Source organism: Rosa chinensis, chromosome 5, assembly GCF_002994745.2.
Source record: "Rosa chinensis cultivar Old Blush chromosome 5, RchiOBHm-V2, whole genome shotgun sequence".
NCBI classification, from domain to species: Eukaryota; Viridiplantae; Streptophyta; class Magnoliopsida; order Rosales; family Rosaceae; genus Rosa; species Rosa chinensis.
The window spans coordinates 5,317,770-5,446,101 of NC_037092.1; the positions used below are offsets into that span (position 1 = coordinate 5,317,770).

At 39.2% G+C, this 128,332-nt stretch overlaps 13 protein-coding genes, 1 long non-coding RNA gene, 2 other non-coding genes and 1 pseudogene across 20 annotated transcripts; 10 read left to right on the forward strand and 7 right to left on the reverse strand.

The window, feature by feature from the left end:
- Positions 1-812: 812 nt before the first annotated feature.
- LOC121049573 lies at positions 813-4,026 on the reverse strand. Its single transcript, XM_040507313.1, has 9 exons — positions 3,436-4,026; positions 2,856-3,314; positions 2,500-2,681; positions 2,107-2,191; positions 1,948-2,019; positions 1,748-1,858; positions 1,524-1,664; positions 1,264-1,443; positions 813-1,184 (listed from the first exon to the last, which is right to left on the reverse strand). The coding sequence occupies exons 2-9, from the start codon at positions 3,309-3,311 to the stop codon at positions 945-947; spliced, it is 1,467 nt and encodes a 488-aa protein (XP_040363247.1). The 5' UTR covers positions 3,312-3,314; positions 3,436-4,026; the 3' UTR covers positions 813-944.
- A 205-nt stretch (positions 4,027-4,231) lies between these two features.
- LOC112201771 lies at positions 4,232-7,129 on the forward strand. The gene is made up of 6 exons (XM_024342690.2): positions 4,232-4,503; positions 4,589-4,639; positions 4,733-4,774; positions 5,069-5,101; positions 5,877-5,909; positions 6,077-7,129. The coding sequence occupies exons 1-6, from the start codon at positions 4,341-4,343 to the stop codon at positions 6,094-6,096; spliced, it is 342 nt and encodes a 113-aa protein (XP_024198458.1). The 5' UTR covers positions 4,232-4,340; the 3' UTR covers positions 6,097-7,129.
- A 4,520-nt stretch (positions 7,130-11,649) lies between these two features.
- LOC112167134 (3-deoxy-manno-octulosonate cytidylyltransferase, mitochondrial) lies at positions 11,650-14,288 on the reverse strand. Its single transcript, XM_024304100.2, has 8 exons — positions 13,941-14,288; positions 13,165-13,210; positions 12,981-13,067; positions 12,778-12,902; positions 12,532-12,671; positions 12,390-12,441; positions 12,175-12,285; positions 11,650-11,974 (listed from the first exon to the last, which is right to left on the reverse strand). Exons 1-8 carry the CDS (start codon positions 14,163-14,165, stop codon positions 11,882-11,884), a joined length of 879 nt encoding a protein of 292 aa, XP_024159868.1. The 5' UTR covers positions 14,166-14,288; the 3' UTR covers positions 11,650-11,881.
- Positions 14,289-15,052: 764 nt separating this feature from the next.
- Positions 15,053-17,430, forward strand: LOC112166996 (pentatricopeptide repeat-containing protein At2g33760). Its single transcript, XM_024303934.2, has one exon. The coding sequence runs from the start codon at positions 15,106-15,108 to the stop codon at positions 16,855-16,857; it is 1,752 nt and encodes a 583-aa protein (XP_024159702.1). The 5' UTR covers positions 15,053-15,105; the 3' UTR covers positions 16,858-17,430.
- A 1,422-nt stretch (positions 17,431-18,852) lies between these two features.
- LOC112165047 (callose synthase 11) lies at positions 18,853-25,298 on the forward strand. The gene is made up of 3 exons (XM_024301439.2): positions 18,853-24,368; positions 24,874-24,938; positions 25,012-25,298. Exon 1 carries the CDS (start codon positions 19,058-19,060, stop codon positions 24,353-24,355), a length of 5,298 nt encoding a protein of 1,765 aa, XP_024157207.1. The 5' UTR covers positions 18,853-19,057; the 3' UTR covers positions 24,356-24,368; positions 24,874-24,938; positions 25,012-25,298.
- On the forward strand, positions 22,005-22,084 carry LOC112168547. The gene has a single exon (XR_002924308.1). It is a non-coding gene; the product is annotated as a small nucleolar RNA J33 (small nucleolar RNA).
- A 143-nt stretch (positions 25,299-25,441) lies between the features above and the next one.
- LOC112165048 lies at positions 25,442-28,474 on the reverse strand. The gene has a single exon (XM_024301440.2). It carries the CDS (start codon positions 28,432-28,434, stop codon positions 25,594-25,596), a length of 2,841 nt encoding a protein of 946 aa, XP_024157208.1. The 5' UTR covers positions 28,435-28,474; the 3' UTR covers positions 25,442-25,593.
- A 1,128-nt stretch (positions 28,475-29,602) lies between these two features.
- Positions 29,603-31,928, reverse strand: LOC112202977. The gene is made up of 2 exons (XM_024344011.1): positions 31,891-31,928; positions 29,603-31,817 (listed from the first exon to the last, which is right to left on the reverse strand). The coding sequence occupies exons 1-2, from the start codon at positions 31,926-31,928 to the stop codon at positions 29,603-29,605; spliced, it is 2,253 nt and encodes a 750-aa protein (XP_024199779.1).
- Positions 31,929-32,611: 683 nt separating this feature from the next.
- LOC112202765 (probable ubiquitin-conjugating enzyme E2 24) lies at positions 32,612-39,017 on the reverse strand. Its single transcript, XM_024343767.2, has 10 exons — positions 38,594-39,017; positions 36,737-37,711; positions 36,511-36,612; positions 34,869-36,337; positions 34,611-34,742; positions 34,060-34,497; positions 33,894-33,957; positions 33,645-33,784; positions 33,218-33,529; positions 32,612-33,126 (listed from the first exon to the last, which is right to left on the reverse strand). The coding sequence occupies exons 4-10, from the start codon at positions 36,324-36,326 to the stop codon at positions 32,887-32,889; spliced, it is 2,784 nt and encodes a 927-aa protein (XP_024199535.1). The 5' UTR covers positions 36,327-36,337; positions 36,511-36,612; positions 36,737-37,711; positions 38,594-39,017; the 3' UTR covers positions 32,612-32,886.
- A 4,962-nt stretch (positions 39,018-43,979) lies between these two features.
- On the reverse strand, positions 43,980-46,894 carry LOC112165749 (50S ribosomal protein L21, mitochondrial). Its single transcript, XM_024302388.2, has 5 exons — positions 46,396-46,894; positions 46,207-46,287; positions 44,971-45,072; positions 44,490-44,564; positions 43,980-44,403 (listed from the first exon to the last, which is right to left on the reverse strand). The coding sequence occupies exons 1-5, from the start codon at positions 46,807-46,809 to the stop codon at positions 44,284-44,286; spliced, it is 792 nt and encodes a 263-aa protein (XP_024158156.1). The 5' UTR covers positions 46,810-46,894; the 3' UTR covers positions 43,980-44,283.
- An 8,602-nt stretch (positions 46,895-55,496) lies between these two features.
- On the forward strand, positions 55,497-57,054 carry LOC112202978 (UDP-glycosyltransferase 76F1). The gene is made up of 2 exons (XM_024344012.2): positions 55,497-55,575; positions 55,950-57,054. The coding sequence occupies exons 1-2, from the start codon at positions 55,497-55,499 to the stop codon at positions 56,828-56,830; spliced, it is 960 nt and encodes a 319-aa protein (XP_024199780.1). The 3' UTR covers positions 56,831-57,054.
- Positions 57,055-58,558: 1,504 nt separating this feature from the next.
- On the forward strand, positions 58,559-65,274 carry LOC112166237 (vesicle-fusing ATPase). Its single transcript, XM_024303028.2, has 21 exons — positions 58,559-58,838; positions 59,056-59,151; positions 59,248-59,329; positions 59,425-59,475; positions 59,780-59,944; positions 60,193-60,347; positions 60,429-60,537; positions 60,727-60,826; positions 60,913-60,968; positions 61,412-61,477; positions 61,602-61,684; positions 61,984-62,117; positions 62,380-62,590; positions 62,764-62,895; positions 62,975-63,035; positions 63,165-63,224; positions 63,461-63,519; positions 63,619-63,706; positions 63,908-64,030; positions 64,431-64,496; positions 64,846-65,274. The coding sequence occupies exons 1-21, from the start codon at positions 58,681-58,683 to the stop codon at positions 64,987-64,989; spliced, it is 2,199 nt and encodes a 732-aa protein (XP_024158796.1). The 5' UTR covers positions 58,559-58,680; the 3' UTR covers positions 64,990-65,274.
- Positions 65,275-75,736: 10,462 nt separating this feature from the next.
- LOC112202979 lies at positions 75,737-109,495 on the forward strand (annotated as a pseudogene).
- On the forward strand, positions 81,552-87,191 carry LOC112167845. Of its 4 annotated transcripts, XM_024304931.2 has the most exons (10): positions 81,557-81,851; positions 81,937-81,987; positions 82,087-82,128; positions 82,423-82,455; positions 83,241-83,273; positions 84,665-84,709; positions 85,021-85,062; positions 86,191-86,247; positions 86,342-86,395; positions 86,725-87,191. In XM_024304931.2, exons 1-10 carry the CDS (start codon positions 81,671-81,673, stop codon positions 86,751-86,753), a joined length of 567 nt encoding a protein of 188 aa, XP_024160699.1. In that variant the 5' UTR covers positions 81,557-81,670; the 3' UTR covers positions 86,754-87,191. The 4 variants fall into 4 exon arrangements, with proteins under 4 accessions (XP_024160700.1, XP_024160702.1, XP_024160701.1 ...); XM_024304932.2 differs by lacking the exon at positions 82,423-82,455 and having other exon boundaries at positions 81,552-81,851; XM_024304933.2 differs by lacking the exon at positions 84,665-84,709 and having other exon boundaries at positions 81,554-81,851.
- On the reverse strand, positions 96,455-96,573 carry LOC112168494. Its single transcript, XR_002924262.1, has one exon. It is a non-coding gene; the product is annotated as a 5S ribosomal RNA (ribosomal RNA).
- A 601-nt stretch (positions 109,496-110,096) lies between the features above and the next one.
- Positions 110,097-112,374, forward strand: LOC112167849. Of its 2 annotated transcripts, none has more exons than XR_005800430.1 (5): positions 110,097-110,282; positions 110,378-110,705; positions 111,131-111,212; positions 111,657-111,730; positions 111,822-111,995. It is a non-coding gene; the product is annotated as an uncharacterized LOC112167849 (long non-coding RNA). The 2 variants fall into 2 exon arrangements; XR_002923962.2 differs by lacking the exon at positions 111,822-111,995 and adding an exon at positions 112,019-112,374 and having other exon boundaries at positions 110,098-110,282.
- A 6,277-nt stretch (positions 112,375-118,651) lies between these two features.
- Positions 118,652-122,413, forward strand: LOC112167843 (linoleate 13S-lipoxygenase 3-1, chloroplastic). Its single transcript, XM_024304928.2, has 8 exons — positions 118,652-119,141; positions 119,249-119,520; positions 119,626-119,863; positions 120,074-120,379; positions 120,500-120,693; positions 120,775-121,076; positions 121,189-121,455; positions 121,562-122,413. The coding sequence occupies exons 1-8, from the start codon at positions 118,655-118,657 to the stop codon at positions 122,316-122,318; spliced, it is 2,823 nt and encodes a 940-aa protein (XP_024160696.2). The 5' UTR covers positions 118,652-118,654; the 3' UTR covers positions 122,319-122,413.
- The last annotated feature ends 5,919 nt before the right edge of the window (positions 122,414-128,332 follow it).

Sequence of the window (128,332 nt, forward strand, 5' to 3'; positions counted from 1 at the left end):
ATTTTAGCATTAGCAAATGACCAAATGTTCCACAAGAAAACAGAATAACGAAATGTTAAGTGTTTTTTTTTTTTTATCTGAATCAAATTTAGATTGTAAAGATTAATAGATTACAACACTTTCATAACTCTGTTCCTTCTTGCTACAGTATTTTTCTTTTGAACATGCCTGCTATTGTGAGTTTGTGACAAGCTTTAAGCACAGCAATTGTGAATAAGCTTTAAGCACATCAGCATAAATTGAGTTGCATTGTGGAGCTTTCTGATGAAAGGCAGAATCATTCATTCTTTTTTTTTTTCCTTGAAGAAGGCAAAGAAGAAAATGATCTTTTCTTAAATTATTTTTTGGTAAAATACTTTCCGAATTTGATGATTCCAAAACCGATAACAGTTTTAATATATCATGACCTTTCTGAATTTGTAAAAGAATTATATGAATAATATTGAAAGATGAAAGGTGGATTTCAGATCATTCATCAAGTCAGAAGCTGTTGTGAAGATAATGGAACATATAGATAATTTAGGTTACTGAGGATCTGTAATTCATGATTCTTGAATTCTCAACATGTTAAGTAGGGACAAAGTTGGAGTTGAAGTAAAGGATTTGTATGCCAGAATTTTGTTTGCCATATGCAGTGGTGAATCAATACCACAAAGGATCGGAAAACTGAGAGATGAAGAGCTGCAGCCACAACTTATCGAGCTGCTAAAGGGGTAAGACAGCTACTGTCATTTATGTTTTGTTGGGAAGCTGTGAGAAGCATTGGCAATATTTGAAATTTGTTGCAACCTTCATATCTCCAACATTGCAGCTTCATGAGAAATTGGTGGATAATCACCTGTTGGAACTGCACGAAACTCAAAACAAAATCATGTCTATAGTGGGATCACTTAACCGCCCCACCATTGGAATGGTCTGCAATGACTCGCACCAGCTTGCTACTTTCAAGCTTGAAGCAGAACTTCAAAATTGGCATGCTTGCTTTGCATCATACTTTTCTTCCCAGAAAAGCGTACAGTGATAGGGCAGTGAACTTGTATGGATAAACTGCTAGATAGCTCACTTTCACCTATTGGCGGCATCGACGCTCCTGCTGCTGCTCCAATCAATATTTGACGGTGTTCATTCCTTGGATGAAGAACAATTTCAAGTGCCAATCGAGTACGCTGGTCCTCCGAATGAAACTGACACCAAAGTACAAAAAGTAAATATTTAATCAGTCTATTGCATCAAAAAAGTCGTTAGGTAAGTTGCAGTACTAACCGTTGTTGACCACATGCCACGGTAGTACTGCATGTGCCTTATAACAAATACCCCGCTCTCAGACCTTTGTTCATGTGTTGGGTTAAAGTCCGAAAAGTTAAGAGTGAATGATGGAAAGTGATAAAATTTGGAGTTTGACCATGTTGTTTCACTACCAAATACCTTCTGCAACATTGCCATCTGCCCACATTGATATCACATCATAATCATAGACAAAGAATGAAATTAATAAAAAGGGGCATTGTCTATGTGGAACTAACCACATCTCTTGCATGATCCATTTGCCTCTCACGTGACCTTACATCAGGGAAGCTGTCCAGCACCTCTGCCTTTTTTTCAGGGAGGTGCATGACTAACAGAATCCAGTGGTCTTCCATATTGTCGTGCAAGGGAATGAATATCTACATCATAGTCCTCAATACGGTAAAAAATATACATTCAACAAAATTTCAGGTATAATGGAACTATGGTTGCAGAAATTTACCTTGGAGCATTGTTGGAGACGGCGATGAAACCTCTTCAGACCACACATCTCAATGGTTGATGTGAGCCACTTAGCATAGCTACATGATTCATCTTTTACCCTCGCTCGTTCCTGCGATATGAAATGATTTGTTAGCCAAACCATGTGGATGCAATGACCTCAAATTTTCTAGCAATGTTTTGGGCAAGAGATGTTCATACCCCAAAAAAGGAAGGGAGAAACCAATGTTCTGACTCCGGCTCATTCAAATACGCCGCAGATATGTTTATGACCTGGTTATAATAACTGGACATTAAATGAGTGTGAAAAAAAATATCTAAACAATTATATGTACAATGGGAAATAGATGAGAGTCTAGCCTTGCAAGATAGTGGAGTTGCTGGAGAGAGACACTGAAATTCCTTTCTAGTAACGGCGTAGTCACCATAACTAGCTACTACTTCACTGCACGAATATTTAAGAGTGTTTAGTTAGGAATATAAATCTGACCCTGTCTTGATTAACTGAAGGCCCCTACTCCTATTTTCAGTTTGATAACATGACCGGGTTCCAACACACACAGATGAACTTAGATATAGTATTATGCTATTAAATCCAATATTAATTTGACAACAGTGGATAAAATTTCATGAATAAAGAGATAACTAGGTTCATATCAGACTAAACTACAATTACAATAACTTAGGAACATATATCAGAGCCTACAATTATAATGATAAGTAATTACACAAAATAATAGGATAATTTTTTACCTCCACTTGTCTTCTCCAATTCCATTCTTCCTAAATAAAAATTTCATGAGATGTGCATTCTCAGGTGTGATGAGACCGCTTATTGCAAAAATTGGGGCTTTGGGTTTACTCCTTTGTTGTTTCCGAGAACGAAGAGTCTTTTGTGGCTGCTGTTTAACCCTCGTAACGAGGTCAGGTTTGTTCTGTGTTCACCAACAAATAGAGTTTGCAAGTTAGAGCGGCGTTGATATGATGGCGGTGACAATATAATTTTCTAATAGTATCACATAATTTTAGTTGAAAAATAACTTAAAAAGAATATAGCATTCTGTACATTAATCAGTTTATCAAGGGGGTGGGAGTGTTCACGAAGCTACCTCATCATGTATGAGTTCCTCATGGGGTCCGTCATCAGCATAGCCATCCAGCACTGGTGACTTGGTCAATTTTTTTAGTGGGTCTTGACTGCTTCTCCCATGTTCACCAAACAAATCCTCATCCATTTGCTCCACAAAGGTTGTACCAACAGTTCGACTCAACAGGTTATGAGTCTTATTGGCCTTTAAACTCACAATTTCGACAACCTCAGAAACAATTTCCTCAATACAATCACCCTTCAATATTTCAAGCATCGCATGTTCTAAGTTAAATACATGTAATCTTAAATCCTCCAACTTGGGTTCCATGCAATCAACTGTGTATGTCAACCTCCCAATTTCTGTTTCTAAACATGCGACATCCAAATTAGCCGAATCCACCAAATGTACCCCTTTTGGTCCTGAGTTGGACTCTTCAAAATTCTTCAGATTATGCTCCTCCATCATGAAGCCCATCACCTGTTCAGTAATTCCGGTGATACATTCTGGTAAAACTCTAATTCACTATTCAATATTTATGATACGCAGGAACAAATATAAACAAAAACAATTGACTATACAAAAATCACAGATGAATAACCTGCTAATGTTGTTCTGGTCCTGAAAGCGCAGCCCCAAAGATCAAATCGCCCAAAACCCAGTAACCCAAATAATGAAATCCTTCACAATTCCGGTGACTCGAACTCACTCGGATTTAATTTACGCCAACTTGCGATTGTTGCCGACGACTATACCATTGACATAGGATCACACCAGACCGACAGAGGGGAATCGGCGGGGCAGTTTTAAAAAGAGGGGAAGGGGGAGGTCCTGATTCCGGGACGGCGTCGACTTCAAGAAACAGGGGAATCGGCGGAAGGCACCGAAGTGGCCGGAAAGGGGAGGTCCTGATTCGGGAACGGCGGCGTCGACTTCAAGAAACAGGGGAATCGGCGGAAGGCACCGAAGTGGCCGGAAAGGGGAGGTCCTGATTCGGGAACGGCGGCGTCGACTTCAAGAAACCGGGGAATCGGCGGAAGGCACCGAAGTAGCCGGAAAGGGGAGGTCCTGATTCGGGAACGGCGGCGTCGACTTCAAGAAAGAGGAGAATCGGCAGAAGGCACCGATGCTGAGGTTTAATCAGCTTGATTCGATCTCTCCTTCCCAATTTCTGCGTCTCCTCTTCTCATTTGGGTTCTAACCGTTCTATGCGGCTGAAAATTCTCTTATCTGTTTTTGTTTTACGTTATCCCATATATCACGTGCAAGGGTGGGTGTAGTAAAACTTGTTTTACCGCGATCTATACGTTTTTTTGGCTTAGAATCCTAACAGCGCGTATATTACACGCACCGTTGGAGACCTTAGGTGAGCACCCACCTAGGTGGGTAGAAGAAGCTCCGTTTTCCGCTTTTTTGTTTTTTTTTGTTTTGAGAATAACCGAAACCGACCTAGAAAGCCTTTTAGGGAATCAGTCTTTGTCTCAATTTTACTCTCATCGCCAAACCATGATAGGCAGGAAAATCCCAGGCGCCGGAGACAGCAAATCTGCTAAGGCTGAGGAGAGCGAGAGCGAGGAGATCGAGGATATTTTTGAAGGACTCAAAATATGGGCATCGAACACGAGGAGTGCAAAGAGAGCAAGAAGAGCACGACGCGGCCGGAGATATGGTATGTTTTCGATTTTACGATTTTTGATTTTTGTGATTCTCGTTTTCTTTTTGTAACATCTTTCAACATTTCCACACCCACACAGCTAGCAAGGTCAAGTTCTGGAAAGTAAACGCACCTTCTATAATTCTACCCGGTAAGATTTTGAATGTTTTTTTTTTTTATAATTTTTTTATGGTAGTTACACAGTACTGATTTTTTTGTTTTTGTTTGTTTTTAATGTAAATAGTGGCAATAAAACCAGAGACCTTCACTATTCCTGGCAAAAATGGTAATGCTTTATCCTTGGATTTGCTTGTTTTGTACCTGTTGATCTTATTTTATGTAATCAGATCAACTTTACTTTTGGATAAATGTGGCTGTTGGCCAAGTCATTTGTGTCTTGGTGCATAATGCATGTCTAATGTAGTATGGTATAGTATATTGCTTTCTGTTGGGATTATGGATGATTTTGCATTGCAACTGTTCATGATTCACCAAACATTGATGCTTCCTCTTCTTATGGTACTAATGAATGTTAGTGGTCTTAGAACTGATTTTTTGGTTTTGACATTGCCACTTACAGGTGCTGATCCTGTTAATATCTCCTTTCTCGATTGTAAGTAAGCTCTTGATTTTTGTTTTAAGGTTTGAGAGTATCCTTCATCTCTGTGTTTTAAAGAACAAGAATATTTGTGTCATTTTAATTTTTTTTTGTTTGTTAATGAGACAAAATACTGTGCGATCAATTTGGTCATTGAAGAAAACTTGACTAGCCAGGTCTTAATGGTTTTTGCATTAGGTATAGCCGAAGCAGAATGATACTTGTCGTTTTGCAATATAACTTCTCCAGTCAAATCATTTTGCTCTATCTGGTCTATGCCTGATCCGTAGCACGCAGTTAAGATAGAGCAAATATCTGCTGATGGGATCATAGATTTTGTTGCATCAGCAGTATGTTTATAGCATTTTTAATCGTAGATTCATTCTTGATTTTCTTATGATATTATCGATATGTTTTCTAGTACCTTATGTCATGTAGTCAGCCCTGAACTCCTTATCTTTTGGCAATGACAATGTATTTTATATATATATGTATATGATGGTATTTCATGTAACAATACCCGTAAATGGGTAGCAGTGAAAGATGAAAGAGCACGTGTGTGTGTGTGTGTCATGCGCCCCTATGGGACCCACAGACCCTTGGTATTGTTAGAGGATCCATCTATAGTCTCCCGTGCATGCAGAGAGAGCCATATGTTTTCAATTAATCACTAGATCTCTTTTTTTAGTTTCCAAATGAGAGACTGCCATTTGTACTTGTGAAGCATGTGTGAAAGGGCTTGTTTTGTTGTTGTTGTTATTGTTGTTTTGACAGTGTATGTGTGAAACAGGTTCAGTCCCATATAAGCCAAAGATCCGCAGAGGTATGTTTCCTTCTTTTCTTTTTTCTGTTTTTTTTTTTTTTTTTTTGGAGACTGCAACTAAGTTGTGCTTGATTAGCTTAGGCACTGAATTGAATCTACTCACCTGATTGACAGTATTGCACATTACCTGATAAATCAAACTGTTGACTTTTTTCTTTTTCTTTTAGGGGGCAATTCTTGGTATTGATAGAGAATCCATAATCAGTGGTGGAACTACGTGAAGAGCTGCTTGGGCCGTAGCCCAACCTAAAATTCTTGGGATATTTTATATAGTGCAACTATAATAAGAGTCTAACGTTGGTTCAGTTGGCAACTTGTGGAGTTGTCTAAGATCCCACCTTGGTTCGAGTCCCCACAACCCCTTATGTTGCTGCTTTCCCATTTCCTTCTCTCTTTTTGGCATTTCTTTTTGCCCTTTTGTTCCTTTTTTTTTTTGTCTTTTTCCCATTTTCTTCTCCCATTCTCTTTTGTTTTCTTACAACATTTTCTATTCCTAGTTTCTTAACAGTTTCTTCTCTTAAAGGCAATCTAGCCTGTCATTTTTTTTTTCTCTTTCCCCTTTTTGTTCTCCTTTTTTTTTTTCCTTTAGTTCCAGCATTCTCCATTAGTATTTCTTATAAACTTGAGTCCCAAAATTCTTGGAATCATTGTCGACAAAAAAAAAAAATCTTGTAAGCTCTTTAAATTAGCCCACCCCTAATTTTCGTCCTGGTTCCACCACTGTCCATAATAAGTAACACCTTCTCTCCCCCCACCTTTCGCCCACGGGATTCCCTACTCCTCCCGTATTTTGCTTACCTTTCTAACACTAGTTGTTTCCTTCCAACTTTGCATCTGCAGCTTCTCCTTTGAGTTTGTTGCTCCGTTTGGTATGCTTTTGATTTTTGTTTCCTATCATGTTTTGAAGAAATAAACTGTTGTCAATTTCTGTTGGGGTGATTAGAGGATAGCCAGAGGCATGATGCATACCAAACATTGAAGATGATTTTTGGTGCGAAGGCATATTGGTGATGCATACCCAGCATTGAATAATATAGTTTTCAAAGATAATTTCTGCTCCATTGGAGCCATTAAACGAACTGCTGAGGGGATCTTACATCTTTATTGTGTATTCAACTTCTTTGGAGATCTAGACCTGATCTCCTTATCACACTACTGATATTTGCTATTATTCAATAGATTCTTCAGTGTTTGTTTTTTTTTGGGGTCATTTGACATCACGGTATGGTTATTGTTCTTTTTTGTTTTTAATTATTTTTGACTTATTTGTTGTTATTCAATAGACGTCACTGTTCTGTTTTTGGGGCATGCCTGATCATTGTTTTTCTTTTCTTAAAAAAAAAAAAAAAGCAGTGATTTAATATTAGATAGAGCAATTACAGACATTTTGCAAATATATAGCATAAACTTTCCACATTACTAGGTGTAATTCAGCTGAAATTGACCACATCTCTATCTCTCTGATCGGAAATCAAATCGTGGGTTACTAGGTTAACTGGTCGGCCAGAACATGAAAGAACTGCTCTTTTGTGCCCAACCTTCACGTATTGCTATATAACTCCTAAGCTTATAGTAAGGGAATTTAGTGCTAAAATAGTAAAATTCAAGCGCAGATGAAACAGATATTTCAATTTCTTTGGTTAGTTTACAAATTCCATAATACTTTTAGGCATCATATTGAAACAGATATTACAACAAACATATATAATTTATGACAATGTATATCCTTAAATTTGTGATCATGCTACCATAATGCAATCTTGTCACTAGTACTCTTGTTGCTGGCTTCATTGCAGCGATACTTTATTTTCTTCTTATTACCTATACCCAGTTCACACTGTTCTCAACCCTCTATTTGTTGTAGAACTCAATTATTCAATTCCAAAAATAATACTCAAACTTGCAGTCAAAAAATAAATATCATGTGTACCTCGTCTATATAAAACAAGCAAAGAACAAGAAAATATACATGAGGCTAGGAAAAATGAAAGCAACAGTGGATGTGGCATTCGAGGCAAGGGGGAGTATAGATTACCTGTTCTTGGCGCTCATTATTCTGCATATCAATCATGCGGCTTCTTATGGAGTTTACGCGTCGGTGGTGACTTCTAAGTATTTCGTTAGATGCAATAGTTTGTCATTAAAAAAGAACACATCGCAAAACTATAACGAATATTATAGGCCATTCGATCTCGATCAATTAGACTCCGATACTGTCAATGAATAAAAAAACATGGGGAATATGAAGGCAACAACTCTCACTGAACAGAATCTCGAAAGGCAAGGCGCATCTGAAAAACAAACAAACAAACCTGTGCTAGGTTGCCAGGCAGTGGATCATGATGACCATCATTTGCCTTAGGAGCCCAGAGGTCTACACTAGCCTGTGATGCACAAGTTGCAATAATAGGCAATTGTGGATGAGGCTTAATTTGCTCTACGAGTCTACGGTACTCTCTATAACACGAACGAGATCAGCTCCGATCCATTCTTCTTCCAGGTATATATGTGGCCTAATGTCTCCCAGTCATGACATAATCATCATCTGGGCCAAACAAACATAGTCCTCTTGAATGTCCGTCATTCCTATGTCCAAAGAAACTTTGTGGCTTGTTTATAGCTTCGGGTACGGCAGAAGATGGTTCGGCACCTCCAAATCCCATATCCTTCTGGAACAAGTAAGTTCATATGATCGTGATAACTCACAAGTAGTTCACTGGAGTTAGAGTAAGCCAACCCAGTGATGATAGTGTAATCCATCTCAATCAAGCTGTCGTATGGGCAAAATATGTCCACAGGTTCATCTTTATAACTTGATGCATATACCCGCTGTAATTTTCGGATGTCGTAGACACGAGCATATACATCAGTACCTCCGATCCTGTGCAAAAGTAATTAGGATTCCTTGGATTTATTACTATATCATGCAACGCCATGTAATGATTGTGATCTATGTAGTACTTTCCTCTTGCCAGTCGGGAGCATTGGAGTAGCCTTCTAGCACAATTGCTTCGCAGATCAAACTGCAAAAGAAAAGATTATGAGAGTGGAACAATGAAACGGGTAGATCTGCAACCCTCGATCATCCCATCCCAGTTCAAAGTTTAATTATGATTTTGCTTGATCCTCTCAAACCCTCGACTCGGCAAGCACTTAAACCCCCATCGCCCATTTTAATTAAACAGTGGAACATAAACCAGAGTCTCAATACTCTTTAGCACTATAAATAACCCCGATAAACTTCAACCCTTAGAGAATAATTAGTTAAGAACATCTATATGTAAGCATATCATGAACTTTTGCATACCTGTCTAACAAATTCATCGCCACCACAGGTGTAAAGTATATGGGGATTCCCAGCCTCGACGGCCAGACTGCAAGTATCACAACAATGGTACATCCCCAAGTCTTTTGTACGAACTTGACCATCCTCCAAGACCTCTCCTAACCTCACCTATAATGATCAATGCACTTATGCACATCTATTTAACACAATAATGAAGAACATTATGACTAGTAAATAATATGTGAAATCAATTTTGACTTAATATTGCTTAATCCAACTCAACAAAAGCTATAGCAACAAAATTTTCTCTATGCTAAGTAAAGTTTCTTTTTTTTTGGTTACATCAACTTTTTTTAATCAAACTCAAATCGGGTGTTAATATATTCATGCATCACAAGCCAAAATAGGCTGTACATACCTTTCCACTGTCATCTATAGACAAACAAAAAGATAGTGGTAGTACCCACAATGCATGGTACATAGAAAATAGACATACTCATTATATATTCAAATATGTAGACATAGCGGGAATCCTCTTTTGATATGACTCTAGAGGTGCTAGGGACACAACCGTGCACTCAAAGTGCATAGCTTCCTAACAAAGGCAATTATTGTAAAAAGACTGAACTAAAAACATAGTATATGCCTAAGGGACCCAGCCCAAAACGTAACCTAAGGGAGAGTTCCCACTCAAAGTTCATAAATCTTGGGCTGGCCCAAGTCCAGTCTCCATTTGTATCCCGACCGTCGCACGTCACAGCTCTGGTATAGCTCTACCCCGATCTACGCCGCTACGACCCACACTGCCACCACTCACACCGCCACAGAATAGCAGCACCTCTGCCAGCACCCCACGACCCATGCGGCCGTCGACAAGGCCCTCCCATTCTGTTCAGCACAACAAACGCGCCGTAGAAACTTTCACGTACTATAGAACAAAAAAAAAACTTGAGAAGAATGTCACGCACTATTTTTTATGTTAATGAATCATGCGTACCCCATGCTTGAAGATTTGGTGTGAACATTAATGTAAGATTGACATGACAATATCTATCAAATATATCATACTTATCGTGGCGTCAAAACCAAATATAAAGAAAATTCATTCGATCATCGCCTGAAATATAAATAAGTGAAATATTGGAAGAAACTTAAAATAGCTATGATTTCATTGCACATAAATGAGTTTGTTAGCAACTCTACATGAATTGCAATGAGATCTCAGCTTCACAAATAGAACCAATTAGCCAGTTTGTGGCATGCCACAAGGTTTGAAGATCGATCCTACAACGCCATAAACATTTATTTTGAAGTCAAAGAAATTGTTGATGAAACGTTTTTTCGGTTTACGTGCTATAGGTTGTTGCCGGGGATTTTATAGTGGCGTTTTCAAACCATAATCGACCTGGTTACTTCTTGGATGGGGGCTCCGAGTCCGACCAAACTCATGACTATGGGTGGATTGATCAGTAACAATAGTGGAATGCTCGGAATGGTTGAACAGCAAATTGTATACAGCCACAGAAAGGGCAAGAACCACCGCCCAATGAGTCAACAACAGTGAGGAGCCAGCAGAATAGGAGCCTGGACCAACACGAGAGGAGACCAACTGGCTTGAGTGTTTAGGAATTTGTGAGTGTAATCATCTGATTCAGTGGTAGACTGGTAGTACTGAACAAGTAACAATCAACAATAAAAATGAATGATATACAAGGCAAGTTTTCCATGCAAAAGCCCCAAATTTGATTACCATGGGTTCTCAATTAGGTTACTTGATCATCTCCGGCCAGGTTACATTGGAGTGGAAATATATTAAATTACCGGTCCTATTTCATCAACCAACTATTACACCACATTTGGTGAAAGGCCCCTGGAAACTATACCAAATGTTGGATTTAGTAAATACATACACTGATACACACATTTGCAAGATTCTAAAATGAAACGCAGCTGAAATATTTTACAAAATTGACCACATGCTCTATCTCCTCTGATCTGAATTCAGATTGCAGCTTCTTTGCCATAGAGGCTCCTTTGCTGGCGCCAACTTGTCTTCTTTGTTGGCTGGCAAGACATGGTACACCGTACACGGTGGTGATTGGGCTACTTGGTTAAGTATTTGAGGGTAATTTGAAATTTAATAGTATTCTACATTTCAAGTGGTAAATGCCAATGCTTGGAGATACAGCACAAATAGTGTTGGAAACAAGTTTACAGAGAGGATGGAATGGAAAAAGGAGGATCGATACAACAGTGCAGCATTCTACTGCAGACTAAAGCTTCAGGCTTTCTTGTTAATTTAGCAAGACTGCGAGACAAACATTTTTATAAAATATGAAGCAGTTTTCCCAAAGACCTAAATCTTCCTTCATACTCTGTAACATTGCCTTTTTCTCGAGTTACTTCAACGCGGTATTAGATAAGGCAGAGCACAAGAGATTTCACAGAAGTATGAACCTTAAAATTATGTTTAGTCCCTATCTCTTATCTGTCTATGAAAATAGATAACACTTTTGTCTTCTATTATAATCAATTTTTCGACTAGAAGAAAGCTTAGATGCAGAAAAAGTTAAATAACTCAGGCAATGCCAGCTAACAATTATGAATAGCAGCAAACAAAATCTTAGTAAAAGAGTTCTATGCTAAGAGAAACTGTAAAACCTCTCTTGCTCTGTTCATAAAGGAACTAAGACAAATTTCTTTCCCGCATGAAACGTTCCATCTTCTCTACATCTTGTGGAGTATCAACACCGTGAGCCTCATGATCAACCTTTATTACCTGCGAGAAAAGTTTTGAAAAATACTTAAATGAAGAAAATAAAATAAAATTATTGATACGCGAGAAAGTAAAACCACCCAACACAGCATTACAATTAACCAGTAAAGTGTCTTATTAAGTTCACTGGGAAATAAGCGAAAAAGATTAATCAATAAAAATGAAATTGATCCAAAGACATAGAAGGTGAAACAATGCTATACCTTCATCTTATATCCATTCTCAAGGACCTTAAGCTGCTCCAAATCTTCTTCTAGTTGTAATGGAGTAGGCGGAAGCTCTGGATATATCTTTAAGAACTTTGTATCATAGCTCTGGCAAGTAGCAAAATGACGACATTGGTTAACAACTTCTAGATGTGTATAGAGTCAGAGTTATTATGGCTCAAAAGTCCTGTAACATACTAAAATGCTAGTACCTGAATACCAAGATGAAGTAAATACGGAAAATGTGGATTGACCTTGCCTGACCTGTTTTGTGTACACGAGCACAAATTTTTTTTTATTATCAATTAACTCAAGAGTATTATGTAACGTATGTATAGCAAATTTAACACGCACTTGTTGTAGGGGATTAAACCCCTTGAGAAATAGATTGCATAACCATGATTGTCCACCACACACTTTACCCGATTTGGATCAGAGGTATCTTCAGGTTTCAATGAGGTAACTGCAGTGCTAAACACAGCATCAGGGGCAGCCTAACAGTAATCAAACAAAATTCAATCACGACTGTTAAGCATTATTATTTGATTCATGTTGAAGAGAAAATGGGGTAAAGTAACATGATTGGCCAAAACAAGTTACCTGCAGGGCCATGACAACCCCATCGATTATCTCGGGCTCCATTAGTGGTTCATCACCCTGAATGTTAACAACGATGTCAAACTTCTTCGTAAGCTTTTGGAGCGCCTCAGTGCAGCGTTCAGTTCCTTCAGACCACAATTTAAACTCTTAACGCAATCTCTCTAACAGTTGGAAAATTAGAAATGTAAAACCAAGCTGCTTACCATTCCTGCAAGTTTCTGATGTCATTATGACATTAGCTCCAAAATCTGAACAGCATGCTGCTATTTTCTTATCATCAGTAGCCACAACTAGTACAAAGAATATATCAAGTTAGCCAACCATTTTGACTATGGAAATGTACTAAAGAAAACATGTACATGCTCTGAGCTTGACTGCTGGACGTACCAAGTTGATCCAGCTTGTTTGCAAGTTTTGCTCTTTCCCATGTCCTCTAGAATCACAACAAAGTACTTAAGCATATGATGGTAGCATCTTTTCCGCTATAATGTATGATGGCACACAGTAAATACAACATACTAGCAAACACAACAGAGAGCAAAGAAACATAGCTTAATCATGGATCACATCTACAAATTTAGGCATTTTACAGAAATCCAGGAAGGCATTTCATCCAGGAGAACATTATGTTCGACCTTCCATATGAGATCACTCATCATTCACATATTTTGCTGAATAGGACCCACACGAATCAACGAGATTCAACTAGCAGTTCGCTGTGGTGATAATGCAAAGAGGTTTGTTTCCTCGCATTTACAACCAAAGCAAATATCTGCGAGAATTAGCTCCGATAATGCAGAAGTAACCACACAATCTTTGTAAAAAAAGCAAGGAAACCCTACTGCTATTCAATTTTTTTGCACCTGAGTAACAACAGTTTCAGTAAAATGATCACCTTAATATAACTGTGCTGATTAATATCCTCATGAAACAGTCATCTAATCTCTGATTATCAACACTTAAAATCTCCATTAAATATTGCCTTAGCAGCTTCTCATTCTCAAAATTTCAAACTTCATATTAACCTTAAAATTGATAAGCCCAATTTCCAATTGGTGCCAACCACACAATTCCACCACCTCTAAATCCTTGGTGAAATGATTAATCAATTAATCTCTGATTAAATTCGAAACAATCAACTTGAAGAAGAAAGATATAAGCACCTGGATCATGGGCTTTCCGAGAATTGGAACCAGAGGTTTGCCGGGAAATCTGGAGGAAGCGAAACGCGCAGGTATGATTCCGACCACCCGGCTCCGAAACCTCGCCGGTCGCCGCCTTGAAACCACCGCGTACGCTGCCGTCGCTGCAGCCACAGCCGCTCCAGCTATTATCCATGAACGGGTGGTACCGTCCGAGCTAGATGGTGTGGAAGATGAGCCTCTCATGGTTCAGCAGATCTACGTTTTCAGTGAGCGGTGGCGCGTGAGGTTGCGGTGCGAGTGTTTGCGCGTGTTTTAAAAGAGTGATATCTCGGCGCGAACTGTTAGTTTGTGAGTTGTGACAGACTACTTTCGTATAATACGCAAATAATACACACCTATTGATTTTTTTTTTTTAAATGTTTTTGTAATTCATATTTTAGAATTTCCCTTTTTTAAAAAAATTTAAAAACACGTATCATACATATTTTTATATTCTTTTCATATTTTATACATTGTATTGAAAAAATATATTATTTTATATTTAAAATTAAAAGTTAAAAATAATAATAATAATAATTCTTAACATTTCTCCTCATTTTGCTGAGGTTATGGCTAGTTTGTATGGAATGAGATTCTGCTTGATGATGGGTTGTAGGAGGATAGAGCTTGAAAGTGATGCTATTAAAGTGGTAATAGCCATTAATGATATAAATTTTGATTGTAGCTTGGAAGAATCTGTGTTTGATGAGATTAGAGTTCTGCAACATAACTCTGAGACCATTTTTTAGAGGAAGATAAACTGGAATAAAGTTATGGAAGGAAATTGGTCCCCCTTTACTTAATGCAGTTGTAATAGAAGAATTTTCTAGTTAATGTAGAAGCGTTGTACTTTTTTTTACTTACTTCGATTTGAAATAGGTTTTTAATGAGACCACAAATTACCATTGAGATGTATTGTCCAAGAATTTATTAATGAAATGCTTTTTTTCGTCAAAATTTTAGAGGAAATAATATTTGTATGTATTTTTCTTGTATTATACACGTCATATTCTAGGTGTGCAAAACGGTCCTTTTAAGTAAATCGGCAGAATTTCAAATTTTATGGTGACGGACTGACGGGTAGGTGGCAAAAACGGTGCGTTTAAGTAACAGGACCTCCCAGATTTTTCAAATTCATATTTTCATGGAAACCAAACACAGCTCCCCGCCAAAATCTCCAGCCTACAAAGCTCTAGTCAAAGCCGGTCCAAATCTGAAGCCTCTTCAACAAGTCCACGCCCACATTATCGTCTCTGGATCTCACCGCAGCCGATCACTCCTCACCAAGCTCATCACTCTGGCTTGCGAAGCCGGCTCGATTCTCTACACCCACAACCTCTTCATCTCCGTCCCTCACCCGGACTCCTTCCTCTTCAATTCCATAATCAAGTCATCCTCTAAGTTCGGCTTCCCGCAACACACTCTCTTCTTCTATCACTCCATGCTCGGTTTTCGAACCCCGCCGAGTAGTTACACCTTCACCTCTGTGATCAAGGCCTGCGCCGATCTAAGGGCTCTGAGACTCGGTAGGGGTGTGCATTCACATGTAGTGGTGTGTGGGTGTGGGTCGGAGCCGTTTGTTCAGGCGGCTCTTGTTAGCTTGTATTCGAAATGTGGGGAGTTTGGGGTTGCAAGGAAGGTGTTCGATGAAATGCCTGAGAGGAGTGTTGTGGGTTGGAACTCGATGATTTCGGGGTACGAGCAGAACGGGTTTTCGAGAGAGGCGATTGAGGTGTTTAAGGAGATGAGGGAAGCGGGTGTTGAGCCGGATTCGACTGGTTTCGTGAATGTTTTGGCGGCGTGTTCTCAGTTGGGAGATGTTGGTTTAGGGTGTTCGGTGCATGATGAGGTTGTCAGGAAGGGGATAGAAGTGAATGTGGCTCTAGGAACTTCGCTGATTAACATGTATGCTAGGTGTGGGGATGTGAGCAAAGCGCGAGAAGTTTTCGATTGTATGGATGAAAGGAATGTTATTACTTGGACTGCTATGATTTCGGGGTACGCAACGAATGGTTATGGTAGTCAAGCTATGGAGCTTTTTGGCGACATGAGAGCTCGTGGTCCTAGTCCTAACACCGTGACATTTGTTGCAGTCTTGGCAGCTTGTGCTCATGCTGGGCTAGTGAAAGAAGGAAGGCAGGCATATGCAAGCATGAGGCAAGAGTATGGATTAGTGCCGGGAGTGGAGCACTGTGTTTGCCTGGTTGATATGCTTGGGCGTTCTGGGCTTCTCGATGAAGCATATCAGTTCATCAAAGAGCTTAGCCCGGGAGAGGCAGCTCCACCTCTTTGGACTGCCATGCTTGGGGCTTGCAAGATGCATAAGAATACCGATCTTGGAGTAACAGTTGCTGAGCATCTTTTGGAGGTTGAGCCTGAAAATCCAGGCCATTATGTGATGCTTTCGAACATATATGCATTGGCAGGTAGGATGGATAGAGTGGAAATGGTTAGAAACATGATGAAAGGAAGAAGCTTGAAAAAGCAAGTTGGCTATAGTACAATACATGTGAATCAGAAAACCAATTTGTTTAGCATGGGCGACAAGTCCCACCCAGAGACAAATGAAATTTATCAGTATTTAGATGAATTGATGCGGTGGTGCAGTGAAGCAGGGTATGCACCAGCACCGGAGTTAGTGATGCATGAAGTGGAAGAAGAAGAGAGGGAATATGCCCTTAGATATCACAGTGAGAAGCTTGCAATTGCATATGGGCTAATGAAAACCAAGGATGGTGAGGCCATTAGGATTGTAAAGAACCTCCGAATGTGTGAGGACTGCCACTCGGCTATTAAGTTTATCTCAGTTGTTACCAAAAGAGAGATTATTGTTCGGGATAAGCTTCGCTTCCACCATTTCAAATATGGCTCCTGTTCATGCCTGGATTATTGGTAAGAATGCTTGGTGACTCTCTGACTTGTGAGCTTAGAGAATTTCAGCTGTCTTTGCAAGAAAGGTGACACCATAAAGAGGGTGCATCGCATTGCTAGAATGCTTGAACAACAAGCACAAATGCATTGCAGACTGTTAGGTGCAGTGCAGGACATCAAATGCAATTTCATGACTTTCTGGTTCATCTGTGGATTGACAATCACCAATTGGTTCTAGTAAAACCTCCGCTAGAAGGATGAGATACCAGATCAAGCTGAACCGAGGAACCAAATTAGTGATGTCCTCGAATTGGAGAAGCTACAATTGGGACTTGAAGATGCCAGAAACACTTCCTTTGGTCAACGAAATATTACTCTAGTAAATATAAAGGTAACTTTACTATTGTTCCCGATGAATATTCAGTATGAAGAAAATTTACTTTTAGTACATTGGACATGCATAGGGGTTAAATCATTTTTCTTCCCAATAAATCCCACGTAGTTGAGACTCCCGTCGTTATTCGGGATACTCTCTTGATGCTGACCATATAATCTGGGTTGTTTAGGAATGAGAATTTAATATTATATGAGCATGTGATAAACCTCTCCTATGCTGTCTAATCTTAAATTTATGACTAATTAATCTGGTGATGTTAACACAGTGCAGTAATTAGCGACTAAACATTCTACATTAAATAGTATTAAAGAAAGTGATTAATAATTTGGTCCAAGAGATTCTCTGCCTTCTGAGATTTATAACCCACGAGGGAGCCCGACAACGGCCGAACGAGACAAATAGACAGGGCAGAGCCCACTATGAACTAACCATTACTTTTTTCTCTTCTGGGTTTGTCAGAATGAACGGCCATTACTATATACTGAAATGTTTCAGCATGGACCAATGAATATAATATTTTCTTCCACCAATCGAAATTTTTACAGTCAATTGTAAGGTCTCTCCTAAAAGGATTATAACTGTAGTATCCCACATCGGAAGAAAAGTAAATTGTGTAACTGTTTATAACTAATTACACGAAGGGTAAGGGCACCCTACTCACCATGAGTAGGTAGCAAATAACCTTGTTGAAATGAGATTATGCAACCGCATTCTGTTTGGCTGTGATGCAGGCTCAGCATTGGAGCCCGAGTCCTGAGGGTGAGAGGGGCGTCCTTATCCACGAAAGGTCAAAGCCCGAGCCCTGAGGGTGAGAAGGGCATCCCTACCCACGATGGGTCGGTAGCAAATTTCAAATGAGATTATTCAAAGGTCAAAGCTCGAGCACGAGCCTCTGAGGGTGAGAGGGGCATCCCTCCCTACCCACAATGGGTAGGTAGTTTTTTTTAGGTTTTAACATATGATACTGAAGCAAGTCTATTTATTTCGACAAATCTCGTGGTATTTAGATTAGAGATGACAATTCGTATTGACCTACATTAGCTGAAAATCCACGCAAATGTGATCAAAGTCAACAAGTCCTCAACCTCATTAGTCAACAACTTTTCTCAACACAAATCCGACTTACGTAAATTTTTGACTAGATTGCGACTACAAATTTCCTAGATTGCGACTTATTTACTAGATTTACAAATTTCCTAGATTGCGACAAATTTCCTTTCTCTTTCTGGTAAATTTTTGTATCCTTACCGCCGTCCTTCTCGTGTGTAACTTTTCTCTCCTTTACATCATTATTTCCACGAATAAATCCACTTTTCCAAAAGTCATTTTCTTTTGCTTGCTCTCTTTTTGTTATTAAATCCCTTTTCCCGCAGAGTCTCCTCATTAGTCATCACTCGTGTGCAGTAAGACACAGCCCGTTGGATTGGGTCCAGTTTCAATTTCATAATCTCCACCATACGTCGTCGTTTCCCTCCACGTGGGCTGCTTGATTCGGATAAATAATGCAGTTACTCAGATATTCCCCGGTAGGACCCACCAGGGCCCCCACTTTCCCACCAAAAGATATCCCTTCGTCGCGCCCCCACAACGCTCCATCTGGCGCGTAAACTCCACACTCCGCAACGGACACATTAATCTCTGTAAGACTGTTACTCTCCTCCCTCTGATCCAATCAAAATTCAAAACCTTTCAATCTTATGCGTGCACGGTTCTTTAAAGCCCTTAAACCCAGAGACCACGTTTCACTTCCCACACCGAGAAATGAACCTGAAAACCGCAACTTTAAAACCGAAGCACTTTCCCACAGGAACCTGAAAAGCTCTGAGCTATGAATCTCCGGCAACGGACACCGGCCACGCGCGCCTACGCGCGGCCGGAGATGCAAGAGGCCTTCAACATAATCCCCATCCACAACCTCCTCGCCGACCACCCCTCCCTTCGCTACCTGGAGATACGCGCCGCGGCGGCCGCCCTACGCGCCGTCGGGGACCTCCGGAAGCCGCCGTTCGTGCCGTGGAAAAGCGACTACGACCTGATGAACTGGCTCGGAATCTTCTTCGGGTTCCAAATCGACAACGTTCGGAACCAGCGGGAGCACCTGGTCCTCCACCTCGCCAACTCCCAAATGCAGCTCCAGCCTCCGCCCAACCTCGCCGACGTCCTCGACCCCGGCGTCCTCCGCCGCTTCCGCCGCAAATTGCTCGAAAACTACACCTCCTGGTGCGCCTACCTCGGCCGCAGATCAAACCTCATCGTTTCCCGTCGCCGGCCCGACCATTTCCGCCGCGAGCTGCTCTACGTGGCGCTGTACCTGCTCGTCTGGGGTGAGTCCGGTAACCTAAGATTTACTCCAGAGTGTATTTGTTACATTTACCATCATATGGCTATGGAGCTCAATCAGGTCCTTGATGAGGACATTGACCCCGAGACGGGTCGGCCCTTTGTCCCCTCTGTTTCCGGTGAAAATGCTTTTTTGAAGAGTGTGATTATGCCGATTTACGCTACTATTAAGGATGAGGTTGAAAGCAGTAGAAATGGCACCAGGCCGCACTCGGCCTGGCGCAACTATGATGATATCAATGAGTACTTTTGGTCCAGGAGGTGTTTCAAGAATCTCAGATGGCCTATTAATTACACTAGTAATTTTTTCAGTACAACTCCGAAGGAGAGGAGGGTGGGGAAGACTGGGTTTGTGGAGCAGAGGTCGTTTTGGAATCTGTTTAGGAGCTTCGACAAGCTGTGGGTGCTGTTGATTTTGTTTTTGCAAGCTAGTCTTATTGTGGCTTGGGAGGGGAAAGAGTATCCATGGACGGCATTGGAGAGTAGGGACGTGCAGGTGCGGTTGTTGACTGTGTTTATTACTTGGGGGGGTCTTAGGGTGCTTCAGGCAGTGCTTGATGCTGGGACTCAGTATAGTTTGGTGACGAGGGAGACTTTGTTGCTTGGGGTGAGAATGGTGCTAAAGGCGGCGGTTGCAATAACGTGGACTATTCTATTTGCAGTGTTTTATGCGAGCATTTGGGCTCAGAAGAATTCCGATGGGAGGTGGTCTGCTGAAGCAAATAGCAAGATTGTTGATTTTTGTTGGGCTGTACTGTTTTTTGTTATTCCAGAATTGCTGGCATTGGTTCTGTTTATAGTTCCTTGGGTGAGGAACTTCATTGAAGAGTTAAATTGTAATGCAATTTATGTGTTTACATGGTGGTTTCACACCCGGATTTTTGTTGGTCGCGCACTGAGGGAAGGGCTTGTCAGTAATGTCAAATACACAGTGTTCTGGATTATTGTGTTGGCTTCAAAGTTTGCTTTCAGTTATTTCCTTCAGATCAAGCCGCTTGTTAACACGACAAAGACTCTCATGAAGATTAAGGTTCACACATACAAGATGCATGTTTTTTTTGAGGGGACTAATGTAATAGCAGTTGTGTTGTTGTGGATTCCGGTTCTGTTGATTTACCTGATGGATCTGCAGATATGGTATGCCATTCACTCATCCTTTATTGGTGCAACAATTGGGCTGTTTTCACATTTGGGGGAGATAAGGAATATCAAACAGCTGAGGCTTAGGTTTCAGTTTTTTGCTAGTGCATTGCAATTTAATCTCATGCCAGAGGAGCAGTCATTACGTCCCGAGCTGACAATGGTGAAGAAACTCCGCGATGCCATACACAGGCTGAGGTTGCGGTATGGACTTGGTCAAGCCTACAAGAAGACTGAATCAAGCCAAATAGAAGCTACCAGGTTTGCTTTGATATGGAATGAAATCATGACAACTTTCAGGGAGGAAGATCTTATTAGTGATCGAGAACTTGAGCTCATGGAACTGCCACCTAATTGTTGGAAGATTAGAGTTATTCGCTGGCCGTGTTTCCTCCTTGCAAATGAACTATTGCTTGCTCTACGTCAGGCAATGGAGCTGGCAGATGAACCTGATCAGTTGCTTTGGTTGAGGATATGCAAGAGTGAGTATCGGCGCTGTGCTATCATTGAAGCTTATGATAGCATAAGGTATCTGCTTCTTACGGTTGTTAGGGATGGCACAGAAGAAAATTCCATCATTGACCATTTTTTCAAGGAGATAGATCAATGTATTCAAAATCAGAAGTTCATGGTTACGTACAGGATGTCTCTGCTTCCGCAAATTCATGCCAAGTTAATTTCTCTTATTGACCTTCTGCTGCAATTAAAGAAAGATACAAGTAAGACAGTGGATATATTGCAGGCCCTGTATGAACTCTGTGTTCGTGAATTCCCACAGGTGAAGAGGTCCATGGCAACATTGAGGGTGGAAGGCCTGGCAACTCGTAGTAGATCCACTGAAGAAGGCTTGCTTTTTGAAAATGCGATTCAGTTTCCTGATGATGAGGATGCAACCTTTTTTAGGCATCTGCGACGTCTGCATACAATTCTCACTTCTAGAGACTCGATGCACAATGTCCCAGTGAATATTGATGCAAGAAAGCGCATTGCTTTCTTTAGCAATTCACTTTTCATGAACATGCCCCGTGCTCCCAATGTTGAGAAAATGATGGCTTTCAGTGTCCTGACTCCATATTATGATGAGGAAGTGTTGTATGGCAAAGAATCTCTTCGATCTGAGAACGAAGATGGGATTTCCACCTTGTTTTATCTGCAGAAGATTTATGAAGGTGAGTGGACAAACTTTCTGGAACGGATGTACAGAGAGGGCATGAAGAATGACGAGGAACTCTTTACTACGAAGGCAAGGGATCTCCGTGTTTGGGCATCATACAGAGGCCAGACATTATCGCGTACTGTGAGAGGGATGATGTACTACTATAGGGCGCTGAAGATGCTTGCCTTTCTTGATTCTGCATCTGAGATGGATATAGGGTATGGATCACAGCAAGTTGCCTCTCATGGTTTGATGACCCAAAATAACATTATGGATGGTGTACAGTCAGGTTTGCAACCAGCTTCACGAAAACTCGGAAGAACAGCCAGTGTGGCTTACTTATTCAAGGGCCATGAACGTGGCATTGCTATGTTGAAATTTACGTATGTGGTTGCCTGCCAACTATATGGGCAGCATAAGGCTAAGGGAGATCCCCGTGCTGAGGAGATATTATTTCTGATGAAAAACAATGAGGCCCTTCGAGTGGCCTATGTTGATAAGGTTGAGTTGGGGAGAGATGAGGTTGAGTATTACTCTGTGCTTGTTAAATATGATCAGCAGATCCAAAGCGAGGTAGAGATCTATCGGATCAGGTTGCCTGGTCCCCTGAAGCTCGGTGAAGGTAAACCAGAGAATCAAAACCATGCCATAATCTTTACCAGGGGTGATGCAATTCAGACAATTGACATGAACCAAGACAATTCTTTTGAGGAGGCACTCAAAATGCGGAATTTGCTGGAGGAATTCAAGAACTTTTATGGCCTCAGAAAGCCAACTATCTTGGGTGTCCGTGAGGATATCTTCACAGGTTCTGTATCATCCCTTGCTTGGTTCATGTCTGCTCAGGAGATGAGTTTTGTGACCCTGAACCAGCGTGTTCTGGCAAACCCTTTGAAGGTGCGAATGCACTATGGTCACCCAGATGTGTTTGACAGGTTCTGGTTCTTGCAGCGGGGTGGAATTAGCAAGGCTTCTAAAGTTATCAATATCAGTGAGGACATATTTGCTGGCTTCAATTGCACACTGCGAGGTGGCAATGTGACTCACCATGAATATATACAGGTGGGCAAGGGAAGGGATGTTGGGTTGAATCAGATCTCCATGTTTGAGGCCAAGGTTGCTAGTGGCAACGGTGAGCAGGCTTTGAGCAGAGATGTGTATCGATTGGGTCATAGATTGGACTTCTTTCGGATGCTTTCATTTTTCTACTCGACTGTTGGGTTCTACTTTAACACAATGATAGTGGTACTGACTGTTTATTCATTCTTGTGGGGCCGCCTTTTTCTTGCTCTCAGTGGTGTCGAGGACGATCTTGACACAAGCAACAATAAAGCAGTTGGTGTGATGTTAAATCAGCAGTTCATTATCCAGCTAGGGCTGTTCACCGCCCTTCCAATGATTGTTGAGAACTCTCTCGAACAGGGTTTCCTTACAGCAGTTTGGGAGTTCTTAACAATGCAGTTGCAGCTTGCTTCAGTCTTTTACACATTTTCCATGGGAACCCGTACCCATTACTTTGGTCGTACTATTCTTCATGGGGGTGCAAAGTACCGAGCAACTGGACGTGGCTTTGTGGTCCAGCACAAGAGCTTTGCTGAGAACTATCGACTCTACTCTCGCAGCCATTTTGTGAAGGCAATTGAGCTTGGGATTATTTTAGTAGTGTATGCTGCTCATAGCAGCGTGGCTCGAGATACCTTTGTTTACATTGGCATGAGTATCTCAAGCTGGTTTCTGGTAGTGTCATGGATGCTGGCTCCCTTTATTTTTAACCCTTCTGGATTTGATTGGCTGAAAACTGTCTATGACTTTGATGATTTTATAAGTTGGTTATGGTATTCTGGAGGGGTGTTTACAAAAGCTGAGCTGAGCTGGGAAACATGGTGGTATGAGGAACAGGACCATTTGAGAACAACTGGGCTTTGGGGAAAGCTATTGGAAATTATTTTGGATCTTCGTTTCTTCTTCTTCCAGTATGGTGTTGTGTATCAACTAGGTATTGTCCATGGAAACAAAAGTATAGGTGTTTACTTGCTGTCTTGGATATACATGGTTGTAGCTGTTGGGATTTATATGACCATATCCTGGGCTCAGAACAAATATGCAGCGAAGGAACATATATACTACCGGCTAGTTCAGCTTTGTGTCATAATGGTTATGGTACTCTTTATTGTTTTACTGCTGGAGTTCACTAGATTCAAGTTCCTTGACATTCTTTCAAGTCTCTTGGCATTCATCCCTACTGGCTGGGGTATAATTTTAATAGCTCAAGTGCTTAGACCTTTTCTGCAGACCACAGTGGTGTGGGATACTGTGGTTTCCTTGGCTCGAATTTACGATATGCTTTTTGGAGTAACTGTTATGGCTCCTGTGGCGCTGCTGTCATGGTTACCTGGATTTCAGTCAATGCAGACCAGGATCTTGTTCAATGAAGCATTCAGCAGAGGTCTCCAGATATCTCGTATCCTTACTGGCAAAAAGTCTAACTGAGCTGTATTTGGAGGTACTCAAGCCATTCAAAACTTCTGTAATTCTCCATCACGTGTTCAACTAACTTTTATTTTTGATCGGTACTAGGGATATGTGTTGATCATCATGTTTTTTTTTGTTCAGAGTCCGTCCTATGGATTCGTTTTGAATTCAAACAACAAAAATTGATACGATTAATTTGGTTCTATGTTTTTGTATTGGGTGGATAAACCCACCCTTGGACTACTTGTATAGTCTGAGTTCATTAAATCATATCATAGGCTTAGATTACTTGATGAATACTATTGGGTGGAAGGATTTGTTGTCTCTTTAAACATTGAACTGCAAAGCCATTTTATTGTTAGATCTAGGCTCACTTTTTGGTTCTGGGTTTGAAAATCTGTTTTAAGTTGTAGTTATTGCTGAATATTAGGAGACGGAATGTGGTTATTATATTCATCGATCACTAGTACTTGTGTTCCCTTTCTTGTAGTCTTTACCCAATTACAATAATCTAACCAGATCGTTTTATGTTTCAGGTCCTGATGGGGGGGTCTAGGTGTAAAAAACCCAAGTAGGCTGTACTCGTATTTTACTGACCAAGGTAGCTGCATGTATTTATATTAGTATATCAGTCTTATGACCAAATAATCTTAACCGTATTACTTCTGTTTCAGGTATGTGCTGTTGCTCACCTGATTCTTTAATTGGTGAATTCGGTTGCTGGTTCGTAGTTAATCAGCAACACCTTCCTCAATCGATTGGGTGTTCACAATTCTGATTCCGGCTAGGTTAGAGTAGAGATCTTGTAATGAAAATGAAACAGGGTGCACCCCAAGTTATTGGTAGGAGTGGTTTATCCAGGATCTGGTTTTGTACATATTGTTCATATCTAGTGTAGCTTCTATGCTAGGTTTTTCAGAGCGTATTAATGGCATTTGTGGATTTGCCCTCATTTCCAGTCTTCTTTTGAGCATATTGCTCCCACTATTTTGATTCAGTTGATTTTACAGTGCCATCACCATTTCAATGTTTCATTGGAAGATCTGATACTCTCTCACCAGAAAATTACACGAAGAAATGAAAATCAATCACAAAAAGCAACCATTGACAACGGAAAAAATAACCCCTGATCATATTACTACTTACAGCTTGCTGTAATCTAAAAGGCACAAATGGAGGAAGTACTAATCTTTGACTAGAAATTGAATGGTATATGAATAAATTCAATTATCAAAAAATTATTTCAAGGTATTCCCTCACAATTCCTCATTGCTGATGACAGGGACCTTTTCATATACAGTGGAGTGCCCAGATATTTTGGGAAGGATGCAACGGCCGCCAAACCTTTGCTGCAAGAAAATAATGGCAGCAAGCAGCAGACAACAACAGGGTATGATTATGTTCCAGGCAGTGGAGAAAAAATCGGTTCTGGGGTTTGCATAAATATATGAGAAAGCAAGTAACCATGTGTAAGCGCGAGCTCTGTACAGATCATAAGCATGAGGCAGCAGACGAATCATGGTGGTTCCAAAGTAAAAGGCACAGGACAGAGCCTTTTCACCTGAATTGACGAATAAGTTGAACAATATTTGCGGGAGTAGAAAACCGTCCAGGATGAATCCAGCATAAGACTTGAGGTCGTCCCAGAGAGAGCGTTGCGGGTGAACAAGATGCCATAGGTTAGCCACTCGCCGAAGCTTGCGATGAAATGGCCTGTATGAGTTCTGGTGAGTACTCATCCACTGGTGGACAGAGCAAGTAATCAGTGCACCAGCTGTGTACAATAGTAAGGTGGCATAAAGAACCTTCCTCTCAGAACCCATCAAGCTCTTCTGGCTATTATCACCTTGTCTCGATGACCAGGTCAGTTGGAGAAGAAGCAGCTGCAAAATGAAAGTTACCAACATTATCACCCTGACCATTACTTCATTAACCTGGAGCCATCCACCAATCCCAAGAAAAGTACTCTGCTTGCTTTGGTTTGGTGCAAGCATTGCTTCAAAGTTGAACAGAAGAGGAATCACGTATCCCAGAGTAAGAACAATGAGCATGACAATTGAAGTGAATGGGAGCACATCTGGGTTTTTCTTCACAAAATAGAGCTGCCATCCGACAAAAGCACATGCAAGTGTATTGGAAATCAAAACCATAACAATCTCAAAATCGATTCTCGTAATGGATGCAGCAGCTTGGTTATGGTAAATTGAAGTTGAAGAGAAGTCAATACGTTCAAAATAAAGAGGGTCTGACTTATTCCTCGTGCTTTCAATAGTTCCCTTGACATTCTGGCCATCCTTGGTATCCAATGGAGGAAAGTGTACATCAATTTTAACAGAACAGTCTAACATATCCTTTTTAATCGAATTTTGTTCCTTGGATGGTACATGCCTACATCCTATCATGCATAGGTTTCCATAATCTCTATCATATATTCCTTCAGCAGCTAGTTCTGCTTTAGATGGGAAGACATCATGAAAAAATTGAACACCACGTGTGAAGCTCAACTTATAGGTAATGTTCATCGGACTGCTATGGCTTTTCTTCCGACGACTTGGTACTTCTGTTTCCTGTGGTTTATCCCAAAACCGGCGTCCATAAATCCGGTCATCATCAACAAATAATGGCGATGAATAACCCCATGCAACTTGTCCTTTGCTGTTGCTCACTCTCATGTCAAATTTCAGATCTGATGAATACTCCTCAGGATATCGCTTTCCTTTGCCTCTCCCAGCCCTCTTTTCCGCACATGTTTTTCTCAGATTGTCGTTCACAGAATATTCATATTTGTATCCTAAGAGTTTCACTAACCATCCCGACAAACCTTGGAACCCAATTTTACTGAAGTAACCAGGATCACTCACTTTTTTGTCGCTCCAAATTTGCCCCACAACAGCAGACCTATTTTGTAAAGACAACTTTACTGGAAATCTCAAGCTGAGTTTAGTTGAGCAGTCTCCAACACGAGCACTAGTCAAAGATTCTGTAAAATTCAGAATCCTACATGCAACCGCGCATAGACGATTCCCCTTCTCATCCCATTCCCCTTCAGCAATGAACGTCGTGCTAGGCACAAATGGAAATCTTATGTATTCATCTACACTGGAGTTGGAAAACCCCAACAACATCTGCACTTTCCTCCCTTCTGTACACCGAGTCCCATAAAAAACCAACGAGCCAGGTACATATCCAACATCCCCACCAAGAGGATTGCAATTCACACCCCCACACTCACTCCCATACACCAATTCATATCTCTCAAGACGGTTACCAAGCAACCTACACAAATCACGTCTTGAATCATTCAAATTCTCCAAAGCTATACTCTCTCCTCTATCAACACTACTCGGAAAACTACTCAGCCTATCTTTCCCAACAAATGTATACTCATAACTACGTTTCACAGACAAACCCAACATCAAAACGGGATCAAAATAATTCTTACCATCATCGCCCTCAGCAATAACAACGCTCTCTAAACTCCCAGTAATCAAACTATCATAAACACTAGACCATTTCGGATAATTAAGCTTAAGAACAACACTAGCCTCAAACTTACCTGCATTATACATGGACATAACTTTCCCAATCATACACAGCTTCTTTGACGATTCTGAATAATACCCATCAAGCCTAAACCTCACTACGCCCCGCCGGACCGGAATTCTGGGCTTAACCAACTTCAGATTCCGGCGAGTCGAATAGCCCAGAAGAGATTGAAGATCCATACTTCCTTTGACATGGAAAATGCCATCGGCTAGGGTTCGAGCTACGTAGTTGGGCCGGAAGATGAGAGCTTTGCGGCCACCGGAGCTCTGATTGAAAAGGCGATCGCCGCCGGTGAAGTAACTGCTGTGGAATCCGAGGTCTTGGATGGAGAGGGTGGTGAGGAACCACTTGGGGTGCGTCTCCGATTTGGGAACGACGTCGTTGCAGTGTTTGGAGTATAGTTGATCAAGATTGGGGATTTGGTTCAGGGTTGAAGCTGTGGGGGCGAAATTGATGAAGAAGAAGAGGAGGAGGAGGGGAGTGAGTAGGGATTTATGGGTTTGTGGAGGAGTGGTTGGGAAAACCACCCTAGATTTTAAATTGGTCTCCATAGCTCTGCTAGCAATGAAGGAGGAGAGAGCTAGAGAAGAAGAAGCGCAGGAACTTGAGCAAGAATATATAGGTATTCCATTTCCTCTTTTTTTTTTTTTTTTTTTTTTTTTTTTTTGACTCTTTAACTTTAATAGCTTGAGCGTAATACTGTGGTAAAAATGGGTGAGTCGAGCCGAATGCGAAGGTGATTAAGCTCAGTGCATACGAAATCAAGTAGGGTTTAAGTTTGAAGCTTAGCTCAACTTGATCTTCATCAAAAATAAATAATATATATCTTACTATTATCAGTCGAGTTTTTTAAGTATAAAAAGATACAAATTGCTCATGAGCCTTATAAGTTACATAAATCAGTGTTCAAATTCCGGTAGTTTTTCACTATATGTGTTCCATCTTTTTTTTTTTTTTTAACTCTTTAACTTTAATAGCTTGAGCGTAATACTGTGGTAAAAATGGGTGAGTCGAGCCGAATGCGAAGGTGATCAAGCTCAGTACATACGAAATCAAGTAGGGTTTAAATTTGAAGCTCGGCTCAACTTGATCTTCATCAAAAATAAATAATATATATCTTACTATTACCAGTCGAGCTTTTTAAGTATAAAAATATACAAATTGTTCATGAGCCTTATAAGTTGCATAAATCAGTGTTCAAATTCCGGTAGTTTTTCACTATATGTGTTCCATTTTTTATTTTATTTCTCTTTAACTTTAATAGCTTGACGTTAATCTTATGGTAAAAATGCACGAGTCGAGTCAAATGCAAAGGTGATCAAGCTCGGTACACATGAGCTCAAATTGAAATTTAACAAATAAGTTTGATATGAACTTATTCAAACTGGTTTTTAAGGATATTTGATAAGTTCATGAGCTTTGTAAACCGCATGCATAGAGTGTTCAAATTTGGATGGTTTTTCTTATGAACTTCAATATTGAGTTCAAGCTATGTCAATTTTTTCAACAAAAAAAATGTGCCAAAAACAAGTTGAACTCAAACTATATCGAGCAGTCAAAGAAAATCCAGTAATTTATGGTAATAATGTATATAAAGTAATATTGCGACTCAAAGAGACTTGTGGAGCATCATATAATTACTAGGCTATGGTAATGAGACTAAAAAAATCACGGTTAGCTTACCAAAACTTATTTCAAGGTACTTATAGTCCCTCACAATTAGGCATTGCTGATGACAGAGACTTTCTCATATACACAAGAGGTCTTGTCTAAATTTATTGGGAAGAATGCAACGGCCACCAAGCCTCTGCTGCAAGAAAACAATGGTGACAAACAACAGACCACAGCAAGGAATGATGATGTTCCAGGCAGTGGAGAAAAAATCCGATGCCGGGTTTGCATAAAGAAATAGAGAGCAGGAAGCCGAGGAAATGTATGAGCCCTGTAAAGATCATATGCATGAGGCAACAGACGGATTATGGTAGTTCCGAAATAGAATGCACAGGTGAGAGCCTTTTCTCCTGAATTGAAGAACAAGTTGAACAGTATCTGTGGGAACAGGAAACCGTCCAGGGCAAAGCCACTGTAAGGCTTGAGGTCATCCCAGAGATTGTGTCGCTGGCGAACAATATGAAGAGGCAAATGGACGTGTAGTGGTATGTATGAGGTGTGGTGAGTATGGATCCACTGGTGGTCGAAACAAGAAATCAGTGCACCAGCTATGTATAGTGGTAAAGTTGTATAAAGAACCTTTTTCTCGGATTCCCTCAAGCGCTTCTGGCTTCCATTACCTTGTCTCGAGCACCAGGTCAGCTGGAGAAGCCGCAGCTGCAGCAGGAAAACTACCAACATCATCACGCTGACAATTACTTCATTCACCTTGTGCCATTCACCAGTGCCAAGAAACTTATCCTGCCAGTTGTTGCGGTTTCGCATAAACATTGCTTCAAAGTTGGACAGAAGAGGAATCGCGTACCCCAGAATGAGAACAACAAGCATCACAATGGAGATGAACGGGAGTACATCTGGGTGTTTCTTCACATAATAGAGCTGGCAGCCAACAAAGACACATGCAAAGAAGTTGGAAATTAGAACCATAACATTCTCCAAGTCCATTCTTGAAATGGACTTTGCAGCTTGCCTTTCGGTAATGGAACCTGAGTATAATAACTCCATAGGCTCAAAATAAAGAGGGTCTGACTTTCTCCTTGTGCTTTCAATAGTCCCATTGACAATTCTACGATTCTTGGCATCCAATGGAGAAAACTGGAGATTAATTTTGATAGCACAGTCTAGCGTATCCTTTTCCATCAATTCTTGATCTTTTGACAATACATGCCTACATGCATAGATTACCATTATCCCTATCATATATTCCTTCAGCATATATTTTTGTTGAAACTGAGGTGTACCATTATCAAAGAAATTATAGTCATGTATGAAACTGAAGGTTAAATCATAGCTCATATTCACCACACTACTATGGCTTTTCTTCAGCAGTTTATCCCAAAGCCCAGCATGACTTCGATCGCCATCCACAAACAATGGGGATACATGAACCCATTCAGTTTGCCCTGTACTGTTTCTCACTGCCATTTGAAGTGTCATTTCCAACAAATGCTCATCAGGGTATTTCTTTCTTTTTCCTTCATTGGTCTTCTTTTCATCACAAGTTTTCCTCACCGTGTCATACTCAGTGAATTCGTTTTTGTAACCTGGTAAGAATTTCATCAACTGCTCCGACACTCTGTGAAACCCAATTTTACCAAAGTAATTAGAGTCATTCACCGCTCTGTTGCTCCAAATTTGCCCCACAATACTAGACCTATTTCTTAAAGACACCCGTGCAGGTAACCTAAAGCTGAGTCTAGTCGAACAATCTCCCACAACAGCATTAGTCAATGACTCCGTAAAATTCAAAATCCGGCACGCAACAGCTAACATACGATTCTCCTTCTCAATCCATTCCCCTTCAGCAATCAAACTTGTCCTAGGTTCAAAGGGAAAAGTACTACCCCGTCCATGAAAACTCGAGTTGGGAAACCCCAACAACATCTGCATCTTCCCATCTTCACACCGAGTCCTACGAAAAACAAAGAACTTAGGTACATATCCAACATCTCCACCGAGAGGATTGCCAAAATCACTCTCATATTCCAATTCATATCTTTCTCCTGTAAAACCAAAACCACCAACAGCGCTACATACACTGCGGCTCGAACGACCAAATTTCTCTAGAGCTAAACTATCCATACCTAAACTCTCCCCTCTATCATAACCAACCAAAGAGCCATTCAGACGACCATTCCCAATGAATGTGGGCTGATAACCAGATTTCCGAGATAACCCCAGTATCGAAATGAGTTCAAAATAATTCAAATCTATCTCATCAGAAACACTCTCCAAAGTCCCGGTCACTAAAATATCTAAAATACTAGTATTTTTTTGGGATAATTAAGCTTCAGAACAACCAGAGACTCAGAACTGATGTGAGAAACAGTACCAACCATACAGAGCTTGTCACCGGAATCTGAATAGTACCCATTGAGCCGAAAGAGCGGTGAGATCACCGGAGCAGATTCAACTTTAAGAGCCAAGCTCCCTCTGACGATTGAGCCGCCATGTTGGACATGAAAGCTGACGCCTTTCCGGAAATTCAAGGCGGTTGTGTTGTGGGTTTGAGTAAAAAGCCGGCCGCCGCCGGTGAAGTAACCGGTGCCGATGTCGTTGAGGAGCGGTTTTGAGGGGAAGGGGTGGGAGTTTGGAACGACATCGTTGCAGTGTTGGGTGTATAAGGAGTGAAAATTGGAGGGAGTTGCATGGGCTGATGGTGTAGTGTTGGTGATGAAGATGAAGATGAACAAGAAGAAGAGGAAGGGAACCCTAACGCTAACCCTAACCTAGATTGTTGGAATGGAGATGAAGAAGAAGAATTGGGTTCCATAGGGGAGAGGGAAGAGCTGAAGAAGAAGGTGACGGCCCTTAAATGGGCGGGTAACTTATGAAATCTTTATTTTATTTATTTTTATTTCTTTAAAAACAATTTTCCCTTTTTATTCAAATAAAATTATATAACACACACATATATATATATATATATATATATTATTTTCTATCAAATATTTTTTTTTTCTAATTCGCAATTAATGAGTCTAGAGCATAAAGTGTTGAGAAGGTTGTATGAAGTGTTGAGAATGGAGGACAGTTTCAAAATCTGAAAGCATCATCTAACACGCCAACTCAACTCTTGCTTTTTATTCACAAATTTTACATGCAAGACATGGTACAATACAGATACAACATGACAATTTATTTTTACAGATATCGACAACCGTGTGGGAATCGTTTTCTCTTATCTGGTAAAGAGCAATCACAAATTCAGAAACATACATGACCAATCTTACACTGAACACACATTGACACTATGGATTTATTTATACACAAAGCAGGAATTCTTCCTTGAGTACCTAGTATATTACAAGCTTGCACCTTTTGCATCGTTCTCATTTCCCTGGCGCGATGAACTGGTTGCAGTCGATTCCCTTAGCAGAAAATGCCTCCACTAGTTTCTGAAAGAGCTTAGCAAGCATAATTTTGAACCCAGTAGAGCTTCCCTCTTTATCATCGGTTTTCTGAAAATCAACAGCACACCCTATTGGAACCCCCTCCATATATGCCTTACAAGACATTAGAATATTTTCAGAGCGCTGAGTGAAGTGTTCCATCACAAGCCCCTCAAAATGCTGCACCAACATCATAGTTAGAATGCGTACAAAAAAACTAGAAGTCAAAGTAGTACGTACGTTGGTAAATGAGATGAATAAAGCAATGTACCGTAGGCGGCTTTTGGAGAGAAAACAGCATGGACTTGCAAGTCATAAGGAATGCATTTTCATTATAGCTCACTGAGTTTTTCTCTCCCTCAGTTCTTCCCACCTGCTGATCATATCCAGCTTCATTGAAATATGGCCTGTCATTAAGCACAAGGGCCTGAAGGGAGAGAAGAACTTGAAGAATGGTGGAGTTCCCAGGATTCCAAACTTCACTGCCCGTACCAGTCCACGTGTTAAGCAGACTGAGACAGACCTTTCCAGACTCATACAAGTTCGGGTTCACACGCAGCCCACCAGAAATGTAGTGTACCATCTGCATAGAATTTCAGGTTCACGATAATTTTCTTAAGGTTGGACTATCTCAGTTAGAACTTAACAAACATCACTGTGAAATAAGAACAGCACAACTAGTCATATGTAACACTTACAGGTGGCTCATGAGGATACTCTGGTGGAAGATAAATGTCAAAGAAGAAAAGCCCATCATGATATGGAGTTCCTGGGGTACCAACAATGGCTGCCCGCAGTAGATCCATCCTTTCCTCAAACGCACGGACATAGATTTGTTCTGTTCATAACAGCAGAGTTTAGTTACACAGTATATAAGTTGGCTATTAAGTGCTTACTTAACTAAAGAAAGATGGACAAGTTAAAGTTCAAAAAGATGAAGTGCTAACCAGGAAGATCTTTCTCTAAGATGCTCCACTCTTGCTGAACCTTCTTCATCCAACCTCTTTTTACCTGTGAGGGAAAAAATAGAAAGAAATACAATGACTATCATGACTGTATGATACTATGAATATATAAATGGTGTTTTGAAGAATATCGCATCAAGCTTCTAACCTGAGATAATGCCAACTCCTTGCTGGCACTATGAAAATGGTGATCTGCACAATCAGCAAGCATGTCAAATTGCCTGAACTGATCTGCATTCTCTTTGTCTTTCAAACATGGAAGATATCTGTTCCCCTCAATGTCTTCGCCTTCATGATTCAAATTTTCATTGCCAATAATGTCAGACTCAGACGTTGAATGTGGCTCAATGCAGACATCACGAGTTTCTACTATTCCTTTCTCATGGGAGATCCCGGATTCCTTTCCAATTTCAGAAGTACAGACTGATGGGGAAGGACCTGAAAGTGATGTGTAACTATGGGATCCAAAGAGACTCACAGCGATGCTCGAGAAAAATCCAATGGCAGCTTGAGGAAGGAAATAGGAACTAGACTCGCTTGTGTACGGTTTACAACTTTTAGCAGCATCATCTAAATTGAAGGAATCCTGAACACATAAAAACTTATTCAGCTTGTTGTGAGGAAAGTCAAGATGATACAGGCTCTGACCACATATTTTCAGTGTCTTTGTCATAGAGAGAAAGGGAGAGATGGATATACCTTTCCTTCTTCGTTATTAGGTTGTTTTTCATGTTGAATTATCTCTTTGTTCAATTCCTCAGTGTCATCTTCTACGGGGATTGCAGCTGAACCTTCATGTTTATCAAACCGGAAAATTTCACATGGGGCCATCTGTAAGACCAACAGGGAACTTAAATTAGGATTATGAAGATCAAATACCAACAGGGAACTTAAATTAGGATTATGAAGATCAAATGGGAAACCAACATCAGCTAAGGATAGACTTAAAAATGATACCTTGCTTGTAATACCAGTTGCCCATCTCACTTCTACAGCACCATCTATGAAGCCCAAAACATTGCCAATGCAAGGTAGGTAACTTTTATCTGTGAAGTCATCTTGATCCCCACTGAAGTTCTTCTCTTCCGGAGCTACCTCCTCAGTCATGTCAGACCTTGTGTTTGGATAGTTTTTATCAGCTTGTTCACCAAACTGATTCTGGACCATCCTGAACACATAATCTCCAAAACAGTAGGAGTAATCCGGGTGCTCAACAAGTTCATAAGCACTTACAACTTCCTCCATCTGCTCTCCCTCTAAATTATTTGTTTCGGGTGCAGTTATAGTTTTCCATTGCACCTTTACTGTTCGTTCCTTTGCATCCACACCACGCACAACACCCCACCTTTGGCTGCTAAACAAGTTTGGATCATCATAAGTTCCCTTTTCAAGGACAAACTGTTCAGGCCAAAATTCATGATCATTTACAACACTGACCGGAACTAATGTCTGTGAATCCACTTCCAAAGACTGGCTACCATCTTGCCACAGAACATCAACTTTGGTCTTTGTCTTTGAGATTACAAAGATTTCCTCAATCTTTGACTTGGGATTTCTTCTCTTAAATCCTCTTTCTGAATTGTTTTGCTTGTTAGTGAGCTCACAAGTAGAAGTTCTATGAAAAGCCTGCTCCGAAAAACCTTTACACTCAGCAATTGCAAGCATACACCAGTCACCAAGCTGCCAATTGGCATGAGAGAAACATGATACCAAAGTCAATTTCTTTGAATCCAGCAGATGTGGAGGAGCGGGAAAATTCGAACTACAACCTACGAGAACAGAGGCAAGCCAATCAACATACATTAAACCTCCTTCCAAAGAACAAACAGTTCCTTCATCTTGATTTTCCCTCCAGTTACCACAAAACCATCTAGTTGATTTGGAAACAGTTGAGGGCCTAACCTTTACTCTCTGTCCTGGATAATATGGGTACTGTGGGTCTTCAAGTATGTTTGGGGAGACGGGTACGAGCTTCTCTGGATCCACAGCAGTCACCACACACTCTGTGCCATCGTCAAAGACAACAGCTACATAGTCAACCACTCTATCCACCCTTCCAAGCCAAGGCCCACAAACAACATAATCCCCCACCGAAATGGGACGGATCTTTGACAGATTCTTCGAGTTTACATTTTTGATTATATTTCCATTCACACTCTCCAAATCAACAGACATCTTAATGCCAACAACTTTTCCCATCTGTCCAGATGGATCTTTGACGGAGCTTACTATGTCCCCATATATAAATCCCCTCTCGAATGAGAGAAAGTCATCAATTTTCCCAATGCTAGCCTCGAGGCTAGACAATAGGCTGCTGGCATGCCCACCATAGAAATATTCGATTCCCTCTTGATCCTCAATGCTACCAGTCTCACTGTAACTGTCCCAATCAGAGTCACTAAGAACCATATCCATCGTTCAGATGCCTATCAGAAGATAACCATGTACAATTTTAAGTTAATTCGATCATATAACTAAAAGTATCTATGCATATGCATTTACAGCATGTATACGTGCATGTATACATAATTACAGGATAACAAAACAACCAAAAAGAAAATTAATGGAAAGAGTAACAATTCCTTGCTACATTCCTCACCTAAGTTGCAAAATGAGAACAAAATAATCAGTTCTCCAGAGAAACTCAGATAACCTTCAATGAGTTGCAAGATATGAGTGCTGTCGAAGAAAAGACACAAACCTGAACAAAATACATGTATAGTTGAGCAACTTAGGATTTGTTTAACTGTAGTGCTAAGATAGAGATATGTGGGAAGAACTAAAAACATAAAACTGAGTACAGAATAGTAATGTCATCTACACACCTTCTACCACGAAATATATCAATTAGCACCGGCTAATCTTAATCTTCTGTTGAAACCCTTAGTATGCACTGCTACAAGGATCAGATAGTTTGTGTAGCCTTCAAAGGATAGAATGATAGTTTACCAGCAGTTCCTGGATATTATCCAGGATAATGTGCCAGTATCTCCAGTAGGGTATTTTCACCACTAAAACTGGAGATCTAATGCCAAAGGAGATTTGCCCGAGGGCGGTAACAAGAGTCAACTAAGGACTCAAAATGCCAAAGGAGATTTGCCCTAAAAGGCTAACAAGAGTCAACAGAGGACTCGAAATGCCAAAGGAGATTTGCCCGATCGGCGATGAGATCTTTCCTAGAAGTTGAGCTGAAGCTTCCTGAAGTAGCAACTAGCAAGCAGAATGCCACGGTGATATAAAGTGATTACAAGTCCAACAAAGATGAACACTTCTCATCCACTACACAGGAAAGCCAACCAGACGGAACTTCAGTAACTTTGCCAAAGGAGATTTGCCCAACAGAGCTGAATTTTTTTTTTTTTTTGGTTGTTTTTGACTTCTCAAAGATAAATACCTACAACAAACTAAACTGAAGAGTTTGCTTCTGTAAGAACCAAACTCTTTTGCCAAAGGAGATTTGCCCCAAAATGATGCCTAAGTATCTGTAAGGGTTTATCCTGCCAAAGGAGGTTAGCCTCAAAAAGAGTTCAACCAACCACCAGATTGCAGGAATGAGATTACCAAAGTTCAATCCGCCCGACAGAAAAACTAATCCCTAAATTACTAACAGACGTAGCTGAACAAGCACGTGTAACTGTGAAAGATCTAGAGAGCTTCTCTAACAGGTAGAATACTACATACACCCAGCAACAACACCGCCTTAATATTGCATGAAAACGCTAAGAAATCTATCAAATATCCACTTCTCAATGCCAAAGGTCATAAGAGCTTCTTTAAAGAGCTGAATATTTCCTGGGAACCTGCAAAAGTACCGCCTTGTCAAATTTCAGAGAGATGAGAATATAGAAACAAAGAAGTAAACCATAGAGTCCAATCCAGAATTAAGGGAACAGAAAGAATATAGAAGGGCCATACAGGAAGATGCATAAAGGAGATGTAGAAACAGAACATGTGATTTCCATGTACATGAAAGGATTGGCCACAATGGATGCTTTTTAACAACTAAAAAAAAATTTAAGACATCTTATAGCTATCTTCTATGCGATTTCATTTGAAATGTAGAAATACTAATCCACAGACATCTTATAGCTATCTTCTATACGATTTCATTTAAAATGTAGAAATACTAATCCACAGAGAGAGAGAGAGAGAGAGAGTCATATGATGCTACAATCTTAAAAAATGGAGCTTGAAAATTGCTCCAGATTGCATAAAGATTATGAAATATGTATTATATACTCCTTGAGAAGCATTTCAGAAATACAACCGCAGTAAGAGCTGCAGAGTTGAGCAACAACTAAAACCAGAAATAAAACTCTCACTCCAATTAAATCATCTGGGACATGAATCAAACAGCTTATGTTCCAACCAAAAATTTCAAATTCGTTTATAAATCAATCTCCAAGCCAATTACAAATTTCACAAATTCTCAAAAATCCATGCTTTCTGTATGTACCGCTTGAAAACGTAACATTCCAAAAGATATCTAATTTCCAGAACCCATCAATTCTTTGCTCAAAGTTCAAAACTTGTTGCAGACAATATGAAAAACAGTCCAACTTGATCATCAATAACACTGACACACAAGAAAATTCCAACTAAAACCCATCAAAATCCCTGATACATATGCATAATATACGAGAATTAACAAAAAAGGCAGAAACTTTAGTGAGGAAGCGTACCATTTGCTGCCTCCAGGAAGCAAAGTGACCGTTACAAAAGTCATGAATAGAGACGAAAGAACCCAGAAAACATGAGAAAGCCACCAAAAGCTGACAAGAGGAAGTCAACCCACAACACAGCTCCTCTAAACAACACCAACCTTCTCATTCTCCTTCTTCAGCTTCTGGGTACTTTCTCTCACTGTTTCATCTTTTTCTTAGGAAAAGGCTGCTGGGTTTTCAGAAACAAAGAGGTCCAGTTGCTCAAACGCGTCTCTTAGGCCATAAACAAAGCTCGAAACCATATCACAGTGACACGCGCGCAAAGACCAAAACCAAGTGCGAGCTCTCTGTTTTTGGTTTGTTGAATTTGGCACGACTTCTTGTGCCTCAGACGTCGGAGGTTTTGAGTGCTTGTGTTTCTGTCACGCCCAATTAGATTATAAGAAATATACCCACAGTATTTAGATACAAAGTGCAGCTTATTTCCAAGGACTGTTCTACCCTTTTCTTGACATGTTATTGGGTCGCTCTAAAAGTCCATCGACTCCGATCTACATCACAAGAACTCTGTTTTTCCTTTTCAATGTACGTTGTAAAACTTTATTGATCAAGGTAAGTCATACACAATGATATACTTTGTTTGGTAACAACGGAACATGCTAATGCTTATAAAATCATTGGTGTTCGTGTTTGTCGTAATTGTTTTACGTACGTTTTACTAAATATGTTTAAACTATATGTCGTTTTAAACTTTTGTTTAACTAATTTTTGAATATGAAGTTTATAATGCAACTTTTAAACACACATAATACATGCACCTTGAGTGTAAGCATATGGTCCTATCTCAAGTGGTCGAATTCAAATTTCCTTTCTTTAGAAAGAAGTGATGACAGTCCAAATTAAAAGATTTATTCTTCTTTAAACAAAGTAGGGGTGGGAAATTCACAAAGACAATGCAAAAATGGTCTAATTTATAAGAAAAGTTGGTAATCGCATAAATCAAATACACTCATGAAAATATTTAATTTCTTATAGTCTGTACAAATTGCATGTTGCTTCGCATATACGTACAGCCTGCAGATCTGCATGTGTTTTAGGGTTTAGAGGTACCTATTAAATTCCAATACTCGACTCAGAGTCATGAAAGCTGCTAGCTGAATTTGAATTCTTGCTATAGCAATTTTATATTGAATTCTAAAATAATTATTTATAAAATCTTCATATTAGTTACATGTCAAGTAACAATTTATCGGATACAGAACTAAATATTTCTAGCTAACATATCTAATATATAAGAAGTGTTCAATTAGATAGTGCCTATTGGAAAGGCTTAAAAGACCTTGGCTATGAAAATGACTTATTCCTAACTATGGACCTTTATCCTACTCAGATAAGCACATGCATGTAATTGTTTCTTATATGTATATATATGCTTTTTCCTTTTTGGTTTTTTGCTCTATTGTTGTACGTACCTTTTTTGTGGACAAATTGTTGTTTCACTCTGCTAGCTAGCTAGCATGCCTACACTGCATGTGATCGATATCAATGTATGTGCCCTCAATATGACTCCAAGTTAATCATCTCTGGTGATTCTGGTTGAAGCTGATGAAAATCGATCAGTGACCAAATTGTAGGTGGAAAGGTCGGTTTACACTAATTGGTGCTTTAAATTAGCTAAGCAAGCATTCAAAAGTGTCATTAACTTAAAGAAGATAATATTCCGAGTATCATCTTATTATGTGCGTGCTGATGTTAAGTACGTAGTACAATGATGTTGTTAGCTAGAGTGGATATACCGGCATATACGCACTGTTCCTTTTCTCTAAGATAGAGTCTTGGTACACATAGATATGATTTTAAGTATAGATCTCAGTTTATTGGTCCCCAGCAACCTGATATATATCAATCATATATATATGCTTTGCTGTTGCTGTACTGAAACCCTACCTTTTGTGCATGCTGGTTTTGACCTGCGGATTTTCCTCTCTGGCCCAGACCGAATATTATTACTGTTGAGTTGAGAAAAGCACTAGAAGTACTATATACTTATACTACATAACATGTGCAGCAGCATGGACGAGCAAAAGATCCTGCTTTCGAGTACATGGAATATTCACAGGCTCATTTAAATCCCACCTGCAACCTATTTTTCTTTTTGCCATAATTAATGCAGATATGTAGGATCCCCTCTTCATGTTTCCGAGGGTTTTTCTACGTCGACGATCGGTTGCATCATCCATCAGCACCTCGTTTAGGATTTAGGATTAGCGTTTGGCTGTTAGGGTTTAGTATTTCACGCGCACACACATATTGAAACGATAATCAAATGAAGTGAGTTTAGACATTTTCGACACATTGGTTGAGATTGTACTCCTCACTATATTAGCATGCTGGTATACTGCCAAGTATTGTTGTTTGCTGCACTTTCATTTGGGCATTAATATCATTTCAGCCCCATGCCAGCAGCACTGTTCAAGTACAAGACTCGATGGGAAAAATATATGCATGCACTGATGCACATTTAGACTTTTCCAAAGCATGTGTATGATCTCCTCACCATTTCACTGATTAGTTATACAGATTATATTAGCGATGGCCACGTGGTTTTTGAATAAAGTTGGTTCCCAGCTATAGCAGTAGACCAGTCGTGTATCTTCACCGTTGAACGTGGATACAAAACCATTCCATCGTTTTACATATAATATAATTAGAGACAGAAGTGGAATATAATGGATCACCTTCTTGCATTCACTGAATGCTTATACAAATTGGAGAAAAATTATGCTGTTTTTCACATCAACCAGCGCGCAGTTCACATGCCTTGGAAATATAGATCGATCCATATTTCTTTTCTTTCCTGTTTTTTCTTCCTTTTTGTATTCACATGCACTATAGAAAGTGTGCCCTAAAATGGTAGACATGATTGATCCAAACTCAAAATCATCACACAGCACCAAGTGTACAAAACACTAAGGATTACATACAGCAAAACATGATAATCGAGTAAATACAGGTTTATGGATTGAAGATTCTTTTAGATACTGAACTCGATCTCCGGCCGATTTTAAAGAATAGCGTAAATTTGTAGTTCGGTTTGTATATCACTAATAACCAAGTGGTGATGGACTGATGGCGGCAATGGTAATTAACGAGCATGTATGGTAATCAAATGACTGATGCCGATGATGCTAATCCTCGGCTGTTTTTCATTGTGGATTTGAAGCAAAGTAGAATATATATCCAGATCTTTAACCTCTATAATAATTAGTGGTTTTCAATAGCCCGAGACTTGATTAACAAATTCTTTAGGAAAGATATTATGCTAATCCGACCATATTCCAATCACATAGAAGAAAGCAAAAGGGTAATACACGCCTTACGTAGATTGAGAATTTGAGATGGTAATGGTGGATTAATTAGGAGCCTCCATGAAAGTGGAACAACTATTAATGTGACAATGAATTCCATTAGCATAATCATATAAAACTGAAAGTGGGATGCAAAGTGCTGTAGGAAAATGCCGAACTCTTTCTATATAATAAGTCTGTAGTTGAAAGAGCATTTATAGGTGGGCAAAGTAGAAAGTGAGTCCACTTAAAAAGCACTTTAATTTTTTATATATGGAAGGGGATATTCTTCTCATCTTTCTGTTACTAAATCCCTAAGCTGGCCCTTCAACCACCCAGAGGAACACGAACAGAAAGCTTTCTACTTCAGAAAACGAAATCATATGGAAGTGGATGTGCTGGGGTCACCAAATACTTCGTAAACAAGCTCCAGCTGTCCTTGAGCATATATATTAGTGCTTGCACTTCCATCAGTCTTATTTAACACATTTGCTTGACTAGTATTTTGAGTTTGTTCCAATCCGAATGGTTGTGTATTATAAATTCAAGAACTTTCGGTACTTTATAGTATAACAGTAATATTTGAAGGTACAAAATGAACTTTAAAACATTAAATGATCGTTATAGTATATAGCTATGCAATTTTGAATTATTAGTTTGATTTTTTTTTAAATGATCTTTCAAGCAAAATTTAACAGATGAACAACGTACAATAATATTGATTTTCCTTTTATAAAACTAACTGACTAGCTTTAGAATATTTCGAATGTTACAGAAGAGAGATGGGGAGGACAATCAGCTATTGATGGTGGGGATCAAGTCTTTAACAGGCTTAGCATATGAATTATGAAGGGCTTTTGTTGAAAGTGATGATGATTAGTGGACCTTAGCGAATGAAGTGAGGGGTATATAAGAAAAGAGAGAGAGCTGTATTATGGCCGAAAGGAAAAAGTTTCATCCTAATCAAGTATTGGGTCAACGAGACAGATAGTTTGCATAGTCCATTTACCCCATTACTTGCATAATGAATTAATGTGGGGAATGGATGAGACTGCATCCTAATGTGGATAATAGGTAATGATAAGATTGCTCAGTCCTTGTCCAAAGATACGGACTAGCTTAAAAGCTTTCTTAGTTAGGTTTCACATCTAAGAGGAGCTTGTTAATTTCACTATGCTCATCTTAGTTCATTCAGCATGAAACATAATAATTGAATAACATAGTATCTTGTTGGATGAAGACTTCGTATCCTCTAATTCCTCATTTATGATAGTCTAACGTGGTATCCTAGAACAAAAGATCATTGGATGAAGTTTTCGTCTCCTCCAATTTTCCTCTTGTGATCTTAGAGTTGAGCTGATTGCATGAAGTATTCGGATCTCTGTCTCCTCTCGACAGCTTTAGCTTTCAAGGCAAGTGATCGTCAATGCCCCTCGACAATTTAAGTTTCTGAGGGTAAGTCATTGTGTAACAGATTCGTCCATAGCTTAGGGGTTTATAAACCACTTTCAAAGTTCCTGCAAGTTGATCAAAACAAATCATACAAATCACAAAAAGCGAAACCCAACATCTAAAGTTTGCCTGTACCAGTTGCGCACCAAACGTTCATTCAACAATTTGGCGCTGCACTCAAGCCCGTTGACACTCCTGTTCATTCTCATTCCTGAGCTTCCTAACCCATCAGACTAAACATCAATAACTTGCAAAGAGAGTTTCTTAGTGGTGACATAGGGTTCATGCTCTCCCCACCCAAATGGGTTTCCCAATGTTTCACATACAAATTGAAGGCGAAAGATAAATTCAATGGGTCATGTATGAGACATTAACTGATCTCGTCACCGGTTATGCTTAAGCAAAGAAAGAGCCTGATCTCTGTACCCAAAAAAAAAGAAAGAGCCTGATCCGGCACAATAAATTTGTGTGATCTATTAGATATGATAAATAGATGCAACTTGAATCTGCAAATCGACAAGAATTTCACTCAGGTTACAATGCTTGCATGCTATTAAATTGACTTCGACAAAACTTAAGCATCAAAAGCAAAGCATAAAGATTCCTCAGGACAATGAATTGTTTTTTTTTTTTGAAAACCAGGGCAATGAAATGATCTATTAGGGAACAAAACCGATTCATTCAGCTCAAGGTTTCATAACTTGCACTACAAAATACAGAAAATACAAATGGACAAAATCTATGTCACCAATCCTACATCTATCCAGTTCCATCGTAAGCTTTCTATTTCATATGACATCCCAAGATGTACCTGGAGCAATTCAGGAATCTTATCATGCTCACCGTTAGGCACAACACCATGATCAGAGTGCCATTATTACCAATAAACAACCGTATAGAATATTCCTCCTATGCAGCAACTGCAACCTTTTCTGGCTTCTTACCAGGTGCCTTTGAAGGTTTTTCGGTGACTACAGGTTCTGGTTTCTGAATCCCTTGAATATCAATAATCCTCAACTTGGTTAATTCCTGCAAAATAATTCCAAGAAAAATGACTATCAATGTACCAACACAAATGCATTACAACTGTTTAGACAAGGGATTTCTGAACATACTTGGCGATGACCTTTGGTCCGACGGTAATTCTTCCTCCTCTTTTTCTTAAAAATAAGTACCTTTGCATCTAATGCCTGCATTAAAAAGGAATAAATGATAACATATATTCCAAATTTGTAGGGAGCAAAGAATAGATAGACACCTAATAATGAGTTACAAATCTTTAGTCTAGTCCAGTCAAATTGTTATCCCACTTCAATCATCAAGTATTTAGTCACATTGATAATATTTAGGACGGAATCACATGATGTTTCATACATATATAAAGCCAGATTCCATTAGTTTTTCCCTGAGCTTTACAGAAAGACTAAGAAGGAATTAGATACTCTTCTCTAAAGTTGGCTTCAAGAACCCTCCTGTTCATACCGAAACTTTATTCTTTTGCTCTTCTAATCCCATTTGGTTGTGCGAAAAATGCACAGTTAGTACTACTCACACTCACACACGAGTCATAAGAGAAAGAAAACGAGGCACACTTACATGCTCTTCAACAACTGCATGAACTGCTGCATCAGGAACTATTGGCCTGCCGATCATTGTCTGACTACTTGTGCCCACCAAGAGAACCTTATTCAATATCAACTGCAATAGACAAGCAAACCAAGCATCAAAACTAAGCTCCCATGTAAAGTTTAAAGTGCAAAAGCTTAACTATTCCCATGCAAGTAAACGAGATCTTCTACCAGCAAACTTCAATGCAAAAATTAGATCTCAAACAATCTGACACCAATGGCAACATTGTCTAGTCAAACTCCCCAAAACAAAAAAATGGGTTTGTTTATTCATTTAGCTAAACAGACATCATATTAGCTATAACAAAAAAAGCCTGAAACACCAAATGTAAGTTCACTAGTTTGGCTTACGATCTTCACTTTATTCACCAATTAAAAATCCATGAATTACTTTCGTGCATATCGTACTCTAAACCCATCATCTTCCAGTCTCTCCTTCTACATAAATTTTATAGATCAATATACAAAAATAAATATCCTATAGCTTAGACCCTTGCTTCCAAATAGTGAGCTAATTTTAAGCCTAAGCAAGATCTCACAACGTTGAAAATCACAAATTCTCTCCGACCAACTAGTTTTGAGAATGCCATATGAATGTGAGATACATGGCAAAAACGAAATGAATAAATGAAATGAATCGGAGCTTATATCAAGGCAATGTATAAGAGCAGTAGTCTAAATTAAGTTAATTAACACACTAAAAGTAACTCTTTTGATGTAAGTTCACACCTCCAAGTGCAGTAGTGGACCATTGGAAGGCAAATGGACCGTTATTAATACAAACAGAGCAGAACACTTAAGCTTCTGACTATAAAGACAAACATAGTTTCTTCACTTTCCAGAAAAGTGGAACAGAACAAGAGAAGAACTAATCTGACTGTAAACTGAACAACCACATACACTAATTCCAATCTTGACTACACGGTACCAGCATTACACTGATACAGATGCAATACGTATAAGCTGACACGGCACCAATCAATAACAAACAGCAGTAGCTAGAAAGCCATCCTTCCCACTTTTTCTGAACCTAACAGCAGATGCATTGTAAGCTACAAGACCTCAAAATGCATATTCTAATTCAATTTCTGCAAACCTCATCCACTGAACATTCATTTCTTTCGGTAAATTTTCCAAAATTTACCCATATACCAATCAATGATCTCGTAGCAGCTAAAACACACAACTCTAAAAATGTACATACCTTATCATTGACCTCGCAAAATTTCAATCTTTCAGTGAAAATGGAGTCCCCATTACTAACTTTGAACTGATGCGAACCAATCTACACAAGAAACAGCAATGACAAAAAATCCAATCACAACCCCACATTACCATCTTAACAATTTGATCCAATTGCAAATGATGTACTGATTAAACATAAGATCCGAACCTGAATGACAGCGAAAACGGGTTCATAGGGCTTGAAAACCCCATCATCAGTCTTCTCAAGCGGCCCAACCACTTTGTACCCAATACCCGCCGCCTCCGCCTCCATCTCCTCCGCCGTGTACTCTCTTTTCGACCCACCATTCTTCGATAAACTCCCGTCGTCACTACTATACCCAATTTCATCGTCGTCGTCGTCGTCTTGACTGTCCTCATTTACGTCGTCGTTTCGGTCCGACGAGAAATGGCGGGTGTGGGCGGACAAATGGGGGGTGAAAACGAGTGGGGAGTTGGAGATGAGGGGTTGATGGGTAGAGAGGGGAGGAGGTGGGGTTGAGAGGGTGTGGAATGGTGGGTTGGCTGAGAATAGGGCGGAGACGCGGCGGGTCAGGAGTTGGAGGCACCGTCGATTCGCCATGGGTGGTGGTGGTTTTGGGTTTTGAAATTTTGGGGCGTTTTGAGGTGGGTTTAGGTGGGGGTAGGGTTTTAGCTCTTGATTTTGGTTTGGGGTTTTTTTGCTATTATCTTTCTTGAAAGGGAACTTCGGTAAATTCTACTCGCTCGTTTTTTCTGGTTAATTAAAAAAAATTACTTTTAGAATTTAAGTAATGAATAAAGTTTGGGATTACATAAGAAAATTAACTTTGGATACTGATTTAGTTGTTGATCGATAGTGACCAAAATAATAAGGTTCCTCAATTGCATATTGTTGAAATAAATGTTACTAAAGGGCGATAATTGAACTGCTTGATGTTTATTAAAAAAAATTAATGGTGCTGGAGGGGAGTGTTAGAGGGGGAGCTATCGATAATAAGAAGTTTGGGATCTCCCTCTCCATATAATTTTTGTAGTTTCCAACGATCCATTTTAAAACATAGACCTTTTGCTTGAAAAGTATTTATATAGTCATAAATAGTTTTCACTGGAAATTATTCTATGCACCGATGGTGCAAATGACCAAACACTTATAAGATGATCTTAACCCTTAATATTTATAATTAATATTTTTATTAATAACCTAAGAGTGTATTTAATGTAATCTAACAATTCATTTATGTTTAACGGTGCAAGTGCACGTCGGTGCACTGAATTCTCCCTAAGTTTCCACCACCAACAATTACTGGGGCATAATTTTAACCTCTTACGATAAATCAACTGAGTGAGGTCGTTGATATTATTAATGGAATCTGATTTCGTTGCCCTCCAAAAAAAAAAAACATGTAGCAGCCAACTTGTGGTTGTTGATTGAACCACCTATTTCGCTCCAAAACCAGTCTGGCGTGCAAATAGTCTCTTTTGAGTTTTGAGTGATCGAGCGTGCCAGCACCGTGCGGTGCAGTCGTCGAGGTGTCCCTTGATCAAACATTGTGGACGAGGAGAGCATCAACCTCATCATCAGGGGCGGAACCAGGATTCTAGGATTGGGGGGTCCAAATTAAATTTTTTTTTGTTCGACAATAAACTTGTTTTTTTCTTTTAAGAGAGAATACAAAATGTGGTACATGAAAACCAAAAATCAATTCCATTATGCTTATTAAGGAATACAAATAGGAAAAAGAAAGGAAATAAACATTTCAAATTTGATATAATTGACATAATGTAACACAAAAGGAAAGAATTGATAGATATTCTTTATTAGATTTGAAAACAAATGCATTTTTGTTAATCTATGGGGGGTCCATTAATGAATTTGAGCAAGAAATAAGCTATAATTAAGGTAAACAATGAAGCTTAGTTAGACTGGTTTCCTAAACAAGGGGGGTTTGGACCCTCCCAGGCCTGACTATAAGTCCGCCCCTGCTCATCATCAAGTTCTTTTCTATGTCTTTCGGAAAATGACTTCTTGCCTTAGGTTCACACCATAGCTAGTGAAAGGAATCCAATCATCGTGGGTTCGACAACCTTTCTTAAATCCTTATACTATTACTTGTACCCCTTATACTTGAGGGTGACTATTTGGCTAACATTAATCTTTCATCAACAAATTAAAAGACTAGAAACGATCATATGAGTTAGAATTAGAAAACCTAATATCAAATTATACTAGGAAAGTTATGGCGATTCAAAGAAACGAACAAAAGAATATGAATAAAGAGTCCGGAGGAAAAAAAAAAACACTGTTTTTTTTTTTTTTAAATGAAGCAGCGAGAGGACTAACTCCTCATCCTTCCCCAAGATATTATTGAAAATAATAGAAAAGTACATATGGGACAGAGGACCAAGCCAAAGCTGTACCCAGAAATGAACAAGAGCCCTAAACAAATAGAACATTCCAGAAAATTTCACTACAAAAGAACCAACCCCTTCCCATGAAGACACACCCAAGCAAAGCCGAAGCATAATAATCATCTGAATCTATAATCCCCTTGAGAGGTGAAGTCTCGTCCAAAAGAAGGGACAAGAACTAGGGGAGAGAATGCCAACCATGACTCCCCTCATGTGCCATGCCGAAGTTTGCCAACACATCTGCCGGAACGTTTCCTCCACGAAAGATATGTGTAACCTTTATGCTCAAATGACGCACAGCTGCCATGCCATTCATCCACTTGATACGTAACCTCCAGGGAACTAGAGCAGGAGTAGCAAAATACCTTACCACCGCCAAAGAATCTGACTCTATCCAAAGGTGTTGCCACTCCCTTAGAGCATCTCCAACAACTTCCTATAATTGATAATTTCTCTATTATAGGGAAGCAAAAATTAAAAGCTCCAAAAAGATTTCTGCTTTAACTCCAACAGATTCTCTATTTTAGAGATTCCATAATTATTCCCTAAAATTTTACAGATTGCTGTAAATATAGGGAATTTTGTTTTCTCTCTCATCACTATCTCTATTTTAGGGATAATTATAAAGAATCTGTTGGAGCAAAACAACCAAATTTTTCCCTAAAATGAAGAAAAATTAAGATATAAGGAAGCTGTTGGAGTTGCTCTTAGCTTGGCAACTTGAATAGCCTCAAGGAATGCAAGCACTTAAGCATCTAAGGCACTAGAAACTCTCACTTTAAATGCAAAAGCATAAATGAAACCACTGTCATAGCCTCGAACAATCCCCCCAAAACCCGCAAGCTCCGGTCCACGAAATGAACCATCAGTGTTTATTTTTAACCAAGGAGGCGGTGGAGGCGACCAGCACACAGCAATAAACTGAGGGGTTGTTGGTCTAAGTTGCGAAATTCTCAACAACTCAAAAATGGGCATAGAGGAAGAGGAATTAGAGGAGGCAAACACTAGCCCCGCAGACTCCTTTAGTGATAAAATAAAAAATATGCTTGAGGTTAGCCAAAGAAAAGGAACCTGTCCCATGCCGCCTTGTATTTCGTTCAGACCAAACACACCAAAGCAGATTGCAGAAAGCAATGCCCCAAAGAAGCCTCGGTGATTTAACAAATCTTGAAAGAAAAGCATTAGAGACAAGGTCAGGTAGAGAAGCTTGCTGGAGGGGAGCCAACTTGAACATTTGAAATAACCACTGCCAAAGTTCCGAGATGACTCTACACTCCCAGAAGAGGTGAACCCAAGACTCTCCACCCTCACCACACATGCTACATTTAGAGCAAAGGTGCACCCCGTGAAGCTGAAGAGCTTCATCAGTTAAAACTTTACGGTGAAGGGGCTAGCTAAACAAGCTCAGAGAGTTTTCTCTTTCTCATTGATCCTAATGGTTTTCTCTTTGTCATTGCTCCTAATGACAAAGGGAAATAACAACTAATAAGGATTTAGGAGTCAACACAATTGGGATGTTAAAAGCCAAACGTCATTGAAAGCCATCGCAACCATCTTAAAGTATATCATCTCAAACTTCTGCAAATTCATGAGCAAGCCATTGCAATGCTTTTAATCTTTCTCTTACATCCCTTTTTATTACTGGCAACTTATTTTCATGTTCTTTGGAAGCAACACTTTATATATAGCTGATCAACAAGATGTTGCAAATTTTAGTACTTATTTTTAATCTATGCATGGATTATTAATGCCTATTTTTCATTTAGGCTTGTCATTTTGCTACTTTCAAGGAGTTGCGCAAGTTAATACTTTTTGTTTATGAATACTCAAATGATTGGAGTACACTAATAAAAATCCTTGAGACACATGAGGTGGAATGCCTTGCATTGGAGCGGGGTCATCCATATGAAGACAAGCTCCCTCTATCTAAAAAGTGAATTGATGAGAGATGGCATGCCCCAACATATGTGCCTGTGTCTGTTTCTTTGTGCTTGAAGACCATACTCATGAAGGGAGTCAACAATTCTTTTTGAACAAGTATAATATTGTCTTATGATGATGTATATGCAAGGTTATGTGATGAGATATTTGGGATAAAATATTTTTACTGAATGGTAAAGTGTTAGAGAAGGTTACTGTTAGGATTGACACTTCCGGTGAGTTTGAAAAGGGCAAAAATTTATTTACAAACAATTTTGCGGGCATAACACCATGTTCAGGGTGCCAGCTTGCAACCTGAAAGCATAATCACAAGTGCTTTGAAAAGATATGTTTGCTGCCCTCTCATCAGCAAATTCTATAAGTCTAACAATCAATTTTCCTCTAAGTAGGAAATGTTCGTCATCAGTAGGCAACAATTCATCTACGATCAGATTCACCAACTCCTCATTAGTTATAGTGTATGGTAAATCAATAGTTATACACAACAATCTATTGTTTAATTTCTCTATAAACCTGACGTGAATTTATCGCAAATCTAGACATAGCTGTATTGATCCATTCTATAATTTTTTTTTTAATTTCCTTTTGTGAGAAAATGATCTTACAAACAAAGGAATTGTATAGTACGAAATAACGTAAAAACGGATTCATTATAAAAACAAACGCCCTTTTACTACATTTATTTTTGATAGGAATAAATAAAAAAAAATTTAAAATATTTGAACATGATTTGACTCTTTAAAGAGATACGCTATAAAAATAGACCCGTTCATGAAACTTATTATTTGGATGGGAATCAAGAACAAGAAAATTCGAAGTTACAAATATTTAAAGAAAAAAAAAAGATCTCTTCCGATTTGAAAAATAGGTTGTAACTATTATTTTCGACTCTAGACGATAGAATCGTCCCTTAAGGTATATGAAAAACAATCGATTTGAAAATGCTGTAAGAACTGAAATGTCACAATATTTTTTTATACAAGTGATGGAAAAGAAAGAATAGCTTATCGAAGGTGGAAAAAAAAATCTGAGATTTTGTGAACAATGTGAAGTTGAATTTGTTGATTCTCAGATAGGAAGATATCAAATGGGCTATAACAAACTGGCATGCCTAATAACCCACGTCCCCCAGTAGCTATCAAAAGTCCTCATCCTTCAGTCCTTAACACATACCTATTTGTCCGATATCGCGAGAAGGCCTATATATGCCACCATAGCCTGCTGCACAACCAGAGAGTGAACCGCCATGGCTTGGGCATTCGCTGAAGCACCTCCGTCTTCTTGGCCAATTCCTCCTTCCTGAGCAGGCGAACGGCTTCCCTCCGATGCTCCTCCTGCCACGCGGCATGGACCTCCGTTTTGCATTTCTCTTTGTTGATGGAAAGATCCAGCATTTCGTTTTTCCTACTTTAATTGCAAAGCATGTACATTTTTTGTTTTGTTTTTGAAAAGGGGACAAAAAATGTACATGCTTTGCAATCAAAGTAGGGAAAATATCACAAATGGTCACTGAATTATACACGTTCAATATTTAACTGATTGTATTTTTAACAATATCACTTGACTCACTCACTTTTACATCTGTCGTTCACTTAACTCACTGTCGTTAAATTATACTGTTAGAAACCGTTAAAATTGAGGATTTCTAACTTAAAAAAAATTTTGAACAGAAAATGACAAATCAATCAAATCAGTGCAAAGATTGTTAAATGCTGTGCATCCAAACCAGCCAAATTAAGCCCAACTCTAAACTGGATTCACTTTTTTGTTTCAAAGAAATGATAAAAAAAAAATATTCCCGTTCAGTAATGTTTTCAAAAACATATTTTCATAATTGTTTTTTGAAAATGAAAAAGAGAAATAGAGAAATAGAGAATGCATTTTCCAAATGGAAAATGTGTTTGGTAATCAAATCTTTAAAAACCTTTTTTTTTTTCATAACATCAAAACCCATCTTCACAAACAAAGAAGACATGTGTACTATTCTTTCAAGTTTCTAACGCAGACTTCAAAGATACTTTTATACCAAGAGCACCAGTAATCATCCAACAGTTTCAATTTTTTTTTCTTTTTCTTTTTTTTGATGTTGATCCAACAGTTTCAATTGCTAATCTGAGACCAGAATCAATCTCAAAATATTTCAATTCTCATTCAATTAACTCAATTCTCATCCGCTATTACTTATACAAGTGCATTCTGTCGTTCTTCTTCTTCCTAGTTACTATGAGTTCAAATCCAAGAACGTAAGATCCACTTACAACCTAAGAGAGCTTAATTAAGATCAATACTAGAAAGACAGAAGCAAAGATTTAAATGCTTTCAAAGAAATTAGTATGCATCTGATCAATGATTGATGTCAAAACTGACTGGTTTGATACTTTGATTTGTGCTTTATTGGTCTGGCTGGAATCCGATAAGGGCACAAGTCTGACGATGGTGAGTTTGTCGGAATCTGGAACCCGGTGAGTATAAAAGAGTTTAGGTAGTATCATATCCTTGAGTTTCGGACTGTTGGTGATTCAGATGAAGTTTAGGGGTTGAAGGTTTGTGAGATGAAAACAAAGTGTGAGAAAATATTGAAAACATTAATTTAACGTTTTCAGATTGTTAGAGTAAAGTCAGAAAATATTTTCAATTTTCATTTTTAGTGTTTTCAAAAATATTCTACCGAACACAATTTCTTGTTGTTTTTGTTTTTAAAATTGAAAAATGAGTCTTATTTTCTCTACCGAACGGGTTAGAATCAGAAACAGCACACATTAGAATACTAGAAATCTAAAGGGCAGTACTTTCGAAATCAGACTGAACCAAGGAGTAGTGATTTCACCCCACCAGTAAACTCAAGGAATGAAACATATTAAAAGCTAGGCTATCAATGCTGCACATACATACCTCCAAGGCATCTCTTTCTTTCTCCTCCAAGGCATATCTTTCTTTCTCAGCCAGCTTAACCATTTGCACAACACCAGACCTTTTCTCATTGAGGGTGTCTAGCCTAGCTATGAGATCTGCTAGTAAGTGAAATCTGCACAACTTCACTCTGATAGTAATCATAAGTAAACTATTAATATGGCAACCTTAGACAAACTAGAAGAGCAGAATCTCTAATAACGACCTGAAGAATCAAAAAAGGATTGTTGTCTAAGTCGACTCCTTTCCCTTCCAGTTTCTTGGTAACTAGAGTGAAATTACTTGCATGGTCATTGATGTAATATTTGGAGGTGTTATTCCGATATGCTATTCTTGTAATTACAAAATCACTTCCTGGAACAACTTTCAATTCTCCATCATCCTGTAATAATTGCAAATGTAGTTTGAAAAAATCATTAAATTTTGATATCTTAAGCTCCCACCTGATAAAGATGAGAATAGGCCAGCTGGAGAGGCAAGCCAAGACTGTAAATCACCATATTATCATTACTAAAAACCAAAACGTGAAAAACGTACAGTAAATTATCAGATCAAAGATCTCTTGGAAATGAACAGAAACTTCAGCACCATCCAGATTCTGGTGATTAGTGGAGTCATGTATAAGCTCCGAAACTTTTTGAGTCGCATCTAGACAATTACATGACAATATTAGGATCCGAAAACCAAGTAAAACAAAATTACAAGAAAAAGTCTCTGTTGCTTTCAAAAAGCCAAAGCAATTATGTAACAGAATGCAAAAAAAAAAAAAAAATAAAGAAATGGAAGGGACATCAGTATACCTGCTTAGCTCGTTTTCCAAATACAAAGAGCATATTACAGTAAAAGAAGCATCTTTTTAGAGTCGTTTTGCCACCACCATTTTGCAATCAAGGCATATGCTTTTGTTGTGCAATGAGGGAATGACTGCTTATGGGACTAGCACCTTTCTAATGTGCTCAAATTTGTATTCATCATCTTTGTCAATGTCATTATATGTAGGTCATGATAAAATGGTGGATATATATGCAATCAAAAGGATTTGCTTGTAGGATTAAGAAGTGTGCCTATGAATTGCTGTCGATTGGGAGTGATCTGATGGACGTCACTTACTCATGGGACTATACGCCTCAAATCGATGTTCTTGTATTGTGATCTTAGTCAGTTGATCTCTAATGTCCCAAAGGATGAGAAGAAGGCCCTGACAGAAGTTGGCAACAAATTGTTTTCCTCCATCGAAGAGGTAAACCACTAAAACAATTAAGGCACTTGTTTGTACGTAATTCATTAATTTCCCTAGTTTGAAAAAGCATATTTCGGGTACATGCCAGAAGAAAATGGCAACCCAAATTGGGCAAAGATCTAGAGTAGTGACTTCTTTCTAGTATTGTTTCTGAATCGTATTGCGTCCTTGTATGAAACCCACATTTCTTTAATTCCTTTGCATTTATAAGTTGGAGGAGACAAACGTATACATGCGCGCTCTAACATGTTCAAAGCATGTTCCATTAGTAACTAGTAGGTTATGGTGGTTGAGGTAATTGACAAACCCTTTTTGTTCATTGCGCAATTAAAATTCATAGCATTCCATTGACTCGAGAACGATCCAAAGAGGCTGTAGCTGTTATTCAGCTGGAGCTGATGGTTCTCATGCCTTGATTAATTTATGCCTCAAATTGGTGTTATAGAGTGAGACTGATCTGTATATTGCCAGGAAGCAATGCTTGTAAATAAAACTTAATTAACATGGAAAACATAATTTCCTTGGTGCTTACTGTATTGCTCACTGATTGCCAATTCATTATCTTATTGCTCATTAACGATTAAATCATTGCCTGGTCCTTTAACTCCTTTAAAGTACATGTCATCCTTGACCAAATACTCTCTAGTAGGCTAGTAGCTAGGCTTCTGACCAAGGCATCTAACTTTCAAATTCTGAAGTTGACCAAAAAGATGAGCACTATAAAGAAGTTGGTCAAGAACAAAGATAATCCAATCAAACAGAGCTCCTCTAATTAAATTAATCAAACAATGGAGCAAATTACAAAGGGAACAGAAAATGCATGTGATCGAATATGTTGTATTATGAGTTGTACTCGTAATGATAGATGTAAGTAAATAACGAATAAGGTTCAGCATCTCTCTACTCTCATTTGCATTTCCTTCACCACAACCTTTTGTGAGGACTATCAGGTTAAATTCCTGCCATCATTCATGTTCAAAATTCCAATGATTAATTATTTTGTGAAGAAAAATCAATCAAACAACAATTGATGATTAAGTTGTGACATTATTGGGAATGCCAATATGTTATTATTAGAAGCAAAATTCATGCCCAGATTTAGTGCACATGTTTCTAAATCCACAAGGACCTCAAATACAGTTTTGAGAACTTTCATCTGCTTGTTAATTTAAGTCCCATACTCTGCCTAAATACTCAAATTTGAGAACCCTAACACGCAGTAGTTTGATTGTTGACGTTAGATTCTCAACTAGAAAAGGTGGTGACGGAGCTTCCACCTCTCAGAATCAAAGACCTTCCGGTGTTCCCAAAGGGCGACCCGGAGAAACATTTTGAACTATGTGTAGTTATTGTGGCCAAAGTTGCAGCCTCTGATGGAGTCATTTTTAACACTTTTAGAGATCTTGAAGAACAAGGACTGGCAACATTGCACAAACAATTCCCTAATCTTCCATTTTTCCCAATAGGCCCATTCCACAAGTGTGTCCCTGAGGAAGCCTCTTCTTCAACTAGTGATCAAAGTTGCATTTCTTGGCTAAACACTCAAGCACCAAACTCTGTTATTTATGTTAGTTTTGGGACCATTGCAGCAATATCCAAGACGCAGTTTTTGGAGATAGCTTGGGGATTAGCCAACAGCCACCAACCTTTCTTGTGGGTGGTTCGACCTGGCTTAGTCCATGGGTCAGACTGGCTTGAATCATTGCCTACTGGATTTCTTGAGAATTTGAATGAGAGGGGTCACATTGTGAAATGGGCACCCCAAAAAGAAGTGTTGGCACATCCATCAGTTGGAGCTTTTTGGACTCACAATGGTTGGAATTCTACATTGGAGAGTGTGTGTGAAGGTGTCCCTATGATTTGTATGCCTTGTTTCAGTGATCAACTGGTGCTTGCAAGGTACGTAAGTAAGGTTTGGAAAATTGGGTTGCAGTTTGAGAATGGAACTGAGAGAGGTGAAATTGAAGAAACAATTAGAAAACTAATGGAGGAGAAAGAAGGAGAAGACATCAGAGACAGAAGTTTGAAGCTAATGGAGAAGGCAAATGTTTCCTTCAAACCAGGTGGATCTTCATACCAATGCTTGGATGGCTTGGTCAAACATATTTTATCATTTGAATAATTTGTTCTCCAAAATTAGCTTAGATATAGCAAGTCCCAAGCTGGTTTCAGTAAGATTTTTTTGTTTTTTTTTGTTTTTGTTTTTAGAGGAGTAGGGCTTGTTTCCTATGTAAGTTAATTTTGAAATTTTTTGGTCTAGTTCATGTTTGGCTTTCTTAATTTTCTTTTTATTTTGTGTGAAATCTTTAATTATTAGATTGACATTATTAATCAAAGAGTTATAAAAGAGCAAGTGAAAAACTTGAAGAGATATTGTTATTGAGTTATTACTATTGAGTATATCAACAATGTGGACAGATTTCTACGATCTCTAATATGGAAATTGATAGTTGTTTTTGTGCAATGATAATCTATTCTCCCTTCAAGCGTTTGATCAATAAACAAGTAATTCGTAGTTGATTAGACTCTATCTTTTGCTCCCGAAAATTCGGAGCTTAGTATACCGAAACCTACGGTTTCGTGTAGCAGGGCGGCGGCGACCGGAGGGTTTTCTGCACGCTACAGGGCGCTTCCGGCGTCGTTCTCTTTCTGTGAACGTAGCAGGCTTGTTGGTGGAGGCGTCGGACCCGTGATAGGATCGGGCTGTTTGGTGCTGGGGTTGGAGTTTGCAGTTCTGGTTCCATCGTCGTACTGTGGCACAGCAGTCACCTCTGCATCAATGCTGTTGGGTTGAAGACGACGGCGTCGGTTCGGATTGTTTTGTCAAGGCGAGTTACGATCGACGACATTCAGTTAAGGCGGCTCGGATCCTTGCGGACCTTCTTCGGGTGGCTCGGCGAGGAGGAGACGTCCACTAGGGCTTCGGGTCGTGTTTGCAGGGCCAGATAGTTGCAGTGAGCAGTTTTGGTAGGCGGTGCGATGGTTGCTATGGCCCCCTGCCTGGGGAGGCCACCGGACTGACGAGGGGGTGGTGGACGGCTTCTTGGAGGTTCCAGATCCGGTCGGCAAGGGTTTGGGAACCTAGGGTTTGGGCAGCGGGTCTTGGCCCTTTGCCTTCATGGGCTGCTGAGTTGCAGTCCAGTGAATTGGGGCTGATTAGCCCATTTGGGCCTAATTAGTCCAATTTCCCTATTTTCTTACTCTCGGTCGGGTTTGGGCCTCTTGGGAGTGGTCTGTCCTGCTCTTTATCTTGCACCTGTTCCTAGCATGCTACAGTGGGTGTGTTGAATGTTGCGACGTACACCAAAAGGGTCTTAGGCGTCAAGATGTTCAGGACATTGGTTCCATTTTAGGGCAGTGTAGGATTAGGGGGTTTTTAAATTCTGCATTGTTTTTTCAGCAGTTCCTTTAGGTTTTTAGTTTTTTGGACTTTAGTTTTTTGGATTTCTTTTAGATTTAGTTCTCTTCATGAGCATGCGTTGTAATATGAGGGGTGTTATGTACCCTTCATGCTTGACCGAGTGAGGTCGTATGATTTACCATCAATGGATTAGTCTTCCGTTGCCCTAAAACAAAAAAAATAAACAAGTAATTCGATAATCATCATTTATGTTTTCCTCTCCAAGCCAGTATGTAATTCAAAATTGAGTCATCAAATTATTTATTTATTAAAAAAAGAAGATTTATATTCAATTTTTGCAACTGTGCCACTCGTAAACTGCCACATCTCATACTTGAATGACACACGTCCACGTCTCATTGGATAGTTTGCATCATAAAGGAAAGTACTTGATCACGAAGAAGCAAAGATGATCAGGTGTTTGGGCCCTCTTGGGCCGTGTTGTTCTGGACCCGCATAAAAGGCTTTACATTCAAAGCTCCTCCATCTCTGTTGAACAAAGCTTCTCCCATTCTTAGAACACCCACACGGAATCAAAATCCTCCAGCCAGATCTCTCCCGCCTCTGAAGGAATGGCTCCGACGACGATGATCGTCACCAACACTCCGGCCGCCGACCTCGCTCTCACCAACCTCGCCTACTGCTCGCCGCTCGATCTCCAGACCTTCGCCATTCCCGGCACCAAGCTCAACCTAGCTCTAATCGCCGACTCGTTCGTCCTCTCAGTCTGATATCCTTTTCAGCTTCTACGCTTTTCTGATTTATATTCAATGTCTTTGTTTTCTTCATAGCGATCCGTTTATTACTTGATTCCGAAGCTTTTTGATTATGCTTGTACTCGGTTATGGAAATCGTTACGATTTTGGTTAACATTTTGCGAAATCGGACATGTTTATTTACTGGAACTGCTTGATTTTGATGTTTTGGTGGCCTTAACTGAAAGAAACTCCTCACCAGAGCATACAGAAGGGTTACATTGCGCTGAATGCGATTCAACGACGGCATGCTAGGGTTTCTAGCGGTGACTCATTATCTGTGAGCAGGTTAGTCACTGATTCGATCAACTTTACGAGCTGTGGTAACTAAATTTTGGCTGGTTTTTATATCAGTTTGTAATTGTGTTGTGGTAATTCTGTTAGGTTTACTCCGCCTGATGATTTCAACCTGACCGTGCTCACTCTGGAATTGGAGTTTGTGAAAAAAGGGACTAAGAGTGAACAGGTATTTGTTCCCTTTTTTTTACCTTGTTCTTTTTGTTATCCATATAGAAATAGGAGAAAGATGGATTTTTAAGAGTTTCTCGGCTGTATTTGTAGATTGATGCTGTTGCCTTGTCGAGCCAACTTAAAAAGAGGTTTATCAACCAGGTATCTACTACCCTCTACTTGGGCTACTTATTCTTTAGGCTTGTTTATATTGACCGGCTTCTTTGGAACTGTTGATTATTCAATGTTTGCAATTAATATAAAATTAAAACGGACCGGTATATTGGAATCAAGAGTGTATACAAGTGTTTAATTCCAGACTAAAATCAATAAGCAAGTAATGAAACAACTGTTCTATTTCTAGAAGGATCATGTTACTGCACGTGTCTTCTTATCTTTGAGTTAGAATATTGCAAAATGACAGATAGCTTATAGTTTACGGAATATGTGGCTTTACTGTATGCAGGTTATGACAGCCGGACAAAGAGTATCATTTGAGTACCTTGGGACTAATTACATTTTTACAGTCAATCAAGCTGTAAGATCCGAAGAGTCTAGCTCTGTTGAAAGAGGGATGATCTCAAGTGAAACATACTTCATTTTTGAGGCACCGAGTGGAAATGGAATAAAGGTGAGATTGTTTTCAAATGATGTCTGCCTCAGTACTTTTAAGGTTTCTACTTCACTTGTTTTGGAAGGTTACCTTGATTTTTATAATTAGTAATTATTATTGTCATTACTATTATCGTTACTATTATTTAGGCTTGAGAATCATGTGATCACAACTTTGTCATCAATTTGATGTGATATTACAAGAAAACACATTCAACTTTGAATTGGAAACTATGAAAAATTGATACGTTGACTTGTGTTGTCCAGATTGTGAACCAACGTTCTGCTACGACTAGCAATATCTTTAAGCACAAGGAATTCAACCTTCAATCACTTGGCATTGGTGGCCTAGGTGCTGAGTTTGCAGATATATTTCGAAGAGCTTTTGCCTCCCGTGTCTTCCCTGCACATGTTACAAATAAGTAAGACAATTGATTCTTCAAGCTGACGTAGTTTTGTTATCTGTATACCATATTCTTAACTGAAAACTTTTGGTGCTCCAGACTAGGGATTAAGCATGTGAAGGGTATGCTGCTTTATGGACCACCTGGTACTGGAAAAACTCTTATGGCGCGTCAAATTGGAAAAATGTTGAATGGGAAAGATCCAAAGGTTTGGAAGTGGATTCACCATTATTTTTCTTTGATTTGCTAATTCATTTAGAATTCAGCATGTCTGGATGTTTTCTGAAGTTTAACCTAGCATTATATTGTTTAGTTATTATCTGTATCGGTGGCGACGAGCTTTGGCTTATTTAATTTTGTTTATCTATATATTTATTTCTTTTATGAATTGCACTAGATTGTTAATGGTCCAGAAGTCCTGAGCAAGTTCGTTGGTGAAACTGAAAAAAATGTTAGGGATCTATTTGCTGATGCTGAGAATGATCAAAGGCTTCGTGGTAAGAGCAATATATCTCTTCAGTGCACTTCTATATTAGTTTTTTCGTAATCTCTAATGTTGTCATTTCTTTCCCTTACTCTCCAGGAGATGAAAGTGAATTGCATGTCATAATCTTTGATGAAATCGATGCTATTTGTAAGGTACAAAGTCTTTCTTACTCAATATCAAGATTTAAATAGATTTGTTGTGGAGGGGTACCATGGTATGTTTATAATTCTTCATGTTTTAATGTATTGATATTTAAATAATAATTTCTTCTGGAACATTGGACCGGGAAATGATAATGTCACTAATGCACGTTCCACAATGAACTTGATATAGTGACAGCGATGCTGCTCTGCATTTGTCAACTGTATTCATATTAGCCATTAAGGCGACATTAAAAAAATTATGCCCAAAAGTCACTGATGAGTTTAGGCTTGACATCACCTGGGGATCCTATAGTTGAATACCTATCTAAGTTTAGGAATTGATATTACTAGCAAAAAAATCACATGTATTTATATATGTTGGATTTAATAGTTTTTGGTTAGACGTTTAAGTTATTGCACTATATAACATGTGCTTTATTTTGCATATACAGTCAAGAGGATCAACTAGAGATGGCACAGGAGTTCATGATAGTATTGTGAACCAGTTACTTACAAAGGTTGGTTGATTTTGCAATTTGGAGCAAAAATGAAAAGAAAAACAAAAAAAGATTACATGCCATTATTGTCTTGTGTTCCTGAGCTATGTCATCAGTGTGACTGAAAGACTACTTGCTGTCCCAGATTGATGGTGTGGAATCTCTGAATAATGTTTTGCTTATTGGGATGACCAACAGAAAGGATTTGATTGATGAAGCCCTTTTGAGGTGCTCTCTTTTTCTCTGCCTCCATCCCTCCCTTATCCTTCTCATTGCTCCTCTATTTAACTGTCTTATGTCTTCAATATAATGAATAACAGCTTATGGTCAATATTTCCTTAATGTTGGCTATAGTGGACTAAAATTGTATGGCGGCTTTAAACATGAATTGTAACTTGTTCATATAAGATCTGTGGAATTTTAGTAGCTAAATGCAGTCTGGACTACCTAACATAATTGGTATATTATTTTCTCTTAAGTTTAATGGTTTCTGATGTTTTGAGAATTGTCTTTCTCTTGTTTTGTAGGCCAGGACGTCTGGAAGTTCAAATTGAGATAAGTCTTCCTGATGAAAATGGTCGCATGCAGATTCTTCAAATTCATACGAACAAAATGAAGGAAAGCTCTTTTCTTGCTCCTGATGTCAACCTGCAAGAGCTTGGTATGTCCATAATTGGCATATGCTTCCTGTAATTGTTCATCTGTTACATGATCAAATTGGCATTTGTTTAACGGCTATTGAGTTTCTTTAAATTATAAGATTGGAGACGGGGATTGGAATTAATTGGAAATTATTAACATGCGGTGATTAAATAACTTTTTGGTTGTTTTAGTTTTCCAAATGCTGTGAATCTTGACATTTTTTTGAACCATACCCTTGTATCCATAATGGAGGGATTTTCTTATTTATTTCATGTTTGCAGCTGCTCGTACAAAGAATTATAGTGGTGCAGAACTGGAAGGTGTTGTTAAAAGTGCAGTATCATTTGCTTTGAATAGACAACTAAGTTTGGATGATCTTACCAAGCCAGTGGATGAGGAGAGTATTAAGGTTACCATGGATGATTTTCTACGTGCACTCCATGAAATTGTACCTGCATTTGGTGCCTCCACTGATGACCTTGAAAGATGCAGGTATGGCTTTAGTTACTTATGTACTGCTGAGCTTTTCAGTAACAGGGTAAACTGATAGGTTTATATAGTTTAATTCACACCAGCTTGTTAAGTTACAGAAAAAATCTTGTTTTGGTACTTGTTTCCTTTATCTTAATTTTGTTTTGTGCTCTTATCTTTAACTTAATTTATAGACTTCATGGCATGGTGGATTGTGGGGATCGACATAAGCATATCTATCAAAGAGCCATGCTGCTTGTGGAACAAGTTAAATCAAGTGAGAGAAGTCCTCTTGTTACATGCCTTTTGGAAGGTCCTAGTGGCAGGTAAGCAATCCTATGTTTATTCCTATTTAATGTTTGTTTTTTTGTTGCGAGTGTTCTGACAGTTATGCATCTTGGACAGTGGTAAATCTTCACTAGCAGCTACTGTTGGCATCGACAGTGATTTCCCCTATGTTAAGATTGTAAGCTCGTGTCACATTTATTTGATCTCATGTCTCTATGCTTGTCAAGAATTTGCTGTTGCTTTAAAATATATCTTCTTTTTATGCCTGTCATAATTTTATTTGTTTTGAAATTTTCTGTTTTGATAGATCTCGGCTGAGGCCATGATTGGTCTTCAAGAGAGCACCAAATGTGCGCAAATCGCAAAGGTTTGTTGGTCTTCTCAAATGCTTTTAAGAAAACTAGCATTTTGGAAAGTGCTAATTACTGCTTAAGTCTAGAGATGTCACTTTTTGTCTCTAATATTGTAAACTCCAACAGCAACCTATGGGATGATCTGTTGGTTTACTGAAAATCCTTGTGTTTTTACACAGTTGTGAATGGTTGAAGTTGTATTGATATGGCTACTTTTAATTTCTATTTTTCTTTTCCAATTATCTGATAGGTTTTTGAAGATGCATACAAGTCACCATTAAGCATTATCATCCTGGACAATATTGAAAGGTAAGCTGGTCTACTTTAATTTATTATTATTATTTTTTACTCATCTTGGCTACTCTCCCGGCACTGATGTCATGTGAATTTTTAATCTTTGCTGTGCAGGTTACTGGAGTATATTGCTATTGGTCCGAGGTTTTCAAATTTGATATCTCAAACACTGATGCTCCTTCTCAAGCGCACTCCTCCAAAGGTTTTTCATTTCTCCCTTCTTTATTGACATTCAGAGACCACTGGATTTAGAATCTATTGGCTGAATCCATGGGAAACCTTCTCTTTGTAGACATGATTATAGTTTGGGATTTGTGTGTGTGTCTCTCTCTCTGACATCTCAGGTTTCTGTGAATGCGTATAATCTTTCTTTCTAATATTTTTTTTTTCTTCTCTTATGCAGGGGAAAAAGCTTCTGGTTTTTGGTACAACAAGTGAATTGGGCTTCTTAGACTCGATTGGTTTTTGTGATACCTTCTCCGTCACTTACAATGTTCCCACATTACAGACACCGGCTGCAAAGAAGGTAACCACATATTGTTGATTCCGTTTTGGTATTCTTTTTTGGCTTTTAAAGTTTAAACCTATTGTAGCCAATTTGAATAGATCTTGTCTCTCGGATATGATTCTATAGCCTTTGTTTTTCAAATTAGGCTGATAACACGAGCACAACTGTAGTGCAAGCAATCTGCCATATCACTGTAGCTTTTCTTGAAAAAGAATTATGGTGATGTGTTAATTCCTTGAGAATTGGATTGTTTCATTATATATGGTGTTGTTACTAGCAATGAGATGTCTGATTATTTCTCCTAATAGCCACTCTTGTATTTCCTAGTTGTCTCATTGTGATAAACATATGCTGTAAATTGTTAACTTTTAACTTGGTACGTAAATTTATAATATTTTTACTCGTTTTCTCCTTACAGGTGCTAGAACAGTTAAATGTCTTTGCTGATGAAGACATAGATGCAGCTGCAGAGGCCCTGAATGATGTAAACTTTCATCCCTATCTTTGTTCATTCATTTATTTATTTTTCTAAATTTTCTGCTATTCTGTTGCCCCCCAGCCATGTCTCTTTTGAAAAGAGGACGTAGGAATAATAATAATAATAAAAAAGGACTTTATGAGATTTCGACTTTCAGTTATTGGTCTTCTGGCATTTTTTTTTTGTGAGTCGAATCATTTCTGTGGTCGGTGTATCTACAAAAGACCAAACTTTGCATTTGGTTGTTGTACTTTGCTACCTAGAATTGTTCTGTACTAATATTCCTGACATAGATGATAGTGTCTCTTTTACTTCCTTCTCTTCTAACTTTCTTTGACATTCAATTTCTCTCTAGATTCCTATCAAGAAGCTCTATATGGTAATTGAGATGGCAGCCCAGGGTGAGCAAGGAGGGTCTGCCCAGGCAATCTTCTCTGGACAAGCGAAAATAAAGATCAATCACTTTTATGCGATCCTTCAGGATACTGTTGGATATTAGTTTCCATGTATAGTCGGATATGAAAAACCACAGGACACTTAGGATTATCTATTAATCTTTCACATCCTTGTGTCTCTCATTTGTTTAAGTTTTGGTTTTGATTCATCATTGGTTTTCTATTTACACAAAGTGCTTTCTCCCTGTTTGGACTAAAAGCCTGGCTGAGAATCTGGGAGTTGAGTTGTATATCAATCGAGGTGCCGGTTCTTGCTTTCATTTGTGGTTTTGTAGCTATATCTGTTGTGTAGTGACAGTTTTTGAGGTAGTAAAATTCTCTCTATATCATTTTTTGGCACGCTTATTTCTCTTTCTACTGTTGGATCTGTGATACTAAAGTTCGAGTTGGCTCTCAATTTCTGTGGGGAAAAGCTTGTACAAAATAGTAAAGATCCTAGCTTAACAAATCAAAACCATCTTCTAATATTGAGCTAAAACAATGGAACAATCAAACCAAGTCGACATGAAAGTGTGAAAAACGCATAAGTCCAAGATATTGGCAGAATTAATCGACATTCTTGAACTAGGATGGCTATGACCGCAATTATAGAAATATTATTTGAGCCATCAGTTTTACTCCCTCGAGTTTTTCTTCGACTTCTCCCATGTGTTGTTCTGAATAATTTTCGCGACAGTGCCTGAACTTTCCATCACCCAAATAGAGTTTTACAATCTGATCAATAACCAGCATCTCCAGCTTTGGTGTATTCTCTAGGATGCAAACGGCCAACTCTATCTCGTACCAATTACCTCCGAATTTCTGCATCTAAACCATTTTCAAATGATCATTTGTGAATCCAGAATGATTCCTCATCTCTCTTGGATTAGTCTCAGACAAGTATAGTCCATTTAGTACCCTTATTATAAGCTCTTCCAAAAGGGGAGCAGCCTTGAGAAGATCCAGCACGCAACTAACATCAACATCATCCTCGTCTTGCCTAGTGAATCGGGATAGGTCAATATCCAAGTTCAGCTGCTTGAGATTTCCATAAGTTGGTATCCTGCTAATTCAGGGTAGTTCCGCTGGCATCCGCAGATGAAGAGTCTCAAGCCCGGGACACAATGCAAATTGGATTAGTGCTTGAGGTAATAATGTTCCATGTACTACACGTGGTCTCATGTCTAAGAAATAAATTCTTGCTAACCATGGAGGTTGTATGGAAAAAAAAAAAAAAAAACCTGCAATTGCAATTTGGAATGTATTCCAAGGAGGCAAGATTTAGTACCGAAATCTCCATTTGGGTTCCCTCCTCACACTGTAACACTTTCATATCAGTAAGACGATCACCAGCAACAATATTCAGATGTGAACTACTCCTTATCCTGCAGTAATCTAAGGTCAAGCTTTCGAGTAACAAACAAACAGAGAATAGATTTGCCATCAGACATTGATCGAGAAAAACTAAGTGTAGACGAAGAGTAGTTAGCCGATTGAATCCGTCAAAATCAGTAGGAGAGGGTCTTAGAATACGTACATCTCTCCGATAACAAATGTTTTACAATTAAAAGTTGCGCCAACAAGTAAACGGTGAGGGAAAACATAATATTCATCTGGTGTCATACAAGGACCAAGTCGAAGATGAAGCTTTTCAACTCCATTTGTTACTGCCCAGTGAGTCCATTCATCAAAGTCAAAGAGAACAAGATAGAGAATGAATTTTCTGATATTTGATTCATCTCACAGTGGAGGTATATAAAGTAGATTACAGGAATACAACAGGTAAGTACTAACTACCAAATAATTACAATATATTCTATTCCTAACGTTAAGCCATGACTCACGCTAACACTCCCCCTCAAGTTGGCGCATACACATCAACCATGCCCAACTTGCTTAGTGAGTCATAGAACGCCTTCCTGGAAACTCCTTTGGTAAGTACATCTGCAAGTTGCTCTTCAGTCGGAACAAAAGGAAAGCTAATAATTTTGGCATCTAGCTTCTCCTTTATAAAGTGACGATCAACCTCCACATGCTTAGTACGATCATGTTGTACTGGATTCTGTGATATGTCAATGGCTGCCTTGTTGTCACAATACAACTGCATAGTACTTTTGAGTTTGAAACCCAGATCACGTAACAAATTTATCAGCCACAGCAATTCACACACTCCGTGAGCCATACCTCTATACTCAGCCTCAGCACTAGAACGTGCCACAACTTTCTGTTTCTTACTCTTCCATGTAACCAAATTACCTCCCACAAAGGTAAAGTAACCAGATGTTGACCTCCTGTCTGTAATATTTCCAGCCCAATCTGCATCTATGAAGCCACAAACCTCAAGAATATTGTTGTGTTTAGAAAACAGTACTCCCCTTCCTGGAGCTGACTTTAAGTATTTCAAAATCCGCATAACAGCATCCATGTGACTCTCACTCGGATTATGCATGAACTGACTCACCACACTTACTGCATATGCAACATCTGGTCTAGTATGAGCTAAATAAATCAAGCGCCCAACTAACCTCTGATAGCGAGCTCGATTAGTAGGTACCTGATCTAGATACTCAGCCAAACCATGGTTCTGCTCAATAGGAGTATCAACCGGTCTACAATCCAACAAACCTGTCTCTGTCAACAAGTCAATAACGTACTTCCTCTGGCACAAATAGATTCCTTCTCTCCCCATGGCTACCTCAATCCCTAAGAAGTACTTAAGTTCACCCAAGTCCTTCATCTCAAACTCAGAGGCTAGCTGTCTTTGTAGTCTATCCATCTCAACAGTATCATTGCCAGTAATTACCATATCATCCACATAAATAATTAGAGCTGTTACCTTCCCTTGTTGATGCTTGAGGAACAAGGTATGGTCTGAGTTGCTCTGTCTGTAACCAACCTTCCGCATGAATTGTGAAAATCTTCCAAACTAAGCACGAGGTGACTATTTGAGACCATACAGAGATTTTCTCAATCTGCAGACAAAATCACCAAGAGAAGCGACTACATACCCAGGTGGAAGGCTCATGTACACTTCCTCGGCTAACTCTCCATGAAGAAACGCATTCTTGACATCAAACTGTCGGAGAGGCCAGTTTAAACTAGCAGCAAATCAGAGCAGAACCCGAATAGTGTTCATCTTGGCAACAGGGGCAAATGTTTCATCATAGTCTATACCATACGTCTGAGTAAACCCCTTTGCTACAAGGCGTGCTTTGTACCGATTCACTGATCCATCTGCATTATGCTTCACAGTAAACACCCAACGACAACCTACAGCCTTCTTGCCTTGTGGTGGAGGCATAAATTGCCAAGTATTGTTCTTCTGCAACGCCTCCATCCCTTTCTCCATTGCCTTCCTCCACTCTGGATTCCCCAACGCATCCTGCACTTTGTTAGGTACTGACACAGCAGATATTTGATTCACAAATGATTCATATGACTTAGACAACCTCCTGGTGGACATATAATTGGCTACTGGGTATTTTGATTTGGCAGTAAGAGTAGGTTCATATCTTTTGGCTGATTGATCCCGAGTTGTCTTATTTGGTAACACATATTGCTCAATATTAGACTCACTACTACTAGTACTAGTGGGTGGACATACCTCAAATGAGTGATCTTCAGAACCAAGAAGCTGTGGGTCAGGGGTAGAAGCGATGGCAGGAGGGGCAGTTGCGTCTTCAACTTCATTTTCAGCCATAGAAACTGGTGCGTGGATGTTTGGAGCTACTGCTTCAAGAGGTGGCGAGCTGATGGTCTCATCTAGATCCGTCAAAATACCTCCTGCCTGTGTGACTTCTTCTCCTGTTTCTGATTCCTCCCCCTCTCCATGATACAGTTCTTCAAAATATGAATTCTCCCCCTGAAGAGGAAAAATAACTCATGTCCTCAAAGAAGGTAACATCCATAGTGACATAGTACTTCCTGGTTGGGGGATGATAGCACTTGTACCCTTTCTGATAGCCTCTGTAACCAACAAACACACACTTAAGTGCCCGGGCATCCAACTTAGACCTTTGGTTTTTAGGGACATGGACAAAAGCAACACAACCAAAGACACGAGCTAGAAGATTATGAAATGAAGGTAGGGAGACATGAGATGCAAGAACCTCAAATGGAATTTTTCCCTGAAGGACACTGGATGGAAGACGATTGATAAGATGGGAGGAAGCATGTACGACATCGCCCTAAAGATACTTAGGCATATGAGCACTAAAGAGGAGGGCGCGAGCCATATCAAGTAAATGACGATTTTTCCTTTCAGACAAGCCATTTTGTTCTGGTGTTTGTGGACATGTAGTTTGGTGAACAATCCCATGGGTTTTGAAAAACTCTTGGAAAACATGATTAACATATTCTCCCCCATTGTCAGAACGAAGGACTTTAATGGTGCTATGGTATTGTGTTTGAACAAGAGTGCGAAAGGTTTGAAAAGCTGGAAATACTTCATCTTTGGTTTTAAGAAGAGCAACCCATGACAATCTCGTACAATCATCAATAAACAACACAAAGTATCTCATACCCGATACCGTGGTTTCTCTAGAAGGTCCCCAAACATCAAAATGAATCAACTAAAAAAGAGTAACACTTTTATTAGAAATACTAGGAGAATAACTAGCACGATGGCTCTTTGCCAAAACACATGTTTCACAATGTAAAATAGACTCATCCACACCAATAAACAAAGTAGGCATGGTTTTTCTCATAAGACTAAAAGAGGGATGCCCTAAACGGCGATGCCACAACCAAATTTCACTTAGCTTATCAGAACTCGAAGTCAAAGCGGCGCGGGACTGTGCTCCTGGTTTCTCCCCTGCGTATGTCTGATCCAGATGGAACAACCTGCCCCTCAGATACCCCCGACTGATTATCTCCCTGGTGAGAAGATCCTGAAAAATCACATAAATAGGATAAAAGGTTACGGAGCATTTAGACTCAGTATTCAACTGGGGAACAGATATCTATTGGTGAGACAAATCAGGCACATATAACACATTATGAAGTTCTAAGGTGGGAGTAATACGAACTGACCCTGACCCTAACACAGGAAAGGCCTCACCATTGGCATTGGTTACATAGGACACTTGTGGGGAAGACAATTCAATAAAGTATGATTTGTCATAAGTCATATGATCGGAGGCACCAGAATCAATAATCCATGTATCAGAACCAACAAAGTTAGAAACCTTTAAAGCCATACCAATTTTACCTCGACCAGCTATAGAGGCTGTAGGAGTAGCTCCACCTACTGTATGATGATCTTGGCCAGTCACTCCATAGAAATCTGGTTCTTGGACCAACTGAACCGCAACCGCTTTCCCTTTAGGACGATAACCTTGCTTCTTAGGTTTAAGGTGTGGGTTCAACTTCCAACAAGTCTCCTGAACATGCCCAAGGTCGTTGCAATAAGTACATTGAGGACGAGGAAGGTTGGTGAAGCCTTGTGGGAAACCTTGCTGATGAAGTGGGGCTGAACTCTGCTGCTGAAGGAAAGGTGCCGGTGACTTGGCCTGAATGGCGAGGCTAGATACTTCAACCTGTGCATGTTTGACACTTTCCTGCTGAGACTCATCCTTACGGATGTATGTAAAAGCTGTGGTCAAACTAGGAGGGTCTGTCATTCTGAGCAATTCTCCCTTGGCACTGCTATGCTTCTCATCAAGCCCTCTCAGGAATACATGAACCCGTTCTAACTCCTTCTCCTTCTGGTACCACACAAGATCTTCCTGATTCTTGATCTTGCAAGGACGCTTCTGATCAATCTCCGCCCATACATTCTTCAGCTTGGTGAAATACACAGCTACTGGTTGCCCATTCTGTTGCATACTAGCAGCTTTACACATCAATTCATGAACCTGTATAAAATCAGACTCATTGGTATACAGATCCCCCAATGTCTTCCATATTGTTTCAGCAGTCTCACACTCTTCCACCAACTGTAAAACATCTTCAGTCATGGCTTTGAACAGAAGAGCCATCACAGATCCATCATCATCCTCCCACTTAGCATAGGCTTCCACATCTTCCTCACTAGGAGTTTTGGTTGTTCCATTCACATGCCCCATCTTGTGTATGCCACGAAGATGGACAGACATAATCTTCTTCCATGTTCGAAAATTGGTACCATTGAGTTTCATACCACCAAAAGAACCACCATCTGAACTTCGAACAGAAACCTCAATCTTTTGGACCTCATTGACCTTAGAACTCGGTCCTTCACTATCATCACCCCCCATTGCAACAATACAGTAGTAAAATCACACAATATGCAGCGAAATGAAAGAGACAGAAGTACGATTTATCAAAAATAAGAGAACTCCTTCTTTTTTCTTTTTTTTTGAAACCTGTTGCAGGTTGACCTGTTGCACGTAGGGATGACAATGGGGCGGGTTGGAGATGGGGATCACAATACCATCCCCATCTCCGGGGTCATTTTCTACCCCCATCCCCGCCCCAATCCCCAATAAAAATATATTGGGGATTCCCCGTCCCCATCCCCATTGGGGACTAAACCTCCATACCCGCCCCAAATCCCCAATAAGAATTTAATAAATAAAATAATTTTTTTCTCATATTACCTTTTTAAAATCAAAATCTACAACAAATAAATTTAAAATATAATTAAATTCATAAATCATAATTCAGTGAGTACAAAAGTCAAAACACTATTAAAGTAAAAATGTAGTCATTAAAGTAAAGTAGTAAATGTATATATTTGTGATTTATATTATAAAAAATAAATTTATATATATATAAATTAAATATATGTATATATCATTGGGGCGTGTTTGGGGATGGGGATCACAATACCATCCCCGCCCCATCCCCAATCTTAGATAGCGGGGATTGGGGATCCCCATCCCCATTCCCCATTTGTCCCCGAATTCTCCTCCCATTAGGGGCGGGTATCCAATGGAGCTCCGCCCCACTGGGGATTTTTGCCATCCCTAGTTGCACGGGTTGACTTGTTGCTTGGGCGATCTGGTAATCAAGGGTGACTTCAGTCTTGAACAGAGGAAGCTGACGTTGGTCGGAAAGAGAGAGCCGGCGTCGGTCTGGTATGAGATCAAGGGAAGACCGGTCTGGTACGGGTCTGGTATGTGAGATGAAGGGACGAGAACGACGCCGGGAGCAAGAACCGGGGCCGGAGACTGGAGGATCGATCGGACTGAAGGGACGACCGGACTCGGACGCGTGTTGGACAGAAGCAGGCACGGCGTCGATCTGGGCAGCGACGGAGTATCCGGACGCGAAGTCGATCTGGGCAGCAGGGTAGAGGAGAGCGACACGGCCTGGGCTCGTCCTTGGTTTGACTTGACAAAGGTCGGTCTCTAAAAATGAGATGAAGACCAGTCTTGAATTAAAGGTAGAGAACGACAAAAACAACCCTAACAAAGGGGTTTGGTTTTGTATAAATTCCTCGGACTTGAGGAAAAAATTGGACAACTAAGGAGACAAAGTCCCCTCTCGGATCTTTTCTCTGATACCAAGTCAAAGAGAACAAGATAGAGAATGAATTTTCTGATATTTGATTCATCTCACAGTGGAGGTATATAAAGTAGATTACAGAAATACAACAGGTAAGTACTAACTACCAAATAATTACAATATATTCTATTCCTAACGTTAAGCCATGACTCACGCTAACAATCAAGGCTGACACAAGATTTTGCATCAAGGTAGCATTGCAATTTGAAAGAGTCGACCTTGTTACCTTGATATTTCTGCAAGTATTTATTCACTCTTCTCACAAATTCTTGGCTCTGCTGCTGTACTTCGTATCGTGTTAACTATTTGCTCCCGAAATCGTTGAAATCGAATTCAAGACTGCGCCTCGTTAGTATTGGATGAGTCAGGTGCCTCCATTGAGGGGAAACCAGGGGTAGCTTTGCACTGCGTCTTATAGAGGTTGCAATGACACTGTGGATTCCAAAATGTAATTTGGCAACTCGGTAATTCTGCATCTTCTACTTTCTTCTTGCTAACTGGACACAACCACAGCTTAATTTTCTACGTAATTCGTCATTCGAATTCGATGGAGTAGATGGAGAAAACCCTAATGAGTCCAAGCTTTAAACTCTAATGAATTTGGGCCTCCTTTGCCTTGAGGATTTGACTAGGGCACCCAGGCCTGGGCTATCAATGACACCAGAGCCACTTTTGGTCGTCACGTCTTTTATAAAAAAAAAAATAATAATAATAAATAAATAAATGTTTTTTATTTTCCCCTTATGTTGGTAACCAAAAGTAAACCAATGATGATTCATTTCTGTCAAAACCCCAAGTTCTCGGCAAGGAAATGTCTTTATTTCGGACGATGATGCTCTTCCAGAAGTTATTGCATAGTGAACATAACACAGTGAAATGGTTTTCGAATATGGGGTCTTTTATTTGTCATTATTAGAACACTATCTACTCATCTATATTTTATTGTGTTAACTATTTTTTTTTTGAAATAGAAGTTAAATTCATTAGATCAACAGCAAAAAAGCTGAAGTCTATCAAAACTTACATAAGAAGTCCGGCGAGAAAATCCGGAGTACCTATCTAAGCTAAAGCAAACCTTTAAAGATCACTGGGACGCTCACATTTAAGCGAGCCTATACAAGAATGAAAAAAACCTCGCCTCCTACGGAAAGAAATCATTCAACTAGCCCTCACTTGCCAATCACGCAATTGTGGTACAAACAAGAAACTAGAAACGTCATAGAAGACTCATAGAAGTTAATCCACCCTCAAACAGTCTCATACCCTAATACAATTAGGGCCCAGCTTGCCTTGATCTGAGCCCAAGCCCGGAGGCCCAAACCCAAATCAAACCTTGCCTAGCAAGAATAGGCCCCTGCCCCATTAGCCCAAGGGTGAGCCCAGGCCCATAAACCCAAGCCCAAACCCGAGCCAACGAGGGAGGAGCATCCCTACTCACTGTTCCTTTGTCGCCACCGCTGATCTGTCCGGCGATGCACCATACCTCTGGCGGTCGGCTTCTCCATCCGTGCCTCACCATCGCGGCAAACACCACCAAAAGCTCCGCCTGCTACCCTACAATGGATCCCTCAGCAACGATTGGAAAGCTGCCCACTGTTCGAACCCCGACCGCTCAGCCAAACACGATTAGATCGCCGCCCCTACAAGCACGATCCGCCGCAACACAACCTCAATCGCAGTAGCCGAGAGCCGCCTAGCTAAGAGTCCGACCTCAACCTGTTTTCCGTCGAGCACTCCACCCAAACAGCGACGCCACCGAACAAGAAGACCCCGCCCTCGTTGTCGCCGTCTCTGCAGCCTGGTCAGGGGACCCCTAGATCGCCGCTGCCACTACACGAAACCCTAGGTGGGTTTCGCCTCTCGAGATCACCCCGGAAAGCGCGGAGGTCCTCGCTTTGAAAGTAGACTGCATTAAAAGAATGAAAATATGTTTAGTTTTATTGTGTTAACTATGGGTTTTAGTCTTTTAGACAAATGCCTTATTATTGTCACTTTGGCTCTCTTATTTCTTAATTTATTGGTGTCGTCTTTCCGATACATCGCTTCGAGATGGTTCTCAATTTATGTGGGACCAATCACTATGGTATAAACAGTTTTTACTCTGTTTGTTTATTTTCTCGTTATTTGTCTAAAATCAGAAGAACATGCAAAACATATTCGTGAAAGGTCTAGTATACCAGGAATTATTATCTACCTCGTTTCTACTAATTTATTAGTGTAACATGATGTCTATATGTTTGTCTCTTGTTATTTGTCTGAAATAAAATAAAAAAAGAGTATGCAAAACATATTCATAAAAGGTCGAATCATTACCTACCTTTGTTCTATTTTATTAGTTTCAAATATTTGTTTATTTTCTCGTTATTTATCATGCAAAACATATTCATGAAAGATCTAGTATACTAAGAATCATTACCTACCTTATTTCAATGTATTAGTTTAAAATGATGTCTCTATATCTATTTCTTTGGATGAATCCACGTCTAGTATCTAAGTACTAGAAGCAAAAAATCAAATAGATTAATGATCTGCAAATGAGACGGCTATGACATATCCAACAAATTTTACTTATCATTTCTCACATTGCATGGGAAACTAATATTCTAGTTCAGAACCAAATCTACAATAACAATAATAATATGATTAAGGAATAACAGAGAAACAATAGTCTAGTGATGTCTTACGAGGTTTTCTATTGACTGAGAAAAGTATTACCGTCCATGCATCAAATTAGTGACTGAACATTGAATTAGAGAAGAAAAGGTATGAGGATAAGAATAACTATCCTTTCTTTATCAACCTTGTCACCATTTTCAGCTAAATTATTATTAGGAAGGAGGTATTTAAAGTTTTAGGGGCTAGCTTTTGACAATGTACACTGAGAACTGAAAGGAGATTCTTAATTATAGTACTAATTTGGCTATTAGCAATTCTTTACAGTCAGCTATGTCTTAAAACATGTTTTTATCTGTACAGTAGCCCTAACTAGCCCTAGGTCGGTTCGAAGAGGCTGGTGTTAGGGTTATTTAGCTTCGTCATTACAATTTTCTGTTAAACCTTGTTTCCCTCACGTTCTGAGAAGTTCTAATTTTAAAGGAAAAGGCTAGAGGATGATCCAAATCTAGAAATTAATTCGCCGGACAGATCGATCGATGACGTACGTTGGACACTTTCAATTATACAATTTTTTTCAATTTTGTTTTTCTTTTCTTTGGCTGTAGAAGTAAATTGACTATTTGACAAAGATGTGGCTGTAGAAGCATTCAACCACACAAGTACATAGCTTCAACTAGTACTATTTGAGCACCGCGCGTGGCATTTAGAATGGGCTCATTTTTGGTAGAAGCACCTGATTTCAATTCACCCAGTTCAAAACCAGCATTCCTAATGATCCATAAGCTTTCTTCTGCCATTTTATTGTCTTCAACAAATAAGAGAAGTAGATTCCAGTTACAGAGGAGGAAGAATATGGCAACAGTACCAGTGGCCTTTAATGCAGCAACCAATGGTGCTCTTTCTCATGTGGACATGGTGGCATCCTGTCTAGTTCTTGCTCCAGAAAAGCCCGAAGTGACTTTTGAACTCACTGCGTTAGCCACTGTGAAGAAAATTAACCAGAAGTTACATGTCAATGACACAATGCTTCATTGGTTCCGCCATCAAAAACACAAAGATCACAAGGGTGTTGTAGTCCTACAGCTTGTTAGTGCTCAAATTGGTCCGAGTGAGTATTTGATTAATTTACTGTTGACTGTTGATTAAGTGTTACTTGAATATATTATGAATTTTTCGTTAACTAATTTGTACATGTCAAAACATATTAAGAAGGGAAGAAGCCAAAGCTAAGTGAGGAAGCTGTATTGTATTGGACAAAGAATCCAAAAATGGGTGATGATAAGAACACGTACCAAGTCAAGTTTGTGGTGGACTCAACATTTGGGATGCCAGGAGCAATTACAGTGAGTAACCGATATGACAAGGAGTTCTATTTGGATAGCATCGACATTCAAGGTGGTGTTCATTTTGCCTGCAACTCTTGGGTTCAACCGGATCAGAAGTCTAAATGTCTAATGCCGGGAAAAGAATCTTCTTCTCTACTAAGGTGCTTGTTACAGTTACATACTGGCATAACAAGAAAGAGCATTAATGGTGTTGATTTTGATAACCTTGAATATCATTGCAGGCATACTTACCCAATGATACACCAGCTGGGCTGAAAGAGCTAAGAGAAATGGAGCTGATTCAACTGAGGGTGATGGGAATGGGCTTAGATTGCGATCTGATAGAATATACGACTACGCCACTTACAATGACATTGGAAATCCAGATGAGGGAATTAAGTACATGAGACCAACCCTTGGAGGAAATTTTCACCCACACCCTAGACGTTGTCGAACTGGACGCCCTCCAACCAAGACAGGTGAGTATGCATCAGTTAGAGTTTGGGGCCAAAATGATCGTCTAACATGTTATGACCTTATTTGCAACATTTATAGGTATCCATGTAGCTCCTCTAAATGTCCAAGTTGGGAATGCATGTGAGGGAGGGTGCATGTTTATTTGATATACATTGTCAGCCCATTTCCTTTGAAACTGGTTGTCTAACATGGTGTATATATAATGTTTAGTGTACAGTTGATATTCATATTCAAAATGCAACAGATAAGGCTATGGAGTCACCGATGAGTGAATTTGCTACAATCTATGTGCCAAGAGATGAAGAGTTTGAGCAGCCCAAACAAGAAGCTCTTGATGGGGGAAAGTTGAAAGGAATTGTCCGGAATATAATTCACACACTTTCAACAATTACCACAGATAGAAATGTCAATGGGTATCCAGACATCAATGGTCTGTTTACAGATTCGTCTTCACCTAAATCCAAGACCCAGCCAGGAACTCAAATCTTGAACAAAGTCCAAGAATTCCTCAAATTTGATCCCCCAATATTAAACTCCAGTGAGCAAATATTATTATCAAGTCCTTCGCATTCTTATACAGGAAGCTCGATTTTCAAGAATATAACGATACAAACCATGAAATTACTTGTCTAAATTTCAGGGGACACATATTGTTTGCCAGATGACCGATTTGGGCTCCAAAGGCATAAACCCTCTAAGCATAGAAAGGCTCAAGGTTTTCCCACCAGTAAGTAAACTTGAACCCTCCATGTATGGTCCTCAAGAATCAGCACTCAAGGAAGAACATATAATAGACCAACTAAATGGCATGTCTATACAACAGGTATATATAGTTTAGCTAAATGGAAATTGATAGTTATTTTGTGCAATGATAATCTATATTGTATATAGAACTACCAAGAATATTGGTCACAATAACTCCCAAGATTTTTCATGATGGTCAACATCACCGGAACGAGTCGTATTCTTGTCTTTCTTCTTCATTGTTGATCGATGTTACTTGAAAAACATCATAGAATTTTAGTTCAATCTTAACTAGGAGTACTTTTGTAATATATATCTATTAACTAAAACTTTTTTTTTTTTTGGTCTAATATTAACTAGGAGTTCAATCCATAAGAATTTATAAACGAGACCATTAGAAAAAATTGAAGTTAACTAGTCATATTGAAATTATCGAGGAACAATTAGGAAAAAATGGAGGAGAAAGAAGGAGAAGAAATCAGAGATAGAAGCTTGAAGCTAATGGCGAAGTGAAATGTTTGCTTCAAATCAGGTGGATCTTCATACCAATGCTTGGATGGATTGGTTAAACATATTTTATTATTTGAATAATTTGTTCTCCAAAATTAGCTCAAGATATATAGCAAGTCCCAAGCTTGTTTTAGCAAGACTTTTATTTTATATTTTATTTTATTTAGGAGCAGGACTTGTTTCCGATAAAGTTTATTCTGAAAGTTTTGGGTCTAGGGATGGCAAAAATCCCCATAGAGTAGGATACCCATAGGGTATTCGACCCTAACGGGGAGAAATTCGGGGGAAATCGGGTAACAGGGATGGGGATCCCCAGTATTCGAATTCTGAAATCGGGTACGGGGCGGGGATGATATTTTGATCCCCATCCCCATACCCACCCAATAAGAATTATTTGGAAATATATGTAATATATATATTTTATTTATTTATTATATATATTTTTGATATTATTTATAAATAAATATTTATGTAAACTTCATCTTTTTGTCAATATTTAAATTCTATTAATAAATATATTCAAAAAAAGGAAGATTCTTTTAATAAAGATCTTTATCAACATGTTAATTTTTCTTGATTGAAATACGAAATTTATTTTATTTGGATGTTTGATTTTAATTTCATATTTTACAATCAATAATTATTTGTATAAATTTTTATATAATAAATTAGTAATATTGTTAACGGGGATTTGGGCGGGTACGGGGAACTAATCCCCAATGGGGACGGGGACGGGGAATCCCCAGTATCTTATTACGGGGATTGGGGAGGGTACGGGGATGGAGAATGAAGTCTATGGGGATGGTAATTTAATCCCCTTACCCTACCCTCCCCATTGCCATCCCTATTTGGGTCTAGCTCTTGTTAGAGCTTCTCAATTTTTCTTTTGTTTTAATTTAGGCTATGCGTACATATGTCAAATGTGAACCTTTAGTTATTGGATTGGCATTATAAATTAAACAGTTGTAAAAGACGCTCGTTTATGAATTTAATAGAACCGAGTTATTCTTATAGAGATTATGGAGACACTCGTACGAAGAATGTTGATAACTTTTGATCTACAATCTCTAGATGGAAATTGATAGTTGGTTTTGTGCAATAATAATATATACTCTATATAGAACTACTCCATTTTCAAGAGTTTTGATCAAATAAATAAGAACTTTGATAATGAGAATTCATGTGTTCATCTCCAAGCCAATAATGTAATACAATATTACATAACTTATTTCAGATTTGAGTCATCAAATTTCGTAATTTACAAAAAGAATATATTATTTATTTTCAGTTTCTGCAATTGACCACTCGTACACCCCTCGTGTCATATTTGCATGATACATGCCCAGGTCTTTTTTTCTTTTTTTTTTCTTGAAGAAAGAATACATTCCCAGGTCTTGATGATAAAATGTTGTGGGACTGATGAAGATTGCTTCATGAATAATCTAAGAAAGTTACCAAGCAACATATCCTATATTGTCACATGAAACTCATGATAACGCTTAGGGGGGGATTTGGGAATTTCTGTTGTTAAGTCGAAGTAAGAAGAATCTTAAAACTACACGACTGAAAAATCATGTGGAATGCCCATGTCTTAGAAGATGAGGACATAGGATTTGGAGATGGCTTTGCTTTGGGTTCCCGTATTCCATATCAAAGATTTAGAGGTCGAGGGAGGCTCCTTGTAGCTCGTTCAAAGAAGGTAAGAATCCCACTGGAAATTTTCCATTGCATTATGGAGTTGTGGAAAAGCTATGAACTTTCTGGGTCTCAGTAACAAAGGTGTAGGATAGTAATCAATTTTCATTCTCAGCTCAAGTCTCATTTCATTCTTGCTCTTACACTTTTGTTCCCATTCCGCTATTATTGGAAAACGTTACTTGTTCTTGGCATATTTACTATGCAAGCGCTTATAACTATTGAGCTTATTAATTTATTATGAACACTAATATCCATAGTGGGATTTTAGAGCTTTAGTAGAGGTAATTAATACGGATAATTATTATTTAATCTATACTATTATTAAGAGAACCTATTTTGTTAACCAAAGTAGGTGTGAATTTACTGAAATATCCTTCAACTATAGGTTAATTTAAAATACTTTTTAATATATGAGAGGTGTTATGGTAAATAGCAAAATATAAATATAAATAAAAATTTAGAAAAAAAAAAATTCATCCCACTTTCTACATGTAGGAATATCTTATAGTTGTAACTTCCTACTTTTTTTTTCCTTCAAAAGTAAATATAGGAATAAAACTGTATATCAAAAGCCATAAAAAAAAAAGTCAAAAAGCGAGGACCTCCGCGCTTTCCGGGGTGATCTCGAGAGGCGAAACCCACCTAGGGTTTCGTGTAGTGGCAGCGGCGATCTAGGGGTCCCCTGACCAGGCTGCAGAGACGGCGACGACGAGGGCGGGGTCTTCTTGTTCGGTGGCCTCGCTGTTTGGGTGGAGTGCTTGACGGAAAACAGGTTGAGGCCGGACTTTTAGCGAGGCGGCTCTCGGCTACTACGGTTGAGGTTGTGTTGCGGCGGATCGTGCTTGTAGGGGCGGCGAGCTGATCGTGTTTGGCTGAGCGGTCGGGGCTCGAACAGTGGGCAGCTTTCCAATTGTTGCTGAGGGATCCATTGTAGGGTAGCAGGCGGAGCTTTTGGTGGTGTTTGCGGCGATGGTGAGGCACGGATGGAGAAGCCGACCACCAGAGGTATGGTGCATCGCCGGACAGATCAGCGGTGGCGACAAAGGAACAGTGAGTAGGGATGCTCCTCCCTCGTTGGCTCGGGTTTGGGCTTGGGTTTATGGGCCTGGGCTCACCCTTGGGCTAATGGGGCAGGGGCCTATTCCTGCTAGGCAAGGTTTGATTAGGGTTTGGGCCTCCGGGCTTGGGCTGAGATCAAGGCAAGCTGGGCCCTAATTGTATTAGGGTATGAGACTGTTTGAGGGTGGATTAACTTCTATGAGTCTTCTATGACGTTTCTAGTTTCTTGTTTGTACCACAATTGCGTGATTGGCAAGTGAGGGCTAGTTGAATGATTTCTTTCCGTAGGAGGCGATGTTTTTTTCATTCTTGTATAGGCTCGCTTAAATGTGAGCGTCCCAGTGATCTTTAAAGGTTTGCTTTAGCTTAGATAGGTACTCCGGATTTTCTTGCCGGACTTCTTATGTAAGTTTTTGTAGACTTCAACCTTTTTGCTGTTGATCTAATGAATTCAACTTCTATTTCAAAAAAAAAAGAGGAATAAAACTGTTTAACACATGCATCAATAGTCTTTAGTTTAATATTATTAAATTACAATATAGATATTTGTTTAATTGAAATTTGGATTAACATATGGCATTTTGTCTCGTTTTCTTATGTTATATTTTGTTTTTGTTCATTTTTTTTAATTGACTTTATTTATTTTTTATTAATATTTTGTTGAAAGAAATAAAGAAAAAGAAAGTAGCAGGACAGATTTTTCTCAGAAAAAAAAAAAGAAGAAAAAGTAGCAGGATGGGGTGAATAAAACCGAAACCGACCTAGAAAGAAAATAAAAAGCCTTTTAGGGAATCAATCTTTGTCTCAATTTTACTCTCATCGCCAAACCATGATAGGCAGGAAAATCCCAGGCGCCGGAGACAGCAAATCTGCTAAGGCTGAGGAGAGCGATAGCGAGGAGATCGACGATATTTTTGAAGGACTCAAAATATGGGCATCGAACACGAGGAGTGCAAAGAGAGCAAGGAGAGCAAAAAGAGCAAGAAGAGCACGACGCGGCCGGAGATATGGTATGTTTTCGATTTTACGATTTTTGATTTTTGTGATTCTCGTTTTCTTTTTGTAACATCTTTCAATATTTCCACACCCACACAGCTAGCAAGGTCAAGTTCTGGAAAGTAAACGCACCTTCTATAATTCTACCCGGTAAGATTTTGGATTTTTTTTTTATAATTTTTTTATGGTAGTATTCAATTTCAGTTGTTACACAGTACTGATTTTTTTTTTTTTTTTTAATGTAAATAGTGGCAATAAAACCAGAGACCGTCACTATTCCTGGCAAAAATGGTAATGCTTTATCCTTGGATTTGCTTGTTTTGTACCTGTTGATCTTATTTTATGTAATCAGATCAACTTCACTTTTGGATAAATGTGGCTGTTGGCCAAGTCATTTGTGTCTTGGTGCATAATGCATGTCTAATGTAGTATGGTATAGTATATTGCTTTCTGTTGGGATTATGGATGATTTTGCATTGCAACTGTTCATGATTCACCAAACATTGATGCTTCCTCTTCTTATGGTACTAATGAATGTTAGTGGTCTTAGAACTGATTTTTTGGTTTTGACATTGCCACTTACAGGTGCTGATCCTGTTAATATCTCCTTTCTCGATTGTAAGTAAGCTCTTGATTTTTGTTTGAAGGTTTGAGAGTATCCTTCAGCTTTGTGTTTTAAAGAACATGAATATTTGTGTCATTTTAATTTTTGTTTGTTTGTTAATGAGACAAAATACTGTGTGATCAATTTGGTCATTGAAGAAAAATTCACTAGCCAGGTCTTAATGGTTTTTGCATTAGGTATAGCCGAAGCAGAATGATACTTGTTGTTTTGCAATATAACTTCTCCAGTCAAATCATTTTGCTCTATCTGGTCTATGCCTGATCCGTAGCACGCAGTTAAGATAGAGCAAATATCTGCTGATGGGATCATAGATTTTGTTGCATCAGCAGTATGTTTATAGCATTTTTAATCGTAGATTCATTCTTGCTTTTCTTATGATATTATTGATATGTTTTCTAGTACCTTATGTCATGTAGTCAGCCCTGAACTCCTTATCTTTTGGCAATGACAATGTATTTTATATATATATATATATATATATGTATATGATGGTATTTCATGTAACAATACCCGTGAATGGGTAGCAGTGAAAGATGAAAGAGCACGTGTGTGTGTGTGTGTCATGCGCCCCTATGGGACCCACAGACTCTTGGTATTGTTAGAGGATCCATCTATAGTCTCCCGTGCATGCAGAGAGAGCCATATGTTTTCAATTAATCACTAGATCTCTTTTTTTAGTTTCCAAATGAGACTGCCATTTGTACTTGTGAAGCATGTGTGAAAGGGCTTGTTTTGTTGTTGTTGTTATTGTTGTTTTGACAGTGTATGTGTGAAACAGGTTCAGTCCCATATAAGCCAAAGATCCGCAGAGGTATGTTTCCTTCTTCTTCTTTTTTTTTTTCTGTTTTTTTTTTCTTTTCTTCTTTTTTTAGACTGCAACTAAGTTGTGCTTAATTAGCTTAGGCACTGAATTGAATCTACTTACCTGATAAATCAAACTGTTGAATTTTTCTTTTTTCTTTTTGGGGGCAATTCTTGGTATTGATAGAGAATCCATAATCAGTGGCGGAACTACGTGAAGGGCTGCTTGGGCTGTAGCCCAACCCAAAATTCCTGGGATATTTTATATAGTGCAAGTGTAACAAGAGTCTAACGTTGGTTCAGCTGGCAACTTGTGGAGTTGTCTAAGATCCCACCTTGGTTCAAGTCCCCACAACCCCCTTATGTTGCTGCTTTCCCATTTCCTTCTCCCTTTTTGGCATTTCTTTTTTCCCTTTTGTTCCTTTTTTTTTTTGTCTTTTTCCAATTTTCTTCTCCCATTCTCTTTTCTTTTCTTTTGTTTTCTTACAACATTTTCTATTCCTAGTTTCTTAACAGTTTCTTCTCTTAAAGGCAATCTATCCTGTTATTTTTTTTTTCCTTTAGTTCCAGCATTCTCCATTAGTATTTCTTATAAACTTGAGTCCCAAAATTCTTGGAATCATTGTCGACAAAATAAGTAACACCTTGTCTCCCCCCACAAAATAAGTAGCACTTTAAATTAGCCCACCCCTAATTTTCATCCTGGTTCCACCACTGTCCATAATAAGTAACACCTTGTCTCCCCCCACCTTTCGGTCACGGGATTCCTTACTCCTCCCGTATTTTGCTTACCTTTCTAACACTAGTTGTTTCCTTCCAACTTTGCATCTGCAGCTTCTCCTTTGAGTTTGTTGCTCCGTTTGGTATGCTTTTGATTTTTGTTTCCTATCATGTTTTGAAGAAATAAACTGTTGTCAATTTCTGTTGGGGTGATTAGAGGATAGCCAAAGGCATGATGCATATCAAACATTGAAGATGATTTTTGGTGCGAAGGCATATTGGTGATGCATACCCAGCATTGAATAATATAGTTTTCAAAGATAATTTCTGCTCCATTGGAGCCATTAAACAAACTGCTGAGGGGATCTTACATCTTTATTGTGTATTCAACTTCTTTGGAGATCTAGACCTGATCTCCTTATCACACTACTGATATTTGCTATTATTCAATAGATTCTTCAGTGTTTTTTTTTTTTTGGTCCTTTGACATCACGGTATGGTTATTATTCTTTTTTGTTTTTAATTATTTTTGACTTATTTGTTGTTATTCAATAGACTTCACTGTTCTGTTTTTGGGGCATGCCTGATCATTGTTTTTCTTTTCTTAAAAAAAAAAAAATTGGTAATTCTACTTGTGATTTAATATTATTATTTTCTATTAACAATGTTTCTGTGAAACAGGCCCCTGGCCGGAAATACCCCTTTCTTATGATGTGAATGGTATTGGTATGTTTTTATTTTCTATTTTTTTTATTTTTGGGAGTGAAGTTATCTTGGACTTGCTTAGATGCTGTTTAAAGGATAAAAAATGTGTTGATTGTATATTTATGTAATTTGAGGGAATTTTTGGAGATAATATTTCCACAAGTCATTTTGGTCTGTGTATAATGTGTTAGTTAATACACTTAACAGGATCATAGATCATTTTTTGCATTGCAGCTCCTCTTGTTTAGTAAACATCATTTGGCTCTTCTTATGATACTGTTCAATGTCATATGTTCACAATAGTGATATTATTTTTTTGGTTTCTGAAACAGATTCCGTGTTGAAGTTCATTCTTGGAGGTTGTGATCCAAGTGGTAAGCTCTAGAGTTTCTTTTAAGGTTTGAGTAATTTATCCCGGAACTTCCTTGTCCTCTGTATTGTAGAAAATGTGTGTGTGTGTTGTGTGACTGACATAGAATTATGTCTTCTCCAGCCAAATTATTTTGGTTTGTGTGCCCTACAGTAACTATATGTTGGAAGTGATCATAGATCTGATTGCATCTGCAATCTTCTGTAATGTCTAAATTGGAGATACAATTTTTTTTTTGTTATGACAAACATTGATACAAATTACAACCGCTACTATCTAATACAGTCCTAGTGATTTTGGTTTTGACATCATATATGTATTTGGTATCGAACAATTTGCTTCGCTTTGTGTTTCATGGAGGAAAGCAAGTGTATTTTACTTTACTACCTGATGTTGGGTATTGTTATTATTTACATTGCTTCCCTGCTTAAGGCGTTTGAAAACCTACAAACTACCCCCACTGTTACCTTCATTGCTTGTGTCTTTAACGGAGTTAAAAAAACAATTTAGGGCAAATTGCAGTATATTTCTCGAGTGGGATCATAGATCAATTTTTGCATTGCAGCTCCGGTTGTTTAGCAAACATTCATCTTGCTCTTCTAATGTAACTATTCAATGTCACATATTTAAAATAGGTTTTTTTTTTTTTTTGGGTTTTGAAATTGCAGCTGTTCATGTCTCATTGAACATCCCTGTTTGCTCTTCCCAAGTCAATAGAACCAGAGACTGTCACCTTCTCTGCCCAAAATGATAATGCTTTATTTTTATTAGTTTCCTAGTCAAGTGATGTAGGAGCAGGTGAGAGCAAATTAGGGTGTAGAAAAGAAAGAATTATAGAGACAAATGAGGAGAGACCAGGGAGAAAGCAAGAGAATTAAGAAGAGAACAGGAGATTTAGGAGTTTTATAATCTTTATCAATTGTCTGCCCTTTCTCCTACTCCGATTCATTTGAGGGCTGATTTAGCCTACATAGGATATTGTTGATGTTGATCTCTGCATGATGCATGTATAGCTGATGCACTCAATTAAAGTATACCATGTCTTTTGGGTTTTTACATGATCACCTTTTTTTTTTTTTTTTTTTTTTTTTTTTTACTCTTTAGTAATATTTTTCAATATTACCACAAACAGGTAGCAAGGTCACCGAGGTGAGGAAAGCAGAGCGTTCACCTGCTGGGCCTTCACATGGTAAGATTTTGGACTCTCACCAGCTGCTAAATCTTTCGATTCATTTGTTTTCTTTTTTCTCTTTAGTAATATCTTTCGATATTACCACAAACAGGTAACAAGGTCATGGCCGGGAAAGCGAAATGTGCACCTGCTGGGCCTTCACTTGGTAAGATTTTGGATTTCGTCTTCTTTTTCTTCTCTTTTTCCCTAAAGGCCTGTGAGGAATGCTGTTGATACAAGTGCTACTGTCTAATACAGTCCCGATGTTTTGGTTTTGACATCATATATCATCTGGTGTTAAATTACATCTATTATGACATGTGACCCTGGTATGGCGTGCATATATTCTGGGTTACCTGGACTTTTCTTTTGGGAATTGCTACGTACCTATCCTGCCTAACGTGTTTGAAAACCTACTGTGTCTTCAGAGTTAAAAAGTAGATTATGGAAAATTGCAGTATATTTCTCGAGTGTCTTACACCTTTCTAATTGCAGATTCGGACAGTCCCCTCCTAACGGCTTAAGATATTCATGTGAAGTAGTGGTTTGTGGTTTCTGATGATGTTAATGTTGCTGCGGCTGTGTGTTTTGAGGTGAAGCGTTGCTCTGTTTACATTTCCCAGTCTGAGAAAGTTCTCTGGACGGATATATGTATTTCTGGTTAATGTAATATATAGGGGGTGAAACTGTCATCCCAACAACACCCACCCCCCCCCCCCCCCCCCCGCGACTAGTACATCCCTTCTTTTACAAGCCAGACTACATGTCATCTCTTTTTATCTCCATGACAGTATATAGCTTTATATAGTTTAGCAATGAGAGAGATTTGGTTTTGCAAAATTTGCCATGTTTTGTTAGCATTGTCAAATTAAAAAGATGTAAATCTTTGAGGCTCATATCGCCTCACATTGGGGAATGTAAAGTCATTCCTGAGACTGCTAATGAATTTTATCTCACCGAAACTGTGTACATGGTGCATATGTCATGATTTACCGAGGTAAAAGATAGCAATTTACAAGTTAGTAGTGCATCATATAGGATGGATTCTTTCACATTGTGAAATTCTTAATTTTTTATTTAATCCACATAAATTTTGAGGAAATTCTTTATTTTTTATTTAATCCACATAAATTTTTGAGTCCCCATATTGGGAGTAATGCAAGTTACGCAAGTAATCAATGGAATTGCCTGGAATGCAAATAGATAATCTTCCTTACCACATTGACACTGAGATTTTGCTCTCCCTCCGGTCAATGCGAGGCGGAACATCAAGATTGATCATTTTGAGTAAGCTTGCCGAGCGAATGGACCTTCTGCACCTAGTATAAATCAGGAATTCCTTGAGGCCTAACTAAGTGATTATTCTCATCGACGTTAAACCTGTCTACGTATTCCGCTTTGTCCTTGAATATCTTGAGCCAACGAGTTTAACATGGAAACTAAAATATTGAAATACTGATCTTGGATGTCTGAAGAAACTGAAAATGTACTATAATAATTAACTGGAGGTCCGAACCCAAATTTGCATAATGCTGAAATTCCCATTTTTGCGTCTATCCATATGGCTTTTAATTAACTCTGCCTTTCGTTCTACTTCAACCTTGCTCTATTGAGTAATGAGTCACAGACTCTTGAGACAATTTTTTCTTGGTTTGTTTGTCCCCCCTTCAGACAATGTACATGGTGCATATGCACACAATGGCAGATAATGGTGCGCAATTACGTGATCTAGATCAAATAAGCTTAGATTATTGCAGGATAAGGAGCAGTTCACATCTAAATATTGTTGCTAATGACCGTCTTAACTGATCTGAAAGTGTCAGATTGTGAGGGAACCGGAACGGAGATTTCGGCACTAAATATTGCCTCCTTGGTATCCCAATTGCAATTGCAGGTCTTTTTTCCATACAAACTCCACGGTTAGCAAGAATTTATCTCAGACATGAGACTACGTGTAATACGTGAAACATTATCACCTCTACCACTAATCCAATTTGCATTGTGTCCCGGGCTTGAGACTTCATCTGCGGATGCCAGCGGATCTACCCCGAATTAGCAGCATAGCAACTTATGAAAATCTCTAGCAACTGAACTTGGATATTTGACCTATCCCGATTCACTAGGCAGGACGAGGACGATGTTGATGTTAATTGCGTGCTGGATCTTCTCAAGGCTGCTAACCTTTTGGAAGCTAAATGAACTATACTTGTCTCAGACTAATCCAAGAGAGATGAGTCAATCTGGATTCACAAATGATCATTTCAAGATGGTTAAGACGCAGAAATTCCAAGACAGTTGGCCATTTGTATCCTGGAGAATACACCATTTGTATCATGTCGACTTGGTTTGACTGCTCCATTGTTTTAGCTCAATATTGGGAAACGGTTTTGATTTGTTAAGCTAGGATCTTTACAAATTTTGTAAAAGCTTTTCCCCACAGAGATTGAGAGCCAACTCTAAGTTAAGTATCACAGATTCAACAGTAGAAAGAGAAATAAGAGTGCCAAAAAATGATAGAGAATTTTACTACCTCAAAAACTGTCACTACAACAGATATAGCTACGAAACCACAAATGAAAGCAAGAACCGGCACCTCAATTGACATACAACTCAATTGCTCCCAGATTCTCAGCCAGGCTTTGAGTCCCAACAGGAAGAAACACTGTTAATAGAAAACCAATCATGAATGGAAAACCAAAACTTAAACAAATAAACAAGGAAAGTGAAAGAGACATAAGGATGTGAAAGATGAATAGATAAACCTAAGTGTCCTGTGGTTTTTCATATCCGACTATACATGGAGACTAATATCGAACAGTATCCTGAAGGATCGCATAAAAGTGATTGATCTCTATTTTCGCTTGTCCAGAGAAGATTGCCTGGGAAGACCCTCCTTGATGGAGTAAAGTCCATAAAAACGTTTAGTTGCCCCAAAAGCCCATTACATTGAAACAAAAAAACTCATCTGAAACCGACACCGAACTGGGCTGAATTGAAAATTTGGTAGCTTATGTCTTTATTCAGCCCATTTCTTTGCGGTTCTTGGTCTAGATTTTGGTCCAACTAATAACCCTAGGTCGGATTTAGTTTGTGCCCAAAAGCGAGCTGGGTCGATCCGTGCTGACTGGGGTGAGGGTTCGGGTGCTCTGAAAAAAAAAATTTAAAAAAAGTGCAAAATTATGTGTTTCCGACAAAAAGACGAAAAAGTCAAACACCTTCAACAAGAGTCAGCGAAGACATGATAGGAAAGTCAACTCCCAGAAGTGATATGGATTCAGAGTAAAAAGTTTCTAACTAAATTTAAATTAATTAAGAAAATAATTTTTACTGTTGGAGATGCTCGCGGTAGATGTTAATATTTAAAAATCCACCGCGCGCGCGTTCGGATTCCTCACCCTTTGTAGGAGAAGTAGTACCAATTTTTTTTCCTAAAAAAGATTTGGTGGGACCGTCCAGCCACGAATATGGTAGGACTAACGAATCAAAATCCAACAACTCAGCTACGATCCCCGAAAATGCCCCTCATTTATATGATGAAATACTAAAAACCCCACCCCGCTCCCTATGTTCGAGTGACAACTCCACGTCAGCAGTTATTTATGAACTCATAATGTGTTAGTTTAAGCTTAAGAAATGTGAGATTAGCGCGCTAATGATTACTTGTAAGAGGGAAAAGCCACCGAGCTCGTAGTACTGTTTTGTCTAAGCCGCCTGACAGAGACGAGCTCTCTCTCTCTCTCTCTCTCTCTCTCTCTCTTCTTCTTCTTCTCTTCTGAGGTTTCAGTTAGAGTTTTGAAGAGAGACGAAAGGCCTCCGACTCGACTCACGGAAATTTGGGGATGGAGCCGCAGGGTGACGATTCCATGGCCGATGGCTCCGACTCGGGTCGTGGATCGTCCAGGGGCCCAAGGTTGTTCATCAAGGAAATGGTGATGACGAACTTCATGTCTCACGCCGGCGAGCAACGCGTCGGTCCTTTCCACAAGGTCAGGGATTTATTGTCAAAGTTTCCTTTGTTAATTTTATTGTAAGACTGGAAACCAGCGATTTTGCTTTTGGTTAGATTTTTTTATATTTTTCTGGGTAGGTTTTTTGATTTTTTTCCCCTCATCTCAAATAACTCAAATCTCTAGGAGGTTGATTCAGCTGTTCTAGATCTATTTGTTTCAGTTAATTTATATATTTACTGATTTTTTATTTTTATTTTTATTAATTGGCGAATGAGCAGAGCTCTTCTGCAGTTGTTGGAGCAAATGCGAGTGGGAAAAGCAATGTGACAGATGCAATGCTCTTTGTATTTGGAAAACGAGCTAAGCAGGTATACTGATGTTCCTTCGGTTTTTTATTTTTTGCATTCTGTTACATTTGCTTTGGCTTTTTGAAAGCAACAGAGACTGTTTTCTCTTGTGATTTTGTTTGGTTTTTGGATCCTAATTGTGTAATGCAATTGTCTAGATGCGACTCAAAAAAGTTTCCGAGTTTATACATAACTCCACTAATCACCAGAATCTGGACAGTGCTCAAGTTTCTGTTCATTTCCAAGAGATCTTTGATCTGGTAATTTTAGTGTTTTCACGTTTTGGTTTTTAGCTAGTAATGATAATATGATGATTTACAGTCTTGGCTTGCCTCTCCTATTCTCTTCTTTATTAGGTGGGAGCTTAAGATATCAAAATTTAATGACTTTCTCAAACTACATTTGCAATTATTACAGGATGATGGAGAATTGAAAGCTGTTCCAGGAAGTGATTTTGTAATTACGAGAATAGCATATCGGAATAACACCTCCAAATATTACATCAATGACTATGCAAGTAATTTCACTCAAGTTACCAAGAAACTGGAAGGGAAAGGAGTCGACTTAGACAACAATCCTTTTTTGATTCTTCAGGTTCGATATTAGACATCCTGCTCTTCTAGTTTGTCTAAGGTTGCTATAGTAATAGTTTACTATCAGGGTGAATTTGAGCAGATTTCAACGAATAAGTAACTTTTTATATTGTATACAAGAAGCCATGTTGTTGACTTGTTGTAATATCCAGAACCTGCATACGGCGGAACATCAAAAGGGGAATGCGGATTCAACGACTAAGAACAGCTCATTTTTAGGTATTCTATTGGTTCCCTTACATTTGTCTTTGCTACATAAATCATCAGATATATGCTATGGTTGAATGGGAGTTGTTACAAGCCTTGAATTTGACATTTAAGGAATAACAAAATCTAATTTCATGTTCCATTATAACAGATGAGAAAATTGGTGACTGGAAATCAATGTCGGTAATAGAAGATCTCAGCTTTCAAAGCAAGAAGAAAGTGGTTGAATGGGAGAAGCTGTAAGTGCTATGGTTTTTGTATTTGGATGGATTTTTGGTTGAATTAATTTAGTAAAAGTTTACTCTCTTTGTGCACTTAGTTTGCTAGAACTATGGAAACTTTGTTATGCATGCCCATTTTACAAAAACAAATGGAGATATTTTCAATTGAACTAGCATCAGAAGCCAGGATGAAAGTGCATACAATAATTCTAACTGTTCATTGTGTTTTTTTTTATCTCATAGGCTAAATTCCCTTAATGAGAAAGGGTCTGGTACCTCAATAATCTCCTTCATGATGAATGATACTACATATGTAGTCTCCGATGGTAGGAGCTCCATTGATCATGGATCTTTGGTATTGAGCGGAACTAGTCCAAAAATACACAAAATAAGTGACAATATGTTAGCTACAAGAGCAGGAAAAATAAAAGTATCCGCAGAGATGATTAAGGTGCTACACAAGGTACATAGGGATCGAGGGAATGTTTCCCAAATGAAGAAAAGACTTAAAAAGTTTGTGTCTAACTGGTTGAGGCAAAAGGAAAATAAGAACAAGTTTTTTCCGTCAACAGTGATTATGTATTCAAGGGACGGTGCACAACTCATTAGTTCAGTTGGAGCTAATGTTGGAGATACAAATGAGGATTTGGACGTTGTGTTTTGTGGGACAGGAGGAGTATATGCTAAAGATCACTTGAACAAATTGTTTGAGAATGGGTTTCCCCGTACACATATGGAATGCATATCTTATTTGAAGGAATCTACAGTTGTTGCTGGAATTACTGATAGATCCACAGGAGGTTTCATAACAGGTGCAATATTGTCTCAAGATGGTGTGGAATTTGTACAAGAAAAGTGGCACATCATAAGGCATTTGGCACACGATCACGTGAGGTTTGTAGAGAAATTAAGCAACAGACTGTTGTGTATAACTGATGGTTTGACATACAATGCGGCTAATGAGGAGTTGTTGAAGTTGATTATAGATGATTTGTTGCTTACTAATGTTGTGGGAGATTTAATACTTGGAGTTCGAGGAACACTGATTGTCAGACTAATAGAATTTTCTGATGAGAGCGCAGCAGACATATCTTTTAAAAGCATAGGATCACCAATCAGGCTGCGAGGAGACAATACAAATTACACACTCCATTTTAGAGAGCCAACCAAGACACAATTCGAACAGCTTGCTCCAGATTTTAGAGAAGTTCAAGATGATATCCTTTAGAATCAACGGTGTTTGGCTTTCAAACCCATGCTATTTAGCCTCTCAGCTCATCTTCTTTAGAATCATGGTTGTTGTACAAATTCTGGCAGAATTCTCTTGTTTCTCATCGTTGGATTTCTCTCACTATTGCTATGTTTTTCTTCTGCTTATGGTAACTGGAGGGAGAACCAAGACGAAGGAGGGTCTTCCCAGGCAATCTTCTCTGGACAAGCGAAAATAGAGATCAATCACTTTTATGCGATCCTTCAGGATACTGTTCAATATTATATGAAAAACCACAGGACACTTGGGATTATCTATTAATCTTTCACATCCTTATGTCTCTCTCACTTTCCTTGTTTCTTTGTTTTAAGTTTTGGTTTTCGAATCATGATTGGTTCTCTATTAACACAAAGTGCTTTCTCACCATTGGGACTAAAAGCCTGGCTGAGAATCTGGGAGCAGTTGAGTTGCATATCAATCGAGGTGCCGGTTCTTGCTTTCATTTGTGGTTTTGTAGCTATATCTGTTGTAGTGACGGTTTTTGAGGTAGTAAAATTCTCTCTTTATCGTTTTTTGGCACTCTTATTTCTCTTTCTACTGTTGGATGTGTGATACTAAACTTCGAATTGGCTCCCAATCTCTGGGGGGAAAAGCTTGTACAAAATTTATAAAGATCCTAGCTTAACAAATCAAAACCATCTTCCAATATTGAGCTAAAACAAAGGAACAATTAAACCAAGTCGACATGTGAGTGTGAAACAGGCATAAGATATTGGCAGAATTATTGACATTCTTGAACTAGAATGGCTATGACCGCAATTATAGAAATATTATTTGAGCATCACAGTCTTTACTCCCTTCAAGTTTTTCTCCAATATCTCCCATGTGTTGTTCTGAATAATTTTCGCGGCAGTGCCTGAACTTTCCATCACCCAAATGGAGTTTTACAATCTGATCAATAACCAGCATCTCCAGCTTTGGTGTATTCTCTAGGATGCAAACGGCCAACTCTGTCTCGTACCAATTACCTCCGAATTTCTGCATCTAAACCATTTTCAAATGATCATTTGTGAATCCAGAATGATTCCTCATCTCTCTTGGATTAGTCTCAGACAAGTATAGTCCATTTAGTACCCTTATTATAAGCTCTTCCAAAAGGGGAGCAGCCTTGAGAAGATCCAGCACGCAATTAACATCAACATCGTCCTCGTCTTGCCTAGTGAATCGGGATAGGTCAATATCCAAGTTCAGCTGCTTGAGATTTCCATAAGTTGGTATCCTGCTAATTAAGGGTAGTTCCGCTGGCATCCGCAGATGAAGAGTCTCAAGCCCGGGACACAATGCAAATTGGATTAGTGCTTGAGGTAATAATGTTCCATGTACTACACGTAGTCTCATGTCTAAGATATAAATTCTTGCTAACCGTGGAGGTTGTATGGAAAAAAAAAAAAAACCTGCAATTGCAATTTGGAATGTATTCCAAGGAGGCTTTAGTACCGAAATCTCCATTTGGGTTCCCTCCTCACTGTAACACTTTCAGATCAGTAAGACGATCACCAGCAACAATATTCAGATGTGAACTACTCCTTATCCTGCAGTAATCTAGGGTCAAGCTTTCGAATAACAAACAAACAGAGAAGAGATTTGCCATCAGACATTGATCGAGAGAAACTAAGTGTAGACGAAGAGTAGTTAGCCGATTGAATCCGTCAAAATCAGTAGGAGGGGGTCTTAGAATACATCTCTCCGATAACATATGTTTAACATTTAAAAGTTGCGCCAACAAGTAGACGGTGAGGGAAAACATAATATTCATCTGGTGTCATACAAGGACCAAGTCGAAGATGAAGCTTTTCAACTCCTTTTGTTACTGCCCAGTGAGTCCATTCATCAAGGCTGACACAAGATTCTGCATCAAGGTAGCATTGCAATTTGAAAGAGTCGACCTTGTTACCTTGATATTTCTGCAAGTATTTATTCACTCTTCTCACAAATTCTTGGCTCTGCTGCTCTACTTCGTTTCGTGTTAACTATTTGCTCCCGAAAACGTTGAAATCGAATTCAAGACTGCGCCTTGTTAGTATTGGATGAGTCAGGTCTCTCCATTGAGGGGAAACCAGGGGTAGCTTTGCACTGCGTCTTATAGAGGTTGCAATGAGACTGGATTCCAAAATGTAATTTGGCAACTCGGTAGTTCTGCATCTTCTACTTTCTTCTTGCTCACTGGACACAACCATAGCTTAATTTTCTACGTAATTCGTCAATCGAATTCGATGGAGGAGGAGGACTACTAAAGATGGAGTTTTCTAATGAGTCCAGGCTTTAAACTCTAATGAATTTGGGCCTCCTAATCATCCAACCCAACATGCAGAGTTTATAGGTGGGATAGCGGCTCTGCGCCTTGTGTCTCCTCGCCATCCCACCTCAAAACCTCACCACCCGTATAACAAAAGACGAAAGGCCAAACCAGCTGAGAGAAGCAAACAAAGCCCCATAAACAAAGTTTGGAAAATTTTAATTGGGTGGTGACTCAATGATGAATCCTCCTAAGGTTTGGAATCCCCGAGGTCCCCCAATTTATCGTTGTCATCCTTTAAATTCACGACCTTGATTTCTATGTCATCAGTGTGGCATTGTTTTCCAAAGTGAGAAGGTTTGCATGTGGGTGATCTTCATTTTGGTATGGGCTCAATAACCATGGCTATTAAGAAGGCGTCCGAGTGCTTCTCAAAGAGCTCGATTGATGAGGTGTAGAGATGGAGGTGTATGAAGCAGACGCGGGTGAGCTTGAGGTACATAATGCAGTTTGGATCCGAGCAAACGTTGAGGATGAGAGATAATATGATGATGGGAAAAAAAGATAGAGATGATTGATTTACCAAATAGAAAAAAGAAAAAGAAACACAATTGCAAGGGAGAGTAATTAGGGTAATTTTTAATAAAAAAAAATAAATTAAAGTAATAGAAAAATATCCCTAACTAGTGTGTGAATAGATAAAAGGGGTGTTATTGGGGTGTGTCAATAGCCATGGACTCGGACAGGTGGATCCAAAGCAGGACAAGTGGATGACATACCTTGTTTCCTCTCATATTCAAAGCAGTTCTAATTTTAAAAGAAAAGTTAGAGTATGATCCAAGTCTAAAATTTCAACGGACAGGTGGATGACGTACGTTGACCTCTCTCTTTTAAGGAGACAATTTTTTCAAATTTTTTTTCTTTTCATTGGCTGTAGAAGTAAATTGACTATTTGACAAAGATGGTCATTTTTGCTCGATCTGTATTATTCAATATATGTATATCATGTTTGTTAATCATGCACGACTACACGTACTGCTAATTAACTCATCAAGTGATAACATATATGGTATATATTGATCAATTAAACGTTTTTCACACCTTCCACAGTTCTCCGTTCTTGATCGGTAGTTATATAGTACAATAATTGACATGTATGTCTTGAGCTAATTAACTATTATATTAGAAGCATTCAACCAAACAAGTACATAGCTTCAACTAGTACTATATGAGAACCATGGCATTTAGAATCGGCTCATTTATGGTAGAAGCACCTCCCTCAGTTCAAAACCAGCAGCCCTAATGATCCGTAACCTTAGGAGTTTTCTATTGATTGAGAAAAGTATTACTATCCATATAACCAAAGGCATTAATTCTTTTTTTTTTTTAAATTTAAAAAGAGGGGTGCAACACGAGGACTTCCCAGGAGGTCATCCATTCTAGTACTGCTCTCGTCTAAGCAAGCTTAACTTCGGAGTTCTGATAGAATCCGGTGCATTATTGTTGGTATGATCGCACCCAAAGACATTAAATTTGAGAACATTGAATTAGAGAAAAGAAGTTCCGAGGATAAGATTAACTCTCCTATCCTTGTCAACCCTTTTCACTTTCCTCAGCTAAATTATTGTTAGGAATTAAATGAGGTAATGAAAGTTCCAGGGGCTAGCTTAGTAGCTTTTGACAATGTACACCGAGAGATTCGTAATTATCTTAATTATAGTACTAATTTGGCAATTAGCATACTTTCTCATTTTAGAGGAAAAAGTTTCAAATTAAAAAATTTGATAGACAAATCGATAACGTACGTTGGCCTCTCTTTAAGGGTTATTACAAATTTACAAGAGTATTTCTCTAAACCCGACGATACCCACTACTGAAAAACATAGCCAACACTGACACAGTATACAATTATGTGTGCATTAGTACTACTAAATACGGAACACCGTGTGAATACAGCCACAAAATTTGGATTCGTACGTAATATAAGCGTTGCCAATGCTACATCCAAACGATTAATTGTGTCCGTGTGAAAATACGTGCGGGTCCCACTCTTTTGAGAGAGAAAATTGGGGAGAGAGGGGGATGAAGAGAATGGAGAGAAGCTTGAGAGAGAGGAAGCAGAATTAAGATAATAATCATAATATGCAGAAAATAATATTGCATACGGATTTCTGGGTGAATTAAACCATTATTATTCATATAGGTATTTGCGTGCTACCTACAAATAGGATATGTGCGTGTGAATACACTTACATTCATACGGATTTCACCCTGTGCGCAGTGGACACTTTTTCTAGTAGTGACCCCACCAAAAGACATCATCTTTGGACCATAGTGAATGTGCATGCCACCGTACGTGTAATTGTATATACCATATCATTCTTAATTATGATCCTTAGTTACCACACACACCCAACCAAAAAAAAAAAAAGTCATGCATAGATGTCTTAGGTCAAGTTCTGGAATGCACCGAGCCGGGATGTACCGAGTGGGCCCGACTGGCGTGGCAATATCTGGACCACTCATTTGGCTAACAGATGGGACCATCATATCTCCTCCGGCGATGGGAGTCTGCCTGAACTACTACCTTGACGAGACTGATTCTAGGTAATGCCCAAATTCACTAGTTTCGAGTTCAAACAATTTTTGTAGGATTTTTTTTAATTGCTAATACTTGGTCAGATATTGGAAAATTGAAATGGATTGCTAGTAATGAATGATTTTGATCAGATTGTTGATTATGTATCAGGGTGAAGAAGACAGTCCCTGGGAAACCCAATAGGCCCAGAAGACCACTTTCTATGGTGGGCAAGTCATACTGTTTGCACGATTTTCCAGCAGAGAAAGCATAGGAGGTGATGATCTTAGGCTCTTAGCAAATTATACGGAAAGCTCCAAGAGCCACCTCACCCGGCCGATTGAGGAGAGAGTTTGGTTTTGTTTCTATCTGATTCCAGAGAGTTGTATATTGAAGGAGAGATAGAGAAAGGAAAGGTAAAATAGTCAATTTCTTCATCGGTGCATTAATTCCAGACGGTCCCAGAAGATGGTAATGAAACTTGAGTTGTATTATGTGACAAGAGTTTGAAGGGAGAGGGTTTACTAAAAAACAATGGAACTCAAAAGTCAAAACTGAACTTACATCAAATGTAACAATGGAGGTCCTACACAAAAGACAATTGTACGTCTGGCTCTGCAACAATGAACGTCATACATGTACATGCATCATGCATGGCTCGGCAACCCTGCATGAACGCTATATATATGTGCATGCATTTGATTCCTAATTATATTGTAACACAACACTGGCAGGAAACATTATGGACGCGTTTGCAGTAGAAGCATTACCTCTGAATATTAGGAGGCATAATTATCACGTACACACTTCTAGTTTCGCCATTAATTTCATTTGTTCAACGAAGAGGAGATGGCATCAAAGTGAGATAAAGAAAGTGCTGGCCGCTGGTGCTGTTGGAGTTGCGGCACAGAACGAGAAGCAGCAGCATGCAATATGCCTTTGGAACTCGCAGCAGGATCCGTTGATGTTGCAGTTGATGCGGCTTCAGAGAATGCGAAGCAGCAGCCTGCACTGACTTTGGAACTCACTGCGCTAGTAACTATCAAAAGGAAAAGTGAAAAGAAGTTAAATACTATGAAAGACATGATGCTTAGGCGGCTTGGCAATTATGCTTCACCAAATGGCCATGGTGATCATCATAACCACTGGGGTGCTGTCCTACAGCTTGTTAGTACTCAAATCCGCACAAGTAAGCCGCTTAATTTGCTATATATAATCTCCGGTTGATTTATTGATATCACTCATTATTTAACTTATGATGTCTCCCTTGATCATGAACATGTTGAAACAAATGAAGAGGAAATGAAGCCAAACCTGAGTGAGGAAGTTATATTGGATTGGACAAGGAATTTGAAAATGGGTGCCGGGAAGACCAGTTTAATTACAGAATGGATATACGTATTTCTCAACTAAAGCAACTGATCAATATGTTAACAACTTTAGAAATCAGTCTTAAGAGTGCAATCTTGTTCGCATCCTAATATAGGATTGAAGTAGAACTTGAGTCCTAATCGAAGATACAGATCTTTGATGACGTTATGATTTATTCAATTTGCCAAACCATTCAAAGTAAAATCATCACAAATAACACAAGATCTGTTGACGCAGTAAAACCCTCTAAAGAGGTAAACAACTGCGGGCACTATGCCGGTGAACAATCCACTATATGAATATGAAAGTACATAAAGATCTTACACAACTCATCTACTAGAACCAATCTAGTGGGCAGCGGTGTCTCCTCGTCTTTGCTACTTCCAAATAAGCGACCTTGTTCTCCTTTGTCAATCTTGAGATGGCACAACTCTCATCTCGGTTGTCAATCACCTCAAGGCACAAATCATGCATGAACTACCAACACACATGAAGCATAAAACCAGAAAACCTTTTTGACAGAAAAAGCTTGGGATTTGATAACCCTTCAAAAGCTAAACAAGGAACAGCTTATGAAGGATTCTCACATGAAACTTTAGCTCAATGCTTTCTGAAGATAAATGCAGAAAACTCTCAAGAAGGCAACGACCAAATATTCTGATATGTTACACGCCTTGAACAACCCTAAGAGAAACATATATATAGGAGAGGACGAGCTAGGGTTTCTGATGTACATGGGCTTCATGACTTCCTTTAAAAAACATGGATCAAAATAGAATCATCATTTAGAAAAGCCCATAAACCAATTTAAGAAAGTTTGAATGCTTTTGATTAAACCATCTGAAAATAAGTACAATAGGATTGTAAAGAGGATTGCATCCTATAATAGGATTCAAAGGCAAGTTCAGTCCTAACCACTTTACAAGCATGCACCTGTATGCAAGACATACCTGATTGATGAGAGTTGTGCATGAAGCTTGAAGCATTCCATTCTTCTAAGGATCCAAGAGTAGAAAGTTATTACATGAAAACATGACTCTTGGTTGTTGTGCTTAGGAAATGCCAATCAAAATAAACATTGCACTAACAAAGACCAGTACTTACCAAGTTAAATTTTTGGTGGATTCTAACTTTGGGATGCCAGGAGCCACCACGGTTAGCAACAGAGACCAGAGCGAGTTCTATTTGGATAGCATCAACATTAAAGGTGTTATTAATTTTGCCTGCAACTCTTGGGTTCAACCAGAGTGCAAAAACCCTGCAAAAAGAATCTTCTTCTCTACCAATAAGGTGAAAATTAAGTTATTGAATTATATATATTCTTGCACAATAACACACCACGTATATAAATGGCCGGATTGTAATGATCGATCAATTTGAACTTTGTAGGCATACCTACCTAGTGAAACACCAGCAGGGCGGAAAGAACTAAGAAAAATGGAGCTAATTCAACAGAAGGGTGATGGAACAGGATTTCGAAAACCATCTGATAGAATATACGATTATGACACTTACAATGACATTGGAAATCCTGATCTTGGATACATAAGGCCCATCCTTGGAGGCAACAAACACCCATACCCTAGACGCTGTCGAACTGGAAGGCCTCGAACCAAGACAGGTGACTCCTTAGTTTAACATAAACCAGTAGTAGTAGAAGTGTACAGAACAACTTAGGTCCTGTATGGGAGAACTAGGATTAATTTAAAAGCAGCTGTAACTTTTAGCTTATGAAAGCTGTTGTTTACTAACTAATTTAATAGTCCAACTTTTGAAATAAGCTGTTTTTTACTTAAATTTTACCAAACACCTTTCGCTACTTAATTTTTAATAAGTAGTTTTTTGCATAGCATAAGTTGTGCCAATCTGGCCCTAAGTAACTTCTATTTTGGTCTAAACTAGCAAGTTGTAAAGTAATTTTGAGAATAATTTTATTGGACTTATAGCTAAAAGAAGATACAATCCAGTATTAAATTTCGGTTTCTGCATAACTGTACTAATACTAGTGAAATCCACATTGATAATAAAACAGATGAGAATCTGGAGCCACCAGTAAATGAATTCCTGATGGCCTATGTGCCGAGAGATGAAGAGTTTGAGGAGTCCAAGATAGAAGCTCTTGATCTTGGAAAGTTAAAGGCAATTCTGAGGCACATTATTCCTACACTAACAACAGTCGCCAGGAATACTGATGTGTTCGAGGTCTATTCAGACATCAGAGATCTGTATAGGGATATGTCTTCGGTCAAAATGAAGACTAAGATGAATCCTGCATGGGCAAATATATTGAACAAAGTTCAGGAATTCCTCAAATTCGACCCTGCAAAGTTAGACGCAAGTAAGCATCCTCTCATCTTAATAAGCCAGAGAACTGGTGTATCAAAAATGACCTGAACATGATGCAACCAAGAGCTAGGTGTACCATGTACTTAAATTCTCACTCCATTTTCAGGGATTACATCTTCTTGTTTGCCAGATGACGAGTTTGGCCGTCAAGCACTTGCAGGCATAAATCCTCTAAGCATAGAGAGACTCACAACTTTCCCACCTGTAGGCAAACTGAATGCCTCAACTTATGGCCCACAAGAATCGGCATTCAAGGAAGAACACATAATAGGCCATGTAAATGGCATGTCTATGCAACAGGTAGATAATCTAAAAATCATCTATAAAACTGATAGATTATATTGATCTATCAAAGTAAATATATGGTTGTGGTAACTTTTCAGGCATTGGAAGAAAACAAAATGTTCATACTAGACTATCATGACATTTTCCTTCCGTTAATCAACCAAATAAATGCTATGGATAACCGAAAAGCTTATGCAACACGTACAATTTTTTTCCTCACCTCATTGGGAATATTAAAGCCCATTGAGCGCAGTCTCCCTCAAACCAATTCAGATCCACCATCTAAGCAGGTTCTCACTCCTCCAGTCGATGCTACAACAAGTTGGCTTTGGGAACTTGGCAAAGCCCATGTATGCTCCAATGATTCCTCCGTTCATCGACTCATTCATCACTGGTAATACACACCAGCACATTCACCATGAAAGGATTTCGATAAAATACTAATAAGGCTAGATTTCAAATTTTTGCTTAAAATAGGTTGCGCAGCCATGCGTGTATGGAACCATTTATCATAGCAACCCACCGGCAGCTGAGTGCGATGCATCCCATCTACAGGCTTCTCAAACCTCACATGCGATACACGATGAAGATAAATGCATTGGCCCGTCAATTTCCGATGAATTCTGAAGGAATAATCGAGTCGACTTTCACTGCTGGCAAACATAGCATGGAGATTAGTTGTGCTGCATACCTTGAGGGCCTTCCTGCAGATCTCATCAGAAGGTAAACAATTAATTTCATAAGACTCTTAAATCATATTGCTGTCATATCTGAACGATTATTATTTCCCCTGGTTAACTTTGTTGTCATTTCTACATAGAGGGATGGCAATACCAGACCCCAGTCAGGTCCATGGACTAAGACTACTGATCAAAGATTATCCTTACGCAACAGATGGGCTTCTCATATGGACAGCAATTGAGAGATTGGTTCAATCCTCGTCCATTATTACTGTCCTGATGTGTTGGTGCCAATTTCGGCATCAACGAGTCAACGGAAGTTCCGTTGAAATCCAAGTGTAAAGTGGTGGGGTTGTTTTCTTCAAGTGGGCCTATCTTTTCCTTCGATTAGTTTGACTACGTGAGTAGCCCTGGTCGTGCACTTGTGACTGAAGGTATGGCCTCGGGCTTCCTTCACCTGATGTTGGGTCTCCAAGCTACCTTGTTTGGTGAAACTGGTAGTCTCGTCTTGGACTTCTTTCACCTGATGTTGGGCTTCCTCCACCTGATGTTGGGCTTCCAAGCTCCTTTCTTGGGTAGAACTGATGGCCTCACGTCGGGCTTCCTCCACCTGATGTTGGGCTCCCAAGCTCCTTGTTGGGTGAAACTGATAGTCTCGTCTCGGACTTCCTTCACCTGATGTTGGGCTTCCTCCACCTGATGTTAGGCTTCCAAGCTCCTTTCTTGGGTGGAACTGATGGCCTCACGTCGGGCTTCCTCCACCTGATGTTGGGCTCCCAAGCTCCTTGTTGGGTGAAACTGATAGTCTCGTCTCGGACTTCCTTCACCTGATGTTGGGCTCCCAAGCTCCTTGTTGGGTGAAACTGATAGTCTCGTCTCGGACTTCCTTCACCTGATGTTGGGCTTCCTCCACCTGATGTTGGGCTTCCACCACCTCGAGTTGGCGGAGCTTTATGGAAAGGACTATGCATTTTGGCATAGCTTTCGGAGAGAAGAGAAAGTTGAAGTCCTAGGTGGGGTAGTAGGGTAAGATCTTGGATGTGGGGTTTATCTTCTCTCCATAGGGTTGACTGGTCGATTGAACATGGTGCTGGCCCGTCAGGCTCCGATGATCAAATTAGAAAGTGAGAAGGAGGAGAAGTTTTGTTGGTATTTTTGGAAAGTGATTCCGAGACCCCGAATGAAGGAAGAGTCCTTCTTTTTATAGGGCTTGGAGGTGGTTGAGGTACACTGTTGGAGTATGGGCTTGGCCCCGAAAATAAGGGTGTCAGCTCCTTTTCTGACATGCCATCAGCATGGGTTTGGTCGAGTGGGTGGCAGAGTGGGTGACAGATGGCACCATTTTATGGTCTTTTCTAATCACATCATCTTCAACCCACGTTCGTGGCCATGCTGGTCATGGGATTGTGACACTTGTCCAATTAGGTAAGATTTGCTTCTTGATTGGTGCTCCATGTCTTATCATGACGATTACATGTGCGTGAGCTTGGAGGTCGAGGCTTTAGCCTTGGAGCTCGTGGTCATGATCCTTAGAGGTCGAGGCTTCTAAGCTTGGGGGTCGAACTCTTGGTCTTGGGGGTTGAGACTCTTGGTTCCTTTGGACTGTGCTATTCTAGTAGTGAGGTCGTGATATGCTTTTGCCTTGCCATCCAAGATGGTGAGTCAATCACATGGTGACCGTCCAAGACTTAAGAGGTAGAGATCCAAGGTTGAAGACTTGGAGTACCAAAGTGAGGCATCTCACTAGTCATGATTATTTCCATCTTAGGGTTATCTTTTCTTTCTCGATGAAAGGTTTAAGTGCGTTGAAAGGTCAGAGTCCTACGTGGACTCTTTGACATTTCAATGCGTACCGCGTGGAATGGGTTGAAAAGTCAAAAGTATTTGTCGAACCAAATTATGACATCAACAAGCCCCCAGTTCCCTGGCCAAGCAAGGCTTATGTTGGGTAGGGAACTCAATATGAGGGAGAATTTGGTGAATCTAGGCTTGAGTAGGTGGTTCTTAGTGAAAGACCAAGAGTGGATGTAAAAAGTGAACCTCGTTGTGTGGGGGTGAGTTTCTATATGTGATAGGCCATTACTATGGTAGTTTGAAGGTCGAACTACGAAGGTCCACGGTAGGAGATTGAACTCATTGTGGCCGATCTCCAATAGAGAGAAGGGTAACATTCTTGACAAGGGTGAGGATAGGTTAAATGACCTCCTTTTGTTTCCCTCTGAGCTTTAACTATTGGCTCTAATTTAGCACATAAGTGCATTGTCCCTACTTTTGCCATAACTAAAATATTAGCATAATTTTTGAGGGAGTGTAAGACCTCTAACTATTGTTCGGTCTAAAAGTCTCATAACTGGTGGTCGTAGCGGTTGAGAGTCGACCAACCTCGAGTGTTCGTTGCGAGTTTCGGCCATTAAGACTCTCTCACCTGGCGACTCAAGTGAGTTGGACCTCGAGTGCACTATGTGTGTTAGTCTCAGTTGTTTAAGACTTGCTCACCTGTGACTTAAGTGAGCTGGACCTCGAGGGCACTCTGTGAATTGGTCTCGACTAGCGAGACTCTTTCATCGGTGGCTCAAGTGGGTTAGACCTTGAAGGCACTAGCTCTGTGAATTGGTCTTGGCCAGCGAGACTCTTTCATCTGGTGGCTCAAATCCTTGGGCTGTTGGAATACCAAGGATGTCTATTATACAAACTACTACTATATTTATCATAGATGGACTTCTATTGAGATAGCTATACCTTTGTGTTCCAATAAACTTCTCGGAGTTTGTATATAGATAGATTTGTGGAACTGGTACCCCACTTGGTCCGCGTCTGGGCATTGACACAGGTTCATCAGTAATGAGCTGATGTAACCAGAGTTAATTAGTCATATGCTTAGCACGGGGGTCTTTGCCAAATTGTTGAATAGATGGATATATTTTCAAGCTAATTCATTTGTGCAAATTCCGATCTCAACATGATTTATAGCATGCAAATAGTATAGAGACACATATAGTAGATACATAGAACGCCATATAAGATGTAAAAATCAATACATAATAGAATTGAGCCCCCGGCTCTCTAGGGCTAACATATTCCTATTGGTGTTCGAAGATTCATCACTCTTGGCGTATCAAGGAAATCTTTAAAGAGGATATAATGGTGCATGTGATCATACTTTATGATAAGACAAATAAGTAATTTAGAGTAGGGTGTACCGTTTGTGGTGTAGCTTGCTCCTTCGAATGTGACTTGTTCCGGACGGTGTCTCCATGTGGGCATTTTCTTGATGCAGGCCTTTGGCAACAAAAGGGTTGAGTAGTGGCACGTCGAGACCTTTTCGATGGGAGTACAGGTCTAAGGGCAATAAGATGGTGGGGTTGAAAGCTTTTCCTTCTTCTGGGGTTGGCTCTCCTAGCCACCAATTTTTCGCCATATTGGTGAATGGGTATTGTCGCCGTGCATGCAAGACTCGTAAACCCGTCTATTAATTCGACTCATGCGGCGGTACTCCAGCAACTCCAAATTTCAAGATTATTCGAGCATTGAAACATGATCAGTCGGTGGATCCTGAGTTGCCAATGAAGGTGGAGGGTAAGGCCAAATCACGTCTGTTCTTAAGAGTCAATTGAATCTCCGTGGTATGCGAGCATCGTGGTTCAAGCATATCAGCATTGATGAAGCATTGGTCATGTGCATCCTTTAGCTACATGTTACAACTGTGAGCTAAAGTTTCTCCCACCTTCGTATGATGGTGGCGATTGGCGATGGAGCTCCAAGCTTGTTGAATACCAACGTCAATCAGAGTAGTGGATTGTGGATAGTGAGACGTCGCCTATCATGCATCTCGATACTTTTTATGACAACAACGGTGAATGACTTCTAGCATGAGTGGATTTGAGTCCTTCGTCTTTGATGGACAAGTGGTCTTGTCGTCAGGCATTTAGCGGTAACTTTTTCGCTTTTCCTAGCGACTCCAAAGCTTTTACAACTCTCTCCTATTACGCCAGTGTCCTGGGCTGCCAGGCGTTGGAGGTTCGAGGCCTCTAGTTCGATCCAAGGCTGCTACTTCATCGAGTGGTGGTCGCACAATGTCACGAGAATTGAAGTTGCTCGTCATTGACTATGCGTCGGAGGTTCCTACGCGTCCTTGTGAGCTATCATCTAATGACCTGGATGTTGAAGGTAGGGCCGTTGCTGGATTTCTAGTAGAAAGATTCTCCGTGTCAGGTAGCGTGCGTGATCTTTGTGTGGATCTCTTGACTACACCATTCATCAAATCTACAGACTTTGTCTGATCATCAGTTCCCGGCTTGAATTCTAGTATTGGCGCTCCAACGATGATAATTTGCTTGTCACCATCCAGTGATAATAATGATTAGCAGGGGTGATATGAGGATCAATTGTGTTCATCAGCCTTGGGTGGTGATGGTTGCCCCGTGTTCGCCAAACCATCAAAGTGTTTGTCTTTGCGACGTTGGTCACCCTTGGTCTCCTCATCAGTGGCATGTTGGGGGGGTACACATACGATAACATCATACTCAGGAGTAGGCTATCTTTCATCAAATGGAGACATGTGGACAACGATTTGTAGATATGAACATTGAGTGTCCAACCTTCAGTTGGTGTAGAAGGTGGAAGCCGAGGTTTTTAGTGGCAAGGGTTGGCGGACTTCTCCTCTATTCCTTGCAAGCACGGTATACTCGACCTTGTGCTCCTCCTCGTAGGTGGATGTCCACCCTTGCCCAATTTGTCATTGTTTCATCTTTCATTCGTAGTCTTAGGTAAGGCTCTAGACACTGAAGGTCTTTCCGGTATACTACACGCTTCCTTTTTAACTAAACCAGTGAACACGCGCCAAGCGTTCAAGGTTCCCACAGACGGCGCCATTTGTTGGTGCCAATTTCGGCATCAACGAGTCAACGGAAGTTCCGTTGAAATCCAAGTGTAAAGTGGTGGGGTTGTTTTCTTCAAGTGGGCCTATCTTTTCCTTCGATTAGTTTGACTACGTGAGTAGCCCTGGTCGTGCACTTGTGACTGAAGGTATGGCCTTGGGCTTCCTTCACCTGATGTTGGGTCTCCAAGCTACCTTGTTTGGTGAAACTGGTAGTCTCGTCTTGGACTTCTTTCACCTGATGTTGGGCTTCCTCCACCTGATGTTGGGCTTCCAAGCTCCTTTCTTGGGTAGAACTGATGGCCTCACGTCGGGCTTCCTCCACTTGATGTTGGGCTCCCAAGCTCCTTGTTGGGTGAAACTGATAGTCTCGTCTCGGACTTCCTTCACCTGATGTTGGGCTTCCTCCACCTGATGTTAGGCTTCCAAGCTCCTTTCTTGGGTGGAACTGATGGCCTCACGTCGGGCTTCCTCCACATGATGTTGGGCTCCCAAGCTCCTTGTTGGGTGAAACTGATAGTCTCGTCTCGGACTTCCTTCACCTGATGTTGGGCTCCCAAGCTCCTTGTTGGGTGAAACTGATAGTCTCGTCTCGGACTTCCTTCACCTGATGTTGGGCTTCCTCCACCTGATGTTGGGCTTCCACCACCTCGAGTTGGCGGAGCTTTATGGAAAGGACTATGCATTTTGGCATAGCTTTCGGAGAGAAGAGAAAGTTGAAGTCCTAGGTGGGGTAGTAGGGTAAGATCTTGGATGTGGGGTTTATCTTCTCTCCATAGGGTTGACTGGTCGATTGAACATGGTGCTGGCCCGTCAGGCTCCGATGATCAAATTAGAAAGTGAGAAGGAGGAGAAGTTTTGTTGGTATTTTTGGAAAGTGATTCCGAGACCCCGAATGAAGGAAGAGTCCTTCTTTTTATAGGGCTTGGAGGTGGTTGAGGTACACTGTTGGAGTATGGGCTTGGCCCCGAAAATAAGGGTGTCAGCTCCTTTTCTGACATGCCATCAGCATGGGTTTGGTCGAGTGGGTGGCAGAGTGGGTGACAGATGGCACCATTTTATGGTCTTTTCTAATCACATCATCTTCAACCCACGTTCGTGGCCATGCTGGTCATGGGATTGTGACACTTGTCCAATTAGGTAAGATTTGCTTCTTGATTGGTGCTCCATGTCTTATCATGACGATTACATGTGCGTGAGCTTGGAGGTCGAGGCTTTAGCCTTGGAGCTCGTGGTCATGATCCTTAGAGGTCGAGGCTTCTAAGCTTGGGGGTCGAACTCTTGGTCTTGGGGGTTGAGACTCTTGGTTCCTTTGGACTGTGCTATTCTAGTAGTGAGGTCGTGATATGCTTTTGCCTTGCCATCCAAGATGGTGAGTCAATCACATGGTGACCGTCCAAGACTTAAGAGGTAGAGATCCAAGGTTGAAGACTTGGAGTACCAAAGTGAGGCATCTCAGTAGTCATGATTATTTCCATCTTAGGGTTATCTTTTCTTTCTCGATGAAAGGTTTAAGTGCGTTGAAAGGTCAGAGTCCTACGTGGACTCTTTGACATTTCAATGCGTACCGCGTGGAATGGGTTGAAAAGTCAAAAGTATTTGTCGAACCAAATTATGACATCAACATGATGCAAGTGTGGTTCATTCTGATACAGAACTACAAACCTGGTACAAGGAATGGATCAATTCAGGCCATGCTGATCTTCGCCATGCTAACTGGTGGCCAAAACTCTCTACTCCAGATGATCTTGTCTCCATTCTCACCACCATAATTTGGCTCTCATCAGCATTCCACGCTGCATTGAACAATGGGCAGTATCCATATGGCGGCCGGATATGTCCCAACCTGCCCCCCAAACATGCGGAGATTACTGTCACAAGAGCATGAACTAGTACGCTACTTTCATTAAGGATCCAGATAGATATTTTCTTACGTCATTGCCAAGTTTACTCGAAGCAACAAAGTATATGGCTGTGGTAGATATCATCTCAGGGCATTCCCCGGATGAGGAGTATACTGGGGAAAGAAAAGACTTGTCCACTTGGTCAGCTGACCCAGTTATCATTGAGGCATTCTACAGATTTTCTATGGATATGAGGAGAATTGAAAAGGAGATTGAACGAAGAAATGCCGATTCAAGACTGCGTAACAGATGTGGGGCAGGGATTCCACCATACGAGCTGCTCTTGCCGAGCTCAGAACCTGGGGTTACAGCCAGAGGAGTGCCTAATAGTATATCAGTTTAAGGATTGACACAATCTGAAAGAATGTAATCCTGTCCTGACAAGGAAAGCTAGATCAGTATGAAAAAAGAATTATAAACATGATGATACTAAGCCATACTCAGCTTAAATGACAATCAATTTAGCTCAGTCAACCCATAACATGCATTAATACTCATCGAGTAGAAAGAATTCATCCTGCTAATTAATACCAAAATTCAAACTTAAAACCTGTCCTCCTAAATAAAGTCTATAGTTAGTCAACTAAGCAAATTGGTTGATGATCAATAGCCAACTATGTTCCCAAACCATGTACATGTCCTGTCAAAATCAGAAACTGACACTCAACATATACGTTTCTATGTTGTAAAAATAGAAAGTAAAATAAAGGAAGCAAATATGAGATTGATAACGAGCACAGAACGAGGTACATTATTAATCGGTTCTAACAAATTACCAATTTTCGAGATAAACGATAAAGTAATGTACCAGCCGAATACACCACTTTGGTCGTCTTGCTAACCATATATGGAGTTCGTATGGGAAAAAAAACCTGCAATCGCAAAATCTAATTATACATATACTAAAACCCCTAGAGCTGGCACTGTTCCTAGCACTGTTTGAGTGAAAGGACGGTTTTGCCCTTTTTTTTTTCCGTGATTTACGGCTTGCTTTGTTCGGGAGACTTCTGTCAGGTCCATCAGATACACTGTGAAATAGAGATGGTATATAAAAAAAACGGCCAATCTACAATCTTCGGAAGCCTCTATCAGTGAATGTTACCCAGTCTCAAAATCGGTGATCAAAATCAACTACAGTGAACAGTGTGTAAAGAGTTCAGCTTTCTAGAATCATATCGTCGACGAACAGGTAATTCTCACCTTCAATTCCTTCAAAATCTTCCATCAAATTTCATTGCTTTTGCTGAAGTTTGAAACGTTGGAATCTATTTCTGAAATGGGCAGCCAGGAACGATCTGATATTGGACCCAAATGTAGCGGAAGCCTTCCACAACTCCACAAGGTTTACCCAGTATAAATAGATTCGGTGTATTTCAAATATTTAACGTTGCATATGCCTCAGTTCATCATGCCTTCTTACTGATTCTAACTAAGCCTCAGAAGCAATGAACAATTGAATATAGGAATATCATTCTCTCACGCCAGACCGGTTGAATTTATTTGAATGAGTTGTTGATAGGCATAGTTTGGCTCAATCACAACTGATGATTCAATATGGTCTGAGGGTGTTGCAGCTACTAGCCGAGGATTAAAGCAGAACGTGGACTTGAAGGTCAGCATTATTTCAATAAATGTTGACAGTCCTTAACAATATGCTTTGAAGGTTATTCTTATAACAGCATGCTTCAATCTTCTAAGAAAGAAAGCTATAGTAAATGGAAGAAGGAAAGGGGAAATCTTATGATTAACTTTCCAGCTTTTAGTGCTTTGTTTTTGGTTTAAATTTAGAACTGGTGGATTTGGGTCCTGCAAAACTAAAGGAGGTAGGGGTGATGTTAGAAGCATCAAGATAAGTAAGTTAATAGTTACTTATAAAAGCTCAATTCAGTAAGGTGTTTAAAAGTGATGAGATAATTGATTCCCTTGGACTAGAGGTAGCTCATCCTTCACCAATATATTGGTCTTAATTTGCTTATGGAATTCAAAATTCTACTGATTGTTACCAAATGTTGTTACCAAATGTTTTACTTTTTACAGGTGATTCTTTCCGATGCAAATGTTCCAGGTGAAGGGGAGCAGAAGGTTATGTCATACATTTGTCTTCAAAGAAATCCCTTGGGTATGATTTAAATACACGTCATTGTCGTATGGTTTTAGTATACCCCTTCCCTGTACTTGGCTCACTTTAAAATTGGGTTAATTTATTGCTTCCTAATGTCTTAAAGTTGGAAAGTTTTAAATCTTTGAAATCTTCCTTGCCTATGGCAGCGAAGCTTAGTTTTGATTGTTTTGGCCAGTTTGGTTAGGATCATGTAATAGTGAGAAGACCAAAGTTGGAATCAATGGTAAGTTGATTAAAGTTGTGTTTTTTCTTCTTTCGTGTGTGGGCATAGATGATGTTCTTCTTTGCTTATTCTAAGCTGGTTTTGATTCCTAAACAACAAGCTAATAATATATATGATTTAATTACTATAAATTTACTATTGTCTTTTTTAAAAGGAGGACTATCTGATAACTTGATCATGCTTGGTGCTATACATTAATCATGCTCTTGCCTTTTCAGCTAGCTGAGAGCTTGGAGCTGGTGAGAAGGAAATCAATTGTGGTTCGATAAATAGGGAAAGCATTTCTCAGCTGGTAATTTCTCTGGATCTATTATGCTTTGCAATTTTGAATCTGATTAGCAACTAAACAATTTCAATAACTTATATTTCTTTGTCTGATTCAGTGTTCCTTTCAGTGTTTTTGGGTTTTGCTCATTTGTTTTTATTCACTGATATTGTGATTTTGGGAAAATACTTGAGACCTCACCATCTTAACATTTCAGCTAAGAATCATACATGAACTATTTTATAACATTTTTCCTGCTTATAACATTTCATACTGCTGTATAACATCTTTGATAATACTTCTATATCATCGCAGCCAAAAGAACCACTTTGGAGAAACTGGAAGCTAATATCAAGACCAGAAGCTAACTTATATCCAGCAAAAAGATGTGCAACATGAAGCCTCAAAAGTCTTGCACAAAACAAGTCTCAATGTGCTTTTTGATTGGCTCAATCTGTTCAGGCCAACTTCCATCAAAGAGTTCTCATACACCAAGTTTCATTTCAACTGATTGATTGGGGTCAAGAAATACCCAAGTGTACTTGACCTCAAAAGGTAGTTGGTAAGGTCAAGTACAGCTACTCCAATTTCTCCACTGTAATCAATAAATTCAAATAAGTTTGCACAAAGATTCTACCAAGTAATGTTATGAGATCAACAATATTATTGTCTATGCAAGCAATTACTCTACCAAACAATTTCCACCACAAACATTAGTTGAATAAAATTTGATTATCCGAATGATGCATGATAATGTAATTGTAATAATAGTAAGTCATCTTTTGTTTTAGATGATCTACAGCAATGAAAACAATTCTATCATTCATATTCTCTCCTTTTAAGTTTAGAGAGTAATAAAAAATATTATGGTTATGATTCACATCCCGCAGCAAAGCGCGGGCACTGTTGCTAGTGTATTCCAAGGAGTCAAGATTTAGTTCGAAATCTCCATTTTGGTTCTCTCCTCAGAATGTAACACTTTCAGATAAGTGAGACGATCACCAGCAACAATACTAAGTTGTGATTCACCCATCATGGTTCAATGATCTAAGGTCAAGCTTTCGAGTGACAAACAAACAGAGAAGAGATTTGTCATCAGACATTGATCGAGGAAAAGTGAAAACTTTCTTTTAGATGAAGAGTAATTAGCTGATAGAACGCGTCAAAAACAGTAGTAGGGAGGACTTAGAATACATTCCTCCAATGACAATGTTTAGATTTAAAGTCGAGCCAACATGTAAACTCGGAGGGAAAACATAATGTTAATCTGGTATGTTAAAAAACCCAAGTTGAAGGTCAAGCTCTTCAACTTCTTTTGTCATTGCAAAACGAATCCACCCATCAAAGCTGACATGCTTTTAAGATAGAAATCCAATTTGAAAGAGTCGACCTTGTTACCTGCAAATATTTATGCACACGTCTTACAAATCGTCGCCTCCTCTGCTCCAAGACGTAATCATCTCTCGTGTATCTGCTTCCGAAAATGATGATTGACGTAGTCGAATTCAAGATTGCGCCTTGTTAATATTGGATGAGAAAGGTGCTTCCACTGTGGGGGGGAAGCCAAGATACTAGATAGTATTCAACTATTCACTGCGTCTTCTAGACGTAGCAAGCAATGAAACTATGGATTCCATAATGCAATCCGGCAACTCGGTAATCCCACATCTTCTGCTTTCTCTTTGCTCACCAGATACAGGCATAGCTTAATTTTCTACGTAATTCGTCAATCGAATTTAATTTGATCGGTGAGGATGAGGTGGAGGAGGAATACTAAAGATTGAGAAAACCCTAATGAGTCCCAGGCTTTGAATTCTAATGAAGTCCGGTGTTGGGTTTATCTGGGCCTCCTTTACCTTGAGAATTTGACTAGGCATCCAGGCCTGGGCTATCTTTCAGATAGCTCGTCAGTTTTTTTTTAATGTCTCTTTTTTATGTCCGTGAGCGAAAATAAATCCAAAAGATGATTCATTTATGTAAAAGCACAAGCTTTCTACTGCCTCCGTAGGCAAAATGGAGAAAGAAACAAGGTTCTCAATAAGGAAATGTTTTCATTTTTATCTTAGACGATGATGCTCTTTCAAAGGTTATTGCATAGTGAAGGTAAATCAAAATGACATGGTTTTTGAGTAATGGGTCTTTTATTTGTCATTACTAGAATACAATCTACTCATCTTATGATTGCTATTTTGGCACTCTTATTTCTCACTTTACTGCTGGCTCTGCGATATTTCGCTTCCTGATGACACTCAATTTCTATGAGACAATCACAATGTAAACGGTTTGTATTATATTTGTTTATTTTCTCGCTATTTGTCTGGAATCAGAAAAACTTACAAAACATATCATGAAAGGTCTAGTGTAGAAGGAATCCTAACTTATCTTGTTCTAATATATTAGGATAAAATGATGTTCCTATCTATATCTAATTCTTTGGATGAATCCCGGCCCCATCTAGTATCCAACTACTAGTAAGCAAAACATCAAACTGAATGATCTGCCAATGAGGCTGCTATATGACATATCCACCCAAATTTTTACTTTTCATTTCTCACATTGCGTTGGAAACTAATATTCTAGTTCAGAAACAAATCTACAATAACAATAATAATAGGATTAAGGAGTAATAGAGAAACAATAGTCTAGACGTCACTATGTCTTACGAGGTTCTCTATACTGATAAAAGTATTACTGTCCATATAACCAAAGGCATCAAATTAGAGAACATTGAATTAGAGAAGAGAAGGTATGAGGATAAGATTAACTATCCCTTCCTTATCAACCTTGTCACCATTCTCAGCTAAATTATTGTTAGGAAAGGAAGTACTATAAGTTTTAGGGGCTAGCTTTTGACAATGTACACTGAGAACTGAAACGAGATTTTTAATTATAGTACTGGTTTGACTATTAGCCAACCATATCTTAAAAACACTAAAACAGTAGCCCTAACTAGCCCTAGGTAGCTTCGAAGTGGCCGGTGTTGGGGTTAACTAGCTTATTCATACAATTCTCTGTTTATCTTGTTTCCCCTCATGTTCTGAGCAGTTCACATTTTAAAGAAAAAAGTTAGATGATTCAAATCTAGAAATTCAACAAACAGATCGATGACGTACGTTAGCCTCTATTTTTAAGGTTATTACAGATCTACATGTCAGAAAAGTATTGCTCTAAATCCACCGATACCCAAAAAAAAAACACCATTGTATCAAACTATCAATATAGTTTGACTTTACCTGCCCATTAGGGTTGGGCTGGCCCTTTCCAATAGAGTCGAAAAGAGCCTTACTTTGTTTAGCAAAAAATAAACATACATTATTTTATTTTTCTCAAAAATGTGGCTCAATGGTTGTATCAATGGGTAATTCGAGACTTTTTTTTTTTTTAGGTTTTTGTCAATTTACTCCATTTTTAGGGATTTTTTTCCCACTTACCCTATTAAGTTTTTTTTAATTCTCTCTTACTAAAAACACTCTAAGGAGGTTTTCCCTAATACCCCATTAAGATTTTTTTTTTTGTTTTTTAATTTTTTTTAATACCATTTTACTCTCACCCCTTTGTTACTTAAAGAGAGAAACCATAAGAGACTTCGCCGGAGCCCCGTCACCGCCGCGGGAGTCCGGTCACCAGTCGCCGGATTCCGGCCAACTTTCACAGGATTTAGGTCACCGGACGCCGGAATTGGGTCACCGGTTGCCGCCCACCTGAATTTGCTGAAAATCTCATCGGAAATGTTTTTTTGCCCCCAATAGACATCTATTGCCCCCCAATAGACCGCCGGAATCCGGCCAACTTTAGCTGAAATCCTGTCACCAGCCAACTTGCCCCAATAGACATCTATTGGGCAATAGATGTCTATTGCCCCTTAATAGACATCTACCGCCCCCCAATAGATGTCTATTGCCCCTTAGTAGACGTCTATTGCCTCCCAATAGAACTTTCAGTCGCTGAAATAGAAACTAATATCCCTAGATTTAGACAAATAAAACTTTAATTAAAGAAAAAAATGATAAGATCACATCAATTCAAAATGTCTATTGCCCTCCAATAAACGTCTATTACCCCCCAATAAACCTTTAACACACTTCTATTGGCCTAATAGAACTTTTTTTTTCTTCCATTCTGGGCAGAAGCCCCCATTTTACCAACAAAAATTTTTTTTGATTTGGGCACCTTGCAACTTCCCACAGTTTATTGAAATGAATACTTGCCATTATCGATTCTATGGTAATTTCCTTGCAAATTTTCACTTAGAAGACACAATTCCCTCTGTAAGGCACAAAATCTGAAGAATCGAATTCAAAAGACGATTTAGACCAAAAAAAAAGAAGAAAAGGAAATTGAAAAGTTGTGAAACTATTTGAGCAGGTGGATTTAACTGCAGGAACAAAATTAGCCATGGCTATTAAGTCTCCTCTCAGTCTCAACCTGGGCATGTCTACTTCATTCACCGCGCAGGGGCTGGTTCTAAGCGGTGTGATTCTTTGACTTGCCATTTATGCGATTCAAAAATCAAAGAGGAAAAAGAAACAATTAGAAGAGGAAATGAAACAGAGAGTAAGAATAAGCAGATATAAGCAGAAGAGGAAATGCTCACTCGCCGGCGTCGAACTTGGTGTCACCTCTTCCCCGGCAGCGATCGTCTCCGGCGGCAACTCGAACGCATCGACGACAGCATTGCGGCGAGGCGATGTAGAGCGCCATGTAGATCTCCGCGTCAACCCCATCCAGAATCCTTTCACATCGTCATCATCACCACTTGCTGCTACGTCGTCAGAGCTCTAATCCATGAGCACAACTCACTTGATCTGCCCATTGACAGCAGCCTCATTCCAATCGAGGGAGAAGACGACAATGGAGCAGAGGAAAATAGAGGAGCCATGCTCTCTCTCCGCGAGTCAGCAACTGAGACGAGGCCGGAGTAGCTGTGAAAAGCCCTGTGACGATTAGCAAATTAGGGTTTAATGAGGGATTCAAAGGTTGAAGAAGAAGAGGGAATTTGAGAAAGATAGGGAGAGACGGCAATTTGAGAGAGAGAAACGGTGAGAGAGTGGGGTGAGGGGGTTGAGTGGGAATATGTAATTCATTAATTAGGTTGAGGGCAGAATAGTTATTTTACTTTAAATTTGGTTAGTGGGAATAAAATCTCTTGTTAGGGTAAGTGAGATAATTTTCTCTCATTTTGGGGCTTTGGGTCAAGTACCTTTTTTTTTGTTGACCCTATTTAATTATATATTTTATTTGAAATTACCTTAATAACATTTATAAATATTAGTTAAAGTAGTTATATTCAATTAATCAGATCTTATCCAGAGCAGAGCTTTGCTTTGAAATTAACATGTGAAGTTCGAGTTTTGGGTCACTTTTTGGTCGCCTATCCACATCTCGACAGTTTAGTTTTTAGGTACTAGTGTATAGATCATCTCTGCAAATTTTCAGCCAAATTGATGATTGTTAAGACATTGATAACTGTTTTAAAGCTAATACGGTTCAAGTTGACAGATTCAGTCCGTTCATTGATTTAAGCGAGTTAGATACCTTAACGATCATCAATTGGACTGAAAATTTGCAGAGATGATCTATACAATAGTACTTAAAAACTGAACGGTCGAGATCTGGATATGCGACCGAAGAGTGACCGAAAACTCGAACTTCACACGTTTATTTCAAAGCGGAGCTCTGCTCTGGATAAAATCTGTTCAATTAATTATCTCTCCAAATCTCTCAAAATTAATTGTTGTTTAACATAAAAAAAAATTATTAAATCAATTACAAAATAAGAATTATTTTTAAAAAAATTACAAAATAAAAAAGGGATTTTTTTTTCTTTACTTTTTTTAAAAGAGATCAAAGGATTTCACTCATACCCCAATGGTGACTCGAACCTATGACTTCGTCATTAGGTAGTGGGTGTTCTAACCACTGAGCTAACACCACTTCGTCACAAAATAAAAAAGAGATAAGTTATGCGTGGATAAAAAATAAAAGATAAACATATTTAGAAAAAAAAAATGTTAGGTTTTAATTGAATAGGGCCTTTAAGGCGGGTTTTATTTGCATAACTCATACCCTACCTTATTTGAGAATAGACCGAGTCTACCGGCCGACCGAACTTGAAGTGGGATTACGGCGCAAAAGCCAAATGATGACCCTACTTTTGACCAAAATGAATGTGCAGGCTCACATGTAACTGGATATATCATTCTTAATTGTGATATGCATGTGTGATCATGACCACATGCCAAATATAAAAATAAAATAAAAAATGCATAAAACATGATGTTTTAGCATAAGATAGTAACGAAACTCGTTCTATTATGTTCCATGTGACAAGAGTTTGAAGGAGAGAGTTCACTAAAAAACAATGGAACTCAAAAATGAACTTACATCAAATGTAATATACAATAAAGGCCCCATACAAAAGGTTGTTGTACGTCTGGGTCTGCAACCATGAACGTGATATTTATAAAGGGTCATTTTGCTATGAGATCCCATAGATTTTATGTATCTTTATTATGTAAAAATTAATCGAAGAAATTAATTTTGATTTTTAACAGATACTACATGATTAATTAGAATATCAAATGACTAATTATGTTAAAATCGGATTGCTTTTCCTACAGATTTGTGCTTTTGAACGTAAACATTAAACATGAAAAAATGTTAGAATTATTGAAACCACATTTCTTCAATTATCTGGCTCCGCAACCGGATTCATCTTCTAAATCATTCAAATTATCATCTATGCGAAATATCTATCGATATATTTTTTTGACTATCGATTAGTTTCAAATTCGGATTCTCACTACCCTAATGTAAAAACGTAATGACATATGATGGGACATGGACATGTGCCACTCAAACTTCTTGATATCACAAGAGGAACATATAGTCATATATATATATATACACCGAAACACACGCATTTGAATCCCTAGCAATATTGGAACACACATGGCAAGAAACATTATGGACACATTTGCAGTAGAAGCATTACCTCTGAATATTAGGAGGCATCATTATAACATGCACCCTTCTAGTTTCGCCATTAATTTCATTTGTTCAACGAAGAGGAGATGGCATCCAAGTGAGAGAAGGAAAGTGGCGGCCGCCCGTGCTCGTTCGGATCATATACCAGCATCCACCGCCGTTGCCGTTGGAGTTGCTGCAGAGAACGAGAAGCAGCAGCCTTTGGAACTCGCAGCAGGATCCGTTGATGTTGTAGTTGATGCGGCTTCAGAGAATGTGAAGCAGCAGCCTGCAGTGACTTTGGAACTCACTGCACTAGTCACTGTCAAAAGGAAAAGTGAAAATAAGTTAAATACCATGAAAGAGATGATGCTTAGGCGGTTTGGCAATTATGCTTCACATAATGGCCATGGTGATCATCATAATCACAAGGGTGTTGTGCTACAGCTTGTTAGTACTCAAATCCACACAAGTAAGCCGCTTAATTTGCTATATATAATCTCCGGTTGATTTATTGATATCACTCATTATTAATCTATAATCTCTCCCTTGATCATGAACATGTTGAAACAAATGAAGAGGAAATGAAGCCAAACCTGAGTGAGGAAGCTATATTGGATTGGACAAGGAATTTGAAAATGGGTGCCGGGAAGACCAGTACTTACGAAGTTAAATTTGTGGTGGATTCTAACTTTGGGATGCCGGGAGCCATCACGGTTAGCAACAGAGACCGGAGCGAGTTCTATTTGGATGGCATCAACATTGAAGGTGCTATTAATTTTGCCTGCAACTCTTGGGTTCAACCGGAGTGCGAAAACCCTGCCAAAAGAATCTTCTTCTCTACCAATAAGGTGAAAATTAAGTTATGGAGTTATATATTCTTGCACAATATATCAATAACATACCACGTATATAAATGGCCAGGTTGTAATGATCGATCAATCTGAACTTTGTAGGCATACTTACCTAGTGAAACACCAGGAGGGCTGAAAGAACTAAGAAAAATGGAGCTAACTCAACTGAGGGGTGATGGAACAGGATTTCGAAAACCATCTGATAGAATATACGACTATGACACTTACAATGACATTGGAAATCCAGATCTGGGAGATGGATACATAAGGCCCATCCTTGGAGGCAACAAACAGCCACACCCAAGACGCTGTCGAACTGGAAGGCCTCGAACCAAGACAGGTGACTCCTTAGTTTAACATAGACCAGTAGTACTAGTAGGACTACATAGTAACTTCTAATTTGGTCTGAACGAAAGTTGCAAGTTGTAAAGTAATTTTGAGAATAAATTTATTGGACTTTTGGATATAGCTAAAAGAAGATACTATCCAGTATTCAATTTCGGTTATTATTGTACTAACACTATTGACATTTACATTGATAATACAACAGATGAGAATCTGGAGTCACCAGTAAATGAATTCCTGATGGCCTATGTACCTAGAGATGAAGAGTTTGAGGAGTCCAAGATAGAATCTCTTGATCTTGGAAAGTTAAAGGCAATTCTGAGGCACATTATTCCTATACTAACAACAGTCACCAGGAATACTGATGTTTTCAAGGTCCATTCAGATATCAGAGATCTGTATAGGGATATATCTTCGGTCGAAATGAACACTAAGATGAATCTTTCATGGACAAATATATTCAACAAAGTTCAGGAATTCCTCAAATTCGATCCTCCAAAGTTAGACAAAAGTAAGCATCCTCTCATCTTAATAAGCCAGAGAACTGGTGTGTATCAAAAATGACCTAAACATGATGCAACCAAGAGCTGGGTGTACCATATATGTACTTAAATTCTCACTCCATTTTCAGGGATTACATCTTGTTGTTTCCCAGATGACGAGTTTGGCCGTCAAGCACTTGCAGGCATAAATCCTCTAAGCATACAGAGGCTCACAACTTTCCCACCTGTAAGCAAACTGAATGCCTCAACTTATGGCCCACAAGAATCGGCACTCAAGGAAGAACATATACTAGGCCATCTAAATGGCATGTCTGTGCAACAGGTAGATAATCTAAATATCATCTACAAAACTGATAGATTGTACTAACCTATCAGAGTATATATGGTTGTGGTAACTTTTCAGGCATTGGAAGAAAACAAGCTGTTCATACTAGACTATCATGACATTTTCCTTCCGTTTATCAACCAAATAAATGCTATGGATGACCTAAAAGCTTATGCAACACGTACAATTTTCTTCCTCACCCCATTGGGAACATTGAAGCCCATCGCTATTGAGCTCAGTCTCCATCAAACCAATTCAAATTCACCATCCAGGCAGGTTCTCACTCCTCCAGTTGATGCTACAACATTTTGGCTTTGGGAACTTGGCAAAGCCCATGTATGCTCCAATGATTCCTGCGTTCATCAACTCATTCATCACTGGTAATACACACCAGCAGTTTCCATAATGCTCATAAAATTCAACATGAAAGAATCTTTATAAAATTCCTTGAATAAGGTTCACTGAGGCTCAAATTTCAATTTCTTATAACAGGTTACGCTCCCATGCGTGTATGGAACCATTTATCATAGCAACTCAGCGGCAGCTGAGTGCGATGCATCCCATCTATAGACTTCTCAAGCCTCACATTCGATACACAATGAAGATAAATGCATTGGCCCGTCAGTTTCTGATCAATTCTGAAGGAATAATTGAGTCTACTTTCACTGCTGGCAAACATAGCATGGAGATTAGTTGTGCTGCATATCAAGACTGGTGGCGTTTTGACCTTGAGGGCCTTCCTGCAGATCTCATTAGAAGGTACATAATTAATTTGAAAAGACTTTCACTCAATTTATATTGTCATCATATCATTCATATGAGAACATTATTTCCCAGAATTTACTTTATTTTCATTTCTGCATAGAGGAATGGCAATACCCGACCCCGGTCAGGTCCATGGACTAAGACTACTTATCGAAGATTATCCTTACGCAACAGATGGGCTCCTCATATGGACAGCAATTGAGAGATTGGTTCAAACCTATGTCCGTTATTACTATCCTGATGCAAGTGTGGTTCATTCTGATACAGAACTGCAAGCCTGGTACAAGGAATGGATCAATTCAGGCCATGCCGACCTTCGCCATGCTAGCTGGTGGCCACAACTCTCTACTCCAGACGATCTTGCCTCCATTCTCACCACCGTCATTTGGCTCTCATCAGCATACCACGCTGCATTGAACTATGGGCAGTATCCATATGGCGGATATGTCCCAACCCGCCCACCACACATGCGAAGACTACTGCCACAAGAGCATGAACTAGAGTATGCTACTTTCATTAAGGATCCAGAGAAATATTTTCTATCGTCATTGCCAAATTTACTAGAAACAATAAAATATATGGCTGTGCTAGATATCATCTCAGCGCACTCCCCGGATGAGGAGTATATTGCCGATAGAAAAGACTTGTCCACTTGGTCAGCTGACCCAGTTATCATTGAGGCATTTTACAGATTTTCTATGGATATGAGGAGGATTGAAAAGGAGATTGAACGAAGAAATGCCGATTCAAGACTGCGTAACAGATGTGGGCCAGGGATTCCACCATACGAGCTGCTGATGCCAAGCTCAGAACCGGGGGTTACAGCCAGAGGAGTGCCTAATAGTATATCAATTTAAGGATTGACACAATTTGAAAGAATGTATTCCTGTCATGACAAGGAAAGCTAGATCAATATGAGAAAAGAATTATAAATATGATGATACTAAACCTATACTTGGCGTAAATGACACTCAATGTAGCTCAGTCAACCTATAACAGAAATACTCATCGAGCATCCTGCTAATTAATACCAAAATTCAAACTTAAACCTGTACGTCCTCATAAATACAATCTATGTTTAGTCAACTAAGCAAATTGGTTGATGATCAAAAGCCAAATATGTTCCCAAACCATGTACATGCATGTCCTGTGAAAATCATAAACTAACACTCAACATATACTTTTCTATGTTGTAAAAATAGAAAGTAAACTAAAGGAAGCAAAGAAGCAAAAATGAGATTGATAACGAGCATATATCAAGAAGGTACATTATTAATCGGTTGTAACAAATTACCAATTTTCGAGATAAACGATAAAGTAATTTAGCAGCCGTGCTGCAAGTATTTATACACACGTCTTACAAGTCGTCGCCTTCTTTGCTTCAAGTTCTACTCTTCTTGTGTATCTGCTTCCGAAAATGCTGATCGAGGTAGTCGAATTCAAGATTGCGCCTTGTTAGTATTGGATGAGAAAGGTGCTTCCACTGTGGAGGGGAAGCCAGGATAGTATTCACTGAGTCTTTTTTTTTTTTTGAAAATAAAGGGCCGATGCGGCTGCTCTCAAGCCTCTATTAATGAAACTACCAAATATAAAGGGAGGACATTGAGCTTAACTAAACCCCTTATTACAATAAACATTTAGAGCACATCCCGAAATGATATCAGAATAGTATTCACTGCATCTTTTAGAGAGAGCAATGAGACTATGGATTCCATAATGCAATTCGGCAACTCAGTAATCCCACATACAATCGTATTTAATTTTATATGTAATATGTCAATCGAATTTAATTTGATCGAAGAGGAGGAGAAGGAGTACTTGGAAAATTGAGAAAACCCTAATGGGTTTCTTGTTAAGTCCTGAGATTGGGGTTGTCTGGCCCTCTATCTTGAGGATTTGGTTAGGGCAGCCAGGCCTCGGCTATCTTCAGATTTAGAAAGGACGTAGGAGCACTTTTTGCAATCACGTCTTTTATAAATAAATAAATAAAAAAGTGTCTCTTTTTAGTTTTTATATCGAGAGCAAGAAAAAACTGAATGATGAAAAAGACCTACTGGAGAGAGATTTATCCAAATCATTTTTTTTTTCTTCTTCTTTAAAAAAGTGGATCAAAGGAGATTTATCCAAATCAGGTCATGGCTTGAAGTGGTAGTACATTTTGTCACCATTTTTTACACCAAGTAAAAAAAAAAACCCAAGGATGATTCATTTCTGTCAAATCTCAAGCTTTTCTACTGCCTCCGTAAGCAAAATGGAGAAAGAAACAAGTTCTCGGCAAGGAAATGCCTTTTATCCTGGATGATGATGCTCTTCCGGAGATTATTGCATAGTGAAGATAAAACACAATGAAATGGTTTTGGGGTCTTTTATTGGTCATTACTAGAATACTATCTACTCATCTATATTTTACTCAGCTAGCTATGGGTTTTCAAATAAGTGTCTTATGATTGTCATTTTGGCACTCTTATTTCTCACTTTACTGCTAGCTCTGCGATACTTCTCTTTGAGATGGCTCTCAATTTCTGTGGGACAAATCACAAAGTTATAAACAGTTTGTTTATTTTCTCGTTATTTGTCTGAAATCTGAAAAACATGCGAAACATATTCATGATCGAAAGGTCTAGTATACCAAGTTTACTGACTTGTTTCTATATACTATAAAATGATGTCTCCATCTAAATCTATTTCTTTGGATGAATCCCCATTTAGTAACTAACTTCTAAAAGCAAAAAATCAAATAGAAATGATCAGCCAATGAGTAAATTTAACTTCTCATTTCTCAGAAGACTAATATTCTAGTTCAGAACCAAATCTACAATAATAATATAGAATCAATAGTCTAGTGACTTCTTATGCAGGTTTTCTATTGACTAGAGAAAATCATTACCATCCATATCCATATAACCAAAGACATTAAATTCGAGAACATCGAATTAGAGAAGAGAAGGTATGAGGATATAGTTATCTCTGTTGAAGGATGTCGACATAATGTGTGCTTCTACAAACTAGGATTTAGATTTGTAATAAGAGAGTGTTATAGGTATTCAATTGTATTCGGATTCTATTACCTATTATGTACCTTGTAACTCCCTATATAAAGGGCTCCTATTATCAATAATAAACACAATTACAATTCTCCTACAACACGTTATCAGTACGAGTTCTAACCCTAACCCAAAAGAAAAAAAACCTAAAAACTCCCTCTCACAAAAATCTGCCGCAACCCTCCTTACCCACAAAAACCTTAGCTCGACCTACCTCCTGCCACAGCCTCCTGCAGCCCAGCTTCCTGCTGCAAGACCTGCAGTCCCTGCTTGCTGCCCCTCCTCCTGCAACCTGCTGCTATTTCTGAAAACTGCTACTACTGCTGCTGGAAACTGCTGTCGCTAGAAACTGCTGCTGCTGCTACTGAAAACTGTTGTTGCTGTTGAAAATTGTTGTTGCTGCTGCCCTGCGCACCTACTGCTGCAAACTGTTGCTGCTGCCACTTATTGCTGCTGCCCCAAAACACGCCTGCTCCAACACGCGCGTGTCCTCAATCCAAGAACCATCACGTAAGTTTTTGTGAATTAAAGTTGCTACTTTCATGTATTTTAAATTCTTTTATTTTCTGCAGAATATTGGAATATATGTTGCCAAATGGTTTTGAGTATTTAACAAAGCGGAATTGTGGGGATTCACCCTTAACGAACTAAGAGTGTTCCTATGAACTAAGAGTGTTCATAATTAAACAAACTAAGAGCGTTCGTGTGAACTAAGAGTGTTCACAATGCTTGGACTAAGAGCGTCCGTAATCATCAAATTGTGACCATATTAAAACATTATTGTTTGGTCTAATCCAAAAGAGATTCTTGGAAATTGATTTTTTGGTAGCATAGCTCGGAAATCTTATTATTTTAGTTTTCGTGGAAGTTTAGCTCCGAAACTAATTCGTTCTTGTTTCACCCTTTTTCAGGATGTCAAACTCGAACATACTCGATTTTGTTCCATTGGATTATGCAGGCAAAAGATACATATTGTGGGCTCAGGACGTCGAGCTCCATCTTATTTTCCGTGATCTATTGCACACAATCCAAGAGCTTTGTTATGAAGGAACTGCTCTAGACCCTCAAACTGAGATTGACAATTCCAGGGCACTTGCCCTAATGATGCGTCATATGGATAGAGACCTCTAGTTTGAGTTCATGAATGAGGATAGCGCCATAAAGCTTTGGCAAGTGCTTCGTGAACGTCATGGAAATGTTCGTGACTCCATCCTTCCGAATTTAGAAGCATAATGGAATGATCTTCGCTTCTCTGACTTTGATACAATCATACAATTTTATTCAGAAGCTCTCCGCATCACAGGAATGATGCGCTTCTGTGGCAAGAAGATCACAGAAGAACAATTGATTGAGAAAACCCTCAATACCTTCCCTGTGTATGCTATGAGGTCCTGTGATTTACTTCGGACTCATATAAATACAAGACAGATCACAAGCTTATTGAAGCTATGGAAATTGCTGAAAGGCAAGACAACGAGCTTGTGAGAAAAGAAATTGATAGGCTTCGAGATAGCTATCCAAAGCATCGTCCTATGGCTAGAGAAAGTCGCCACAGACGTCATGATCCATATGATTGAAATGCTCATGAAGGTAGTCGCCAAAGGCGACAATCACGCCATCGTAGGACCCGTGATTTTGAGGGACTACGGGTTGGAAACCATAGAGCCAACGTTGGCCATGGTCATACTCTTCCAACACCTCAGGTCCTAGGGACCATGCACATTGCGCCAATGCGCCTCAATCAAGGGAGAATCCTCTTCATGGTATCTATTTCTGATATGGAACGTCTGATCAATGGGGCTGAGTTTGCAGCTGCCTCACAGTGATCAAGACATCAAGTTCAAAAAGACTTTAAATCTGGCGATGAAGACAAAATGCCGTAGATTTTTATTTCGAATAGTCTTTTATTTTTCCAAGAATTATGTAATGGCAGTTATGCCTTAAATCAATAAATGACATTTTGTTTTAACTCTTTCTCACTTGGCTCACCTAATTAAGTATGATGTCTAGGAAAGTAATTGAGATTAGTGATACTTAAGAGAGCCTCGCTCCACCGACATCTCTTCCTACTTTCCTGGTCATATTTGATTGGAGTCACCGAACGGATTGAGTGACTACAATCTGTCTAAGTTTGACTTTTATTTTTAGATTAGACTTTGGTTAAAAAAAAAAAACTTTGATGTAATCATTGGCTATTAATAAAGCGTTAATTCTTTTACTTAATATCTTGGACATATCTTAATTCAAACTTTATTATATAAGAGCCAATGATTTTCATATGGAAACACATTATGAGAATGGACGGAGTTCCTTTGCATCACCTCTAATGACTACAAACATAAATGAGTATTAGAGAAACTTATGTGTCGCTCACTATTCGAGTTATTGAATCCAACCATGTCATGAGAGACGACTTATGGGATTCTGACATATATAGGCTTTGGCATGATGATCCGTGTATTAAAGACTTTACGCGGACATCCATTTTCAGAATGAAGAAAAGTAAGAACCAAGAATTGGTTCGGGGAGCTGCACATGCGCCTTATGGCGCCATGATTATGCAAAGACCAGCCACACATGGCCGGCGCCGCCTACCCCCTGCGGTAAATATATGGCATTGACGCCATAAACCCTTATTCAACTCCTCTCCCTACTTCTCAAGTCCATTGTGACATTGTGGCTTAACCAAAACCTTCATTGGTTGATTATAAGGTCCATGTTTCGTTCTGTAAAGCCTGTTATTTAGGATTGAGACCATCCTATGCAAAGGAGATTGAGGAAATAATTCCATTCTTACAAAGAATCTAAGGGAATTCTGTGGATTTGATCAACCAACTTGCCGACCATATAGATGTTTTATGGTGTTGGTTGATACACAAACATGCTGGTCACGTGTTGTGCCATTATCCACTCGTAATGCTGCTTATACTACACTCCTAACACATAACATATGGCTACGGGCTCACTACCCAGATCATCTCATTCAGTCAATTTGACTTGATAATGTTAGAGAGCTTACATCGAAAATTTTCGATGACTATTGCATATAATTGGGTATTGATATCAAGTATCATATTCTCATGTACACACTCAATTGGTCTCGCTGAAAAGCCACCATTAAACGACTACAATGGTAGCCCGGACATTGGTAATGCGCACCAATATTTCCTCTTGGGTTATGCAACATCGCATGCAGCTATGCTAATTCGTCTACAACTCATAGCAGCCACTATTTGCGTTACAGCTAGTGACTGGGTTCGAGTCTAATATCTCGTACTTATGCATATTTGAGTGTGCGGTTCATGTGCCAATTGCGCCGCCACAGCGCATCAACATGAGTCATTGCAACGAATGCATATATATATATATATATATATATATTTGTTGGACATGAGTCTCCAACTATAAGTCCGCTATGTAGAACCCTTGACAGGCGATCTTTTTTTCCGCTGGATTTGAGGATTGTCACTTTGATGAGACAGTCTTCCCGTCGTTAGGGGGAGATTAGAACGTCAACGTTCAACAGAAACGATTGGAATTGTCGTGGTTTGTCCCCATTATGTCTCATCTTGATCCCCTAAAAGTGACGAGATCACATATACATGCTGCAAACATGTCTGCAAGGATTGATGTCCCCATAGGAGGACATGGTGCCACCCAGAGGAGATGGGTATGGCACCACTACAGATGGTGGTTTGGTGACGCCACAAAGTGTCATAATGGCTTCATAGGCCATGGGTTCCGCTAGAGAGCGTAGGAGACTCATAGGTTCGATGGATTCTCGCTCTAGGAAGAGAGAAAGTTTGGCACAACTTGATCCATTGATT

What these genes read in the sequence shown, in the direction of transcription:
- LOC112165048 (XM_024301440.2), bottom strand. Translation starts at nt 28,434, where the DNA reads ATGGAGACCAATTTAAAATCTAGGGTGGTTTTCCCAACCACTCCTCCA.
- LOC112201771 (XM_024342690.2), top strand. Translation starts at nt 4,341, where the DNA reads ATGATAGGCAGGAAAATCCCAGGCGCCGGAGACAGCAAATCTGCTAAG. An exon ending in ACGACGCGGCCGGAGATATG is followed by an intron (nt 4,504 to 4,588) that starts GTATGTTTTCGA and finishes ACACCCACACAG; the next exon opens with CTAGCAAGGTCAAGTTCTGG. An exon ending in TAAGCCAAAGATCCGCAGAG is followed by an intron (nt 5,910 to 6,076) that starts GTATGTTTCCTT and finishes TTTTTCTTTTAG; the next exon opens with GGGGCAATTCTTGGTATTGA.
- LOC112167134 (XM_024304100.2), bottom strand. Translation starts at nt 14,165, where the DNA reads ATGAGAGGCTCATCTTCCACACCATCTAGCTCGGACGGTACCACCCGT. An exon ending in GGGTTGTCATGGCCCTGCAG is followed by an intron (nt 12,672 to 12,777) that starts GTAACTTGTTTT and finishes GATTACTGTTAG; the next exon opens with GCTGCCCCTGATGCTGTGTT. An exon ending in TACTTCATCTTGGTATTCAG is followed by an intron (nt 12,286 to 12,389) that starts GTACTAGCATTT and finishes GCTACTTGCCAG; the next exon opens with AGCTATGATACAAAGTTCTT.
- LOC112166237 (XM_024303028.2), top strand. Translation starts at nt 58,681, where the DNA reads ATGGCTCCGACGACGATGATCGTCACCAACACTCCGGCCGCCGACCTC. An exon ending in CCTGCACATGTTACAAATAA is followed by an intron (nt 60,348 to 60,428) that starts GTAAGACAATTG and finishes TTGGTGCTCCAG; the next exon opens with ACTAGGGATTAAGCATGTGA. An exon ending in AATGTGCGCAAATCGCAAAG is followed by an intron (nt 63,225 to 63,460) that starts GTTTGTTGGTCT and finishes ATTATCTGATAG; the next exon opens with GTTTTTGAAGATGCATACAA.
- LOC112165047 (XM_024301439.2), top strand. Translation starts at nt 19,058, where the DNA reads ATGAATCTCCGGCAACGGACACCGGCCACGCGCGCCTACGCGCGGCCG.
- LOC112167843 (XM_024304928.2), top strand. Translation starts at nt 118,655, where the DNA reads ATGGCAAGAAACATTATGGACACATTTGCAGTAGAAGCATTACCTCTG. An exon ending in TAGTACTCAAATCCACACAA is followed by an intron (nt 119,142 to 119,248) that starts GTAAGCCGCTTA and finishes AAACAAATGAAG; the next exon opens with AGGAAATGAAGCCAAACCTG. An exon ending in TCTTCTTCTCTACCAATAAG is followed by an intron (nt 119,521 to 119,625) that starts GTGAAAATTAAG and finishes TGAACTTTGTAG; the next exon opens with GCATACTTACCTAGTGAAAC.
- LOC121049573 (XM_040507313.1), bottom strand. Translation starts at nt 3,311, where the DNA reads ATGGGCTTCATGATGGAGGAGCATAATCTGAAGAATTTTGAAGAGTCC. An exon ending in GTCTCCAACAATGCTCCAAG is followed by an intron (nt 1,665 to 1,747) that starts GTAAATTTCTGC and finishes ACTATGATGTAG; the next exon opens with ATATTCATTCCCTTGCACGA. An exon ending in TGGATCATGCAAGAGATGTG is followed by an intron (nt 1,444 to 1,523) that starts GTTAGTTCCACA and finishes CAATGTGGGCAG; the next exon opens with ATGGCAATGTTGCAGAAGGT.
- LOC112166996 (XM_024303934.2), top strand. Translation starts at nt 15,106, where the DNA reads ATGGAAACCAAACACAGCTCCCCGCCAAAATCTCCAGCCTACAAAGCT.
- LOC112165749 (XM_024302388.2), bottom strand. Translation starts at nt 46,809, where the DNA reads ATGGCGAATCGACGGTGCCTCCAACTCCTGACCCGCCGCGTCTCCGCC. An exon ending in CCGTTTTCGCTGTCATTCAG is followed by an intron (nt 46,288 to 46,395) that starts GTTCGGATCTTA and finishes TTTCTTGTGTAG; the next exon opens with ATTGGTTCGCATCAGTTCAA. An exon ending in ATGCAGTTGTTGAAGAGCAT is followed by an intron (nt 44,565 to 44,970) that starts GTAAGTGTGCCT and finishes TTTTTAATGCAG; the next exon opens with GCATTAGATGCAAAGGTACT.
- LOC112202765 (XM_024343767.2), bottom strand. Translation starts at nt 36,326, where the DNA reads ATGGATATGGTTCTTAGTGACTCTGATTGGGACAGTTACAGTGAGACT. An exon ending in CTAATAACGAAGAAGGAAAG is followed by an intron (nt 34,498 to 34,610) that starts GTATATCCATCT and finishes TTATGTGTTCAG; the next exon opens with GATTCCTTCAATTTAGATGA. An exon ending in CTCTCCAAAAGCCGCCTACG is followed by an intron (nt 33,127 to 33,217) that starts GTACATTGCTTT and finishes ATGTTGGTGCAG; the next exon opens with CATTTTGAGGGGCTTGTGAT.
- LOC112202977 (XM_024344011.1), bottom strand. Translation starts at nt 31,928, where the DNA reads ATGGGTACTATTCAGATTCCGGTGACAAGCTCTGTATG. An exon ending in CCGGTGACAAGCTCTGTATG is followed by an intron (nt 31,818 to 31,890) that starts GTTGGTACTGTT and finishes AAAAAATACTAG; the next exon opens with TATTTTAGATATTTTAGTGA.
- LOC112202978 (XM_024344012.2), top strand. Translation starts at nt 55,497, where the DNA reads ATGGAGCAAATTACAAAGGGAACAGAAAATGCATGTGATCGAATATGT. An exon ending in TTGTACTCGTAATGATAGAT is followed by an intron (nt 55,576 to 55,949) that starts GTAAGTAAATAA and finishes TGTTGACGTTAG; the next exon opens with ATTCTCAACTAGAAAAGGTG.
- LOC112167845 (XM_024304931.2), top strand. Translation starts at nt 81,671, where the DNA reads ATGATAGGCAGGAAAATCCCAGGCGCCGGAGACAGCAAATCTGCTAAG. An exon ending in ACCTTCTATAATTCTACCCG is followed by an intron (nt 81,988 to 82,086) that starts GTAAGATTTTGG and finishes TAATGTAAATAG; the next exon opens with TGGCAATAAAACCAGAGACC. An exon ending in ACCTGCTGGGCCTTCACATG is followed by an intron (nt 86,248 to 86,341) that starts GTAAGATTTTGG and finishes TACCACAAACAG; the next exon opens with GTAACAAGGTCATGGCCGGG.